General features: G+C 33.1%; 7 protein-coding genes and 1 long non-coding RNA gene across 17 annotated transcripts; 2 read left to right on the top strand and 6 right to left on the bottom strand.

Moving 5' to 3' along the window:
- Window positions 1-564: 564 nt before the first annotated feature.
- LOC136272478 (neuronal acetylcholine receptor subunit alpha-6-like) lies at window positions 565-13,204 on the top strand. Its single transcript, XM_066074110.1, has 3 exons — window positions 565-714; window positions 9,971-10,408; window positions 12,032-13,204. Exons 2-3 carry the CDS (start codon window positions 10,097-10,099, stop codon window positions 12,908-12,910), a joined length of 1,191 nt encoding a protein of 396 aa, XP_065930182.1. The 5' UTR covers window positions 565-714; window positions 9,971-10,096; the 3' UTR covers window positions 12,911-13,204.
- Window positions 13,205-24,829: 11,625 nt separating this feature from the next.
- LOC105332711 (biogenesis of lysosome-related organelles complex 1 subunit 1) lies at window positions 24,830-30,965 on the bottom strand. Its single transcript, XM_011435396.4, has 4 exons — window positions 30,796-30,965; window positions 30,497-30,569; window positions 27,631-27,763; window positions 24,830-25,248 (listed from the first exon to the last, which is right to left on the bottom strand). Exons 1-4 carry the CDS (start codon window positions 30,854-30,856, stop codon window positions 25,153-25,155), a joined length of 363 nt encoding a protein of 120 aa, XP_011433698.2. The 5' UTR covers window positions 30,857-30,965; the 3' UTR covers window positions 24,830-25,152.
- Window positions 30,966-31,168: 203 nt separating this feature from the next.
- Window positions 31,169-68,133, top strand: LOC105332712 (integrin alpha-6). Of its 2 annotated transcripts, XM_011435397.4 has the most exons (26): window positions 31,169-31,389; window positions 40,160-40,266; window positions 45,092-45,180; window positions 45,652-45,816; window positions 46,317-46,362; window positions 47,566-47,691; window positions 48,023-48,230; window positions 48,734-48,836; window positions 49,421-49,556; window positions 50,045-50,139; window positions 50,516-50,820; window positions 51,438-51,603; window positions 52,346-52,516; window positions 53,523-53,605; window positions 53,921-54,074; window positions 54,527-54,705; window positions 55,419-55,502; window positions 56,284-56,389; window positions 56,906-57,025; window positions 57,592-57,657; window positions 59,578-59,607; window positions 60,561-60,719; window positions 61,109-61,228; window positions 61,621-61,719; window positions 62,271-62,396; window positions 63,114-68,133. In XM_011435397.4, exons 1-26 carry the CDS (start codon window positions 31,217-31,219, stop codon window positions 63,204-63,206), a joined length of 3,309 nt encoding a protein of 1,102 aa, XP_011433699.3. In that variant the 5' UTR covers window positions 31,169-31,216; the 3' UTR covers window positions 63,207-68,133. The 2 variants fall into 2 exon arrangements, with proteins under 2 accessions (XP_011433699.3, XP_011433700.3); XM_011435398.4 differs by lacking the exon at window positions 59,578-59,607.
- A 3,231-nt stretch (window positions 68,134-71,364) lies between these two features.
- On the bottom strand, window positions 71,365-83,781 carry LOC105332710 (embryonic protein UVS.2). 3 transcript variants are annotated; one of them, XM_034454684.2, is made up of 10 exons: window positions 83,674-83,781; window positions 77,676-77,803; window positions 77,113-77,212; window positions 76,546-76,655; window positions 75,975-76,136; window positions 75,728-75,821; window positions 74,862-74,986; window positions 73,869-74,022; window positions 73,431-73,621; window positions 71,365-72,926 (listed from the first exon to the last, which is right to left on the bottom strand). In XM_034454684.2, exons 2-10 carry the CDS (start codon window positions 77,722-77,724, stop codon window positions 72,673-72,675), a joined length of 1,239 nt encoding a protein of 412 aa, XP_034310575.2. In that variant the 5' UTR covers window positions 77,725-77,803; window positions 83,674-83,781; the 3' UTR covers window positions 71,365-72,672. The 3 variants fall into 3 exon arrangements, with proteins under 3 accessions (XP_034310575.2, XP_011433696.3, XP_065930187.1); XM_011435394.4 differs by lacking the exon at window positions 83,674-83,781 and adding an exon at window positions 83,386-83,636; XM_066074115.1 differs by lacking the exon at window positions 83,674-83,781 and adding an exon at window positions 83,282-83,383.
- A 19,752-nt stretch (window positions 83,782-103,533) lies between these two features.
- On the bottom strand, window positions 103,534-110,974 carry LOC105332709 (uncharacterized). 2 transcript variants are annotated; one of them, XM_011435393.4, is made up of 3 exons: window positions 110,658-110,974; window positions 106,139-107,636; window positions 103,534-104,000 (listed from the first exon to the last, which is right to left on the bottom strand). In XM_011435393.4, the coding sequence occupies exons 1-2, from the start codon at window positions 110,697-110,699 to the stop codon at window positions 106,173-106,175; spliced, it is 1,506 nt and encodes a 501-aa protein (XP_011433695.3). In that variant the 5' UTR covers window positions 110,700-110,974; the 3' UTR covers window positions 103,534-104,000; window positions 106,139-106,172. The 2 variants fall into 2 exon arrangements, with proteins under 2 accessions (XP_011433695.3, XP_011433694.3); XM_011435392.4 differs by having other exon boundaries at window positions 103,535-104,000; window positions 106,231-107,636; window positions 110,658-110,967.
- Window positions 110,975-112,748: 1,774 nt separating this feature from the next.
- Window positions 112,749-114,413, bottom strand: LOC105332708 (uncharacterized). Its single transcript, XR_900826.4, has 3 exons — window positions 114,076-114,413; window positions 113,461-113,664; window positions 112,749-112,909 (listed from the first exon to the last, which is right to left on the bottom strand). It is a non-coding gene; the product is annotated as an uncharacterized lncRNA (long non-coding RNA).
- Window positions 114,414-116,043: 1,630 nt separating this feature from the next.
- LOC105332706 (excitatory amino acid transporter 3) lies at window positions 116,044-128,310 on the bottom strand. Of its 6 annotated transcripts, none has more exons than XM_066073100.1 (9): window positions 127,522-128,310; window positions 121,533-121,575; window positions 120,071-120,245; window positions 119,969-120,022; window positions 118,774-118,954; window positions 117,796-118,029; window positions 117,246-117,440; window positions 117,009-117,143; window positions 116,044-116,843 (listed from the first exon to the last, which is right to left on the bottom strand). In XM_066073100.1, the coding sequence occupies exons 1-9, from the start codon at window positions 127,980-127,982 to the stop codon at window positions 116,663-116,665; spliced, it is 1,659 nt and encodes a 552-aa protein (XP_065929172.1). In that variant the 5' UTR covers window positions 127,983-128,310; the 3' UTR covers window positions 116,044-116,662. The 6 variants fall into 6 exon arrangements, with proteins under 6 accessions (XP_065929172.1, XP_065929174.1, XP_065929173.1 ...); XM_066073102.1 differs by having other exon boundaries at window positions 120,119-120,245; window positions 127,522-128,309; XM_066073101.1 differs by having other exon boundaries at window positions 119,969-119,986; window positions 127,522-128,309.
- Window positions 128,311-129,496: 1,186 nt separating this feature from the next.
- Window positions 129,497-135,000, bottom strand: LOC105332705 (cation-dependent mannose-6-phosphate receptor). Its single transcript, XM_034454683.2, has 7 exons — window positions 134,658-135,000; window positions 134,292-134,379; window positions 133,920-134,047; window positions 131,259-131,343; window positions 130,449-130,603; window positions 130,081-130,207; window positions 129,497-129,721 (listed from the first exon to the last, which is right to left on the bottom strand). The coding sequence occupies exons 1-7, from the start codon at window positions 134,819-134,821 to the stop codon at window positions 129,665-129,667; spliced, it is 804 nt and encodes a 267-aa protein (XP_034310574.2). The 5' UTR covers window positions 134,822-135,000; the 3' UTR covers window positions 129,497-129,664.
- Between the last annotated feature and the right edge of the window lie 4,201 nt (window positions 135,001-139,201).

Below are 139,201 nucleotides of genomic sequence, written 5' to 3' on the forward strand. Positions count from 1 at the left end.
CCTGATTCCGCTCACAGTAATGGCAGTGTTCCATACATTGAAACTGCTGACACTAAAAAGAAATAAATTTCGTTCCACCAAAAAATCGACTCGCAAATTGGAGGTGGTGGTTATAATGGTCGTCATGGCCTTCTTCTTGTTTCTGCTCCCTTGGCACGTGTTGGCGATTTCCTACGAGTTCCAATTATTTAAACCGGGATATACTGCTGTGACTGTTAGTTCACTGCTACTTCAACTCAACAACTGTATTAACCCTGTGTTTTACGCCTTCTTGTCCCCGCGAGTTAGGGAAGGAATCTGCTTTTGTTTCGTCGCAAAAAGGGGAAACAAAAGAAAAACACCAACCGCCACAATATCCACTAATATTTACAGCTCCACAACTATCGCCCTTAGCTGTGCCTCTTTATCAACTTCTACGTCATGTGGACCGGTAACCCCGAGCTCAACTCCAAATACACAGCGCGTAATTAGGTCACATATCTACACCAACAAGTCTCCAACTAGTTCTTTTGGTTCAACTCTGAAAGACTCTCGTCCGACTTTCGCGTAAATCAGTAAATCATAATCATTTTTCAAGTTATCAGATGTTACATTTCTATGATTAAGTCTCATGACGTAAGGTGGATCCCTAATCGAGAGACGTCGTCATTGATTGTTCGCTACACACTGCATTAAAAAACATGTATGTGATTACCCGAGGAACAAATAATTATTGTAAGTACCTTGTGTTGATGAATTTGCATTAATAGTAAAGTGTAGTTGCTTGCATGAGTTATAGTATGTACCCGTATATTTACTGTTTCTACAGTGTTTACAAATGCTTGCAGAGAGGACATCAATGAAACCCTTCATATTTTTTCAGATTTCTTAATCTTCAAAATATGTCTGTAGCTGCGCAGTTCGACAGTTGTTCTAAGTGATTAATAAGGCATTGTCCTGTTCTTGTTTGCATATTTCTCAAACAAAATAACATGATGTACTTCATATTTAGTGCTTTTATATCTTTTGACAACATTTATGGTCAGTTTCGGGCAGAAACAAGCCAGTTAAAGGAATGTTTACATTCTTATCATCAAATTTACAAGATGGCCGCACACCCCCTTGAAGCAATAAATCTACTTTTTACTTTTAAGCTCATTCATAAGTTTTGATAACATCATTTACATGTATCCTAACAATGAGAATTTTTTATTTAAACCTTATGTTTATCTGTATCTATAGAAAATACATGATTGTACATCCATAGAAGGCGTGGTGAAGCCGAGACTGCGCTTTCACCTCGCCTGCTATGTACTTTTGACAACCCAGCACATTTTCGTAGACAGACAATAACAAACCTATAAGGTGTTTTGTTTTGACGAGGACCATTTTGCAAAACTGTGTCAAACGTCCGAGATAGGCCATAAAAATACCAAACAGCGTATTTTCCGTTCATCAATTATTTATTTACGACTATGAAAATAATTAAGATAATATATAATAATAAAAAAAAATAATTGCTACGTGCATTACTTTAAATTGCTTACACAGCTTATAGTGGCACAGATTTTTAAATACTCTGGAAATTTTTAATTGACGGGTCTATTTTTTTATTTCTATATAACGTTTCTACATTTCATTCGACTTCACTTTGACTTCGGTTTGAGTGGTTTGTTAATCAAATGGGTCCTTGATAATGATAAGTATAAATGAATATTTAAAAGAAATACAAAAGAAAATTACAATGAACGGAAAACTAACAAAAAATATAGAATGAAAAAAAAAACTTAACCATTTAGAAAATACTTGTAGTAAAACAAGTATTTTTCTTGTCCCCCGTTCCACCTTCTAAATACTAGCGCATCATATTGTTATAATGTTTTTGGGAGTTGATTTTAGTCAACTCTCCTATGCAGTTACTCTGGCAAACCAAAAGTGAAACAGTGTTCTGACCTAAGCACAAATCATCACCGCTGACAAGACTTAGTTCTTGAAAATAATAGAAAAATTCCATGTACTGTATGCTGAAGCATTGTTTTTCGAGGAAACTTATCAATAAACACTTTGAAAATAGTCAGATCTTATATAATACGAACAATTTAGATATTTTTATTAGTCTCATATATTCCTACGCCAAAGTTTAATATAGCCTCGTTCAACCAAACGATCGGCTGTCATCGTAAATCTCCGACAAGCACAGACGCTCTCTTGCTTGTCGGAGATTAACGGAGACAGCCGAGCGTCTGGTTGAGCGAAACTAGGGTTCGATATCAATTATAGTGCTTGGATCCATACAATTTTTAGAATTGCTTCGATTACTAATACATAGTTTGAAATCTATCTTTAAATATTACACAACATGATTCATACGGGGTTTCTCGAAATTCTTGTCGGAAAAGTCTAAAATTCATATAAAAAGTGCGTAATTCAAGTACAGACTAGAAACTAATCCCCATGCAAGATAAGATGATTTAAAATAAATGATAATCGATAAAATCAACTCCCGTCAGTACTTCAATACTTTCATTGATAATTTATTTCCTTTGGTTAGTGATTAGTAGTAGAAATGATTAAATATACCCGCAATTAATCATGCTTATTTCACTTCCAGCTCCAACTCATCTCGTGGGAAATGAATGTACCTTTGTTCTTAGAGTTGTATAATAAACACTACATATTCTTAATTTCTTGAATGCGAAATCAAGTATGCCCGACTATCACCGAGGAATATCTAAAGTTAACACCCGAACAATCCAAAATTTGATTATTCATCAACGATAATGATGGACAAACAATGGTACAAAATGATATGAATTCTAAATGGAAACCAAAGAGATAAAGTAAATCTTGAATCTAGCCGAATGTGGAATGGCTCAACGTGATAATGACCGCTACATGCACTAGCTGTACTGTGTCGTACTGAAAGTCAAACCTCGTCGTAATACCAGTACTTACAATTTAAAAAGATATCCCTTCAGATCAATCCATACATCACCCAGGTTTGTTTCAATCTGTCATTGATGATTTCATTTAAGTACTCGATCTAGTCAGCAGAAATAAACAAAATATATAAATAAATGAACTAAATCTATAGATCACTAAAATGAAATTATGAAAAAAATAGCGCAAAAAGAATTAGAGAAAAAAATTTATGAAAAAGACAAAAAATAACGCTTCTTTTAAATCTATATCCTGATTCCGTGGCACACTTGTGATAATCGTTCCGAATATTCAACCACCATTTTCAATTTGATTAATTGTTTCATTCTTATCTTTGATGGTCGCTACCATATTTGATGGATCTATTATATGCATATGTTGATTTAATAAAGTACATTTGGGCTTTTAATCATAAAATATGACAAAGAAATTCGGTCCTCACTTACTGTGCGAGTGCATCTTATCGACACTAGTATCCGTGGACAAGTCTTCATTTTTCAAAGGATTCCATGCGCTTCCATGGCGTTTCTAATGCGTTGTCAGTCAGACCACGAAAATGGCTGTTGTACAATAGCATGTGATATAGTATTCTCGAACTGTGATGACTGTGTAGAAAGTAGCTTTTGCGAATATTCCATTACCTATCAAAAGACGTGGATGGAATTCATGCCATTTTGTTTTTACATTTTCACATGTTTTCTAACAATTTATAACGGTTCTTTTTTGTAGATGTGTCAATTACGACTTTTGTCTTTTACAAATTATTTAGAAATTAGTTACGTTTCAATTACAATGCTCCTTACTTCATCAAAACAAAAACGTGTTTAGTTCAAAACTATTCTTTTGTTTTCCATACAATTGTACAACATCATGTGCAAGCAGTCAGCGCGGAGAGCAAGCCGTAGACGCAAGGTTAAAACTCTTAGACGTCATGAGCGCTCGGCGGATACTCAGTGAGAGCGCAGTCAATCGCCAAGTAGAACTCAATGGAAACGCAATTACAGATATTCCACACACGGCAGGTAAAGCAACACTTTGCTTTCAAATAGTAGTAAAAGTAAGTTGTTTTTCTTTTGTTTAATTTTTACTGCATAATGTTTTTTGATTTTTTTTTATTTGTGTGTGTTTGTTTTGTTTTGTTTTGTTTTTGTTTGTTTTATTGTTTTTTTTTTGTAAATATATAGGTCATCTTAACTTAAACAAATCCAAAATTGACGGTCGGGTGAGTTTTTTAGTATTACGTGAGGGTCTATTAGACAAAAACCATCAACAACAAATTGAGACAAAAAGTTCAAACGGCATGTCTAATTTTTAAATGAGTTTTCCCTGCATAAGTCTCTCACTGATCTTATTATGTTCCTAATTTTAATGGGTGAAGAATTGAAAAAGATTACATTTAACTTCATGCCGAAGAAAACATTAAAAAAAATCTTATGACAAAACATCGTAAATACAATCAATTCATCTCCTGTAAATTGGGATTCGGAACATTGATTTGTGTGTATCGAGTGCATATATGTAACTCTATATATATTTGTCATCTAACACATCATTTTTACAGATTTTTCAGTTATCTTAAAAAACATTTCTTAAATGAATCCTTTTAAAGTACTGTCTTAAACCCCTGTCACAACGGAGTTGCGTTCTCACGGCGATCCCACTGCGTCCTTAAATAATGTACATGTAAAACGCCAAGGTAAATGCAGTAGAGTCTCCTACATCGCCATACCAATGCAACGGCATCTTCGTCCGTCGTGGTGGGATCGCCTTGAACATTTAAGAACACCATGCGACGGCGCGCACTTTGAACATGCACAAAGTACTACGATCCATGAATTTTACAACGCCATGAACTCGCCGTGGGGACGCAGCTTGGTGTGACAGGGCCTTTATACATGTATACATAAAGATTTGAGAATGGTTTGTTTATTTTGCATTTCTATATAGGCAGAGAAAAGAAAACACTGTCATAAGACATTGCCTTACATCTTTTTTTTTCACTAAACGAGCATGTTTATCTGCCAAATTGTACCATTACATTACCTCTAAAACCCATTTTATCATGGTATATTTTTATAGCCAATTTCATGGACCTATAAACAAGCCTACGCTCATGGGTGTATTTGCGGTCTATATCCTACCCTTACATATATCAAAAATTCTTTATCGAGACACAGAGTATACTAAAACACGGTATTACCATGCTAAATTGTTAGTGTGCTCTGGTGGCATATAATACTCAATTAAGAATATGGTTTATTATTTTTACGGCGGATTAGCTACGATCTGCATGACGTGTCCCTTGTCACTCACCGAAAGTTTAAAGATTTCAATATATACTGTAGGAGAATTTTTTTCCCCATCATTATCTTAAGACACTAAACCACTATAACGATTAAATTATAATTATTTATTGTCATCAAATGCTTTAAAATCTTGATGTTACAAATAACAACACCCCGTTAGGTAAAATTATGCAATATTGAATAACCCTGTGGCCATACAGAGTGAAAAAAAAGAGAACCCCCCTCCCCCCCCAAAAAAAAACTAATAACAAAGTAATGTTAAATGAGTAACCATTAAAAGATTATAAAAACTTTAGTTCAAATTATCACCGTGTGATTGGGGCTCTGGTGATAACTAATAATAGTCAACCTGAAATACAGGACAGGAGACAATATAAAATTCACTTCTTTATTATTTGGAGTCCGTCGCAAAAGAGTGTAATCAATTATAAACACAACTAGACACGATCTCGTTGCGAGCAACGAGGAGGTCTTCCGTCCGATTTTTAGAAGAGGAAATGACTTTGCCTTTTATCTTCATCAACGAAACATATCAGGAAATGCAGATGTGATCTAAAAGAGCAATGGATGAAGGATTATACACCCCGTTGGATCCCCAATTTAGGGACCAGCCACATTTTATTTCATATCAAATAAGAGGTCTTTTGATTTCGATACATTTTGTGTAAAAACTTATTTGTAACCGTTCTTGATTTATCTGGAAGAGATCATGGGAACTGATAACAAACAAGTTTTGGTTGCACATTGTTAATCACATTTTTTAGCGTATTTTGTTCAATATTGCTCCTTAAAATTGCTTTTTTTTAATTTTGGGACGTTGATGATAAGTTCGGACTTTTGACCCCTTAAAATCCCTTATTACATAACATAGGAGTAAACAATTTTCATGTATAGGTACATAACATTTCGATTAACATAATTGCTTCCGTAATGTATTACAAAATATTTCACAATTTAAGGTTATGATTAAAAGACTTTAGAACTCTATCGGCTCCTAATTTGAATAGCCAGCCCCTTTTTCGTGATATAAAAAGAAAGCTCTTGTCATTTTAAACACATTTTGTTCAACAAGTATGTAGAATTATGTACCGTTCTCGAGATGTCTGGAAGAGATCGTTTTAAGGGCCGACCCTATAACTCCTTTTCGGGACCGGATCACAAAAAATTATGGTTGCAAATTGTTAACGACATTATTTGGAGCATCTTTTGTTCAACATTGCTTTTCAAAATTTCTCTCCATTTTCAGATATATAAGATCAAAATTTCGGACTGCTGGCCCCTTAAAATCCCAAAATACGTAACAAAGGAGTAAACAACTGTCATGTATAGGTACATAACGTTAGGATGAACATAATTGCTTCTATAAAGTATAACAAAATATTTCACATTAAAAAGATATTATTATAATACTTTAGAGCCCTTTCGGCCCTAAATTTAAAGGGCCAGCCCCTTTTCCCTAATGTCAAATGGAAGATCTTGACTTTTTGAAGTTTTTTTGTTCTATAAGTCTTAACAAAATACTTTTGAGAAAAAAGATATTCAAAGAAAACCACAAAAAAATCATGACGCTTTTTATCTCAATTTTTAAGCGCAGACGAGCTTCGGTGTTTTTCGTCACAGAACAATGAAAATGCTTCTGTCATATCCACAAACATAGGTCTACAAACCCTGAAAATTTGAATCAAATATCTGTTTTCGTTTAGGAGAAAAACACCGGACAAGCCGATCCTCTAAAAATCGTAAAAACGTCAATATCTCTAAAACGGAAATGACGTCATCAATGTAAAAAATTTCCAATAAGGTTCAGATCAATATCTGTTAGTTCTGAAAGTTTCATTAAAATCAGCCAAGCCGTTCCCGAGAACTCGCGTGCACAAAAATGCGTAAGAAAAAAAAAGAATAATAATAGGGGAAACAGAAACAAAGCAATAACAAGAAGGTCTTCCGTTGGAAACGGAAGACCTTAATAAAAGATATAAAACAATGGTACACTGCATATTTAAAATGAATGTGCATAATGATGTCACAGAAAAGTTCATGTGTTAATTAAAACACCATTATATAATCACACAATTCATATCAGGTACAATAACATGTCTACTATATATCTTTATCATGAAAATAAATGAATAAAATCAAAATGAAATATTAATCTTAAAAGGGGAGAATTAGCTTAGAATAATTATGCTTGGCTATGAGAGGGGATTGAAAGCAACAGACCAAAAATAGAAAATCACATGTTATTGTTTACATCAACAGTTTCCGGTCAACACCAGACAAGATCATGACTTCCGGTTACAGGGGGGGGGGGGGTGCCTATCAAAGCTTTCACACCTAGTCCAGCTTTACTTAAAATCTAATATACTATATACAAACATACTACAACTCAAAATCTAAACCCTAATCAGTATTTCTTTTGCACATCAAACAAAAGTATAAAATGCTCGACTTAACCAGTCTAGACGGACTCCCAAAACGGAGTCAAGGGAAGTGAATTTCTGCAAGCATTTTGGACTCCGTTTTGGGAGTCTACGCATGCGCACTGGTACAAAATATGGCGATTTTTCGATGAAAACATGGGGTCAAGAAGAAATCGTCTTGCAAAGTGCTGCGTGTGTTGGCAGACTTCTAACATGTTTTAAAAGACCCAGGACATAATTTACTATTGATCGTATTTGCACGAAATAGGGGTTTATTTGCACTTAAGAAAGTTATTTTTCTTCGAAGTTGGACGTTTGGACGATGCTTAAAAAGTGATATTTTTGTGTTTTTCATGGAATTAATCGTTAATAAAAGGTAAATTGGATTAAATTTTACTTCTTTCGTATTGTGTTACAATATTAAATCATCAAATATACAAATTGATAAGTGCGTAAATGAAAAAAGCTTCGATTACTAACAAAACCTGGTTGCTCTAGCGATGATTAAAAACGTCTTTTTGGTATTTTAAAAATAGGATAGGTTGTTTGAAAGCCCAAAAAATGAAACAAATTGTCACTCTAGATTCAATAACACTTTAAATTGAACTGATAATTATCATAAAAGCAATTATAATCGCTCGCGGCATTTGCGATGTTAGGAAACCATGTTAAATACATAATTATTCAAGATAATTGAATAATTTAGCATGAAAAAGATTAAAATGAGACTATACTTTAAACAAACAATGGTAAATAAACATATCCAAGCATTAAATTTATTTCAAAACAGTTATAGTTGTGCGTGATCGAAGTTTTGGGTGAACTTTTCATTTTAAAAATTTATCTTACGTAATACACGTAAACGGATATGAATATATGACATTAATATGTCACATAAACGTTCAGAAATGTTTTTGAAAGTTTAGAATTCATTTTTGTCGTGTTTTGGCCAATTTTAGAGATTTATTTAGAACTAAGGGGCATAACTCGCACGTTGTTTACATTAGAAACGCCATTTACCGCAATGCATGATGGAGCCAAAAACTCCGTTTTGGGAGTTAACTCCGTTTTGGGAGTCCCGTCTAGACTGTTAACCTGACAGCTAGTCTTTGAAGTTTTTTTCTTGATTTACAAGTTATCAACATATATCATAAAAAGCATAACCACATATCACAAAAATAACTTTACTTACATGATTACTTTCTGCATATTTGTTTTCGTTAAGTATTAAATATGAAAAGCAGCACAATGTACTGCGCGTTTACACAACACGCTTTGTTTACAAGGCTAAATTAGAAACCCGTAAAAGACAGATATGCAATATCCGAAAAAGTCTTAACTTTAAAAATTAAGTTACAACTTGTGGTTTGTAAAATTGATTTAAAAATAGGAAATACCATAATGTGAATTGTTACAAAAATTAGAACTTAATTTGTCTTTCTGAATGAAATTGTGAAAATCAAAAGATAACATTCTTAAAATTATTTGTCAAAACAGATAATTGTTTAAAAGCTTTTCATCATGAAGTGATGAATACTTTTTCTAAAGTGCAAAGTTAAACATGTTAAAGTACAAAGTAAAAATAATTCAAATACAAATATTCTACATTACCTGAAATACAGGACAGGAGACAATATAAAATTCACTTCTTTATTATTTGGAGTCCGTCGCAAAAGTGATCGGACAAAACCCTGCAGCGTCCCCTGTCCTGGAGTTGTTCTTGCCATTAATTGATACAAAGAATTGTAAAGAAAAATTCACTCATTGCTTACATCAAAGAGGCGGATTGACACGATGGTTTTGCGATACAATGCGTATTACGTAATTATAAAAACAGCGGCTGTCTTCGAAGGATAAATCTAAAAGCATATATTTAATTAGCTCGGATGGCACTAATTGATTTAACAACTGTGCGTGTGAATTATCCACAGATGGCCTCAAGTTATTTATCTAAGTAAATCTTATGTAAAATTGATTAAAGTCAATAAATATAAAATATAAGTTTTCAAAATTAAAAATATAATAAATTATGTGGAACTTATAATAAATTATAAGGAAATGGTCAAAAATAGAAAAATATATTTGAGGGTCAAAATGACACCATGATAAAATCAACATAACAAAACTACAAACATTAATTATTAAGTATTATTGGCAACGTTTATTGACGCTTCTACTCTTGAGATTAAACACTATCACCGATTTTCATCAATTGCTGGTATATAAAATGATGGTCTTTAAAGTCTAGTTGATCCTCAAATAGCATCTCGGATTTTGACCTAAAGTTTGAACTTTATGCGAAGTACATGTACCCTTTTTTGCCAGGGTCAATTGATGGTCATGCGCAGAGAAATATCACGGGTATTAAAGACTTAGAAGATTTTTTTCCGCCTATTTAGTTGACAGAAAAAACCTTGGAGATAGATGGTGGGTTTTGACACTTGATCAAGAATGTTTCGCTCAATTCTGATTCTGGAGACGGTTTTCTTAATAGCTAACGCTACTCACCTTTATTACACTTTGGAAGAATACAAAAACCTAGCGGATGATCTACTTACGGGTTATTCCAACAAAATCCGCCCTATCTGGAACCAAGGTCAGAGCCTCCCAATCAGCGTCAGCCTGTGGGTGTCCAGTGTTAATGAAGTAAGCGCTGTGGACCAGAGGATGTCCACTACAGCATACCTCTACGTTACCTGGATAGATGAATCCTTATGGTGGAACGCGACAGAGACCGGGATTGAAACGATGCAATTTAACCAGGTTTTCTCTCTCTCTCTCTCTCTCTCTCTCTCTCTCTCTCTCTCTCTCTCTCTCTCTCTCTCTCTCTTTCTTTCTCTCTCTCTCTCTCCAATCATTATTCCAGGGCTAGATTACATCTGTGCCACAACTACGTTCATCTCCCATCTTCCAATTTAATGGTTTGACAATTTGCAATATCTGCATAGTTTATTTAACAATTTTACAGGTTTTCTTTTTATTATTATTCTTTATTTAGTTCAAAATGACTTTTTTTTAAAAATTTCCTCCCTACTAAAACAAGCCCAGATTTTTTTCAAATTTCTCAAGCATAAATCTGGGGATATATCTTTTTCAAATCTTACCCAGTTAACTGGCCCATCGGTATTAAAAAGCTAGGGCCGTGACTATAAAAATTAGTACCGATTGCGGAAAAATCATTTTTTGACTGATATCCTTTGTAAAATGAACGAATTCATATCTCAAAACAAATACTTTCATGTTACACTTGCTTATTTATTAAAGATTGATAAATTTGCTTACAAATGAGATAAAATAGTAATGAAACAAATTTTCAAAGAGTATTTAATCTCTTATAATTTTATTTACCTACAGAATTCTCTGAAATATTGATAATGTTGACACCTTAAGGCCCCTAATCAAATGCAAATAAAATTACCCAGAGGACTGGCCTTTTTAAGAACACTATGGGCGTATTTTTGGTAAATTCCATTAAAATATAAATTTTGAAAAAGTTCCGTAAAAAATAAAACTTATCTTTATCATTTAATCTCTCTAAAAATTAAGTTTAGGGTAGAAAACATGATTTGAACAAACCGTTGATCAATTTTTATTACATTAATCGCATAAGTTGTTTAATTTGTTTTTTTTTTTTTTTTTTTTTTTTGGGGGGGGGGGTTAATTTTTCGGTTTTTTTTTGTTTTTTTTAATTTTTTTTTTGGAAGGGGGGGGGGGTGAGATATCAGTGAATATTATGGATCGAGATCGGTATTTACAAATTGCAGTCACAATCGGCCAAATATGCTGCATAAATATCTTGGGACAGACTTTCCATAGATAGGTAAGCGCATCGGCGCGTTATGTAAAGATGCGTTAACGCGATGGTGTCTTGTGTGAGGGCGCAAAAAACGTGTTCTGTAAAATCGAAAGTGTAAAAGGCGAGTAATGGGTCTGTAGCGCATCTGTTACAACCAAAATTACTTTTATTTACATCTATTAAAGCAAACCGTTCTTGCACTTGACATAATATTGAGTTTAAATTGCTAGTATCATAATGTCCACCACTATTACATTCTCCTCCTAATAAGTAAATGCGATCAAGTGCATACTAATGATCTGACGCACCGTGGTCAGTAGTAGCGTTTTATTTAGATTTCAGACCCGGCGTCGACAGGCTCATCACTGGATTTTTAAAATAACACATTTCTTCATGAACATAAATAAACATACGTTATCTATTTAACGCATGTACTTTAACCAAATTCTATAAAATTTCCGTTATGATACTAGAATTAATTCTTATTACTGAAATGGTCTGGGACTATGAAATTTTACATGCTTACATAGATATATGTAATATGACACTTCGCAAAACGTTATCAAAATCTTCATTTCACAAAATTTCAGAAAGATCTTTGGATACCAGATATTGTTCTGAAGAATGGATTCACTGCATTTCAACCTCTTGGAGGCGACTTCTATTATTTGTATGTGGAATCTAGTGGCAAGGTGCAGTGGTATCCATACATGGTCCTTGAGTCGAAATGTGAAATCGATGTGACCTACTTTCCTTTCGACAGACAAATGTGTAATATTATTTTTAAGACATGGAGCTATTCTCGACTTGAAGTCAATCTTACGGTGGATGAAAATGAAATAGGATTTTTTGACTTTGTTTCGAACAGCGTATGGGAAGTGACGTCAATAGATGCTTGGGATGACGTAACTAATATGGAAACTGACGTAACATTCAGTATTTATCTACGACGAAAACCCTATTATTTCATTATGAGTTTAGTAATTCCTGTAATATTTCTGGGTATACTAAACCCTGTGGTTTTTATTATACCAGCCGATGCTGGAGAGAAAATGGGTTATGCTGTTACCATATTTCTGACATTTGTTGTATTTCTTACCATTGTCAGTACATCACTTCCGGCTAATTCGGACAGTATTTCCATTATGAGTATTTACCTTGTCATCAAACTACTCATTAGTGCCCTGATAATTTTCATTTCCTCTTTACAACTTCGACTGAACCACCGCAAATCTTCTCGAAAAATACCGAGATTTCACGCAAGGATGGTTAGGTGTGAGCGCCGTCTTCGCTGCATCCGGAACCAAGTTGACACGGATGATCCAGACAACTACGACAAAGAGTCCAAGACCGCCGACATAGAATGGTCTGATGTCTCATCTGCCGTGGACTTTTTTGCCTTTTGGATCATTAACATTTTAGACTTTACAGTCACCGGAATCCTGTTTTATTTGCTTTTGTCAATTTAGAAATATTCTACTGCGCTATTATACTGTAACAAGGTACAGTTTCAGTCATATCTTGTCCTGTTTTAGAGTGTTTATAATTACAAATATCACAAGAAATTGAAATCATACATATATTTGTAAACACAGAAATACCAATTAACTAAAAATATATGAAAAGTTACCTGATTAAACTTTCAAAAGGATAATTGTGACGTCATAAACAGTGAGTTTTCCTGCAATTTTTAGAAACTGAAAAAGATACCAAATTTTCAGTGATTTTTGAATTATAAAACAATGTCCACAGCTGTCGCCCACAATGAAACTCACACTTTAACTTTATCATGTGAAATCACATAAAATTATTAATTTCGTTGTAGGTACAGTTGCGAACACATTTTCCTCTTCAAAAAACTACGAGAAAATGTGCCAGTTTTCATCATTTTTTACTAAATCTTAGAAATAAGCCGAAATGTTGAAGTCATAAAAAATTTTTTGAAACAAGATACATGTATAAGTGTATCACTTAGTACTTTATATGATCAAGATAGTATGTGCGTATTTTCATGAAATATATATAAACAACTTTTGAATTTTAGGGCAAATATTGAAAGGAACTGTGCCTTCTTCTCTTTGTGTATGTCTGAGAGAGAGAGAGAGAGAGAGAGAGAGAGAGAGAGAGAGAGAGAGAGAGAGAGAGAGAGAGAGCAAATTCTGGTTTTTTGAAACTTTTATTTTATTGAGATGTACATTAACCTTCCCAAATAAAAGAAGTTATATGATTAATTTTTAAGAAATGAACAGCAATTTAAAAAGTTCACCAGGATATGAAGTTGGTTGGTCACGTGATCAAATCATGTGAAGCTCAAAGGGCTTCTCAGTAGATTTGATCACGTACCAACCAACTTCATATCCCGGTGAACTTTTTAAAATTTCTGTTTATTACTTATATTTACGTTTGAAAAAGACAAATCGTTCAGGCCCCGCCGTCACCAAAATTTTTAAATCCCTCAGCTCAGTCCTCAACTCAAAACCTTAAAGGAAAAGTGCATGAATTTGAGGTAAAAACTCAGACTTGAGGCTGAGTAATGACTTGAGGAAAGTTGGTGACGGCGGGGCCGGAACTGTTTAAAAAATTACAGAGATTTCATGTTTACAATAATAAGCGATTAGCGCGTGCTATGATTATTATGACGTCACGAAAAAGTTCATACAGAATTGAACGTTTCTGCTATTCTATATGTTCATATAAGGAAACATATTTGCAAATGTAAATATATGAAAATAAATTAAGAATGTGTAGCTCTGTACAACTGCCCAGAGACCATACATGTAAGTTTTTACTATCTATACTTAAAAATTAAGGCATTATGCAAAACTACACCTGCACCAGAGTACTTGCCTACACCTTTGGTATTTCAACACATGTATTCTATCTACAATCTTTATCTATATATTTAAGAAATGAAGATAATAATTTTTCTATTGATCGACGTATCAAAGAAAAAATTGACCGGAAAACTTCATCAATGCGCGTAGCGCATTGATGAAAAAGTTTTCCGGTCAATTTTTTCTTTGATACGTCGATCAATAGAAAAATTATTATCTTCATTTCTTATCATTTAATAAAACATTTTCAAATAAAAAAATGTAAAGTGTCATTGATCAAAAATGTAAATAATGTAAATGAAGCGGCGCGTATGAATACAAAACAACAACAGCAACAATAGATTCAAAATGGATGCGCCTCCAGCTGATGCAGAGCTATTGAGCTGAATTTAATGGATTAAACACAAATAATGAGTTAAAATCTGAACCGGCCGAATTGAAAACGATAGGAAAATACATGCGATAGCTTGTGATATTATTCACTGTGCAGAAAAACTCGTAATAAAACTAGTTTTCATGTGAGATCGCTGGAATATGCAACTGGACATAACCATAACCATAACATATCCAAGGAGAGGCGATCGTGGACGAAAATAGTTGATATGTCGACAAAGAATAGTATGTATAAGCGACTTTTGTAAACGTTGTGGTAACTAGAAAGCCAGTGATGTACTTAAATGGTATATCTGCCGCTTGGAATGCGCCGAAGGAGTTGATGCATTGCCCATAGCTTTTCTTTACGATGCTTATTCTAATGACCGATCATGTAACGTTACGTGTTTAAATTACAAATTATCGTTACCAAATTTGAACAGCAGTGTTACCGTGAAAGTGTATAGGCCTATATGTTCGTTATAATATTCCTGGAAAAGGAACTGCCAGCCTCGCTGTAAATATTGATTGATCTCAAGCAGACGAAATCGTGAGAAGACGCTTAATTTTCTATTTCGTGAATCAAATAGTGTGTTTTGTTTATTTTTGAAGGTTAAACATTCAAGTTTTTATGTTTATAAAGTTGTATTTTGTTTGCTGACAATAAAACAGACACAACTTTACATTTTGTTGACAGTGTTTATCTTGGAAATTCCCGTTCTATAAATAGTGTTAGATCAAAACAGTTGAGAAAAGTAGATCCGGCAAAAATTTTATTGATGCAGGTATCAAAGAAATTTTTCGACCAATCAGAAGCGCCGATATCTCATCAAACGAATAAATATTAAATGATATATAAAATCAATAAATTTACAAATTAAAAATATTAACAAAAAAAATGTTTATAAAATCCGATTCGTCATGGCCTCCTACTGTGGTACATTTGTCAGCAGAGTTCCTCCAATGTGTCCTCCTTCGGTACCACGTCCTAAGATGACGGCTTCCGTCCACCGGCTTCCAGCGTATACTCTGTCCCGAGTTTTTGCTTCCACCACTTTTTGCTTGATATTTCAATAATAGTAAATACCTTTGTGCTCAAAGTACGTTCATCCACTAATATAAAAAATGTCCAGATTATCTGTTTTGAAACGCCCCCTCTTCCGCTTCAGGTTTCATTACACATCCCGAAATTGAAAGTCTCCGGAGATTTTGCATTGCAACAGCCATTAAAAGACCCGGATGATAACGTTAAAAAATTGCGCGATGTATTCCGAGTGTATTCCGAATGGAGAAAAGATGTAAACATTCCCCATTATAAATCTCCGTATGGAATCTGTTTTCGTTCCTGTGAATTTTTCTGAATGGAAAGGGATAATTGTTCAATGAAGATATCTTGGATACATTCCATTTTAACGATTTCAATTGTATTTCTTTCACAGGTATGTGTAATTTTATTAAAAATCATCAAAAAGCGATGGAAGCAATAACTTGGGACAGACTATAGTAAGTGAATACACGAAGGAGGTTACATGGGTGGTAAGATGTTAAATACCGGAACACTGGTGACTATGGCTGGATCATCACTGGGACATTGCTGGAACCTTGTTGGGACCTTTTAATTATAGATAAATAACAATATTTTCAATTTAACGTTTCACTTTCACAATATACTTATTTTCCTAACTATATAAGGAAAAACGAATTTACCCCTAATGGAGATTGGTTACCGTAAAAAATACGCATAGCCATACGTCGTGCTGCTACTGCAGTGCGTGCTAATGGACCCCGGCTCACTAACCACAAAACATGGGTATTCATAATATCACAGTAAACACCTGGCCCCGCCGTCACCAACTTTCCTCAAGTCAATACTCAGCCCTAAATCTGAGGTTTGACCTCAAATTTATGCACTTTTCTTTAAAGGATTTGAGTTGAGGAATAAGTCCGTAAGTTATAACTGAATTTTAACTGAGTTATTTTTGTGAAAATAATCAAAAACCTACTTTCATTTTCGATAAACAAGCACGAAATAGCAAAAATGAGAGTAAGGTGGTGGACACGCTTTGGCGGATCCAAGTCATAATTAGTCTCGATATACTTGTAATGAAATGATATTAAATGATAACGTAAAGAGTGAATATATTAACTGTGAACCTATTTAGAGGATACAAAGAAGTTAAGATCTGACAAATGTTGAATAAATAAAATGAGTCAATTCGTTTCTTTAGTGGGCGATTTTAGTTTCTGGTTAGCCTGGTTCCGGCCTACCCATAATGCTCCGCACAGTACTGTGCGGAGCATTATGGGTAGGCCGGAACCAGGCTAAGTTTCTGGTGAGAGAATGGGATAGAACTTTCCAGAACGGGGTAACCCAGAACGCGGATTGACTAATTAACGAAAAGTGCAGGACGAGTTCATCATGCATCGCGGGCAGATACCTTGGATCGGACTTCGATTATTACAAAAAGTTAAGAAATAAAATGGAACAATTAATGCGATTTTAGTACTAATGGAAAGAACTTTCCAGAAACAGGTTGACTAATTGACATCATGGCGGTAAGTGTGGGACGAGTTATTTCATACTTTTTTATACCACGAAAGATTGGTTGTAAACTTTAGACAATAATTTGTAAACATTAATGACTAATGAACAAATTATTGTATTCTACGTCTATATGGATAAATGATGTATGCATAAAATGGGGAAGTTCAATGGGATTTTGTCTGAAATTCTTATTTGAGACAGCAATAAAAATTATATTGAAAATTGATCTAAATAAACATATTTAGAGAGAGAGAGAGAGAGAGAGAGAGAGAGAGAGAGAGAGAGAGAGAGAGAGACTTAAATACCCATTAACTGGTTTGAAATGAATACAATTAAAAAAGCTTATTGTTTTCAGTCAGCTGCAACAAACAGGATTAAGTCCACGTACATGTATATATTATCATTTCAGTTTAGATTTGTCATCCCTGTCCTCTCCTCTAAATATCCAACAATGCAGTGTACTTTCAATTTCAATTTTAAAGAATAAGATAAGGAAAAAATCGGACAAAGTATAATTTACACAAAATGAGCCAAAAAAATGGTTCAACATATTAAGCATTATATCAACCCGCGCTTGCGTGGGCTATCATCTAGTATTCACAAAAAAATCATGTCATCAGGTCATGAAAATGTGTTCATTTATCCAAACACTACCTGGAGGTCCCCGGATACAACCGCTCATTTAGATGATCACTGTAATTGGTTCCCACCCTGGATGGAGTGGCTGAAAATTTTCTTGCTAACATTTGGGTTTCTGGGCAAAATGGAATGACGGATTTAGTCTTAACAGAGGCATATGACTTGTCATGCTGTGTGGGTTTTTTTCTATTTTTTCTTTTTTTTATCATTTTATCCAGCTTATTTACGCAATCAGATTGTTATAAGATCTGATATAAATAAATAAATAGAAGTAGCCATAATGAAAGGAAGACCACGTGATGGATGTGCAATACATCAGAATGAAAAAAGAGAAAATTTCTAATATCCTGTGACACACGTAAAACACGGCGAATATTCAACCACCAATCTTCAATATAATTTACTTTTTATGTTACTAGTGGTTATTTTCTACTTTACAGTTGAGCACTGCGTCCATTATGCGTTACAAATGTACCATTCTATACTGCAGTAGTGCATTTCTATTCGACAATAGCGATTTGAATGTTGTTTGATATTAAAAATATGCGATCACCAGTTATAGTAAACAAGCGCATATCATTGTTACCTACATATTGTATTAATTGATTTTCTTTGATCAGGAGTAGAAATGGCCATAAACCCACCATTTATCAGATTTCAGCTCCAACTAACTCATCCGGAGGGAGTGGAAACACCTTTGTTTCTGGAATTCTAAACACTCTATATTTTTTTTTAAAATGTGATATCAGGCATGCGCATAGCAAATATATATTTTTTTTAAAAATGATATCAACCATGTACATAGCAAAGAGCTGAGAAAATATATAGTTTTGGAATATATTAGGCAATGATATGGCTTCCAGGTTTCAGTAGTATTAAAGGTGTGAATTCTGAAAATCCATCTTCAACGTCAGAACAATCCGAAATCTGATTCTTATACATGTAACTGATCATGACCATGCTGGACAATAAATTGTTCACATTATAATGATATACGTACGAAGTGAAATTTGAATCTAGATCTGTTTACAATAAGCTCCGAAATGTACCATTTTAAACAATCTTGGAGAAAAAACTCTGGGAGCTAGGTGGTACCATTATGGCAGACACCTTTCCCTACACCCTCATCAAGTCATTCACATAGTCACGTAACCCCCCCCCCCCAATCGAACTTCTAGTCAACTTCTTGACACATGAATCCCACATCCATCAACCCCTAGATGTGCTTTAAAGAATTCGCATTACCAATGTTGAATACCGTCAGACATACATGTACCTGCCATGGTTCAATCTTAAACCTCGTGATGATCGCTACAAGCACTGCAGGCACGTAGCATCGGGGGGGGGGGGGCACTTTTCTGTGACCATGTAAAAATTAAATAGAAAATAAGGAAATAAACAGTGGAATGGAATTGAAAAGTATTATTATTATTAGTCCCCTACCGGTTTTCACCGAAGGGGACTATAGCTTTCCTCTGCGTCCGTCAGTCCGTCCGTCTGTCTGTCCGTCCGTCTGTCCGTCCGTCCGTCCGTCTGTCTGTCTGTCCCACTTCAGTTTTCCACACTTTTTTTCTTTATGCGTTTGAGGAATAATATGAAATTTGCTGAACAGCTTCAAAATGTCAAACTACAGATAAAGTTTACACTTTTGTAGCGTCTGGTTGACATATTTTCGAGAAAATTAATTTTTTATATTCCAATTTTTTAATGTTCGGGTTCGATATTCTGCATAACAGTGCCGTCCGGAATCGTCACAATGAATACTACTCGAACACACTCTACCCGTAATCACCTTCGAGCCCCGCCTACCTCATGAATATTCATCATTACCACAAAAGAAAATATTTTCAATCTAAATCACTTCGTTCAAACGAAAGAAAATATATTTGTCTTATCGATTAATATTTTCGCAAAACTTAATACATTTACAACTGCATGTCGTGAACATAAATAATTGGAAGTGATAAAAAATTCGTATTAATAAATGAACTGATTACTTAATGAAAGAAATGATAAAACTATTCAAATTAATTAAGGAAATAGAAAAAATAGAAGTGAAATAAATTATATTTTAACAATGCAATAAATATAAAGTAAACACAAATGACAACAATGACCAAGTAAACATACAAAGAAAGACAAAATGAACCGCATACAATGTATAAAGGAACGCATTCGAAAAGAGGGAGTTACGTGTATCTGTCGTTTATATAATTTAAAATAACGTTACGTTTGAGGTAGTATGGCACACCTGTTGGTATTTAAAAAGGGGGTAAAAGGACATTATAATCAAATTATTCTCAGCGTTTATAATCTTCAAATTTTAAAAATTGACCGAAACATATGTTTTAAAAAAATTGGAAAGGTAAAAATTATAAATGCCGCAGCGAGATTCGAACTCGTGACTTTTACAGATTCGTAGAAAACGCTCTAAACCACTGGGCTACGCTGTTATAGGCAACAATTTCGGGAAAGAAACCATTTCTAAAATAATACTTGATTTTCTTTTGATCGGAAGTAAGTCTCAATATCGAGGTGTCCCTTACCACCTTAAATCTCCATCCCGTATCCCGTTGTTACCCACTTAAACAATCGTTCCGAATATTCAACAAACGGGGTACCATTTTCAATTTGATTAATTAATTATTTTATTCTTAAGCTTTAATGGTACTTATTCTCTACCACAGTCACTGAGTCTGTTGTGTTACTTCGTTACATTACATTGGTACAATGCATTAGAGATTTGAATGTAACTATGTAATTCAACATTATAAGGATGAAATTCAGTCATCACTTACTAAATTAACGCATCTTATCCTTACCTGATGATTGAGTTCTTTTCATTAGAAGTATAGAAATGGCGATATACTCTCAATTAATCAGATTTCAGTTCCAACCAACTCATCCCGAGGGAGTGAATACACATTTGCGCTTGGAAATCTAAATACTTCATAATCTAGATCAAGCGTGTGAATAGAAAAAAGCTGCATGCATGTTTTCCAATTTTTGTCGAAATGGGGTTTTTTTTTTTTTTGGAGGGGGTCACTTTATAACTTATCATTTTGATAATTATGATCACAAAAGGAAGAACTTACTTTAGAATACAAAAGGTTGATTAACTCTTACTACTCTTGACCATACTGGAATAAATTACATATGTTTCGAATTCATTAATGCCGTATATCAGGTTTTTTCCACGTCATGTTTTTTTTCCGCGAATCAGAACCTAAAACAGTATATAAAATTTACGCAATTCAAATTTTCACTATTTCAAAGTCGTAGTGAAAATATATAATTCACGATTGTGTAAATCTGAGAAGAAAGAGGGACAAATATATAAATTGTCACTCTTAATAATGAAATATTCGGAAAAAGATACCATTTACACGATTTTCGCAATGTGAAATAATTACGATAATTATTACAGAGACGCAAACAAACATAGATGATAAGATCATGTACCGTTACATATATTGTACCAGTAGCTCAGGTATAATTAGACATCACTGCTTGGTGCGATTTTATATCAAATTTTGTGTATGCTTTTAGAAGTACATTATGCTAAGTATGTGTATAATAAAAGACATTGCAGTAGTTAATACACTCTACATAAAGAGAATAGAATAATGAAACGCGACATTTTTATAGATAGATCTTTTCTCGTTAAAACATGATCTTTTCTCGTAATAACGAGAAAATTAACTCGCAATAAGAAGATCTTTTCTCGTAATTAACTTGTAATAACGAGATCTCTTCTCGTTATTACGAGATCTTTTCTCGTAATAACGAGATCTTTTCTCGTTATTATAAGCTATATTTTCCGTAATAACGAGATAATTAACTCGTTATTACGAGATCTTTTCTCGTAACAACGAGATCTTTTCTCGTAGTTACGAGATCTTTTCTCGTAATAACGAGATCTTTTCTCGTTATTATAAGCTATATTTTCCGTAATAACGAGATAATTAACTCGTTATTACGAGATCTTTTCTCGTAACAACGAGATCTTTTCTCGTAGTTACGAGATCTTTTCTCGTAATTACGAGATAAAAATATTTTTTATATGGCCCTTTTCTTCTTTCGTAGAACATGGACCTGTAAATATGTTAAATCGTGTTTTATAAATGAAATGTTTGCAATTTTTTTTTTCAACTTTTAAATTACTTTTTAAAAACTTATTGACGTTTCACAAAGTAATGGTAATGTAATGCATTACTTTACTAATGTAATGGTAATGTAATGCATTACTTCAAGAAAATTAAGTAATGGTAATGATAATTTATTGCCCAAATTCATGAAGTAATGATAATGTAATGCATTACTTTACAATGTAATTCGCCCCAAGCCTGGAAGGTACATGCATGTACATCATGTAGCAAGCATTGTAGAATAAATACCTAATCCACTGCATGTTATCATGATGTATTGTTTTATATGTGCAAGGATCATCATGGAATGTCAACACACGAAAATGAATGAATATTTGCCCCGCTCTCTCTCTCTCTCCCTCTCTCTCTCTTATTATCCATATAAAGTATCATTAAGCCACTTTCAAGTAGATCGTTGATTAAATTGGCGACGGTTTTCAGGTCTCAATGCCCATACTTCTCTAAACTACCAGTTAAGAGCAACTTACAGTCTCTTTCTGTTGTGTTTAGATCTTTAAGTGAAATTTGAATATTAGCTAAACATCACATCACACGTCAACTCACTCTCTCTCTCTCTCTCTCTCTCTCTCTCTCTCTCTCTCTCTCTCTCTCTCTCTGTGTAAAAAAGGTAAGTACATTGTACACGTAAGAAAGTGCGCTCAATATTTGACTAGTAACTAAGACAAAAGCAATCATTTTTTGAATTTTGTATACATATGATATAATATTGATTATCACACACGAAAACTGAACCCGAATCAAAATAAATACTTCTTCATTAAAATAAGTTTTTACACAAAATTTATATTTGCGACGGAACACGCATTATCCACATCTGTTGTTTAGTGGGTTTTATTTTTAACAACAAAATACAATACTGAAATATAATAGTAAATGATAAAATTACGATCTACGTATTACGTTTCTCAATTTTATTATTTTCTTAATATATAAAATGCTAAATCTGCCAAAAACATATACTAGTAACAGATTAGCAAAATGAGTGTACAGGTTGACTCAATGTTCCTTGTTAAATTACAGTAATTGCTTTGTGTGACTGTCTATACCTGGTTTCATTGTACATGTGTATATATCTATTCAAAATCTATTGTTCGATCAACTTGAGAAAACCCCTGGAACTAACACAGAATGTACACAAGAAATACACAGCACGTGTGCCTCGATCGTACCCAGGTGCACGGCAATGCGTTGAAGTCTCAATCATAATTTATCTTTGGCATACATATATTTTCCCGTAATTTGAAAGTGAATTAATACATTGCTATGAAATGCACTTTATTTTAGCGGGAAAGTAAGCTAAAAGTTGATTAAAGAGTGTCATATTCTGTATAAAAGCTGTCTTAAAGACAGCTGAATCAAGTTTCGGCGTTAAGGATGATATCATTGAAAAAAGATTTAAGATTGCCAAAAGATTGTCTCTATGCTATCTTTTCATTACTAGGGACCTGCAGTCATCTTTTTTTATACATGTGTCTTTAGGCCTTCTTTAAGCCACATATAGGCACTACGCAGCATCGAGACTCAAAGCTACATATAGCTTAATTGTGATTTAAGGCTTTAGTCTACCTTTATGGTGGTCGTTAATCTTAAAGGGAACACTTTTTACAGTCAACTCTTCAGCATAAAATAAGTAACAGCAGCTTATTGGAAAGTCTGATGTCAGTCTGTGCTCTTACCTTACTTTTAATCACCCTAAAAAAAATAGCCATATCACATACATGTAACAACATTGAGGTTCGGGGAAGGAGGGGGGGGGGGGGCGCTATCCCCCTATTAATTGTCAACTCTTTTTTTGTATACTTACATTCAAGAAAATAAATCTAAAGCAAACTGCCCCCCACCCCCCCACCCCCCCATTACTTAATTAAAAATAATTTCAATATCGAATAAACACCATCCCTTCATGATGGAGTGAATACTGAATAAGGATGTGAGCAATTGCAATTTATAAAAAGTTTGTTTAAACTATGAACATCATACATAATTATAATACATGTACAGTACCGATCAGACCCAACCTAGCAGAGAGTAAACCCCAACTAAACCCTGGGTTTACTTTCTGGGTTTACTAGAGTGGACCCAGAGTACACCCAACGTAAACCCAGAGAGGACACAGAGAGTAAACCCGGTCAGAAGTATACCCCTGAAAGCACAGGCTAACTGTGAATTAGAAATATACAGGGACAGGTATTACAGGCAGTTGGATGGTAAGATAAAATACGGGTCTGCTCCACACTTCAGTGCATACAGTTGACTTCAAAAGCAATTTCCAATTAAACCCAAAGTAAACCCCGAGTAAACCCCACATGGACCCAAATTTTCAAAAAGTAAACCCAGAGTAAACCCCAAAAGTATTGTGGAAACATTAGAATTCATGGTGGCTCAATTTTCGTGGTAGTCATGGGTAGTCCTCCCCCACGAATAAACATCCGCAACGAACAAATTTAGAAAGAGGTATCTTTGTTACTGAAACTGAAAACCAATGCATCCACGAAATTACATCCCCACAAATAAGCTAAAAACCCAAAATCCACGAAAATTGGCCCCAACGAATTTAAATGATTCCACAATAAACCAGGGGTTTACTCTGGTGTTAGGTTGGGTCTGATCGGTACTGTACATGTAATGTTTACTAACAATGGGTTAACAGGTATGTGACTGTCAGTCAAAATAATGTCTCACTAGCTCAGTGGTTAGAGAGCTAGCTGGCACAGCGCGCTGGAGGGGTTCGAGTCCTGGTTGAGACTTGGATTTTCACCACCTGTTACATAACCATCAGGATGCAAATATCTTTATGTACAAGTCACTCATCATAAGGACATATCCTGCTTGACACAAAAACTTTGTTTTTATTACTGGTACATCATATCACAATACTTCATATCATTACAGTGTATTATATCACACGAATTTATTCTCATCATTGAAAATTCAAGAACAATTATCAACATACATGTATATCATACACAACATGTACCGGTACTTCACTTTAACAAAACCGTTCAACAACGTTGTCAGTAATTTTGTGAGCATTAGTTTAGCTGTCAAGCCATCATCACCACTTTAAATGTACCGGGTAGATGCAATTTGATGAAAATCTCTGTTGTACAGGAAATAGGTAGTAGCACTGCGAGTCACAAAATTCATGAGAGTCATTCACTCTTGGTGTAAGCATACTCCAAAGCACTGGAGATAGTTCTCATGTCTGTCTCTATACTCTTGGCCCAGTTTTCCACATCCCCAAGTTCCTGCAGACAGAAAAATGACACTTTTCAAAACAACAAACATCTTGATTGGCATACTGCTTAACAATCTCATATTATTGCATCGACCCTGAGGTCCATGCAGAAAATATATAAGCGAGGTTAAACCCGATGCTATGGGGAAAATTGAGCCTGCGCACGAGCTAGCCCGGTTCCTGTTCGTAATGGCTAGCTGAGGGAACCAGGCTAGCTCACGTTTATCTGAATCAGGATCGAGATTTCCATGCCATATGCACATATAAGTTCAAAGGCGCTGTAATTGTAAAGTTGTCAGTAAACATTACAGAAACAAAGTATTCCTTATAAAGAAATGATCGGCATGTGATATAAACTATCAGTATTTTAAAACAAGTTTTTAATGTTATGCTGAAACTACAACATGCATCAAATTGCATAATTTGCAATGTTTTTTGTTTTCCGAATACATATGTAGCCTAACTTTACTTACTGATTAAAAACTATTTAAGCATTTAAGTATGATTGAATAATTTTGTGACTGTATATAATAGATGATTGAATAATTATGTCACTATCTCAAGAAAAATGCATCAAAGTATGAAAATAATTTACACAAAGCTGTCACTGCATAGTTAACAAAGTAGTGCGAAGCGTAATGTGTGCGCAAATAGTAGAATTCACCGAATGCCTGATAGTATACATGCAATCTTCATTAATATAGATCATAATTGTTTCAGAAGCATGAACCCTTTAAATTCTGAGATAAAAAATCAGGGCTATACTTATACGTAATACAACTTACAAATTCAGTGGTTAAAAGCAGGGGGCTAGAGTCAATGGAATCTCAGATAATCTTAAGGCTTTCATGTTTTCATTGGAAACACATGCATATGGTCCACGATTTGCAGTCCCTTTTTAAAGGACAGCAAGTTGTGTATTCATTATTCAGTTAAGTGGAGACAGGGTGCTGATCATGTGACTTTTATTTATCACATGACAATTATTATAGAACATATAGTAATCGCTATTAAACATTGTGGAAGTTAAGTTGTTTGAATCATTTATATAATCTAAATTGTTATGTAAAGAAGGAATAGATCTCCATTTTGATTTGTGTCCCCCAAAAACCTAATTTTTCAGTTCTTTTTTTGGGGGGGGGGGGGGGGCCAAGCTGACATATTCTACCGTAATTAGAAGTTTTGTGTTATGTATGATTTGAGTTAAATTTGGCCCCCATAATTCGCCAATTTTTAAAGCGTTTTTGGTACAATAAAATGCTGTGTTATATTTTAGACGAGTTTATGTAAATTATATTTTTCACCTATTCATTTGATTTATTTGCACTCACTGGCAGTATATGACGTCAGAAGTGACCCTATTTCTATCATTCAATCAAAATCATTCAAAAGTTGACATTTTTCTTATCTCTTTATGAATAGGAAATATAGAGCGCATGCTAGAACAAGGATTTTTTTTGGTCACTTCTTAGCCTTAGCTAGATACATCTCTGATCAAAATATTGTTTGCTAAAAATGCAAAAATGGCGGGGAAAGGTTGTCTTTACGATGTCATATTTCTAAATTGTGGGCAGTTGAATCCAAATGAACATTATGTAAAAACATCACATACAGAGAAAAGAAAGAATTACAGTAAAATGATGATGTTCATTTTAGGGGGCCATTTTAGGTCCATATCATATATAGTCCTTTCCTAATTAAAAGTACATAAGTTGGTGGAAACTTAACAGTGTTAATTTTAGAAATGTAGATACATGTACAAAATCATAACTGGCTAATTTTACACAGCAATGTTCTGTTTCCCTTAATTTAATCATATAAATGTACAACCATATGATATTGCAAAAAATTTAGACAAATTGGGAAGATGAATATAATACAGTCATTTAGTCCAGAATTGTTTTGTACAATGAATTTTTTTCTCTCAGATTATATTCCAAAATAGAGACTTATCTGCTACTTTTTACTAGCTTTATAATTAAATTATAAAAAAATCAAAATATACTGCATCTAAAACCAAGCTCATGGAAAATAGCAAAACACTTCATTTGACATTAATCTTAACCAGACAGAGATATTAATTCTTTCAAGAAGAATAAGAAGTTCATAACATATTGGATCAGGATTTTAAACTTTAATCATGAAATTACTCAACAAAGACAACAGGATTTAAAATTCTTTAAAAAATTCAAATTAGGATGACTATGTAAATGCACGTAATAGACTTAAATATTGCAGCGGTAATGAGGATCATAAATGAGCTTAAAGCATTCCTAATTCAAACCAGACTTTTCATCAGTAATGTTCTGAATATTAAAAATCTTCTCATCAATAATGCATACAAAACATCCATGATTAACATTGATTAACATTGATTCATCCATTATGTTACCTTGAGAGCTGTGTTGAAGTCGTCTACTAGCTTCAGCCATTGCGTTGTCTGTCGACAAAACTGTGAGGCATTGGCCTGTAGAATCTTGGTCTCTGTGTCCAGTTTCTTTTGATTGACATAGGCTTGAGCTACCCTGAAATATAAAGATAAAAGCACATCATTTAAAACAGTATAGTAGTAAAATGTTTGAAGTGATGAGACATTTCTAATAAATTCTCTTACAAAAACTTAATTTTTATGCAGTCTTCGAATTTAAGCGGTAGCCCGATGACCGAGGCTAGTAAAATCGGGATTGGGCTACCAAATATTATTTTCGCGCATGCCCGATTGGCTAGTACATTATTTCCGGCGGTCATTGAAATTATGATACCATTTTTAAAATATAAGGAAGGTGCTATTCCAGGTAAAAAAAAACCATCAAAAGGACTGCTCTAACAGAAGAAGAAAAGGTTAGGGTGAAGAAGAGGTATGAAGAAAAGCTTCAACGGAAATTTCAGCGAGCTTAGTTAGAAGACCGGCCATGGCTAGATTTCGTAGATAGCTTGATGTACTGCACCTGGTGCAAGAAGGAAAACGTATGAAACTGGTGTGATTCCTGATCATAGTGATGCTGGAGTAGTCAACCCATGAGTAATTCCAGGAGAGGAGGTATTCATCTTTTACCTTTCTTATGTTTTACATATTGTTTAGAGATTTCCTTACACTTCAGAAAAAGTTGACAACCTTTGTTTTTATATTTATAGGATGAAAGTGATGATGAAGAACTGGAAGAAGAGTATGACTATGAGGATTCTGAAGAATCTGACAATGAAATGACAGAGCTAGAAGTTGTAAGAGAGTTTGAGCTCTTGTAGTGCAGTGCTAACTTTCAATGCATTACTAAATAAAAAGTCATATTTTGTCGAGTTGTTTTTATTGTTCTTGATTTGGGCTTATAGAATTTTGTTTGGGCTACCAGATTTTGTAACCTCACTTGCCCTATGGGCTTGTAGTAAAAAAAGTTAAGCGCAAAGACTGTTTATGACAGTTTCATCATAGCAATTAAATCAGCTTATATTCTTGTACACAGTAAATCATTCCCCCACAACGTTTTAGCAATTTTCAAATGTCTGCTCTTTCTTTAGTTATTTAAAATGAATAAACAATGTACTTTTCAATTTTTTCCCCAATATACTACTGGCTTCAAATCAGTTCTTGCCGAGTACCTTTCCTTGCCAGTGCATTGTTACATCATTTTTCATTATTTAATAATTCTATGTATTGATAAAATGAGGTCGCAATGCACTGGCGAGCAATGGTACGCGGCGAGAACTGGTCGTACACCAGCAGTGTTCTAGTGCATGTTTCAATATTAATTTGTGTGCAAATGTAACATAGACCTAATATACCAGTGATCTGGTTTTAGGTAAAAAAAAAAATGACTTAAAAAGAATCATCACATGATACTGTTTTCAAAAGGCAGTGCTGCTCACTACCAGTAACACAGTCAAACTTTACATGGTGGAGAAACCTGTTACACTTCAATTATTCAAATACTCCAATCTTGTTTTAGTACTGACTTACAATTCTAATGAGCTTCTCAACAAGAGCATACAGAGAAATTAAATCATGCACCTTTATTTTAAAAATTGTTAAACCTATTGCACAGGTACATACATGTAACTAGATGGCCAATCTGTACCCATTTATAGAGATAAAAGAGCTAGTTCACATGCTATATTATAAACAACTTACACCAAGTTCATGTATACTCCTTCCTAAGTTTCTAATTTCACTTCTTTTTGCTTAATATTTTGATGATCATGAAAACCTTCAAACTACATCATTCCACTAGAATGAAACAAATATGTTTTTTTCTGTTTTGAAACACATACCTCCTCTACTCTTCAGGCTTCAAAACACAAATAAAAATAAAAAATCTATTGAGATTTTGAAAAGCAAATGACATGAAAAGCCCTAGAAGAGAGTGTTGAAATATTGTTCAAGGAGTCCTTAGAATTTTGGAATGGATAAAAGATGTCAGATTTTCCATTATATATACACGTAAGTAACGCATTTTCATTCCTATGGTTTTCTTCGAGTATATAATGAGGGAATGTGTAATTATATTTATAGAAGAAATCATTCAATTTTGGCATTATGATGATTTCAGGTTGTTCACACTGACAGATATATGTTAAGAAAACCAACAAAAAAGTGCAAGAAATGTTAACCTGGGACATATTACTTTATAGTCTGTCCCAAGTTATTGCTTCCATCAATTTTTGACGATTTTTAATAAAAATACACATACCTGTGAAAGAAATACAATTGAAATCGATGAAAGGGAATATATCCAAGGTATCTTCATTGAACAATTATCCCTTTTCACTCATAAAATTTCACAGGAACGAAAACAATTTTCTTACGGAGATTTATAATGGGAAATGTTTACATCTTTTCTCCATTCGGAATACACTCAGAATACATCGCGCAATTTTTTAACATTATCATCCGGGCTTATTAATGGCTGATGCAATGCAAAATCTCCGTAGACTTTCAATTTTTGGATGTGTATTGAAACCTGAAGCAGTAGAGGGGGCGTTTCAAAACAGATAATCTGGACATTTTTCATATTAGTGGATGAACGTAGTTTGAGCACAAAGGTATTTACTATTACTGAAATATCAAGCAAAAAGTGGTGGAAGCAAAAACTTGGGACAGAGTATAGATATTCATCAATAAACAGTACACATGTGAATGCTTGTACATGTAGTTTAGACAAAACAGAACATTAGTATTTATGATAAAAATATGTAAATATCAAGCAAAAAGTAGTGATTGCAAGAACTTAGCACAGTCTGTAAATATACAGCTGAGGTCTTACCCTCCATTAAGATGATCTACTAGGGCATGTGTGAGTGCACTTGATGCAACTATGGCTTCCTTCTTCCTTTTTTCTGTGGAAATTCATAAAGAAAAAATCCTCAAATGTTATAATTCAATTCAAATAAGACAGATATCCTAAGATGAATTATTTAAGGATTATAAAACATGTTTAAAAGTGTAAAATAATGTTATGAATAGTCGGAGATAGTGAATACCAATCTGACAGGATATGGAGTAAAAGTGAAAGTAGACATGAAGGAAAACATTTTCTGATCTATGATAGAAACTGTGAGAAACCTTGTCGATCTCGCCTTGCATGTTGTTTTGCCTGATGTTGTTTCACTGCACTTGATAACATCCTCCTAAACTTCCTTTATGCGATTAAAATTAAACATATAATTTCATATTTTTCCCGTAAAATTTACGTCTGGTAATCCTCCCACATTTCAAGAGGATTAGTTTTTTTATGCATGCGCATATAATATAGTGCATGTTTACTTTGATATGTTTTCGTATTAATAACGATAAGTTTGCTTTGTAATTAACAAAAACTCATAAACTGTATATTTAAATTACATATATAACTTTTCTTTCTAAAAATATTGCTTTTGTGGTTAAAGATTTCACGTCCTTAAAAATACGAATATTCATCCGCCATGATTGTCTCGCGATTCCAAGCTCTCGGACAGGTGCGAGACTATTGGCGACACTCACAGCAATGGCGGTCCTAAGTTTGTTGACATGGGAAGGACTGTTATTATTTTTTGGATTTATTCATATTCATTGTTTTAATGTGGACGTGCGAATGCCATTCATTAAACAGGGGCCCGAAAATAGCTACTTTGGCTTTTCAATAGCTCAGCACAAGATCAATGACTCGGGACAATATCTGTAAGTTGTTTTTCGGCATTTACATTCATTAGGCGTACCCATCCCATGCATGCCTTCGCCATGCATATGATGCGCTCGTGAAATATTTGTTATGTAAATGTGTGTAAATAATTTTTTTAAAGCTATATTAATACATTTTATAAAGTTATTCATTAGTTTTTTTTATCTGAAGTATTATTTTACCTTCAGAAGTTTTACTAGTGCTACATGTACAAATGAATAAAATAAACCTAAAAAATTTTGGATGTAAGAAAATGTGGTGGATATTTATCTTATTTTACATTTAACTCCCAATCATATTGCGCTCTCTCTCTCTCTCTCTCTCTCTCTCTCTCACATGTGTCTCAGCAGCAGTACAACATCTGTCAAAAATATTCGACAAAAAAAACAACTAACTACAAACAAATGCACTTGACAAATAAATTTAGACGTAAGGAGGAAGGAAGGAATTCCTTTAACCATCTGGAATTTATTGTGATATACTGGACTGACTTGCGATAAAATTGTTCCTCCGCTATATATAAATCGAAATTGAGTTGAATGCTCATGGATGGAAAGCATCTGAACATTCCAACACTGTAAATGTCACAAAAGTTTGAATTGTCCACTGAAAAAAGACTTTACAAGGTTTTTTAATAATAATGTCTGTGAAAATGACTTTATAAACTGTCATCATCTCTTTCTTTCTGTCGCTAAAAATACATTAGCTATTTTATTTAAGTGATTGCATGGTCATATGAATGTATACTTCTAACCACAGAAAAATATTACACTGTGTGCAGCAAATTGTGCCTCAAATAAAAAGAACAATGGTATGCACAAAAATAACACTATAGTATGTACCGGTATGAATTTTGTACATGTATGCTTCAAATGATAGTTTGGCGCATTATTTCATATGAACGAAAAATATAATCTCCTTCATGTGAATATTTTATAGAAATTGGTATCAGACATATATTTTTACCTGTGATATAATACATACATAAATAATAGTCTTCATAAATTAATTTACCCCCGGTAATTGAATTTAAAGTTCAAGGTCAATTTCATGCACTTATAAGTATGTGACCACACTCTTGAAATATTACAAGTGTTTCACAGCCTTATTGTTACATTACATCTTGTAAGCTTTGAAAGAAATGACAATTAACTTCTCCAAGACTAATTTTCGTACAATTTTTAAAAACATCATAATTTTTTTAAAAGCATGATCAGACGAATCGTGCAGACACAATCTTGTCTTGTTCACCACTTTCTCGTTGCATCATCATCCCCCTTTTTGATGAAGTCTCAGACTCACAATTGAATTTGCTTTGAATATTTAAATTGGGGATTTGCAATTGATGAAGTGAAATAAGGAAGATGGATGAATCGACTCTGGCATGTTGTCACAAAAAGTTAAAGTTGATCTTTAAGTGAAGGGAATTCAATAGACTACATGACCTAGGATTTAGTGTGGTCTATTTAATATCTGAAGTGTTTTTCCATCATCTACTATTCTTGTGAACTCTTTCTTCTGCACATTTCCCCATGTTTGAGTGAAATTTATCTCGATTTGACACTCCTATATATAAAGGTTTGGTAAATGCATGGACTGAATATATATGTTGACACATAATTTCATATTATTGTTGTTAATGAATGTGTCTGCAGTCATAGTGCTGTAATTGTTTTTTTTTTTTTAAGTACATTGTATATTGTACATCAGAAGAGAAGATAATGTCTGTTTTGAGTATGCAACATCAAGAGAAGAGGGTCACTCCTATAGATACACTTGATGTGTATTGTACGACAGGACACTGTGTTTTTGACTATCATCAGCTGTACCTGTCAGGGGGTTTCGCATCTTTATGTCAGCCTCTCGAATCACAGATTCACTTTTGATCTCAAGTATACTGTACAGGGTTGTCACTAAAAATTGAAGTAGAAGGAAGAAATAAAAAAGTAAGAGTGGGGTCTAGGGGTATAGCTTATAGCTAAATTGTGTTTGAAATGCAATAATAGCGTTCATTTTAGGCTGAAAATCCCCTCTTCCTAGGTCTATGAGACAAACCTGATACATTTTGTTTTGGTCTATATGTCATCCATGCACTCACTTTCACTTTTGTTCTCATGGAATTGGTATTTTTCTATTATAACCATTCTGAAAAAAATCAGTAATTATTTTTTAGTCAGGCTTGATTAGATCATTGCATCACAAGGCCTGACAAGGGCATACAACATTTAGCCGATCAATATTCATGCTCAAGTGTACACTACTGTAGACTAATAAACTCCTGCAGATGAGATTTCAAGTTTATATATTAAATAACATGAATAAGTAACTAAAATTTCTACATAAAACCCAGGCATTACAAATACAATAAATGTGTATTTTTTTTACTACAGGAAATGTACTTAATCTGTCCTGATTTTTTTAGGAAGTGTAATTTTAATTATGCTCTTTTCATGTCCCTGTTCTCTTCCTATTTCAATTAACCCCAATATACTTATTTAAATCCCTTTTTTGCAGTGTTTGCAATTATTTGTGAAAACTAAATCGACATGTACTTTTGAAATCTATTCATAGATAAACTAACAGTAACAATATCTGGGTCAGCTTACGAGAGGGTATACAAATGAGGCCGAAATGACCCAAGGTCACTTATGGTCTAATCTAGGGGGAGGGGTGGACAGTAGATTACAGGGTCAGCTGACACCAAATTACAACCCCCATTGCATTATGGATGTCCCAGGATTCTGCGGTTAAATCCTTGTGGGGGGGGGGATGGGTTTTCCATTTCCTATGTATCACCTAGCCACCCTCCCCCCCTCCACGTACCCCCCCCCCCCCCCACCCCCCACCTTGTCCTGAGTTTATGGAAAAGCTCTTCATGTTAAGGTAAGATTTTTACAGAGCCTTTGTTTGTTTAATGTACAAGTGTATCTAGTTTACTTTAAATTTAACAGGGTTCTAATGTTTGGATAAAAGGGTATAAAAAAGGGTATAAATTAATCATCAGATGATTGTGTGATATGCTTGTCAATTGTAGGCCTAATGTTGAGAATTAAAGATTCGAAGATTTGTAGGTCCTACGTTATATTGTTACGCAATTAAAGAGCTAAGATCTTTAATACCTTTAAAGAGAAGTCAAATTAATATACTGACTTGAGCTTTAAGTTGTTACAGTTAAATAGCAAATGTCAATATATATATAGCTTTTGTGTCTTTTTTTCAATTCTGGCCTAACGGCCTGTCTTTATCTCGTATATTGAATATCCAAGGACCATGAAAGTACGTTATATTTTATCAGTAATAGTTAAAAATATTTATGTTTGAAATACATTTACGCAGAAATAAAATGAGTAAGGGAAAAAACACTGCACCGTGGCCTTTTTTTTTTGAGGGACAAACTTAGGAAAGATAAAATCCCTTGTCCAATCTTAATCGAGAAATAGGAAATGACATTTCAGCATGCGACATGCAAGTTGTTGTTCCAGCATTTAGTAGAATGAAAGTACCTCATATTTTTATCAGTAATAGTTAAAAATATTTATGTTTGAAATACATAATTTACGCAGAAATAAAATGAGTAAGGGAAAAAACATTGCACTAGAAAACCGTGACCTTTTTTTTGAGGGACAAACTTAGGAAAGATAAAATCCCTTGTCCAATCTTAATCGAGAAATAGGAAATAACACTTCAGCATGCGACATGCAATTTGTTGTTCCCGCATTTAGTAGAATGGCAGTACTCAAGAAAAAAAACCCACTCCACGGAATATTTGATATATTGCAAAAACTCTTCAATCAACAGCCCTAATCCTTTGGAATGTGAGCTAGATGGAATGCTTCTATTAAATATGTATATATATGATTAGTTTTTTTGTTGTTGATTGACACAAGTCAATGAGATTGCTATATATACCATATATACGGTACTGTACTGGGTTTGTAGGCTAGCAGAATATAGAAGTAATATGTATTACACTTAGAGAAGAAGCTGTACTAAACGGTTGTGTCAAAAGTGATGGAGAGAGATTTGTCAGAGGCTCATAAAACCATAAAACATGCTCATTATGACAGCCTGCAACTGAATTGGGATAGACATTACTCAATCTCCCTTACTTTACTGTATAGAAAAGGAAAAAAAATGGAAATTACATTACGGAATCAATTTATTTCTTTCAAATTGGGTTCGTGAATCTTTGTGCATGTGTGGCCATTTTATTGATTTGTTTTCCCCCTATTTAGCTTTCCATCTGCAGATCCCCAGTTTAGAAGCAACTGTGTATTATATTACACTGGACAAAAAACAAAAGATATATAACATAACACCTACACTATGGGATTGTTCTGATCATTTTTCTATGGCAGCTGTTTCTCCTCAATTTTCTAGAAATATTAGCTAGCTGAGGAGAGAAACTGCAGAGTTATTCCCCCTGCTAGTGTACACAGGTGGTCCTGCTTTTAACCTGTCAGAAATTGGATGCTATAAATTCATAGATGATTATAATTGTTTCATTTGACCCACCACAGCTATACCTTTGGGGATATCAAAGATATTCATCACCAGTTCATCAGAAGTCAATCAGGCCAGGAAATGTCTGAATATTATTTTAAAGGAGACTGATCTGTTGCCTCAAGAGACTCCTGGATGTCCTGACTAGGAAATGCTTGGGGTGAATATTGGGTGATCATATGAACATTTCATTATTAATTGTAAGGTGGCTGGGACAAGGTGTTGATGTGAAGTCTTTAATTGATTATCGGCTTTTCCATGGGACAGGGGTGTTGATTTAATGATAACAAGGTCTAGCTAGCTAATGATCAATATATTCATTGATTCTCTCAGTATTTGGGGTCCCTTATAACATTTACGTAATTCTCTTGTATATCAAGGGACACAACTCTTAGCATTTAGGGCATAAAATCATTCTTAATTCCCTTACAGTTTCCAGCAAATTACAATGAATCAAAAGATGTGAAATATTTGAGTGAGATGTTAGAAACACATCTGAGTTGAGAAAGGACTTGTTTAGTAATCTCAGTATTTTTGCTGATGTATTATTTACATTTTAATTGTCAAATGATAGCACGCAATGTTACCAGAGTACACATGTAGTTTTTGCCATGGGGTCTCTCTCTTTAAAAATAGTTTTATTCTCTCTCTCTCTCTCTCTCTCTCTCTCCGCCCCCCTTCCCCCACCCACTCTTATCTTATTCTCTCAAAAAGGTCTTGCACTTTTAAATTGTCCAACATCTTTACTTTATATATACACCGGTAACTGAAACCTGATCTGTCGGTGAATTTGAGGATCGTTTAAATAACCTAGCTGTCTCACCTGGCTCTCTTAGCACACTCTGCTCTCCCCACTGCGGTTGGGAGATCATCTCGCTATATAGATAGGATGACACCAGTCTTCAAATTTATGAAAGGCAGTCAAGTGTTAACTCATATTTTCTCAGTGTGTATAACATCTACATGTAATTATAAAAGTCGTCCGACAGCTACCGTAAACAGTCGGTCAGAGAAGACGGCAAATTTTTTAAATAGGAGGTTTGAAGAGATACGTAGATAATTTAATAAAAGATTTAGGGATGATATATGAAGGGATTAAATCTATATTTAGTTGGCTCGCTTGAAAATCAATTTGATGTACATTTGGGCCTCGCTAGTAGTATGACAAATTAGAAAAGTTGTGTTTATACTGGGGAAGTAAAAAGAGGAAGGGGTAATCATGCAGTAACTAAAGCCATGTATTTCACACAGGAAAAAAACAAATTTGAGAGTCTGCACATTATCGTGACATTGATTGCATTGTTTATGCATCAGATTGCACACTGGCAGGTTATCGGATATTACGAACTGGTGGTATTATTTTACATACTTTTTTTATATACCAAATTTCCTCCCTAAACAATGAAAGCTATTGTTGTGGGATTAAGTGGAGTGAAAGTTTATATTGTTGTGGGTTCCGTATGCTGTCTATTGTTCTTTTGGTTGAAAAATTCCAGTGAATTTTCTGGCTGTTACCATGAATCAGTATAAGCCCTCCTATAGCTCAGCTGATCTCAGCGTCACACATCAAATCCGCCCCATCATGCATCAGGGAGCTCGTTAATGAGTGATATAATGGGAATTGGCTTTGGAAATTGAATTGGGTGACTCTTCTTCGGCATCATCACTGAACAAACACTGAATCACAGAGAGAAAACAAAACACTAGGCAGAGTAAAACATCGTATGTCAGTGTCATAAATGTATGCACAAAGGTCATGTCACGCGACATAGAAAATGTGTGACACGTTTCACCTGGTCATAGATTTGATACAGAAATTGAAGATGCATTTAATAATTATATACCCATGGAGAGAGAGAGAGAGAGAGAGAGAGAGAGAGAGAGAGAGAGAGAGAGAGAGAGAGAGAGAGAAGAGAGAGAGAGACAGACAGACAGACAGAGACAGAGACAGAGAGACAGAGACAGAGAGAGGGGTGTACATGAATACACATTCAACTCTTGGTCCATGTCTGTGTACAATATAACATATGTAGAAGCTAATTAACAACTTGACATTGTTGCATTAGTTGTTATCATTACAACTCTAATGGAGAGTTTATCAAAAGCCATGCCCTGCCAGTAATGGAGAGTTATCAAATTCCTTGCAGAGTTGACTTTACACTGTTTATGTTTATTTTGCAAATGTTTTCCCTCCTCACTATAAAACACAGTGCAGACCTCTAATTGTCCTCATTATCAGACACCCATCAGTGTGAGAGAGTCAGACATCACAGATGTGTATTGTTTAGAATGCCTGGCAGAAAGGATGGGAGATCAAAATCACAATAGCTAATGAGTGTATTGTTATAGGGCTGGCAAGGAAGACACACAGAGAAGAACTGTTTGATGTATTGGGGGGGGGGGGGGGGGAGAGAGAGAGAGAGAGAGAGAGAGAGAGAGAGAGAGAGCACCAGGTTTAAGGAATAGTGAGAGAGTTCGATTATAAAATGGACCCTTGAAATGATTTGAAAAGATAGAATAAAAGAGGGAAAATCTTTTACATGTCAAGTAGATCTTTAGGAAAGAGGAAATCAAATCTAAGTGATATATAGATGATGCACTGGTCCAAAAAGACAGAGAGAGAGAAAGAGAGAGAGAGAAGAGAGATACTCTGATAGAGCAAGAGAAAAAAAGAGGGAGAGAGAAATATTTTACAGATGTGTATTGTGTTAAGGGTTTACAGAGGGACAATCAGTGTGGGATCAGCACTTGCTTTCAATTGTTTCCAAGCTTTATCTTGGATAGGATCAGAGGAAATACAATTCCCTCTTGAGGAAACATTCCTCAGTGAGATTCTTGACATAAAAATAGCATTGTGGATATCATATGCGAAATATACTTGAAGTCAAATCTTTTGATTGATACAAGAGGCCTTTAAGTGTTTCTTTAGTAGGCATCACGCCTGTTAAGTATTAAGATGGAACATGTATATATACATAATACTGAATTTTTAATTGCTGTGAGGGACGAAAGTTCGTGCAAAATATAAACCCTCCTATTATTTCAAGGGTCATAGTATTAAAATATGTCAAGCTCAGATAGAGAAGCAAGTTATTCGCATTCTTACAATAGAAAAGGATTATGTATCATGGACATAAGAAAAAATCTCATTGTTAAGGTGCAACTCGCCTCTGAAAAGAGAAGGAACTCTTTGTGAGATGAATTTCTGTTATTTTTAATTTTGATGCAAAATTTTGTTTGGTTGTGACTCAAATTTTGATGCTCTCACTCTGCCTTATTTTTTTTTATTAAATTGCATGCATATCAATTTACAATTTATACTTCCTTTGAAAAAAAATTATTACAAAAGCACACTGTAAGTGGAATGTTGCACGTTAAATCCTAACTTAGCTGTATTGGAACTTAAGGTCATCAAATTTTGAGGAGTTGGAGTGATTTAATATCTTTGTTTGGTAAAACTTTATGAACATTCAACTCCGTGAAGAAAAAAACCCAAAACTAAGATGGACACATTTCTGCCTCTGATATAATGGGCTCATTGAGCTGTTGGGAAATTTCATATTGATACTCATAATAACTGAATCATTGTGTATGAAATTTTATCCCTTTTCTGCCACAAACACCTTTTGAAAGTGTTTAAGCCAATGGGATAGACAAGGTCTTTGACTTTATTATAATAAGATTGTTGGGGAATATTGAAAGCTAAAAAAGTATATTGTTGTCTGGTTGTGTGTTTGTTTTTTTCCTAGTGTTTTTTTTTGTTTTTGTTTGAAGATGGTTGTATTGAATTAAAGAATGAGTCATTTATTCAACATTTAGAGAAGTGATTGAGGAAATAAAAGAAATGCAAATCAAGAATTCAGAAATATATTATTTCCTGGAATATAATAATTTTAAGATGTGCTTTCTGAAACACCTCAGCTGATAGCAAAAAATCATCAAAATCATCATAGAATCTACAGATGATGATCTAATGTCAGCTGTAAATTAAAAGAATAATTGAATGTCCTTGAACCTTTATGAAGAATAATTTACTGGTATACATGCATATATATAAAGAATGAGAAAAGGTTTACTCTTTCATGTAAATGTACTATGTATGACAATGTGAAAAAAAATCTACCTGAATAATTACACTGGGTACATAGTCATGCTTTGTACCGGGTATTTTGTTTTGTATTTAGCCAATATGGTTTTAATTATAGCAATGACAGATTATAAGATTACGTAAAAAGTTATTTAACTTTTTTTTTTTATCTTTTGAAGGTTATTGGTCGGAGCCCCTAAATACTCACAGGATCCGACATACTCACCGGGAGGAGTGTACCAGTGTAATGTCAGCAATGATCCATCCTGTCAAATCATCGACATAGGTAAAGTCAGCCTTAAAAAAAATGTTTGTTTGGAATTCCGCCTAGGGTTTTCTAGCTCCATGAGGGAGAGAGGAGGGAAAAAGCGAAATCCCCATATTAAAAAAAATCTTTATTTTTTGCTAATAAAATTTTATCAGTGGGGGACATTTCATTGAGGTGGGTGACAATGCCAAACAAACAGTTATTATACCCCCCGCAAACGAAGTTTGGGGGGGTATATAGGAATCACCTTGTCCGTCCGTCCGTCTGTCCGTCCGTCTGTCCGTCTGTCTGTTCGATTCGTGTCCGGTCCATATCTTTCTTATGGAGAAACATTAGAAGTTCTTACTTCACACAAAGATTGCTTATGACCTAAGGGTGTGTCATGACCTTGAACCAAGGTCATTCGGGCAAGGTCAAGGTCACTGGCAGAAAAAGTGCAAAATTCGTGTCCGGTCCATATCTTTCTTATGGAGAAACATTAGAAGTTTTTACTTCACACAAAGATTGCTTATAACCTAAGGGTGTGTCATGACCTTAACCCAAGGTCATTCGGGCAAGGTCAAGGTCACTGACAGAAAAAGTGCAAAATTCTTGTCCGGTCCATATCTTTCTTATAGAGAAACACTGGAAGTTCTTACTTCACACAAAAATTGCTTATGACCTAAGGATGTTTCATGACCTTGATCCAAGGTCATTTGGACAAGGTCAAGGTCAATGGCAGAAAAAAGTGCAAAATTCTTGTCTGGTCCATATCTTTCTTATGGAGAAACATTGGAAGTTCTCAGTTCACACAAAGATTGCTTATGACCTACGGGTTTGTCATGACCTTGACAAAAGGTCATTTGGGCAAGGCCAAGGTCACTTGCAGAAAAGCGTAAAACTCGAATCCAGTCCATATCTTTCTAATGGGCAAATATTGGAAGTTCTTAATTCACATCTAGAATGCTTATAACCTGAGAGTGTGTCATGACCTTGACCAAAGGTCCATTGAGGAAGTTCAAGGTCATTGTTAAAAAAAATCGGGCTCAGTATACCAATAATTCAAAATGTTTATATTAAGTGGCTGCTTTACATGTGGAATTTGTTTGATTCGAGTCATGTTTGTTAACATAAGGATGCAAATGTCCTCATGCATTAACAGTTAACTTGAACTAAAATGGAATTTAAAGAATAGAAATTGGTTTGTGTACTCATATAAGCATTAATAGTTTTAAAAAATAGAGCAGTTGTTATTTATAGAAAATGGACGATGAAATAGATTCATCCAACATTTTCTATAATAGAAAAAATACATGAGTTATGATTTTTTCTTAGCGGGGGGTATCAATTGTGAGCTTGCTCACAGTACCTCTAGTTTTATTTTGGCCTTAGGGGAAAATAACAGAGGGGGGAATATGGTGGGACATAGCAACATAGGTAAGGGGAGAATAACAGAGGGGGGCATAGAGTGGGACATAGCAACATAGGTAAGGGGAGAATAACAGAGGGGGCAATTGAGTGGGAGATAGCAATATATAGGTAAGGGGAAATAACATAGGGAGGAATAGAGTGGAACATAGCAACTTAGTTAAGGGGAAAATAACAGAAGGGGGGATAAATTGGAACATAGAAAAATAGGTATTATTATTATTTAGGCAGAAATTCAACCTTGGGCAATACAGCCCCTCAGTTTACAATAATTCACATATTACAATATAAACATTAGACTTTGGAGTTCATTAGTAAGTTCCCACAGTTCCACACAATACATGTAGTAAATTAAATGTATTAATTATAATATACGAATTGAAAATACAGTTTTGAGACAGCAAGTGTTACACATAACTAAGGCATAGTATAAATTTAAAACATATGTTAACATACAAGAGAATATGTTTCTTAAATACATTGGATGAGTTTCATGCAATTTGGCAATTAATTATTACGGATCAATAAAGCACATTTAATATATTTAGCAAGACCGACCAAGGTAGATACGTGATCAGAGCCCAACAACTGAAGTAATTTAAATGTACTTGGAGACTTATAATAGTACTCGCTTAAATGTCTTTTTCATAAATTATAATATTTTGGACATTGAAGAATAAAATGAAACCCGTCTTCGATTTGTTGAGTATCACAAACATCACATAATCGAGCCTGCCTGCTTTTACCTTGGTATCTTCCTGTTTCAATATTTAAACAATATGAAGACAGTCTTAAGATTATTCTGGATTCATTTGGTTTTATTAGGTATGATTGGATTTTCGAATAGGTAATTGAGTTTTGCAAGATATCTGTATATTAAAATACACTTTGAATTTTTCATTAAGGCATTGATTTCTTGCATGTAAATATAAAATATAACAGAGGGGGGGGGGGGGATAAATTTGAACATAGAAAAATAGGTTCATATGTAAGGGGAAAATAACAGAGGGGGGAAATAAAGTGGAGCATAGCAACTTAGTTAAGGGGGAAATCACAGAGGAGGAATGATATGGACCTAGCAACATAGGTAAGGGGAGATAAGATAGGAGAAAATAAAAGAAAAAAAATTGGAAAATGACATATATAGGCAAAGCATGTAGTAAATGTGTATTGTCAAAACAATAAGGAACGTTTAATTTATAAGTTAATGAGACTGTCCATCAGCAATACACCCTTTACATGTTTTTGTGTACATGTAAGAGGGAGAGCCAGATTCTTTGTGTTTACATGTAATTAGGCAAACCAGACAATTTAATGAAGTGGCTGAAAGGATACGAGTCCAGAATAAACGATAAATATGTGCATTATTTATTCTATTTTGAATACTTTAGGTATTAAAATTTTATTTATAAATTACTAATTACTGTATTACATGCACTATAGGAACTGATAATGAAACATTGAAGAAAATTTAGAAAACCAATTAGTTTCTGATGCCAATTTAAACATCTTTTTTTTTTACATTAAAGATGAGAATATTTCATGGCTTTAAGAGAGCTTTTTGGCCATGTCCATTTTTAGACCATATTTAGTATATTATTATAATTTATATTAAGAGCTCTAGTGTATAAATATAAACAAAACCATTCAAATTCTAAATATAAATATTATTATTTTTTGGATTTTCCTTTGTTAATTGATAGTTTGGGTTAAAAAAAATTATATAAATTTTAAGGCAAATTATTAGATTGGTAATTTTTATACCCCCGCTCCGAAGGAGAGGGGGTATACTGTTTTACCCTTGTGTGTGTGTCTGTCTGTCTGTCCGTCTGTCTGTCCGTCCGTAACAAAAATTTCTGTTGCATTTATCTCAGCAACTATTTATCGCAGATGCTTGAAACTTTAACACAGTGTTTGTTAAGGCATGCCATATCGTGGGATATATTTTTGTACCAATCGGACGTCAACTTCCTGTTAAATGACGACTTTGTTTATTTTTAGCAAAAATTTTCAAACAAATTTTTGTCAAAGAATTCTCAGCAACTGTTTATCGCAGATGCTTGAAATTTTTACACAGTATTTGTATAGGCATGCCATATCGTGGGATATATTTTTGTACCAATCTGACGTCAACTTCCTGTTCAATGACGACTTTGCTTATTTTTTAACCAAAATTTTCAAACAAATTTCCGTCAAAGATTTCTCAGCAACTATTTATCGCAGATGCTTGAAATTTTAACACACTATTTATATAGGCATGCCATATTGTGGGATATATTTTTGTATCAATCAGACGTCAACTTCCTGTTAAATGATGACTTTGCTTATTTTTGAACCAAAATTTTCAAACAAATTTTTGTCAAAGATTTCTCAGCAAATATCTATTGCAGATGCTTGAAATTTTTACACAATATTTGTATATGCATGCCATATCGTGGGATATATTTTTGTACCAATCGGGCGTCAACTTCCTGTTCAATGACGACTTTGCTTATTTTTTAACCAAAATTTTCAAACAAATTTTCGTCAAAGATTTCTCAGCAACTGTTTATCGCAGATGCTTGAAATTTTAACACACTATTTGTTTAGGCATGCCATATTGTGGGATATATTTCTGTAACAATCGGATGCCAGCTTTCTGTTAAATGTCGACTTTGCTTATTTTGCATATTCACATCAGAGCAGGGGTATCACTAGTGAGCATTGGCTCACAGATATCTTGTTTTACACTCAAACCTCTATATTTACATACCAAATATTTTTTGCATGTAAGTGTGTGAAAAGATATTGCAGTTATAAGACTGTAACACACACAGGGTACTCAAAGGTTAGAATGACTAGTTTTATTATGACGTCACAAACATTGAACGCTGTAAAATGCAACGTCACAAGTGAGAATCAAAGATCACGCTTGTGGCTGTTACAGTGGCTCTTCCATTAATTTGAACTTACCCATAGGATAAAACAGAAATTTTGACGTAAAAATCACATTTGCAGACAAGGAAAGAAGTTTAAAAAATGTAAATATAAGCATTAAATCATAATTTTTTGAAAGATATAGTCTCATAACTGCAGCGGTGTGTGCATACAAATTTTCATAACGCGCTAGCGCGCGTTATTCAATTTGTATGCACACACCGCTGAAGTTATGAGACTATATCTTTCAAAAAATTATGATTCAGTGCTTAAATAACATAACAATCACAAGTGCAAATTGAAAATAACAGACTTTTAAATCGTATTATCCTTTAAGAATAAATTTAAAGATAATTTATGTTACCATAATTTACTTAATAAAACGTCTAAAAATATTAAAACAGTTAAACATAATTATACAACTACATGTATTGATTTCTTCCTCTAAATTATTTCTTCCTAATGAAATTTGTTTCCAACTTTGTAATGCTAATTAATTTGTTCTGTTTCGTCCTAACAGAGGCTGCATTCAATGAGCACACCGTGGAGATGACCAACGGTCAATGGATGGGGGGCACCGTCAGGAGCTCTGGGGAAGGGATCGCCCTGGTAAGCCACACACAGTCGCAGCTATTTTTAGACTCTATAAATCTTTTTGAGACAAAAGGCTCAGTGAAAAGTTAGAGAGAAAAGTAGCTGGAATACATGCATTTGGAATTTTTTCTTTTCTATATTATAATTATATAAAAGGATATGATGAAAAATGTCATTTCATTAAAATAGCAAACTTTATTTTTCATTAATATTCGTGGGTATTTTCATGGATTCAATAAAAATCACTGTTTTAAAGATACTTAAATTCATGGCCAATAATCATATCAGTCTCAATGGTAGTAGATATTACACTTCAATTTACATTTGTTTTCGTGGTTTAACTAATTAACAAGAAAATCCTCGAAAATTAATATTCATTGAATATTGATGAAACCACAGAATTAAAATTTTTAATGTAGATCTGATGGGTAATTCCTCCTTAAGGCGATCATACCTGTATGTAATACAATGATGTCTGTTTTTCAGGCCTGTGCCTTTAGGTACATGCAGAATTATAACCCCCTGGGGCGGTGCGCCTCCCTGTTGAATAACCTAGACCCTGACCGAGAGATCCGTCAGTGTGAGGACGACGGTCGAGACAATGAGGGGACGTCCTACTGTCAGGCTGGGGCGTCGGCCCTGGTCACCAGGGTGAGATTTTCACTGTCCTTTTGGAAAAGTTGAGCTTCAAGCTGGTCCTGATTATGCATTAATTGCTCCCTTAGATCTATATATAAACAGAAAATGTTACCAATTGGTCAAATTAAATTTTTCTTTAGAAAGTCAATTATTTCTCCCTTAAAAAAATGAAAAAAACCATCATGAACCCAAAGATAAATTGTCTGTTGCCTCCATGTTTGCTTTGTCCATTTTGAAAATAGTGTAAATTAGCCATAATATGCAGAGTAATCTCCCTTATTCAAGAAAGTTTTTAAAAAAAATATTTTTTTTGAAAGACAATGAATTAGATTTATTTTTAAAAAGCTTTACAAGTGACAGAAAAATTTGATATGCTTTCGGAGGGTTATAGTTTGACAAGGGTTATGTGTCACCTGTGGACTTTTTCATCTTTTATGTGAAACGAAAATAAAACACATGAATTAAAATTGCACTTTTTTTTTGGTAGATAATTGATATTTTTCATTTTAAAGGATGAGGAGATAGTGCTTGGGGCCCCAGGATCTGTAGACTGGACAGGTACGTTGTACTAAATGAAGAAATAAGTGTGCATACAAATCAAGTATTTTTATAAACCTCATATGCGCAAATCTTGAAGGTCCAGGACCCCCCTCCCCCCTTGAAATTTCATACTTAGTAAAGGACTATGTGCAGTATTATGCATTTTTCACCCCAAATTAGAGTCTTTTAAAGAGCTTTAAAAATAAGGTGTAAGATAGTTGAAATCATATTGAAAATAAGTGTGTAAAAGGTTTTTAGCACAGTGACGTCATAATGTAGAAGTGACGTCATAAAGATTGTCTTATTTTGATAAATTGATGTTTTGTAGCAAAATATGGGTGTTTTCCGATGGGTTTTTGACTGGGAAACATTGAGCGCAGGCTTGCTCAAGTACCATTTTTCAGTATGATGTGTATAATTTTAGGAAGAAAAACATACATTATAATCATACTTGAGCAGATTTGCGCTCTATACTTCCAAATGCAAAATATAAAGAAAAAATGACAATATTTTCATTTGTTTGCAAAATTGCGGGAATTGGGCCATTTAGGTGACGTCATAGATAAAAAGCGAATGAGCAATGATGACTGAAATCAAGATTAAAGTGAATGGCATCCTCTGTACAATGATTTATGAAGATTTGATTTTTATATGATACTACTTAAAAATTCAGATATTTGATCCTACCAAATATAGTCCTTTACATTGTGAAATTACAAAAAATAGGTAGAGGAACCCTGGCAAACAAACTTATTTCTTGGACCTCATATCCCCCCCCCCCCCCCTCCTTCTTGTAAATTTTTTGGATTTGCGCATACTTGGTACACAATTTGTCAACTGAAGTTTTTATTTTTAAGCAATGCACAAAGAAAATAAATGAATTGTATTTTAAGAATTAACTTTTGTAATCACCTGATGAGGTTGTTATTATAAATATTTTACAATGATCATTCTATTTTTGTGAACTTAAGTTGTTGTATTCAAATGTAATTATTAATTTTATTTGACATATTAAAACTTTTTGAAATAAAATAGCGCAGACATAATGAGCACATTCCGCCTTTTAATTAGAATCCCTTAGAGCAATACAAGCAAAATAAACATAAACATGCAGTTGAAATACAAGTTACATGTACAAGTCCTAAATGGGTTTGTAGATTTTCTCAACTGCAAGAGACTGGTTACGTTTTAAATCGTAATATTGACATTTTATTTTTGTAGGCCAGATTTCCCGTATTTACATCACAGGAGATATATTTAACTTCGGAAGAGACAAGTCCTGGAGCCACACCTACGCATATCAAGTGGAAGAAAATCCACCTGCAGTGGATAAGAACTCTTACATGGGTAAATTCTGAATTCATATACAAAAATTCTCTCATTAATCCATTTAACTGAAGATGATAGAATTGCTTAATTTTCCCAGATTTCAAGTAAACCATGGTATTAAAACAAGCTTGAAACTGATGAATGATTTAATTTGGTGTTAAACATCCATTGGAGCATATTTTTCCTCTTATTTATGGTGTCTAACAGCAAATTTCTCTTAACTAATCATCCAAATAATGACCAAAAATCGCATGTGATTTTAGGATTCTCAGTTTATGTCTGGACAAATTTTTCCCTTCTTTCCGTAACTAAATGATTGATTGTAAAGTTGTGGGTTTTTGTTTTTCAGGATTTTCAGTGACATCTGGCAGATTCCGGGGATTCAGCGAAAGGGTTTACGTGGGAGGGGCGCCGCGATCGAACTCCACGGGCCAGGTGGTGGTCTTCAGGAAGGACAAGAGTAACCTGGTGTACTTCAAGCAGAGCATACTCAGTGGCACCATGGCATTCTCCGCCTTCGGAACTGACCTAGTGGCGGTGGACTTTGACAGTGATGGGTAGGTCTACCGTGGACTAGAAATGCATTACAGTAAAACACGGTTTTAGCGAACACGCTTATAATGAATTGACGCTTACAGCGCAGTGAATTTCATTCCCCAAGTCTCTATTTCATGTTGTAAACTTGACGGATATAACGAATTACGCTTATAACGAAGTAATATTGCCCGTCCCTGGGACTTCGTTATAAGCGTGTTTTACTGTACTATAATGTTATACACTATGGAAATATGTTTTCAATCAAATCATTGTATTATTTTATTATATCATTAATCTCAAAAGGAGGATTAAAGTTCTTGCACTATGATGTAATTCTTTACCAAACCATGAAATCTCCACCCCCAACAAAATAAAAATTATTTTAAAGTCTTACAGCTTCAAATCTTGTTTACCGCATATATAGCACACTTCCAAATATTTTTCCACATGAAACCCTCATGAGTTGAACTTTTTTATTGATGTTTTATAATATGAATTAAGATAATTGAAATATCTCTTACAGCTTTGATGATTTAGTTGTGGGCTGTCCATTATACACCAAAACTGACGTCAACACCAACATGTTTGCCGGTGGAGCCATCTACGTATACAGCAGTAAATCTCCAGTAAGTGTCTCGTCCAAATCTACGCAGACAATGGGGAACAACTAAGAGAGGCATTAAAGATCTGCCCAGCATTTTACAAAAGAACTTACGACAAAGTCGTAAATATTTTCAGTCTCGTAAAATGATCTTTAAAGAACAAAATTGACATAAAACCATTTGTTTACAAATCTTTCAATCCCCATAATTACATTTTCCTGCCACAAGAATAAATCATTGATGAGTTGGTGATTTTAATTAGCATTCATAGATTTGGTCGTAAGTTGTTAGTTCTTTTGTAAAACGCAGCTCAGGTTCTCAATTTATGCCAGTCTTTTACAAAGCTTGCAAAATTTTCTGCACAATGTTAAAATATTTCTTGCGCAATCTACACAGAATAGAACAATCAAAATCAATTTTTGAAGACAACGCTAATATCTGCCATATCTTTAATTTCATACGTTTTACATTTAATAAGTCAGGTTCCTTACATTACTTCTGTTGAATTTTTAAAAAAATATTTACACAAGCTACAACCACCAAAACTATCCTAATAAAAATTATTTTCTGAGTGTGTAACTTTTTTTTTTGTTTCTGTGATTTCACAGCTGACGTCTGCCACTGTCCCTCTGATTATCACTCTGGACATGGCGGAGAGTGAATGTGAAAAGATGAGGTGTCTGGAGGCCAGATTCGGACAGTCTCTCTCAAAAGCTGGAGACCTAAACCTTGATGGGTACCCAGGTAATTCTGTTATTTAGTAATTGTAAGTCTTAGAGTGCTGATATGCATAGAATATACATGTACCTCTTTACATTCATTTTTATGCATAAAATTAGATTGTTGGTGTGTATGGAATATACCTTCTATACATTCATTTTAATGAAATTTTCATTCTCATCAACTTTTTGGGTATTGACCTTTATGTACATGTAATCGAAAAATATTTTCTACAACTTCATAACCAGCTTAAGATCGTTCATAAAATTTTATGACAATAAAGATTATATTTCAATGTAATTTTGTGTTGTATCCTAGAATATGGGAATTTGATACGGTATACATTTGTACATGTAAAAGGATAAAAAAGTAAAATAACCCAAGGTTAATCCCTTTGAGATAGACCAAATTTGTACATGTAAAAGGATAAAAAAGTAAAATAACTCAAGGTTAATCCCTTTGAGATAGACTAATGTTTTTATCCAATATATTTTATTTATTTGTGTTTGCAGATCTGGCAGTTGGAGCTCCGTACGACAATTTTGGACGCGGAGCCGTTTATCTGTTCCATGGCTCAGCCAAAGGAATCAATCCTAAATATGTTCAGGTATTTGGCCAGAATTGACAAAGACCTATACTGTTGACTGCAGATATGATCGAATAGATGTCAATGGGATAAATGTTTGCGAGATTTGCCAGCAATATCTGCCTGCAAAAACTTTTTAGGTTAACGTTTGTGAACTAAGTGTTCTTTGTTCTGTATGTAAAGGGAAATTAATGAAATGACTATTTGCTCACAAAATTAAGCCTTGGTTAAGAATTTTTAGTTAGCTGTTTGCTAATAAAATTCATGAATTATGTATCGAGTATTAGTTGAGAATTTTTTTAAAATATGCCGAAAATTACAGGATTTTTTATTAGCCTAAGTTCTTTTATACTTTTACGTATAAGTACTATAAGCACTGTAATTGTGTTTATTGCAGAAAATAACAGCTACTGAGGTTGATCCCAGTCTCCGTACATTTGGATATTCTCTATCTGGAGGTCTGGACCTGGATGACAATGGATATCCAGATGTGACAGTTGGTGCCTATGGATCCAACAAAGCCATCATGCTCCGGACAAGGCCCATAGTCCATCTCTTTCCCAACATCACTTTCTTTCCTAAAAAATTTAACCTCAGTAAACCCGCTGGCTGTCCATTTGATGATCCCGCCTTTACTACTAAACCAAGATACTGCGTGGAGTTGAAGATCTGCTTAAAGTTCAGTGCCAAACCGGTACACAGGTAAACATTCAAGTGACTTTTAATTTTGCTATAAAAAAAATACCCTTAACTTAAGAATTTACAAGAATGTTCTTATATATATGATAAGTAAAAGGCCTTCTCAGGTGAATACATGAAAACCATTTTTTATTTGTGTGAGAGAAAATTCCACTAGTTTCTAGTTGTGAAAACAATTTCTCTGTCTTTTAATGTGTCTTCTAATTGATTAGCTGACGTAAGAAAGCAATGTCAAGAAAGTTCTTTTTTTATGGATGAGTTTGTCACTTTTATATCATGAAATATTAAAAGTTGCTACATAAAGTACCATCCCTACACACAAGATCTGCTTTTATTACTGTAAAAGTGGTTATTTAGGCTGGTGGTTTAGGTTAAGTAAGTTTTCTATGGTCAAACAATACAAGTGGGTATTGAATACGCAGATGCCTGATATAACACTATAAAATGTTGATTTTTTTACCAAATTGGGGAAGCGGGGAGGTATTTAATGCAGTTTTTAAGCCGACCGTAACTAGTGTAAATTTTCTCCATGTGTAAATAACCACTTTTGCAGTAGGTTACATGTAGATGAGTATTGTACTGTTAATTAGGACAATGGTTTCGGCTTTTATCTTCTCCAGCTTTTCAACAGCTCAAAAGTTTGATGTGAAAGTAGTGGCGGAGAGGGACAGTGTGGAGAAGAGGATCTTCTTTAAGGGAGCTCCGCAGCCCGACATGGTGTCCTATATCCAGGAACTCAGGTACCAGGACCTGGAGGGCTGTAAGAGACATGTTATATACCTGGCTGTAAGTACCTGTACTTCTATATACCTGTGTACTGTAGTTTCCTAATTAAACGCCAGAAATTGCTAGTCGTGTAAAATCGTGAGAAGCATATCTCGCGGATTTAAAAATCTCAATTTAATTTTTCGAGCAAGTGTTAACTATTTGGAATTATTATTTAAATTCGGCATTTGTGATTTTATTTTCTCAGGATTTGATGCAAAACCATTAAATCTTAGAATTAAGTACTTGCGTAAAATAAGGAATCTACAGTTCTTTTACATTTTCATCAATTGGTATAAACATGTACATACCTGAATATCTGCCTGTAGTTACCTAAATATCTAAACACTTGTAAAATTTGATATCTTATTAGTCTCTTATACTCAATTTTAATAATAATTTGTAATCTACATGTAATACATGTGTAAACCAATTTGTGCAATACCTCTGTGTTTAGCACACCTGTTCGGCAAATAATTTAAATTGATATTGGACCATATCTATTGTATTTGATGCATATTTTCAGTTATATGAAATGTGCATGGTCTTCATGGATTTCTCTTAATATGTCTGGACTATTTGAAGAATGTATGATATCAGTTAGAAATTGTATCAATTGTTTTTATTAAAAAAAGGTCAATTTTCAGCATGCATTATGTCAACAATTTTGACAAAGACTGTATGGCATTTTATTATTTTTAACTTTTCAGTGAGTATTAAATTGTAAACTGTAATGAAAAATATGGTTTTATATATCTTTTAGGACAATATCAAGGACAAGTTGACTCCAATACAGATCGATGTCTCCTACAATCTGCCCGAATCTCGGACACTGCGACGACGACGTCAGGCTGTTGAAGATATCAACAAGTATCCCATTCTGTTGATTGTCAACCAGACAGACGAGACGTCAGTGACGTCCTTCTCAGAAAAGGTAATATATCTGTATTCTTTGTTGTGTAATGGATATTAGTACCTGTGTTGTAGATATCTGTATTGTTATTGTGTACTGGATATCTGTTCTTTTGTCATTTAGTGAATATCTGTAACTGGATATCTGTACTGTTGTTGTGTATAGGATATCTGTACTGTTGTCGTGTTGTGGATATCTGTTACTGTGTAGATATCTGTACTGTTGTTGTGTATAGGATATCTGTTCTTTTGCGATGTTGTGGATATCTGTACCTGTGTAGATATCTGTACTGTTGTTGTGTAAAGGATATCTGTTCTTTTGTCATGTTGTGGATATCTGTACCTGTGTAGATATCTGTACTGTTGTTGTGTATAGGATATCTGTTCTTTTGTCGTGTTGTGGATATCTGTTACTGTGTAGATATCTGTACTGTTGTTGTGTATAGGATATCTGTTCTTTTGTCGTGTAATGGATATCTGTTACTGTGTAGATATCTGTACAGTTGTTGTGTATAGGATATCTGTTCTTTTGTCATGTTGTGTATATCTGTACCTGTGTAGATATCTGTACTGTTGTTGTGTAAAGGATATCTGTTCTTTTGTCGTGTTGTGGATATCTGTTACTGTGTAGATATCTGTACTGTTGTTGTGTAAAGGATATCTGTTCTTTTGTCATGTTGTGGATATCTGTACTTTTTTATGCTTTAGATATCTGTTCTTTTGTCATGTAGTGGATATCTGTACCAGTGTTGTGGGTATCTGTACTATTGCTGTTAACTGGATATCTGCTCTATTGTTGTGTTGTGGATACTGATATCAGAAATATTTTTAACATAGAAAAAAAATAAGAATTTTTGCCTTGTAGATACCAAAGTAAGCTTTGTGGAATATGTGATATTAATAAAGATTTTTTTTGTCTGGAGAATACATCTGTTTGACAGGAAACTTAAGTTCTACATTACGTGTAAGATGTGAATTGTTGATTGGTAGTGGTGTACATCTGAAGATGAAATTTTCTGTCCTTTCAGATTGACTTTGTGAAGAAGTGTGGTTTGGATGATATCTGCCAAAGTAATCTAGAGCTTCAAATGGCCTTGAAGCCTCTTCAGAAGTGAGTGTTATGTTTTAATCCTCAAATAAATTATCTCTAGGTTTTCTATGACTGTAAAGTCCTGGGTATGAACAGCATATTATTAATAAACATGAATAATAATCATGATATATCCACGCCTTTTAACATTCATCATGTTTTCTAAGCAAATTAATACAGTGTAAAGTGTGTAGGAATAGGAAAAGATTATGAATATGCAGGTATTAAATATGCATATAATCCGAGACCTTTTCATTAATTTTCAGCCATTTTCAGTTCCATGAAATGGATATCATTTCAGGTCAATATAACAAAAACATTTTCTGTTTTAAACAGAGACGTAAATGAGTATGTTCTGAGTATTGGTGAGAATGACCTTTTCAAGGTCCAGATTAAACTGACTAACATTGGAGAACCAGCCTATGAGCCCAGCTTCTATCTGGTTGTTCCTGAAACCATGCAATATGCTGGCAGCACACCAATTTATCCAGTGAGTATAGATAGGAAACTCTGAAAGTTGACCATGCAATTATAATCAAGAATGTTTTTGAAATTTTGGGATTTCCCACTCCCCATGAAATTACCTGTAGACGCCCACAGATATTCAATGAATATACTTGTTAGATGATACTGCTTTATCAATAAAATTAAAAATTGGGCCTTTTGAATTAACAAACTTATTAATAAGATTTTAAAAAATGATTGTAATGTGGAAGCTATGATTTGAGATGTAAAGGGGTTAATTTTTATAGCTTAACTAGTCATTGTGGAAAAGATTTTTTTTTCCATTGTGAACAAATATTGAAAATGCAAAAAAATCATTTTTCATTGATGACCTTAAGAAAGCAGAGATGATTGTAATATATCATATGATTAGTTAGCCAAATAATCAACTCTTGATTCTGACTTGCAACATGCAATATTATTTGTGTTTATTTTTAGCCTGGACTCTCTCCTCCGGCATGCATAAACATCAACAAAACCACCATCTTCTGTGAGCTCACCAATCCGTTCGGCAACAGCGTCAAATCCAACGAACGCACTGAGTTCAACATCGAGTTGGACGCAACAAATCTACCGCTTAATCTGACAACTTTTACCATCCGAGGACTTTTTAACACGTAAGTTTTCTTCCCGTAATAACATTGTTATTAATGTAGTAAAAACATGCTTCTAGTAAATTTAAGTGTCAGAATGACTGATTTTGATTTCTTAATATTTACATTTTCAAATGTCTTTGTCTCTGCTAACACTATTCAGAATTGATTCGGAACCCTAAAACCCAATAACTTCATTAAACATGAGTGACACAGAATGGGCGTGTGCTATAGCATAACCAAAAAACAGTATACATGTAGTAAAACATAGCATGTGCTACTTAAAAAAAAATGGTTTTAAAATAATGTTGTTTTAAAGTGTACGAATTGGAAATAATATAAATATAAGTAATAAGGAATCTTTCTTTGAATATTATGATGTGATAATTTCGGTCAAAGTGTGGTGAAATCTATCATAAACCTTTAGGGCTTTATTGGATTTGACCACGCCCCGACCAAAATTATCACCTCATAATACTCAAAGAATTATTCCTGAATAAATGTAAATTGTCTTATCCAAACGTTTACTAAACAATTAGTAAAATGTAACTGTTATAGCTGTGAGCATTAATCAAATTGAACTATGTTTACTGTTGTTAGAAGTGAAGCTCTTGCCTCAACGCAATAAAGGGGAATAACTCTTACGGCTCTGATTAAAACAAATCATATTTCGTTTTGATTGACGGGTATAAAACAAGTTATATTTACAATTTCTGTTTGATTCTGTTTTCAAACAGGACGAGCAAGGAGCAGTCTCTGAACAATGACGAAGTGACTCTGCCGGTCAAGATGGTGACAAGAACGAACATCAGAGTGTTTGGGTAAGTACACAGTCAATGTACGAGAGGAAAAGTTCATTCATTAATGAATGACTGTACTTCAAAACTTGATGTGATTTGCATGGTACATATAATAATAATAATAATAATAATAGTTTATTTCCAATTTTGGGCCCAGAGGGCATACAAGATTACAGATATTAGAGAGAAATGCCTAAAAGAGAGATTCTACATATAAAAATAGTCCATACACATACATGAACTTGTAACAGCCGGGCAAATGTACATCAGTATGTCAAAACATATGAACAGTGTGCATATAATATATAGTCATAAAAGTAGTTTACACAAATATAAAGATAGTATCATGATTTGTATAAGTATTTGGAAATGTGATTACATTCATTAGATACGGAAGTCAGGCATGTGTTTGTAAAACTGTTTTAGGTTAATATAGAAATGACTGTTTCATTTTATAAGAAAGCTGGGTGTGTTTATAGAATATTCATCCTGCCTGTAATATGATGTTCTCTTAAAGCAAAGCAAATTTTTTAACACTTGACTTATTTTGCGTAGTACTGTATCAGCTTAATTATGGCAGTTTCAATTTGACCTATGAAATTTTTTTTAGTTGTCAAAAATTAACTTCAATATCATGGTAAAAAATTCCTTCTTTGCATGACATTAAGAACCAATTTCTATTGATGTAAACAAACTCTGAACTTTTTGATTCGGGTTAGGTTTCTGACATTTTGACAATGTTGAGTGTGATGTAAGGGCTTCTTGAGTACAAGATTTGAATCTGTTTTGATTTGATTGACAGGGAGGCTGTACCCGCCCATGATGTTGTGTTTAAGGGGCCCATTAGGGGGGCTAGTGCCATAAGTAATGAAGATGCCATTGGACCTGCTATCAACCATACATATACAGTATGTTCTTTATCTTAACTTATTTCTTGTGTCTTAACAGCCAAAGTAAAAAGCTAGGGACCCCATTTAAACTTGCACAACGCACCGCTTTGAGAGAGAAGCATTTAGAAAAAGTTCATTAATATAGGGCAGATTGAGTATTAAATATGTACCTGTTTCATTGATTCTCATGTAAAATCTAGCCATGTGAATTGATTACATAGATTTTCAATGTACAGGAAGTTAATGACACTAAAATTTGAGCATTTTATTACATCCATGTTAATTTGTACATGGTTATGTTATAAAAATCTCAATGTCTTTGCTATGACATATATATGCTGCACTTGCATGTATAGTTCTCGATACATTTTGACTCTGTTTATCTTGTTATATTTCTTTTTAACGAACGTGTTAAGGATTAGGATTAATCAAATATTCCTTTATAGACAAAACACGGTGTCTGATTATAATGATAAAATATTTGAGAATAACTTTAAAAAATTTGAAATTTTCCTGTTGAATTCATTTTGCTAGATATACAATGAAGGAGTGGGAGCGGTCGGATCAGCAGAGCTGGAGATTTTCTGGCCAGTCGAAGTCAACCCCGGGGAATACGAGGACGGGAAACACCTCCTGTATCTGATGCAGACCGAGGTATGGACACACGAAGGGATCATTATGAATCATTATCTGTTTACTATAGATTCCTTATTTTACCCGAGAACTTTATTCCATGATTTAACCCTTTTACAAGATAATATCCTATAGAATTCCTAGCATTTAATCAGGAATTTACAGTATGGGAAAGAATTAGATACAAGTCATCGAAAGATCTAAACTGAAGCACCGAATGTTAAAATTTATTGAAAAAAAGTTGTAGTTCTTGCTAGAATAACCTGCAGTCATGCATAAAAGAAAAAAAAATACATGTAGATACTAGATGGTGTGTTTTTTTTTACCCAAAGTGTATTAAGTACTTAAAAACATACACACTATCAGGATATACTGAATTTTTTCTTTTTGTTATCAGTAAAAATCCCTAATAATCAAAGAAAAAACAAATGAAGTATATATAGAATTAAGTTAAATATTTTGAGTAACACAATAGATCCCTCCCCTTAACTTTCATCAGGATTCAAAACTATACTTTGATGTGTAGGATTTGTTGAACTTAAAAAAAATAAACTTTTAATTGCATTTGTTGCCATCTTCCATTCCAGTCCTTGGACAGGTCCAAAGCCCAGTGTATTCATGAGCCCGAGTACTACAATGTCCTCGGAGTAAAAGTAAGTGGTGACCTATTTTTACCTCAGCCCCTGTGCATAATACTACAATGCTGCAGCATACGCTGCCCAGTATATATCATGCTCCTCTTGTAACACGGCGCACATGATCATGCTGCACCTTGTAACACGCAGTATACTCCATGCTTCACAGTATTGATTTGGCCACAAACCACCATGCTTCTGATATTTTCCCTTTGTGAATTGTGTGAATACAAATGCATTGCTAATTATTCTTGCAGTTTAGGCATCCTTATTTAGTTTTACCCAATAGAAATGAGCTGTATCAAATAAAGTTGCGGACATATTCACATAAAAATTAGATGCATTTGATAGATTTACGTAAACACTCTATGAAAAGATGCAAAAGACTACTGCCTAGTAAATTTCACTTTATGCACTGTGTACTTAAACATGTAAGAAATTTTGACTATCACATTTAGTCTTTATGTCATAATTTTGGCTACTCAGACAGATCCTTAGTTTTTAACACGGAGCCTTTGGCCACAGATACACACCAAGAATGTGCTTTGACTGTATGAAGCCAGACACATTCACTGACTTGTTGCACCTAAGTGTAGTACCAAATACCGATAGTTTTATCACTGTCCTTCAAGAGTCCTAAACAATTGTAGAATTGTATATATAACTGCTTTCAATATTTATTCTGCAATAATCCATTATCACTGGTTGTATCATGTTTATACCATCCAATATCAAACTCCACTAACATATGTATAGAAATTCCAAGTGTAGAAAAAACTATTATTCTTTCTTCAAAGTTTATCTGTAATTTGTGGTAAAAGATAAGAATTATATGTAGTCTTAAAAAAATCGAGAAATAAGAAAAACCACAAAGCAGTTTTATTATTGATTGATTAAAAAAATTTAAAGGAGATTATTTTTCAAAATAGCTCACAATAAATTTAGGCATACCACTACATCATGTATATTATGGAACAGTTTAATGTACTAGACATTAAATCAAATAGCATCTGAAACCTAAAGTGCTGGTATAATTTTAACAGAATAAAAAGATACAGTAGATAAATTTTCCTTTGGAGACAAAGCTACTTGAAAGATGACCCTGAAATAAGAGCAACTTTATGTGAAAGAATATGCTTAATATTGGTTAATCATCCTTGTCTGATTTGGATATTTAGTATGTATTTCTTGTTCATAAACTGATAATATATAATCAATGCTTTTATATCAATTCTCTTTGCATAAACTGATGCTGTATAAATGTATACTGGAATTTAGAGAAGAAAAAAAATTATTAGCCTCAAAGAAACACTGCTTTTGATAAGGAATTTTCATACTTCAGTCTATGTCATAGTTATTTTTACACCCCCCCCCCCAAAAAAAAAATAAATATTCAGATCAATTGAAAAGAAGTTGATTTTTCATGATGGCTAAAAGTATTAAAGATATATCCATGTAAATAATTTAATGACCAAATATTCAAAATAATGTGAGGAATTGCAGTGTAGATAACTATGGCACAGACAGGCATTATTGACAATTATGGCCAGTTTCACAAAGAAAAAGTCTTCTATAAAATCTATAAATGTATAGGAGAGGAAATGCATGTATCATTTGGCAATATTTTTTTCTCTGCATTTCAACATCTTAATTACATAATGTTCTACTTCAATTATTTAGACACTTTAATATTGAAAAAAAAATAGTTTTTGTTTATCTGTGTAGTTTGATAAAGTTTTAAAACGTTTGGCACAAATAAACCAAGCTGATTTCAATTTAAAAAAAACATTGCTTGAGAAAAATTTTGAATTAAGAGATTTCTCACTTGTCCATCTACCTTGGCAGTAGTATTTTGTGAAGCTGGCCTTTGGGTGAATTTCTAACATTTTGCTGGTGTCACTAACGAACTTGTATTTTTCTGTTGCTTGCCTGCTGTAGGAGAACGCAGATCTTATCATTCGGCTGCCAGTAAGTCAGATATCTCATTTCTGAGAAATCATTTTTTTTTCTATTTCATGCCAAAAAAAAAAAATGAATGAAACATTAAAACTGGAGCTGATTGTCCTTAATCGATTAAGGGACTGGTTAAGACCCATGCAATTTCCTCAATTGATAGCAAAATTTCTTTGGTTTCAAATAGTGCAACAAAATTTTTACACATCTCAGATTGAAATGCAAGGTGTGGCCTCTTTAAATTAAGATTTTAAATTTAAAAAAAGAAAAAAAATCATTCCTTGCAAAGACATTTTTCTGACCAATTTTGATATCTTTGAAGTTTTAATGTTACATTCCAGTTTAATTGGTTTGTTATAAAAACTGATTAATTTCTTTTCCTTTTATTCTTTTAAAAGAAATTGTCATGCGTAGTTTCTTTGTATTGAGGGATATTTTTCTTTAATTTTGAATAATGTATGGGTGATAGAATAAAAGAAATTTGTTCTGTTTTAATGGACCAGAAGTTTTAACGAATTGCATGTTAATGAAAAAATAGGTATTTTGCATGCCTTTGATAATTCATGAATTGAATGACAATTAATTTTTAAGAAACATATTTCAATGTTCAAATTACAACATTTGAATTCGAAAGAAGTCATGAATGTTACATAATTATTGATCAAATACATAATATTCAATGTAAGGTTAAAATTTCTTTCTTATTACTTCTGCTTAGGTATATATATAGAGACTTGATTTCACAAAGTAGACTTTTTTACATTGCAATATTTTCAAACATAGCTCATGTACTTAAGTATTTTCAAATAACATAAAAAATTGAAAAAGAATATCACACTGTTAAAAAATCTTTGTTTTTAGTTTACATGTCATGTCAAGACGATAATTGTAGAATGCATAATAAAAGACCAATCAAACTACTGGTAAAATATTTGGTTTTGATTGACATGTATCTTATCAAATCACAGGTTAAAACAGCAGTGGTTGTCAACAATGGTGAGGGGCCAGAGTATGTCGCCGCAGATTCTCGCCGCAGACGTGAGGTCGGCAACGAGGAGGAGATCCCAACCAGCACCACCCCCAAACCACCACGAGAGTCGGGATCTGGGCGGAAAGTCATTAAACTGGTACCCAAACCTAGATTCTTGTTTGCTAAGTACTCTATACAGGGTTATTTCGCCCCATGTTATTTTCGCTCTTTTTCACTTGCAAACGGTTTTTTGCCCCATCTTGAATTCGCCGAGACAAAGTTGTATGAATAAAGAAAGATAGTTTAATAAAGTCACAGGAAATTGCCCAGTCTTAAATTTGTTATAGAAAACGAGGGCAAAAGTGGTAAAATTAAACTAGGGCGAATATTTCCTTGTGTAAAATATTTGTTAATATCTCAGTAAACAACATGTAATTTTTCTTCCCAGTGCTATATTCCTATGACATGACTATTGGTACTTTAGCTACAATAGCTAGATTGATGTGCACTGATTGCTGATCTGTAATCTGTGTGTTTTCTATTCAGGGCTGTGCGGACAAGTCGGCAAAGTGTATCAGAATTCGCTGTAGAGTATTCCGACTGGACAAAAAACAGTCTGTCAAGATTGTGGTGCGAGCTCGGCTGTGGGAATCAACGCTACTACAGGTAAATAGCTACAGACACAGTATCGGGGATAAAAAGATGCTAAATACACGGGAATAATCTACTTAATTGTCAAAATTAATTATATCTTTTTAGAATAGTAACATTGGCCTTGTCACTTTATATGATGTATAATTATGTGTGTAAATTTTGTATGAAACAATTTGTTTCCACAAATTTGAACATTAATTTATTATATGCTATTCTATATATTTCTTTTAATGAAACTTGATCTATGATAGTGTTGCTGTGGACAATATTCTCTCTCTCTCTCTCTCTCTCTCTCTCTCTCTCTCTCTCTCTCTCTCTCTCTCCCTCTCTCTTTCTCTCTCTCTCTTTCTCTCTCTTTCTCTCTCACATATATCATTAGATGTATTTATACTTGTATCTTATAGGACTTCCCTAGCTATGAGGTACAGATATCTTCCCTAGCCAGAGTAACAGTGTCGCCAGACCTCAACATCTTCCAGGACACCTCAGACGATGAAAGCACAGTAAGTCATACATTACCCCAGCCATCCAAAAAACATTATTCATTATTTCAAAACTAAAACAAAAATTTATTGTTTAAATTTGTTTTGGTTTGGGTTTTTTTTATTCAGTACTGTGAGTAAAACATTACCTCAGCCATTCAGATCAAACAACATTATATAAATAGTGCCTGTTTGGGAGGGTAACAGTTGAAATTGACACCCCGAGAAAACCATTGTCAACCGACGCTGTTATCCTCCCAAACAGGCACTATTTATTTTGTTATACTGAATGTCTTAATTTTTAAGAAAATTTTACTGCTTTTATATAGGAATAACGTGAATTCTACAGCGAACCTAAGGCGCAACATTTTTTAATGTTACCCGTTGCTAAGTGCGTTACTAACACTGAGGGTAATAGAAAATATTATTAACTGCGTCTTAACCAATCAGATTTCAGTATTTAACATGAAAGTATAACAATATTCAACGTTAATCTTGATTATCAGAGAACATAGGAGAATCTGTTGAATTTTTTTTTTTATACTAGAGATGTCAATTTTGTGTTTACATAGGCAACAACGTATGCTGTGCCAGAATTAAAGCCAACAGCCAAGCAGGAACTGCAGTGGTGGATTATACTGGTGGCGGCTTTAGGGGGCATTATCCTGCTCATCATAGTCATTGTGATATTGTACAAGGTCAGTACCTTTTAAGTATACTAGTCTTTTTATTAGTCCATGGCCCAGGCGAAGGGGGTTTAAGGACTGGTGCTATGAAGGGGGGGAAGGGGGGTAAAACGTCTTGGACAGAGGTAGTTTTGATCGTGAAGTCTAGAGATTTATGTCAACCATTGATGGTTCGTCTACTAATCACAAATCTTGACCTATGGGGAGGGGGTTTGAGAAATGGTGTTGGAAGGGGGGGGTGTACAAATCAAGAGTTTTAGGCTGATGAGAAAAGTGAAGTGGTTAGGATGTTGCTATTTTCTGGTAGTCCACTTTAGTTGAAATTTCAGTAAACAAGATGATGGGTATTAATCTTGCTAGCGATTCTTCTGAAGATATTTAGGTAAACTGTATCTGATGTGAATGTATGGTGGTAGTTTTACATGTATTATCAAATGCATATCATGAAAATATTGGGAAAAAAAGAAATGTTGTGTTGTTTTTCTCTCTTCTTAAGTCGATATTTTCATTGGTTAACTGTTCTGAGATACAGTAAGGAGGAAGGAAATCTGTACCAGCAATAGTTCAAATTCTTGAAATACTTCTAAATTTTGGTAATAAGGTATAACATTATGACATATAGCTTTCTTATTTTCAAACATCACAAATAAAGAAACATGTTATTTTTTTTATTAAGAATATTGAATATTAAGTAATGTTATTTTTCATATCTTTTTTTTTCCTTTACAGTGTGGATTCTTTAAGCGAAGTAAACCAGAAGGCTATGAGCCCACTTATCAAGGAGAGATAAAGAAATCAAAAGACTATGACAATGTAGGCTAAACAGAAGACAAGGAAACTATTGCAAGGAAAATAAATAGAGTATATAGGAGGGAAGCAGACAGAACAGCCCTGTCTCCATAGCAACATTGCACACACAGAACAATCAACCAATCCCAGGCTGCCATGACAGTCTCTCTGTGTTTCAAATGAACTCGCCAAGATTGTATGCAACATGAAAGAAACAAAGCTTCCAGATTAATCTCATACTTTTTAACTGCAACTGAGATTTTAACAGAAAATAAGACTTTTTTATATGTTTTCTTAAAATGCCACTGAATTTTAATTGGGTTGGTACATTTGAAATTGTTAAGTGGGACTTTAGACTGTGAGATTTTAAGGGTTGTTTTTGTGTATTTGGAATAATATGAAGGATATTATATATTTCTATGTATTGAGCAAGTAGTTTTGATAGATATAGAATAATATATACACCTATTTATCATAGAAAAGAGGCCCACATTCTAAATGAAGTGCTGATGTACGTGTACCGATACTTTCAACAAAAGGGACTCAACTTAAATAAAGTTTCCCTCATTCTGTGCAACTTATGCAGTTAGATAATTTTTGGTTGTGAATTTTTTATGTTTACATCTTTTTATTGTTTTTTATATTGACAAAATTATGCTTAAAATGAGAGTGATTTAGATCCAACTGCAAACTCTTGGAATCTTAGTCATCAGCTGGTGATTTTTTTGAGCATACAGAGTTTTTCTTCCTTCCTTTTTATCTTCAATTTTTGCATACCATTTGTTAACATTGGGTCACATAATGTTGTTGAAACCGATATTTTAAAACCGAGACCTTTTTTCTTTGAATCTGTGATAAAAACAAGATGATAGTTTCAAATATGTAGCATTTTGTCATCTAAACCGAAAAAAAAAAGATTCTCTTTCCTGTACTCTGCCAAATTTGAGAACCGATTTGGATGTTTTCAGATCTTAATTCTTTGGGTTTTTTTTTTTGTACAGAAGAGTCAGTATAACTGACCATGATATTGTGTTCATATTGATATTATCCTCACACTGTGCGCTTGCCAAGTAAGATGTCGAATGGTTGTCAATTTTACTATGCATGTTCAGAAAAACTTGTTTGTTGGCTTGTACTTATGAAAGGTGCCTTTGAAGAATGCATCACTTACACACAAATGGTTGATATGCTGTGTTGTTATGGGCAGATGTATTCACTGGAAAAATAATCCTGAGTCTATGTACATTTTATGCAAGTTTTCAACAGTTTCATTGTTTTTTAAGATAAACTGTTTAGCAAGTATTTTTAATAGAAAAAAAATTATAAGACCACATTTTTTTCATAAAAAAAGTTGTTTGATATTACAGTAACTGTTAATCATAAGCCATTCCTTGACCATCTCTTTCATTGAGTATGCATAAATGTTTATTTTTTTCTCTTTCCAAAGTCCGACATGGGTCTGATGACGTTGTAAAGAATTCGAGTTGTCTTGACAAAGACCGAGAACTTGCTCAGTGTCTTTAGAACTCGACACTGTCGAATCCATCACCAATATTCATGTTTTTTTGTTGAATGTGCTTCATTAGATATCTGTGATATAAACAAAAACCCTCGGCCTATAAGGCTGTTCTAGTGTCTTAGAGAGGCTCCCAAAAGGGGGAACTATAGAAAGTGTTCTTAGAGGCCCATGAAGGGTCATTTTTTATGTGAAACCTAAACTACAGCATTGTTCGATCAGAACATTTGATTAGTAATCTCCCACTTTAAACATATATTATTATTTTTACTGGAAAATGTGTTTTAAAGGAATTCCTTATTATTGTTTATTAGTATTTCGGAAGTTCTTTAAATGATTCTTGTGTTATATATGCACTTTTGTAATTAAATTTCACTGAAAAAAGAACATGCAAATTTGCATGAAGGCCACATTATAGTACACAAGATTGTGGATCTGTGTGTTTTGCATTTATTTGTGAACTTAAGTTCTGTTTTATCATTTTAATCAATACACTGGATGTGATTTCAACAACCTGTAATTCTTACTTGATTTCTTAACGAATCATGTTTAATGAAAGAAATCTATACAACTATGAATGTGTACAAGCACTTGAAGGTATTTTGAATAGAAATTGATCTTGACTGCTTCAAACACGTACATAATTTTTTTGGAATAATGTGTACCAGTCAGAGCAGTTTGTACTTGTAATTATGTGTATTATTTATGTTATAATTATGTTAAAGGACGGTATGTGATGTCCGCTACAGATCACATGATATTCCTGGTGTATTGTAGATTTATTCATTTGTATATATATATATATATTAGGTAGTCATTCTAGCATTAACCATTTATTCTCTGTATATAGTCAATGCTTTTTGTACGCTTTTTCATGAGTTGGTGCTGTTGAATTTGTTGTCTGTTTTCACAATCTTGACAATCATAATGAAGAGATATGCAACGATAGTGGGAAAAAAAATTGATGACCTGGTACAGATATTAGGAAAAAATTGATGACCTGGCACAGATATTGGGAAAAAATTGATGACCTGGTACAGATATTGGGAAAAAATTGATAAGATAGAAAAATTGACAATCAAAAAATAAAGCTTCATTCATTAAGTTCTAAAATAATATGTTTAAAAATACTTTTAAATAACCAGGCATATAAAAAAAGAATTGACAATCAAAAAACAAAGAAACGCAAGGAAATAATTTATTTCTATTTTAGTCTAATGGTTTTTAGAATATGTTTACATACATGCATTGGATTAAAGAATATTTCTAGATGCTACCAACAACAGAAGCAAAAGTCTCGGCCCAAACATGAATGCTGCTTTTGAGATAGAGTTCTCCACATACTCGGCTTATTATATGGGTGATCGGTCACATATCTCATCTCGCATCTCGTTTTGCATCTCATTTCACATCTCATCTCATTCCAAACACACCTGCTGCAACTAATAATATCCATATAGGTGACTTTGTCCAATTCTTTAGTTCATTGCTCAACCCCTTCCCCTCCACCTCTCCTATTCTAAGAGTAGTCATCATCTCATTATAGTACATGTATTTTAAAGAACCAAAGTGATATCCATCGAACATTCCTTAATATACTAGTATATAATTTAATTACCGTATTAGTCCAAAATATTTGATAAGACCATCATCAACACCCGCTCACCCCCCCCCCCCCCCCCCCCCCCCATTTCCTCACATGTGCCATTCCTGTGACCGACCCCCAACCAATAGCTTTAACTGTATGATTGCTGGTGTGTCTGTTTGTCTGTTTGATTGCTTGGTAGAGAAGAAGATTAGCTGTTAAAATGTAATGTATGGATGAATCTGAAAGTTGTACTAGTAAGTATATTGGAATGATAATGAATTCTTGTTAATTAAATATGAATGATTATTGAAATGGGATAAGAGTATAGAAAATTAGAAATAAACTGGTTGTATGAGTTGCGCTGCTTTACTGCTGTGGTCCTTTTGTACCTCCCAACACCAAAGAGTTGGAAGTGAGAGTAATGTAACTAATTGTATGTCCATGCATTCCTTCTCTGTTTTGTTGTGGTGTTTTGCTTTTTGCTTTACTTTGCTTTGTTTGCAATTTCAACATTTTTCTATTCCTAAAATTTTTCCTGTGCTGTACAAAAAGTCAGTTTTTTTATGCTGCAGATTATCTCAATATCTAATATTAAGAATTGTTCTCATTGATAGGTATACATACTTCTCTCCCCTTAAAATTATTTCTATAATACACTTCAAATAAATTTTTCCCTGTAGTAGTGTAAATTATTCTCTTCTATATGCTGTAATCATTAAAAAAATACAATTTCACTTCTTACACAAACATTTCTGAACGAAACATACCTTCTTTGGATTCTGATAATCCAAATCATAGAAATGTATTTATATATATGATTAATATCTACAACTAAACTAATGAGAATTTTGATATAAAAAAAATTGAAGTATAGTTATATGTACCACCCTTAATTTTTAATTGTTAACTTAATCCTCCTTAGAATACTAGAATATGATGCATATTATGTCTATAATCATTTTAAGTAAATCCAGTCTTGATTTATCTATACTTGGATACTCTGAATGGAATAAAGAATATACATGTACTTTCTTGCAATAAAAGAATTTTTAAGGTACGTTAATGTCCTCCAAACATTAGGGAAAAAGTTTCTTTTTACATGCTTGCAGTTTAAGATCTTCTTTACTTTATAATCATTTGAGATTTTAAAGAATTGAACTCAATATGGTTATTAAGGTAATATCCACAATGCCAATTTTTTTACATCAATTTTATTGAACCAGATAGTGCTCAGTGCCCTGTATACTAACATGATATTCACAGATTTCTGTTACTTGTGATTTCTAGCATAGGCAGATTTGATCTTTTTATTATATTTCTTATGGAATCTGTCCATTATGCTGATGATTTTGGTTGTGAAGTCTGATTTTTGAAATACATTTTCATCTTTATTGAGTATTTTTTTTCTTTTCCCTTTGTTGTATTCATTTTCTGTAAAAATATCTCTTGTGCGTTTAGTGTGTATGTATGAGGATGCACATGCTTATATTTTATTCGGGATGTAATGAGTTACGAATTAATGAAATGATTGTTAAGGTAAAGATTAAAGTATCTAAATGTGTATACAAACAGATGATTTAAAACATCATTTTGTGTTTATGACGTCATAAAACACTCGCCAGAAGTTCTCTCAAAATGTTTTTGATTGGTTAGCTATGTTATATTTTTAGCAACGTCATTATGTAACGTCAGATTTGATCGGTTTATAGCTCAATGTGATTAGGTGTATAACACGGAATCATGGGAGAAACGATTTGTACATTGTATGTGAAAGTGCCTGTATATTAAATCATTGCTGTATCAATTGTGTATGGAAGGTTGTATTGTCTAATAAATGAGGCCTTTTATTCTAATGATTAATGTATCCATTTTTTATACAAGTTTGATTTATAAACCACAAAAAGTGTTGATTTCAAAGCAACAGAAGAATTTCTAATAGAAGGAAGATTTAAAGGCATAGGCCTGTTTCATTTGATTAGATGTTATTTAAACACAAGAAGAAAAAAATGACACGAACGTCAATATTCAATATGACGACCGTAAACCAATTGTTTCTTTTTTAAACAAAAAAAATTTTAAAATGAGAAAATCCATTCACAGACTTTTGGACAGAGTCCTATTGTTGTCAAAAATGATTAATGTGCAAAGGAATAGAATACTATTTCTTTCAATACATTTTACTTTTTAAATTTTTTAATAACATTTTCATAATGGGTCTAGCAGTACACACTCTTCAGAGCAAAGCATATTTCACTCGAAACTAGCGTCATTTGTAACTGTTTTGTTGCAAGAAATAAATACTTACGTCCAACCGAAAGTCCAAGGTCTTGTTAAAATGGCTCTAATATTCATAGAATTCACCCGAAATTTAAGTAACTCAAGAATTGCTCCGTTGGGTGAAATTGACGCTGTTTCAAATGAAATATACGACCCTTGATGAAGTCGGGCGAGTGTCATTGCGTTTAACGTAAACTATTCATATCTTTATATATCTTTTATATCTTATATATATCATATATTAGCGAATGACTTGACAAACAACCATGAGCAGACCAAAAAATCAAAGTTTGGCACGAATTGCCAAAAGTCCAAACTCGTGTTAAAACGGTTCTGTTTTTATATTTTAATCGTTAATTCAAATATTTATGTACTGTTACGTTAAACATTTACAGAGTCTTTAATCAAAACTTAAAAAAAAACCTTCTTGGCATTAAGCCATAATCATCATCATAACCTTCATCAGTGTCATCACTACTACATTTACTCTACAAAGACATGATCATACAGAAGTATTAGTAATGTTTTCTTTTTCTAACATTTTTATTGGCCTAAATTATATTCGAGTAGAGACAGCGGTTATGAAGAAAATCTAACATTGATTAAGTTCTCTCTCGATTAAAATTGAAAAAATAATGTTTTAATGTATTTGTTTTCATAAAATTCCAGATTGCAGATTATAAAAACTTACAGATATATAACATCACCTCCGATGTGAAGACAATTGTAGATTGGTAAGTACGACATTTAAATACAGTTATTCCCCATTCCCCAAGCGAGGAGCACAACGAGAACGCGCCATTACTAAATATAGTAAGTAAAACATACTTAGTTTTTATTTACAGTAACGTAAGTTATTTCACAATATATTTTACATTTTTGTCATTTCTTAAAATAACATTTTCAGAATTGTTGGTCTCTTTCAACCACACGCTCTCTATGAGCAAAGCTTCATTGCGTAAAATAAAAGTATGGTAGAAGTATTAGATAGACGCTCATAATAGCTCTGCAGAATTTGATGTCATATTGTCGTCCCTGATGTAATTTATTTGAACATATAAAACTATACAATATGACTATTTTCATGTTGAATATTTTATTTGTTAAACTAAATTATCTCAGAAAGCACAATGTATCATATAACCGATCGGCCTTCTTCTGGCGACCAATACAGTTTAATAATATTGTAGGTCTAAAAACATGCTATACCTTTTCGATTAAATCATTATTTTAAGATGATTTTTGAGAAAACTTCATAATTTTATTTTGCCGTATTGCTTAAATACATGTATGTAAAACCATTTTTTTACCAGCTCATTTTTTACGGAAAAGTTCAACATGCAAGAATTTTCAAATCTTATGACTTTGATAAAATTCTGTTGTACATGTAATGTGGTATCTGTCGAGACTTTAACCGATATGATCAGATTACGCTCCTTATTTTGAATTCTAATATGTTTTATCCAGTCAAACATGTGACTATTAGAAAGATGATTATATTTTACCTAACTTGGTTACTAGCTAGGTTTGTGCTTAATAAATACAAGAAGTCTTTTCTCTGTAGAGGAATTTGATTATGTCATCAGACGTATCTAGATTTCCTTACAGTAACGATGACACAGTGATTCTTTAATTAAAAGGATTAGGACTTAACATGAATGCATCAATTGAACCAGTTACACCAATATAATTTAACGCTTTTTTTAATTATCGGTTTAATATATCTTTTATACAAAATCATCGCCATGTAGTTTATTTTCAAGGCTGTTGTATTAATTCCTTAAGAATTTGCTTTATATACAGGTTTCATGATTAACAAAGTAAAATATTTTATTTTCATACTCTCAATACACGCAGTTGCTTTGTACCGTGGTTTCATTGATATTCAAAAGTATTTGGAAAACTCGTGGATAAAGTGAAAACCCCAGTTTCAAGTTTATGTAAATTTGTGGCAATGTTCCCAACAATACAAAATGTTAGTAAAAAATGTACTTCAGTGAACATTTAAATTCGTCGATCATATTAAAACGAAATGCATGAAAATTGGTATTCAACGAATATTGATGATACCACATCATACCATTTGACTACTAGTTACATTTTAAAATAAAAGAAAGTTGACGAAGTTGCTCACATTACGTTTGCATTAGTTTACCCAATGGCACTGTACTCCAATTGTACAAATCTTGCAACCACCAGTTGCATCCATAATTCCATAATTGTAATTATTTTTATTGTAGGTTTTAAAAGCGTTAAAAAAATAATACTTGTAGCTCACATTTGTGATCCAACTATTTAAAAGAAAATATCTGCACTTTCCGTCCATATAATAACATCTACCACGACCCACATATGGACATCATTAGATATACATGTACCAGCGTGCAAATTTCAGTACAAAATGTTCACTAAAAACTTTTTATTATTTATTCACTAGGGCGATGACGTTGACGTTTTAGACTGGTTGATAAATCAAACGTTAATAGTATTCTTATTTCTCTGGAACGCTTCACTTTACAACGTTGCAAAAACTGGGAAGTAAATGTTTTTGCAGTAGTGCATTTTCACGATTTTAAAGATATTTGATGCCTTATATGACGTTTCTAATATTTGCAATTTCAAATTGCCATCACCATAGAAGTATAGCTTAAGATAAAAGATTCTTTTTAAAATACATTTTATGCAACCCGTCCCCAAACAAACAAGCACAAGTAAGCACTCAGACAAAGTCTCCTTAATGCAGTAGTTATAAATATGTTAACACAGTAATTTCACCAACAAAAAGGTTGTTTTGAATTATAAAACGACAATTGAAACAGGGATAACAGTTTATTAACAAAGACATGAAATAGGTATATGTATATATGTAATACAAAATAACCATCGCAAAGATCTCTTGTACACACAAACAGCCAATATCACGTGATTGGTATGATTGGTTGAACACAATATGGTAACATTTTGATGAAAATATACACAGACATTTAACCATTCGTTTACCCTTTCTTGTCGATATCACCATTTTCACGCATAAAAATTACATATATATGAAACAGTTGTTTGAATCCTAGATATGATCATCTTATTATTTTGAATTTTTAATGTAGAAACCGAAACAAATATATTACTTTTATCTACTTGTTTATAGTTGGACTTATTATATGATTTTTTTTTAAAAATTTCAACATGCAAAAAAATTGCATACACTTATAATATAATGAGGAATGTAAGTTGAATCACTGGGTTACCTTAGGAGATTGACCTTTTTACGTGTTTACAAATAATTAAACAAAACAAACCCAAAAAAATCTCTGTTTTACACGTCAGAGAGAGTATGAGTATACATGTACCTATGCCATTAAATCTCTCGAATGCCATACAATCTAACCTTCGCATGCCAGATTCTAACGAGTTACTTTAAACAACTGATCATTAGAAATTCCAGATTTATACTATTTTATACTATCTATAAACCAAGACAAAATCTTCATTGCTTATATTAAGATATGTCAAAGTCATTTAAAAGACAAATATTCCTAGTGACTTGAAGCACTTCATACACGATCACCTTGCCTTAATAATGAATAACTGGTGGTACAGAGGTGCGAAACAAACTATATCGTAGCAACATTTCACAATTAATATTTTACGAATTAACATGCACCAAACAATTTAAATGAAAAGTTCAAAGAAATTTTTTTTTACCTAAAAACTAAAGCAACCTGTTATAATGGTAAACTGGTTTTTAAATACTCAGTATCATCCAAGCAGATATGCAACATTCAAATACGATGTTTCAAGTCTTTTTAACCTTGCCTTATACTGCTGACTAAAGTGTGTAATGGGCACTTTTTGAAGTATGCATGTTTTCAACAGCTGTTTTCAAACATTACAGAGATGAATTTAAAAAACATAATAGAGATGAAAAGGATTACTTAAAATTTGAAAATTTGTGAACAGCTTAAAAGCACAAGTGATAAAGACAAATCGAACACGCACACAGCAAATATATTCAACAGGAGTACAGAATATCAACAAAAATACAAACCAGATAGTTTACATGTTTACATTGTAAATCATGTTTTTACTGTAAATCATGTTAACATAGTAAACATGAATTACCATGGAGGCAATTTTTGCGTCACACCACTCTGAGACGATATCTGTTTAGGAATTTTTGAAGGCTTACGTATTCGAATGGAATTCTTGTCGACAGTCTCATACGGTCTGAAAGGTTGAACTGGGGTTATATGTTTTCCAGACGGTGGTTTGGCTTTTGTTACTACACAGACCACTATGATGATCGTCATACATATGAGTAAAAGTGATCCACCGATAAATCCCAACATAAGTTCGAAGTTTATCGTAAGTCCTTCAAAATAAAAAAAAATCGATCTCGTTGAATCGTTAACTAACTTGAATCGGCACATCTACAATCTTTTTAAAAGGTATATGATGGTATTATTATATGATAGTATTATTACATGATTTTGTGTATGACACTTTAAGGCCATAACAAATTAATTGTTGATAAATTAAAATCAAAATACTATGTAAACTTTATAAAACAATTAGTTGTACCGGCTTCAGTTTTCTATCATGTGACTTTTACCTTTGTCAGGGATTTGTACTTTCCTGTCACATATATAACATATTTTTGAAAAAAATAAAATGCTTGAATACTCTATGCAGCGCTATTTGCTTTACTCGCACTTAGAAGTAGGTGACCGAATTAGAAAGAAAAAATAATGCCTTTTTTTTTAACACGAATGAATCGAAAAAAGGTTTTGCAAGAATAAGCGTATAAACAGCCAATAACTAGTGGTGTTTTTTGCTTTTACTTTGCAATACACAACTATATATGTAGATGACTCACCTTCTGCCTTAGTTGTTGTGATGTATGTTGTAGACTTTGTTGTACATGGCGCTGGTGTTGTAGTTGTTGAAGTTGTTGTTGTTGATGGTGTTGTTGATGTTGTTGTTGTTTCTGCGGTTGTTGTCGCTTCAGCTGTTGTCTCTGCGACTGTCGTTGTAATGGGGGTTGTTGTTGTTGGCGCAATTATTGCTCTGAGGTGAAAACAAATTTAGAAGATTCAATTTTTTAAAACTTTTTTAACATTCATAATTATGAATTTAAAAAAAAACAGGGGTCAAAGTGAAGAGATGTACGTATGTTTGGATATATAGTAAACAAAAGTATTTTGAAAAGATAACTTAAAAATATAGAGAAGCGCTACATCACTTTCAAAATCAAAAAAATTGAAGAATAACCCATTCAGCAAACCTTACTCAACTTATTTATTAAGGAACATACCTGTATCTGAGAAGAAACCCCCGCCGATTAACCGAGGAATCGCTGAAGAATTTGACGACGACCGAGCTACTGTTTGATGTGTAATTGTATGCTGGGATTTTCTGGAACTCCTGACAGACTTTTCGTATTGTGTTGTGTTCACACATGTATTCTCCTACGAACCAAATTGAAGGTTAAATTGTAACAACCGCAAAGTAACATTCATTACAAATTTCACAGAAAATACTCTCTAAAATTTAAAATTGTGAAGAATATTCATGTCAGTTTTCTATCTAAGTAGTGAAACAATCGCGCCATTTGACTAAAATTTTATGATTTGTCTTCGTTGTTTATTCTTTTAGATTTATTTGTCATTTGTTTAAAACATTCGTTTGTATCAATTGTTGCATGTATTGTATTGTAAAATTGTCATGGACATTTAAAGTCTTAGTGCTTTTATCAACGCTAGATTTCAAGCGAAGACATTGAGAAAATTTTTAATCTTCAAGTAAAAAAGATTCTTGAATTTAAACATGTTTTCATCAGAAACGTAGAATGTATAAATCTTTACTTGTAAAAATCTAAGTACATTATTAAATTGTGATTTTATATTTATAATAAGCTTTATAATAAATTACTCCAGTCCGATATTTTCCCCTTACATATCACACAGAAACTTAGTTGTTATCATCATGCATACCAAGTCATTTTCTTATTAGCTGTAACTCAATATCATTTCACCCTTTTATGTAAAAACGGATCGAAACTTAACAGTAATTATGACGTCAATCAATCATCCTTGATCTAAAAATACCTATGAAAGAGATCAATCAATAATGATGACGCAACTTTCCAATAATTAAAATAAAAATAACCAAAACTAATCTAATTCATCAAGACACTTTGCTATATCCGTAACTCTCCAACTACCGAGCAGGATTTACGGAAATAGCAAAGCGTCTGGATGAAGGAGAATCGAAGAATATCACTGAGTGTACTGATGACGTCACTCACCGTCATAGATTTCGTAATGGTCATAGTCGCAGACTGCAGGGTCTCCGTCTTCTATATCAGATATAACAACTTCGATATCCACAGTACCAAGTGCGTTATTGATTGTCCAGCGGCAGTTGCTATCGCTGAAATAGCAGACGATAATTATAGTTCTAAATGTGTAGAACTAGTCAACTCATGGTAAAATAAGTATAAATCAAGGGTCACACGCTATAGCTTGAAGAAATCTTACAAAAATACCACCATATATTTTATATGAATGCGACCCTCATAGACATTTTTAAATGTACTTCAAGCATAATTATTCTGCATTTAGATGGATAATGTTGATAATATGTAAATATATAACCTCTAGTTCTACAAGCAAACCGTAAGCTGTAAAAAAATTGATATTTATAAATGCATCTACTTTATAAACTTAACGACAATTTGTAATGATACATTTTAGAATATTGTGCATTCAGTACTTAGATACTGAATGTTTCAATTTTTAACAAGAATTGCAATGTGTCGGTACATATTTGGTTTTGTTTAATTACAATGCCATGTCATTCTAATGGTATCTACATGTTGTAATATTATAAGTGACTGAAACTTCCTTTTCTATCGTACAGCATGTATTTAAGCTGCATTTAAAGAGAGAAATTGTGAGAAAATGGAATTCGTCCAGTCTTAAATTCACCCTCTGAAAACGAGGGCAAAAGGGACGAAAATAACCTGGGACGAATATTTCCCTGCATACAGTATAAATTGCCCAAACCCAGGTCAGAATTGCATTACTGAAGTAAGAAATAAATTCATTCTTTGTAACTAATTGCATCAATGAATATTGTTCCTTGGCTGTGCGGTGTTGTGCAGATATGTACCTCGGGTACTGACTAGGAAAACTTGGAGAAGATAAATATTGGAATGTCTCTGTAGCTGTCAGTGTCTGCCTCGTGCCACCACAACCACTTCCGGCTAAAGAACAAACAATCACATACCATAAACATATATCTTAATTGTATCGGATATATTACATGTTTACATTTGTAGATTAATTTAGTATCGATAGCTAATCAAACGTTTTATTCAGTATTCTAAATGTTCTTTCAAATTGAAGAAAATTCGTACAATAATCTTTAGCTGCCACATATTCCACAAGAAGTCCGACTTTCTCTAAGGTTGCATCAGACGTCATTCTGATAAAAGCGTATCTTTGTAACGTTGAATAATGCGTTGCAACTGCTTTACCGCACTGTCCGTCTGCTAATTTTGTTGACGACCCGTCAGGACCTATATAACAGTTGAAAAATGCTTTAATATATAAAATAAAGCCCAGTTTATCTCATTCTAGAGTCAGGTTTATCCTCCAACCATTAAGGTCGTGAGCATTAAAGAAAAGCTGCATAACCCGCGTAAAGTTGATTTACTGCCTGTGTCTACATCTGTTTTTGAATCTGATATCATTCTTAAAAAACCGAGGAATATATTTATATAAATGTTATTGAAATAAATAATCATTTAATGATATAAACAAAATTCTTTTTTGGTGCTTAAAGCTGGTTAAATTTATATTCTTAAAATCAAAGCAAAAAGAACCAAAATACTTAGTGGTTGTAAATTCATAAATTCAGTGTAGGTAAACCTTTTTCATTTCAGAAGGTTTATCAGTAAATGTTTGGCTAAGCATTATAACACTTACCATCATGGATGTAGAAAACGTCGTTTGGACAGGAAGTATCATACGTTACAAACATCAAGATTCTCAAGTCATCTGCACCGGCGTCAAGAACCCAGTAACAGTCCATATTACTGTAAAGATGCAATTTAAAGCCCTCTTAAAAGAATATATCTGATTTTGTTTGAGTTTTTTTAACAATTTTGAAAATGCATACAAATTATGATAAGTTTTCCCCTACAATTTCTGAACAAACTTATGGTTTATGTTTATATATTGTTAAACTTCTTTAAAATCCTTTTTCGTTTTGTTTTTTTTTTTATAAATTAAATGCATACAAATTATGGTAAGTTTTTTTCCTACTATTCCTGAACAAACATATAGTAATGTTTATATACTGTCAAAATCCTTTAAAATTCTTTTTTAAAAACATATTAATAATCAAATTATAATTTTTAAAAAAATAATATTAATAATTTTAAAAATGGTAGCCAAAAATTGACAGGTTATATTGGTTTATAAAGTTATAAAAATGAAGCAACTTCAGCTTGAGCTTTTTATTAATATCCAATGATTAAAGTTAAACTATACCTCGTATAACTACCAGTTCCACCGTTATATCCTGGAGTTGTCACCGACTCCATTTGGTTTTGTGATGCAACTATAGTCGAGTTACATATCTGGCAAAGACCTATATGTAAAAAATAAAATACTAGTATGATGGAGTTGGACTAATAACTGACAAAAACCATAGTTTTATGTTATAAGTTCAAGACAGCTTTCCACCTGAATGATGTATAAGAAAACGTCAGTTAGTATTGCACAATCATTGTATTTTATATATATATATTCTCGATCTTTAAATGCATTGATGCTAAATTGATAAGCATAAAACTCATATACTTTTTTTTTAATTTTAAGGACAATTTGATCAAGCATTTTTTAAAAATGCAAACAGAAAAATGTACTTTTTCTTTTAAAAACTGCATAAAGTATACATGAGCAGATTTTTAATAATGGCGCTTTTTGTCATTGAGAAACTAATGTAAAAGAAATTATGAATGACACTTAAATGCAAATTCACCTTAAAACCTTATTATGCTTTTAGTTCATATGAAATAAATAGAAAGACTAGGACACGAAGAGAGACTTACCCCTGTTAAACATAAGTATAACTGCTAAGTATCTCAGACCAAATCCCATAATAATTCATTGAAGTCTTCCTAAGTTTGACTCATCATGCCATTGTGTTTCGATAATGGTCAGGTCAATGGCCAGCATCCTAGAAGATAAGACACCTTGTTTAAAATCAAAAACTTTTTTCGTATTTGTTTATCATATCATTAATATCGAGTTAAAGCTTTTCGGGAGACTGAAACAAACTTTTTAAGCACCTATTAGGTTTGTAGGCCACAATATTTTATGCGCTGGGAAAAGTTTAAATCCATTTTTTTCTATTGTTTGCTGTAAACAAAATTATGCATAGAGAGCAACTCTGATCCCCCTTGCACCTACCTACCTTAAGTTAGGGTACTTTAATATAACTTCCTTGATACAAGTATAAGCAACAAAATAAACAAAATGAAAGCTTAAGCATTATATATATAGAGTCTCTTCCCTAACTTTTTATAGTTGCTATGAACTTGTATAGTATATAAAACATTTTAGAGTATTAAACGTGTTATTTATATTAGGTTGAAAATGCGGGAATAAAAGTGCTTCGGCACTTTAAGGTAATAGTCTCCCCTGTTTTATAAGGATTCTGCATTGTTTGGGGGGATTAACTTCATTTTCACAAGTCCCTGATTCTGGATTATATTTATCGATATAATTCAGAATGTACTCTTAAGCGAAATTATTATTCTTCTGGGAAATATTTTTAGCCAATAATTGATAAAAACAGATGGACTTGTATGCTAAAAAAATCAATTTAAATAATTTATTTGAAACCAGGTGCACATAATTCTATAATAGATGATGGCATTTAAACGTAAGAATTTCTCATTAATTCCTTTTTCGTTATTTATGATGTCAAGTTTGCATTTCACACAATAAGAATGAAAAGTACACAGTTTAAATCAAGCACAAAAGCAAAAGGAGCAAGATAAGTCATCCGATTGTTTTTAGCATTCCCTTAGCGTTTTTAAACCACTCTAATGCACAGCAGATTTAACTTTTGAAAAGCACTTCTTGGCGACCGTTGATGGCAAAATGATAAAGTGCATTGTAATATTATCTATCTCTCCTCCTGGTTATGCACTCCTGTAGTATTTGCTAAATGACTGGACGGATATTTTTTTTAAGACTACATAAGATTTTCCACAGAGGGAAAGCTTTGTTAAAATATATAGGGATTACACAAACTTTTTTGCTAAGATATTAGGTTTTTTACTCTACTTAATGAAAGTTAATGGCTTAAGAAACCATCTTAAAAATTTTAAGCTTGATATGTTTGGTAATTTGATGATCAACAATTAAGTCTTTTTTATTTATTCACTTTAAAAATACCAACGATTGATTGTAATGAAGTATGTCACATTAAGGATTCATAAGCAAAAATACTTTATTATTGCATGTAAATCAGCATGTTGTGTGATTTTTTTTTTAAACAAAACCTATCGAACATTTTTTAAAAAAAATCAAACAATGCATACCGTTATCATATAGTAGAAGTACATTGTATTGAAAACTAGTTACAATTCAAAGTAATTGGGTACTTTTAAAAGTAAATTGCATTATATCAATGACTAAGTGATGCAACATTTCAGGTATCAAATATAAACTAGCTAATTTTCAGTCCTCTCGCGTTACAAGTCTGTTTTTATCAGATTGCATTATTTGACGATCTGTTGGAAAAAGAGAAGCTTTGTATCTTTTGAGCCTTTTATGATTTACTGCCTTTTTGTTGATGTTTAAAATGAAACTGCCATATCGTGTAGTCATTACCATTTTAATATGTATCGGTATGTCATTTCATATGGTCATGTTCACATCAAGATATGATAAGATATTTACGAACGACATTCACTGTTTAATAAATAAAATGTTGTTATTTTCTATATACGTCGTATAAATCTCGTGCATGTAATTCTATATATCTTTTAAAAAATATGAGACATGTGTATAGTGTTTTCTAAATAAATTTGCATACTGTAATTTCTACTTTTGTAACACACCGTCTTACTTTTTCTTTTTGCAGAAATCAAAGCACAGAAACAACATGGAGGACAGTGTGATGAGGATATAAAGAAAAAAGCACTAAAGAAGACCTTGTTAGAACCACTTTTATCAAATTTGCAATTGAAATTAAACAATGTTTTGCATTTAAACTGATCAGCAGGCATTCAATATTCCAACAAATTGTAATGTATGAAATTGTAAACTAAAATTGAATTCAGGTGAGAGGGTAGAAGAAAGCTTGAATGTAAACTAATTTTTTCTTGCATGCACAGTTTCATAGACTTAATTATCAAATTGCAAGGAACAAATATTAAGTTACGAAGAATAAGCTGCGTTGTGTATTTCCAGACGAGAACAAACGCTTGAAGCAACGGGATAGCTTTGTAGTTGTAACACAGAGGAAAGAGGGGCCTGTGAGTCAACCGGGGTTCCCGCCAAGAAAGATGAATAAGACCGACGATGTGGGGGAAATCTTGCTTTAAAGCCGAGATGCACGACTCCCTAGAACAACACTGACTGTCTTTGTAGCCAGCTATTTCTAGACAAATAAAGGTGGGCTTCCGTTTCATGTTAACTAGTGCACGGCTATGTAGTCAATTGTAGGGATCCGAAATTTTACGCTGAAACAAAATATTTCGTTTAACGTTTTATGAATGAATTTAATGAGGCCAGTTATCAAGGTTATTATATTCAGCCTCGTGTCTGTTGGGGGGGGGGGGGGGGGGGGCGTTTGAATTTGATTTAAATTGAGTTTTAACGCTCAATGGTTACTGCCTGAAATATTTTCATAACATAGCCTTTTTTAATTACGTTAAAAAAACAACCAACTTTTGTTCACTGTGTATACATCACTTAATTAATTTACATTTATTTAAACACGAATTAGGAAATTTTACATGTAAGCAATTTAATAGAAAAAACAATCATAGGGATCTTTAAAAAAAAACGAATAAAATATTTGAGATGTAAGCTTGACTAACCATACTTTTTCTTATAAAAAGAAATATGCTACTCCATACAAATGTATACCAAAGTTTTATCACAATATTTATAATTCATTGGAATAAAGGCATGGGTTTTTGTCAATATTCTAGATAGATAGGCTAAACGTTGCTGTATAATTATTATCACGTAATGCGTAATGATTTGTATAACACTTTTTAACCAAATGTTTTTCTAAGATAATAAGAGACGAGATTTGATAGAGAGAGCATAATTTTTATATTATCGAGCGCATTTGATATTCAGATAGTTTTACGTAATTCTCTGCTGCGCATACATGTATATACAACTCTCAAACATGTCAGACATTCAAGCTACAAGATATCAAATATATCGCCTACAACGTTTATTATTCTTTCATTATTTATCAAGCAAAAAAGTAAGGTTTTTTTGTACACTCTAAGACATGTTCAAGAAGGGATGTTCTGATATATTCACAAAACATGTTCCAAAGACAAATCTATAGATATCACATAGCAAAACAATATGCTTAAACAATAGCTGTACCTTTAAGTTTCAAACATTGAATAACAATCCCCTGACTAACGGTAGCACCAATATACCCTTTGCCGTTAATTTATTCTATTCGCTCTGATTTAACCTCAAGCGTTCAAAAGGTTTCCCGATTTTAAAAGCTTAGACTCATTTCAAACTGTGAAAAGTCGACAGGTATTGTATTTTAACAGGACGCTCTGATCTTATCTTTTAGAAACGTTTCTGCTAGAATTATCTTTCTTCGTAAACTTCCGGTGCTGAGCAATTGATCACGAACATATGATTCGACCACCTACACGTACTAGGAATAGATTAACCAAACAAATAAAGATAACCCAAATTATAGGCTCATTATTTCATTTCAATTTTTTGGCTTGTGATAAAGGTGATATCAAAGAGAACAATGATATTCAACGCGTACTTTTATAAAGAAATCCCTTATGAACTAATTGCGCTTGTGTTTTTTGACGCTTCTGCTTGGTTTCACTCCATATTCCTTTCAAATAGCTACTTTAGGATTTACTTTTTCGGCTTGTGATAAAGGAGATGTCAAAGAGAACTTTAATATTCAATGTGTACTTAAAAAAAAAGACTTCGAGAGTTGCTTTATTGTAATCATTTTACAATCTTTTGTTATTTTTGTTAGCACAATTTTAAAGTGACATGCCTCTGCTTCAAAGAAAACGTAATGTATGGCTATTAATTCAGAAACGCATTTTAATCCACGTTCAAATTTCCAAATTAAACAATATAATAGCAAACATCCCTCAACATGAGCAAAATCGAACCAAGAAAATGTAACCTTTCTTAATCCCCCATCCCCCCTTCCGCCCCTAACCGAAATGTCCTTCAATTCTTTTTGCAAGTTTGATAAAAAGATAGCAAGGCGAACCAACATAATTTTTTAAAATAAGAGTTAAAAAACAAAACCTACCACTCAAATTTTTATTCTGATACATAAATATACCTTGTTTCTTTTTTATTACAACAAGATTTCTTTCAAGTATGTTTAGACAGTATGTCAAAGTGAACTGCTAATATATTTAGAATTTTCCTTTGTGCACTTGATGTCAGATAGACTTCTATTAGCGTTTTTAAAAGTGTTTATAATTCAATAAACAACCTACCATTTCTTGCATAATTGAAAAGTGACACGAGGTTGCTGGAACAGTGCAAACGCTGCCAGAAATGTAGAGGGATTTTTTGTTCTATTAAAAAGAGTTGATAAACTCTAGCAGATGATATTCGTAGTTTAATTAAATGCCTTAGTCGCAGCTAACGTAACATTTAAACGATTTAATAAATAGCCTTTTATTCGTATCTCTTGCACGCTGCAATTTTTTTTTTATATCAAATCGATCTTGTTAAGCAAATCGTTTTTCAATATAAGTGTTCTCTCACAATTATAGAAATAGAAATAAAGTTTTTACACTTTTAAAATTACACACATCTAGAAATAAACACAAGGAAATCCGTGTTTGACTTTTAGCAGGTATGCTGCCCTATTTAAAAAGGCCTGTAGATGAAATGCACATCATTAGGAATTAAGTTTTAAAGATCTATTCAGCATGTTCCTTATTTTTGTGATATCTCATTCTCATCTGTAAAGGGCCGATTGTTATCTTTTGATTTGTTATCTTTTAATTAATAAGGCAGAAGAATTACTTTATACAGGATGATCTAGTTACAAGCATAGAGACAACGACGGTACACGCTAGACAAAGGCAAATGTAGACATTCTGATGTCGTACAAGGTTACCAAAACAGTAAGCACTTAATAAAAACATCACTTGCCAGAGAACCACTTATGTGGGTTTTTTTTTGTTATACACCATTCATCAAATGTTGTTTTATGAAATCCTTGTTATTTTCTTTTTATCCCCACACCCCCGATCATTTACCCTTTGTGCTTTGTGAATGTTGTCCTCTAATAAAAAGTTAGGATATTGCATTGCATGTAATAATTGAAATCATTTTTTCATGTTTTTAAAGAATATTGTTATAAAAGTAAACGTCATGAGCAAATTTACCTTAACCACCCCCCCCCCCCCCCCCCCAAAAAAAACCAAGCTATTAAGCTTACCTTATTTTCTGATTATGTGTACAAGTAAGACGCATAAATAAAAAAAAAAAGGAATGCAACACAACAACACATGATGATAATAGGACCCCAAACAAAACACTTACTGTGCATACAGAATCGTCCCACGTGTAACACTGAAGCCACCGAAACAGTTCCCCGGGCTTTAAATACCCCGACCCTGCACTACGATGTCAATATATCACACCCCGAAACTCGACACCCACTAGATAGCGGGCACGTTGTAATAGCAAGCACTCGACAAATTGATTGTATACGCTTTTTTTTTCCTTGAGCTATTCCTGCTGTCTGTCAGAAAACCGTTGACCCGTTACCGTAACAATCGCTCCATGCGTATTCTAGATATCATTGTTAGATTCAAAAAATGCACTTACGCTATCTGTTTTTCTTTCCCTCTTTCTTTTCTTGCATGTCAATGGAGAGGTGGCGTGCCTTCGCATTAACAGGTAGATCTTTTTCGTCCCTCGTTATCTGTTTTACAGAGGGTGTTTATCATCGGTGATCACTGGGTTAGATTTCAGTTTATACTGCAGTTAAAAAGATATATAGTAACTATTTTGCTTTCCACAACACTGAGTATACGGTTTTAAAATATCACCACTAAGTCCTTTCCTTACATATTATTTACGGTTACAAAATAAAAAAATCATTTCAATTAATATCATTTGATTAATCAATAATGAATATGTAGTTTTATAGGTTGGTTCGTTTTTGCCCAGTGATATGTATTTTTGGCTAGGCTCTGACTAACTACTTTTCTTTCCATTTACAGTGTTTATGTAAGGCCAATGTTTTTAAAATTGAATATTAATTCATATTTAATTTCATCAACTAATTAATCAATGGAATATAACTGTAATTGGATTTTGATGATCGTACTTTCAATTGGAAATATATATTTTGTTTGAAGTTTGTTTTCTTTTACTTCTATTTAATCACAAACTAATGCCACTTTCCTAAATAAAAAAGTCTCATGAGAATTCATGCAAATCTCTTTTTTGGTGCAAAAAACGAAACTTGTTACGATGGTCGATAAAGTGTTGAAAGATTTACGAAGCATAAAGAGTTTCTCAGCATATTAAAATAAAATTTCAAAATTTCCACTTGAATGACCTAAGGAGTAAAATCATACCTATACCCCAAAAAATTATAGCAAGATACAACACAGACTTCACTCCTATACTAAAAGAGTGATTGATTTTCAAATTCTTGTAACCTTTCTCAATTTAAAAAAAAAAGAGACATTTGACTCTGTTTTTTTTAAACAATAAAGTAGATTAATCAAAGCATACAATAACATTCATTTGACCGATTTCTTATTTGTTTTCTCAAATGTCTTTTGTTTTTGGGTTGTTTTTTTTGTGTTGTTGGTTCATATTTCCCAGACAAAACGATAAGTCTCCTATATCTCGGCGGTAAAATAAACACAATTCAGACGTGGTTACGATATTGCTTAATGTTCCCCATCCATTCCATGACCTTTAATTGAGACTCGTTAGTGTAGCCACACAGCTGGATCATCTCAACACAAGTTACCGAAAAAGCGAACTCGTCTGTAACACTTTCAAAAGAAACATGAACAACCGGCGTCATGTCACTAGAGAAACGTGTAGGAGTGATCTTGAACCACGCCTAAAATTTCATAAAGTACAAACTAGCTGATAAGTTTTCTCTTTACTCAATGTTAACCCTTTCCTCTTTTTCTCCTTATTTTATAATTTTTTTTTATAATTTTGCTTTAAGGAATATAATGCATGCGATACGTTTATTTGTTTTTTTTAATCATTGTGATCTCTTTTAGCAGTTCATGTAATCTGGTGACTAGAACGTATATTTTTTATGAATCATGGTGACTTCTTTTAATTGTACAAGTAATCAATTGACTAGTGCATGTTGTTATTTGAACAAGATTAATTATTGATAACGCCGTATTAAGTTTTCCACTCTAGTGCTTCATGCATTTGTCACCATTTTTTAATTCTAAAGGACCTTACTTTTCATTATTTATTTTTTACATCATTTTATTAGAAAATTCTTATATATTTTGATTTACAATGACAGATTCAGAACTGTGGTAACACAATCAATAGAAAAAACAATGTCTGTTTTGTCTTTTGTTATCAATAACAAACTATGTTTTAATTGATTATAACTTCTCTGTATTTTGTATAAGAGTTGAATAAAGTAAACATACAAGACATATATCTTTTTTGTCTTCACACATCTTCAGCACTTATGCTTTTATGCAAAGCATTTCTTACGGCAGCTGTCTTTATGTAATAATTAATGCATTTCGTCTGAAAATTACATAATTCTTTTTCGTGTCCTTGGCAGTATGTTACGGATTTCTTCAAGGATTTTTTTGTTCCTTTTGAAAAACTAAACCGAGACTGATTTATGTTATATTTATGTCCATGCTTTTAAGATCTTAAAGATGATTTATTTTTATGTTTAAGAGTGCTTAGTGCTTATTACTTACATATTTCTATAAATACATAACATATATTGTATACAGATTTCTGATTTCTGAATAAAATGTTCCTTACACATCATGCGTTTGGCAAATCAGTGATGTATGCATGCATCAAGAAGAGTTTTAATATCATCCAATTTTTTTTTAGATTCATGTAATCTTTTTATCGTTAAAGTTTATGATAGCTAATGACTCCTTATTTTCATTTGATGTGTCAGGACTTTTGCAATTTTAGTTTAACAATATGCATTCAATTAAGTTCATTTGATGTGTCAGGACTTTTGCAATTTTAGTTTAACAATATGCATTCAATTAAGGTGATTGTTTTTAAAGAGTATTATATTTTTTTTTATTAAATTCAATCATTATTTCAACATATTTATATTGTTTATTTCGCGTTTATCATGTTGTTATAAAGTGTATTTATTCTTAGATTGAGTTTAAGTTTATTCCCATGCATTGTTTTTAAATTGCTTTGCTTTTATTTCGGGTTTTTTCTCGATTTCTTTAAATAGTTACATTCTTTCATATGAATATGGACTTGCCTTTATTATGTGGACATTAATGTACTCATCAATGGATATGGCTTTGGTTAACAATGCTTTCCCGAGGACAGATTGGCAGATGAAAGAAAATGTATCTATCTTTATCTATAAGAAATCTAGCTAATGTGGTGGCGAAATATATTCCAAATAGTGTTGTTAAAATTTGACACATGCCTGTATCATAGTTGCACGATATTGTTTTCAGACAGAAATTAACATAATATTTAATGCCAACAGAGTAAAGTTGTTCACGAACATCCTTAAGAATTTTGGACAGCAAAAGTAAATATTTCATGTTACATGATATATGAACAAATACACATTGTTTGTGATTGTTTATTACATTTATCTACACGAGTTTGTTGTCTTTTGAGCACTTATAGAATTGGAACTCAAAAATGTGTAGATTGTTCACTTTACAAACAATGTTTCAGTAAAAATGTCAAAATATACTACATATTCTTTGCCATTTAGCTGTTATAATTGCATATACCTTAGATATGCAACATCGTACAGCAATAATTGACCATTATTATTCAAAAACTGTTTTCCCTCGGGGTATAGGACACGTATATTGTCAAAAAAGCAGCTTAAAAGGTTTAAGGTATGGTGGCTAAACTTGAGCTACTCGTTTCATTCCAATCCACAAAGTGCCTAGATGGATAAAATTTTAGATGTTAAGGACAATAAATTAAAGTAAAAATCTAAAAATGGCTATTAGTTTCTCTCTCTCTCTCTCTCTCTCTCTCTCTCTCTCTCTCTCTCTCTCCGCTTAATTCGATATCTCGATCCCAACCAATTTTGAAATTTGCTCTACTTGAAAAACAGATTAACCTTAGCTGGTGTAAAAGTTTCTATTTTCCTCAAAATAATTAAAAGAAATAACACTGTAGCTGAAATTCCATATTTTAGCACCTTGGTGAGAGTTTTCATCTAACCATAGATTGTCTGGCACAGACAAGAGGAGACTGCCAGTATTTTCTAATTTGTCCACACCCAGCAGAGTGGAGTCGTAAACGGATACAAAATGTGTGGAGTTCAGGTGACCACGATAATAAATGATCCAAAAATGTTTCATATCTGACTGCCTGTCTGTCTGTTTCTTGCACTTATATTTTGTACTGGAGCTCATTTTTCGTTTTCAATATGTTTTCATGGCATAAATACTCTAATCAATTCTATTTTACTTTATAATCTTGTTCTTTTTTAATTTGACGTATCTTTTTGATTTGTTTTGGTCATATACATGTAAATAATTTCTGTTGCATGAACCCAATGATTGAAGTGATCTATTGCATACTCCATTTCGTTTTGTTTAAACACATGCGATAGATAAATGTTGATGTAACGATAAAAATTAATACTAACGTTTTTATACTGTGATGAATCAATCACTTATCATCATTTTGAATTTATGTGTTGACGAAGATTTTACTTTTTTACACTTTCACAAATCAAAAGGGTCAATTTTGTATTTCAGAAAAGTGTACTATACTACGACAAGTTCACATTCCAAAGTCATAGAAATACTATGATCGTTGAATGGAACACTTACCATTTAAAAGGACATAAAGCATTATAGTAAAAGGTCATGTAGGTGCTTTTATTGTTGCAAATAGTAATTGGAACGTTTTAGCCATATATACATTACCTTTAAGAATAATTATTTAAAGAACGTGGAACAAAATCACACACATTCAAAGAATCTCATTGTCAGGCTACCGTAGACCGTCATACTAATCAGTTACAGTAAATTCAGCAGGTAAATTTTCGATAATTTAGCGCACTTTATAATTTAAGTTTCTCAATAATCTATCGTTATAAACATTTTGAACGAAAATCAAAAATTGTATATATTTTCATTTATATATCAATGTAATCATCATTTCGTGTGGAAAAAATATATAATTTCCCATATTTTAATTTATTGTTATCTTAACATTATTTCACTAATCAAACGTTTAGAATAGGCACGATGCGCGAATATTTTTCTAATGTGAATATAATTGATTCAACAGTGAAAGGTTAATAAAAAGTTTATTTCAAGATTATCATTATTTTATGAATGTACATTGCACAGCAAAATGTGTATATGTTTCACCAATGGCGAGACCAAACAAAGGTACAACACATATGAATCTTATGTAAATAATACAAGCTTTTTCACCTCACGTCAAACGTGAGTTTCCAAACGTATGTTAAACGTGTAGTTGTACACGCATTAACATATGTGTAACATATGCTACTCTTTCCATATGTTATGGGATACATATGTTATTCATATGTGATTTTTACTCGTTCGTTTTACATACGAAACATTAAACACATAATATGCATAAAAAATGTGTGCAGACAAGCATGATTTATGCGTATGGGTATATACTTACATATAAACTAAATATAATTTTGTGGTATGAGAAATATCTGTATATGTACATCACGTCAACTGTATGAGAATCATAAATAAAATGGATGTGTTGATAGTTTTGTTATACATATATATGAATCATGAAAAATGTCGTATTTTTGCTAAGCTTACCAAGACGTTAACTTGCCTCTTTTGCTATATTGCATTTTACTTCCAACACTTTTTCTCTGTACAATAAAAGCACAAGTGCTTTGTTAAGATTTTGAAAAAGACCGGGTCTAACCTTTCCAAATTTCATATTAGATTACAAATTACTGTATTGTTGATACGCGAGAGTGGTGGCAATGAAAAATGATCCCCACATTCATGGGCAGATTGCATTTACCAGGTACAGCAAATCTCATTCAGTTTCTTACTAAAAGTAGGTCAAGGTTTAATAAACAAAAATCGCTATTAATAATGATTTTTGCTCGCTTCCTTTTTTAAATGCAACAAATAGTAAGGCATTCATAGTTTTCCATCCATTAGTAACTTTTTCCTTAATTTACTTAATCTTTAGATGTGATCGAAACGGCTGCTTCCATTAAATTTTTAATTGTAGCAGCGCTTTCATTGTTTTGTTCTCTTCTTTGCTGATATTGTAGTTGTGATTGCTTTTTGTATCAATAAAAATGTTTTAAAGTAAATAACTAATTGCACAAAACGACTTATTACTTGTGCTTACATAGTATATTAGTCTCAATATATGCATAGTCAGATCATAATCTACTGAATAGAAACTCTGTATTAAAGTGTATGCTTGATATATTTTATGCCTACGAACTAAGGTTTTATATTTTATACTAGAAGGTAATATATTCACATTTCACCATGTATTAGATGTACATGCGATACTAGGAATCCAGGCAGTATTGACTCCAACATCTCTTAAATTCAAAAAACAAGTGTCGTATGCAAAGCGCCGTCTGAGATTTAAACTTTAATATTTTGATTCTGAAGCTAAGGTTTATTTCATCCTTAACTCAATCGTTTTATTCTCGTATGATATATCATTAATAATAGGAATTAACTACTAGTATTTCATTTCGTTTATTTTTAAGTGTTGACTAAAGGTTCAAAACAAAAAGGTTCAATTCAAGAAATTTAATTGAGAAACGGTTTTTTTTCGATTTTGTTAAAAAAAAAAACCCACTTCTTTAAAATTTGATTTTATCAGAATTCAGAGAAACGTCAATGCTAAAAATTTATACAAAAATATTTCTAAAATCCCCATTCCAAAGCTGCGTGATACATATTTATTAAATTTATTAAAAAAAGAGATTTAAGTTAAAATTGAAAACATGCAGTTACATGTATCAAATCCCCTATCAAGACACTCCTTTTTCCATCTGTATAAATAAACGATATCCAAATAAGTCAAAACTATATTCATTCAGAAAAGATCATAATGTGAAAAAGAAAATCAGCGTAAACTTCTATTAACACGTAAGGATACAAACATTTAGTTCCTGTTGTTTCCGTATGCGTGCAGGGTTGTTCATATCAAGGACCTTGTTTCGCAGCAATAGTCAATATTTTGTTGATTTTTAAAAGTTTAAAACTCGGTTATGGTTAAGTTGATTTAAAATTTTACCTTTTCTGTAATTTATGAAACTTCTCGGTCAATGATAATGCTGTTAGTTTCTCTAATGCTTTGGTATTATTGAAGATTTTATAACCATCATATTACAAAACCAACATTTTTGATCTACTTTAATCTTTGCTGTAATGTTTAAATACACAGGTTTTTTATTTATTAAATATTTGAGCAGCCCGTCATCTTATTTATGACAACATCCCAACAAAATCTGAACGTTTGTTTATATGGTCTAGGAAACCATGGCAGAACAATACACAAAGTTTTCGCTTCACCAACGATTCAAGGAAAAACCTTGTGCCGTACATGTCGGCACGTTGCACCAATTGACTGCTGGCATTTCGGTTAATACATTCTTTTAAGAGCACATCAGGCTGTATTGATAGCAAAGACCGAAATCAATTAGCGCCATTACCACTGAATCCTGTCTATACCCCATGAAGATACCTGAATCGCAGGTGTCATTAAAATATTAACCATAAATCATACCCACTGACTTCGAAATGCTACAAAAAATATTCACATAAAATTTTGATATTGGACTATTCGGATCGCTTGATACAATAATATAGCCTTTGAAGATATAATCATAGATAAGAACAATTGAGTAGTAAATTGCCACCAACATCGCCTTCAGTAAGTCAACATTTCCTTATGATATTAGTTTAGAGCCAAGATAGCATTTTATGTCGTGTTAAATACCTGTTCTGATCCTTTTATGAATACATTTTTTTAACAATTAGCGGGGGACACATAGCAGAATGAGTTTACCTGAATAGAAAAATGAAAATAAAAGTTATTTTTAAACTCTGGTGAAGCGGAAACAAGGACTTCAGATATTGAGCCCTATTTATTGGCATGTATACTAAGTGGAATATGCTAACGATCCCCATGGGAGACAATATGCTCCTAAAATTATATAAAATATTACTACACACGTAGTATAACAAATGTCACAAAAATCATTGTTCTTAGCTTCATCTCCATTTAAGAAATTTCACGTCATTTTTTTTCAAGTTTGTACTTGTTTTTAATGTACTTGCGTAACAGAGAAGTTTTTCCCATAAGACAAATATGTTTCTGTAATGCAAAAAATTTCTGAAAATAAAAACATATATGAATGTCCAAGTCAAATATTCCTACTTAAAGACATCAAATAACCCTTCAGGCAACCATGCTAATTGACGAAAAAAATCATATTGCAAACATTTATTGAGCCAGTAATGGACATACGAAAGATAATTTACATTTGGCTTAAAGTGTCCATAACACTCGCCATTAATATTCTTCTTACTTTTTTTATAAAAAGGTTAGAAAACTTTCTTTTGTTCATTATAAGTTATCTTTAACCACAAAAAGTGGATTTTTAAATTTGCGTAAAAATGTTAAAAATAAAATCTTTTATTTTAAAATCCCAATGATAGAACTTGTTCTCAAACCTATTTTATGATTTATGTGGGAGAAAAAAAGATGGCGTGGTTACATAAATTTTCAGACACTATATGTCGATCTGTTTTTTAGCTTTCTCAATAATTTTACTGAACATTTCATATAATTTAAAATGAGCATATTTTAGCTGTTTGTTTATAAAAAAAAATAACTTATTTTTATTTTGTATATTTAGCCAAAGTTTTCGAAACACTCATTTGCATGATTATACAAAGGTACTTTTCTTTTCAATGATTATAAATGCAATTTAAGTGAATGTGATTTATCATTGGATGCATTATCATGAGTTGTACTCTTATCAGAATTAATGATAAATGGAATTAATTACATGTATAGTATAATATAGAATTTCTATGCATTCGTTAATAGTGACATGATTTATGATAATAGTTCTGTGTGTTATCTACCATCCAGATGAATATAATCAATTGAATTTGAAATTGAGTATGTCAACCGGTAAAGACATCTGGGAAAAGTGCTTAACTCAACCGCGTACTTTAAGAAAGCTACAGAAATTAATGTCATTTTTAAAAAAAAGTATTAATGTCATCTTTCAAACTACACATTGGTGTTAAAATCAGCAGATTTATCTTTTAAAAGTAAGGTTTACTTGTTTTAGCATTAATGTGAAAGCAAACCTATCTATGTTCTGTTGTGATTCATTGGGCATGTTGGATAAGTGTTGAAAACTTAATCAATTTGACTGGTATAACATTACATTTATATATGATTTTTAAATAACATTTCCTACCTTAATTGACTTTCCCTTTTGTGATTAATTATGGACCACTTTAAAAGGGTTACTAGGGAAACACGTAGAAAAAAATAACATATACAGGCATTGAATACAAAATAAGGGGAAAACAAATCATAGGATTTTAAAAGAAATACTTTTGATTATGAGGAATACATGTGTTAAAAATATATTGAACAATAAAAATTGAGAACATAGATAGTCAGCGAGTGTTCAATTTATATACATGGAAATAGTAATAAATCTCCTGATAGCATGCTCTTTGCATACAGAAAAAAGGAAAACTTTTGTTTACTAAATAATACTATGTGATTTATTAATGAACAATAAAATACTTCTGAAAAAAGAAAACAAAATATCTTATTTGACGTCTTGTGCGCTTCAATAACAACTATCTAGTTTGAATGAATTATTATATTCTACAATGCATTTTGCTTTAAAAACGCTTGTATCGTTATTAAAGCAATACCACTAACTACGATAAATATACACAGGTAGCATGTAAGTAAATGACACTGTTTATATATAGATATAGATTCATGTTTGCATTTCTATAATGACAAAATGTAGTAAATAAAATGAAGTTATTTCTGATGACTAACACTATCAATAAAAAGGCAATTGGTCCTTTAAATGAATTTAATGTATAAAACAGGTTTTTGAAACGATTACAGATTGCAAGTTCACCGTGTAAAATCAATGTTGAAATTAAAAAAAATATAATTCAGATCAAAAGAGGAAATCAATTCAACTTTTTAATAAAAGACTACTTTCTCTGTTTATCTTAATATACATCCAGAAAAATTGTAGCAAACGGCATGACAGAAAAATAAGAATAAAGATTTTCAATACATTTCTAGTTGAGTAGGAAACCTTATTATCTTCATATTTTTACATGTTATTTTTATCAGGAACCCTTTATGATTTATTTTCTAACACTACGTAATATTTTGTCTGAACGAATAAATGAGCACTTGGCGTTTTCTGTCAAACAGAAGTGCAAACAAAATATCCCAGATCACTTTAAGTTAAACGAACGGAATATTGTACCTTTCAACAATACAAAATGCATATTTCATCGATCCCTTACTCAAATTTAAAATCTTGTTTCGAATTGCCTTCTAAACTTTCTATGTGACAAATATTAACTCACATGTAGTAAATGAAATAAGCTTTAGAACTGAACACATTGTTGGCCATTAAAGGATACTCGAGAGTCATGTAGGAGGAGAATATTTAAATACCATGCAATTCTTTTTTTTTCCATGTGGCACAAGCAGGGTTCTGGTTTTGTCTATTCTTTGATGTTGAAGACCTGCTCTCCCAAAGTGAAATGATCATATCATTAATGAGATATGCGAACCTAAACCCTTCTCCTCCCTTAATTCATTGGAACAATTAAGGATTTTAAATAGCAAATTGAATTTTCTTTAAATTTATATTTACTATTGAGATATGAAAGTAAATGTAACACCCAGAAACGGACAGAAAAGTAGAACTGAAGTTTTTTTCTTCTTCAATACACCTTTACCTGATTTCAAAATCGTCAAAATGAATAATTACCTTCTATAGAAATATATAGGTATGAAGAAGTAAAACTTTATATGAAAAGATATTATTGTACATCAGTCGTTTCTTAATGCATGTAATTTCATTAACACCCTATCAGTTTAGTATAAGCTCTTAAAATACTAGACTAATTCGTGTAACATCATCATATTATTCGACTATGATAATTAGGATCAACTATTGTCAATTTGCATTTACTTTGTTTCCAAAATAAAGAGTTGGCTGGCCGTTGATGGTGAAAGAAGACATTCATTTTAGATGGTCCTACACAATATCAATAAATTTATATTTTTTTTATAAAAAGAAAGATCAATGAAGTTAACGAACAATGGAATATTAATTTTGTTAAATCAATGGAATTGTTAAATTTTGCCAAAAATTTTTATAATTAGTTTTAAATTATTTTATATCTGAAAACATGATGATATATCTGGAGTGTACATGGTTTTTCGAAAGAGATTTTCGGGGGTAGGGGGTATGATTTTTTAAAAAAGAATTCCAAAAAAGCAACTAATAAACATATAATCAATTTTACAAGATAAGAATGGAACAAAGCTCCATAAAAATGGACTTCTTTAAAATCGTATATGGCATTGTTTATTTCGCATGTCATTTTACATTTGACAGTAATTAAACCTTTTCAGTTAGCTTCCCAAGCTAAACATTAGAATTGACGTTTACTAAATTTTTTTTCCTTCTTATATAAATCTTGAATACAAGAAGCTATTTAATTAACACAACCACTCTACAATGAATGTTAAGAATGTCAATATGCCTTTCTTTCAACACAGCACGTTCGCTTACTTAGCGTTTTGTTATTTTTTTTACTCTGGGGAGAAAAAGTACTTTGATTACGTAATTAGATTCAACCATGGTGTGTGTTTAATATAATACATGGAAAATAAAACTTTAGATTGTCCTGAATAATCGAAATCGTAAATGTATTCAGTTCATGCACTGAAATACCTTTTATGAGACCATCAAAAAGAGATTTCGAATGGCATAAAAGGACACATAGACCGAATTACCTCTGTCATAAATATTCTGTGTGTCACTTGTTCCGATGTTTATAGCTTTCCATTAAACGAATGTATTAGTGTTAAATAGTCTGTATCTCGGCTTCTGAGCATGCCTGAATAATCGATGATGTCATTAAAACTGTGCAGCATAAACGTTTCTTGGTAGTTGATACATAAAAATATCTAGAACATTGTTATTAATTTCTGTAATCGATTTTTTAAGAAAAAAAGTCGTGTAAGCCAGGTTATTTGGTCTAGTCATCATAAGATAATCTTAATCCATCTAGGTCTATAAAAAAGATGATAAAATAAGAATTAAAAGGTTTCTAAATATAGATTTAGTCTTTAGAAATAAATTCACTTTGATTGCCAAATCTATATAAACAGATGCTCTAATGTATTAAAAAAGGAAGTTCCAAGTCCCCTTTTAGGAGAATAAGGGTAGGAAATGTTTTGTTGCCGTAAAAGCAAAACTGAAAACAAAACAAAAGGTTTGGAGATAACCTTTATACTCGGCATAAGTTACAATACTTTCATGTCAACATTTTTTATCACTTTTCAACTTCCTTCCTTTGAGAGTTCACTTATAATAATACTTTTTTCACATTTAAGTATATGTATGAAATATACACCATTATTCATTATATTTTGAAGATTTAATATTTATGATGTAAAGAAATCTAAATAAAAGGACACACACATTATAATAATTACAAACGCTTCGTATACCATGTTTGATCACACTAATTTAAATTTCTATTATGAAGTATGAAACTGCTAGATAATATAAGTCGCTCGTTCATTTATAAATCTAAATTTATGAAAATGATATATGGCCTATTACACCAATTTCAACTTTGCAAATATTTTGGATTTTTCACTCTTTTAACTCTTTTAACTTCTCACTGGGGTCCATACTGTACTTTTCTTTTAATGTTTTGAAACACACAGACAATTATCCTTGCTATCAACAATTTCCTATTGAAATTTATTTATATATTGCAATCAATAATCAGATGGCCCATTGAAGGTATTGTGCCTGACCATAGATCATGACGACACAAGCTCAATTAATGATGATGTATACCATTGTGAAGTTTGTGTGATTCTTTTTCTGGAGTTCGGCCTATTATCTTTGTGTAATTGCTCGGAGAGTTTCCGTTGGGGTGATGTTAGTGCGAATAGTTATCGGGCTCGGGGTACTCTGTCCCTACCAAACATCCGTACCCCCGGGGTCAGCGGCCTTGTTACGTCATGAATATTTAAGTTACAGTTTTATTACAAAATTCTGAACATTTTAGGTGCAAAGGTAACAGTCCGATGAGTTGGGGTATTCAGTACAGAATTATAATTAAAAAAAAAGAAGAAGATTTTTTATTATTTATTTTGGAAGGGTAGGAAGAAAACCTGGGGTACTAGATTTAAGAACATTCACATAATTATATATATATTAGACTTGAAGCAATTGAGTATCAATGTTATCAGCTGAGTTATTCATGGTTTTTCTGGTTTGTTTGTTTGTTTGTTTAATATGTGTAACTCAAAGAGGACCAAAATGATATCTAGCACATGAGATGGAGACTTCACACGCCCGACATCTAGAATTTTGTTACACTGGACTATCATATGTATGATATGAATCTATTATTGAACTAGAAGATTATCGGCGATGACACTGAATTGCACCTTTGCCGATTACTCATGCAGTGTGTTGTACCTGTAACCTTGCATAGTTGCTATCTCCCTGGATCACTGGCACCATGTTTATACGGAAAAACGTATTCTGTTGCGTGTAAGGTTTAGTAATTATCTAGTTTTGTAATAATTATCCTATCAGTCCAACAATGTTCTATGAGTTTCATTTGATATCATTGGTAAAGATATACACTACCGAATACCTAAATTTGACCGAAACATTTAACCCAGGTCAATTACAGTATTTTCGTGTATTCAACAACATATACAAAGCAGTTCCACTAGAATACGTCACAAGATCCCTATTTCTTTAACATTTCATAGAGTAGAAACGAAATCATTTTGACTTGCAAAGACCCCGAACCAATTGCAATGAAATAAGCTGTCGTGTTTAGAAGTAACGTTAGCATTTAATGATTCTCATCCAATACACCTCATTTAAATTTAGCAATGGGCCGCCGAGAGATTTGTTCACTTAGCTTAATCGAACATGGCATTTCAATCATCCAACACTTAACGGTTTAAATTTCAACACTGGTGTAAAAAAAAAAAAGTTTTAGATAAAAATGTCCTTCGATACACCTGTTGTGAATGACAAAACAAATCGTTGTTTTTTTTACCTCTAATTTCCATTTTTTTTTTCTCATTGCAAGTGTAGTAAAATGATTATAAATGTATTGTAGTACCTACTAATTCAGTACATTATCTTTAAGAGAACATGGGATTCAAATTGTCTGGCAATTTCTGAACTAGTTTGATTCTTATATGTCCAAATGAGGCCCGTTTTCGGGGATTGCAACCAAAGCAGTTGTTTTGCACCCCTTCTCCCCCTTTTTAAACTGGGAAACATTGAAGGAAGGTGGGAGGGTGTTGAAATTTGGGTTGTCAACTACCAATAGTACTCATGTTAGTGTAGTATACTTAACTTTTCAGCTAGAACGAAGAATGATCCCGACACTTTTCAGATAAAGAAGGGAACAATCCTGACATTCTATGTCTTTTACATTATTGCATATCTATTAAGTTTATTACATATGGGTTATAAGAAGCATTTAATTTATAATTATACGCAAACAAAGTGGAACATGGTTTAAAATGGGTTTGACCCTTGCTGTTTATTAGTAAGCAAAGATACATGTATATCGGTTCAATTATTATTAACAAAATATAACAAAAGAGGAGATGTTTTAGAGAGATGGATGGTCGTGGCCATTTTTAGACTGTATTAATCTCCTTTAGAAAAAGAGTTCCGTAGAAAGGTATATAGGAAACAGTCAAAAAACTTAAGATTAAAACCTAGATTATATGGAACTCTTTTTTTTAATAAATAACACCTTAACAAATCATATCTATAAATTTAGGGTAGATCTTATAGGTAATTTATTAACTATACAGTCTCCTGTAGTGAGGAAAAAAAATGAAACAAACAATAATAAGCAAGAAAAGGAATGCCGCTTTCATTTCGCATCGGGAGCAGATCTATGGTCTCGAAATGTACTTTTAAAAAAAATCATTTAAATGTTTTGAAATTCTATGTATTAAAAAAAATTACGACCGAGAGTCTGAAACTTGATAGGCCTCCTCCCTTCTCGGTTTGTAACTATCAGTCGCCATGACCCGAGTCCTTCTAATCAATTCATTGGTGGGGCTGTAATAAGACCTGCTTATTTGTTTTAGTAGAAACCCAACAATGCAGAGATCGATAAAATACAATCCAAGTCGGGATTATTGCTTAATCATATTACTTATTTCATCCGATTTTTAAATCCTCGAATCTCAAATGTCTTTTTCATCCGTATTGATGAGAATGCATTTTTATTGGGGCGGGTCGCATGCCCATTTTAATTGCATTTGGAAAATGATATGATTATTGGCTTTGTTTGGGACAGGGGGATATCGCTTGGGTATCGAGATACAAGATGGTGTTTGGGTTTAGTCACGTAGAATGTGTAAGGCGCCTTAAGATATAGCATCTATCTGCGAAATTACTTGATATTGCATGTCGGGCATCAGAGGGAGAAATAATTAACATATTGAGAACGTTTACCAAAATAAAAAAAATTAAAGAAAGAAAAGAAGATGAAAAAAAAAACGGATTAGATTAAAGTGAAGTAATTATTACCACCCAGGACGGCATTTTAGATATAAAGAAAATATTTATGAGTTACAATAGGAACATGCTATTGGTGTAATATCTAATGAATGCGCTCTTATTGAACGACGTATTTTTACCACACACACAAAAACTTCATAATTATGAACGCTCAGAAAAATTTCATTTGTTAAGCTTCTTTGTACTGCTTTCACCGGTTGATATATAAAGGTATGACAAGATAATGCAATATAATGATTTAGGATTATAATTGAGCTGAAAAGCAGCCCCGAGGAACACGAACTTTCACATTTTTCAAGCGCGCTATTGACAAGATCACGCACATATTTCAAGCTTGCTTATGACAGGATCACAAGCCCGCACAAAGCGAGGAAGCCTGGTGATATTTTTCAGTCAAAAGGAACCTAAGGTTAAATAAATTATTTATTATCAGCTTTTAATGGCATCGATAAATGGAAAAGCTTTTCAATGTGAGTTTCAAAATGGCGGAAAAAAGCAGCACGCGTAAACTCAATACTAATTTTGGGGTTTTTTGGGGTTTTGTTTTTTGTAGTAGTAGTAATTCTGTAACAGCAATAAAAGGATTTTTGCCGTCTTGAAAACAAAACACAAAAATTAAAACATAATTTCATTATTTTACATACTAAGACAGACTTAAAAAATTCAATGCAGTCTAAAACATTTAGCCCTCTTAAAGCTTATAGGACGTTAAGCTAGTCCTTTACGGAAACAGCCGAGTATCTACGATTGCACCATGCTTGAACCCAACGAAGAATGGACATTTTACTAAACTCATATAAAAATATTTTCTAAGTATATAAAGAGCGGTTAGCGGCGACGCTCTGTCCCCCGATTAAGGGTACATAAGGACCCCGTTCTTATGAATACTATCAAATGGCAGGAGAATAAGTAATGCTTTCCTTTCATCGCTGAACTGTGAATGAGCATATGAATGTCATTCGAAGATTAAATTACCTACTAATTCTAGTACTTGTTTCTATTTCTTCAACATGTCTACAGATGTATAGAAAGTTTCCGTCCCAATGGAGAGCCATGTTCTGGCGTTAATGTTGGATGTCGGAACAGAACGATTCAAATTTTCAAAGAAGGTCATCCAAAACTTAGACTATTTACATACTTTCAAGGACATTGAACTGCGAATGCGAATTGCGAATCAATAAAGAAAAGAGATTCACCTACCACTTGTTTTTGTTACAAGACAAGTCATCAAAAACCGGGTCGTGATCCGTTGGATCTGCATGACGTCATCATGTCAGGTATCTAGCCATATCGCCGACAGTTTAGAACTGATTGATTATGAATGGTGCTATAGATAATTTTTGTCATCCATAATTTGATTTTGTGTTCAATTTTTTATTCAACGTATCCCGGTTCGAGAATCTCCATATTGTGGCGAGCATGCGCATGTAACGCTGTTGGTGATACCATCAAGTTTTCATGAATTTTTATATCATGCATTTTTTAAATTAACACTGAATTTTAAATTAGGCATTATATTTCATTATAACGATTACTAGTAAACGCGTGTTAACTTTTTTTTCTAAAAGGAAAGAATTGCTCTTTTTCACTAACCCAGAAAAGGATTTCGATCATATGACCATTTTTTGTCCTTGTTTTAGGTATGTCACATGTCAACCTTTGATTTACTGTTTTACACTTCTGATACTGCTTTCAATTGGTGCTTGTATCACACACTCTATCCACACCCCCCCCCCCCATTTTCTTCCATATTTTCTATCCTTTTTTTCTTTTCTTTTTATTGGTATGTTTAGAGTTGGGGGGGGGGGGGGTTGTTTGTTTTTTTGTTTTTTTTTTGTTTTGTTTTTTTTTTTTTTGGGGGGGGGGGGGTTATATTTATCTGTATTTTGGGGTAAAAAAGTAAATCCAATTTTTGAATGATTTGATTGAAAACAGAAATCATTGTAGTTTTGTCTGTCTGTGTGTCTGGCTGTCAATCTTAATTTGCACAGCATTCGCTCACTGTGAAAAATATTATTAACACTTTCGTTTAATTCATTGTTTGAATATTATAAGATTAAGCATTGTTTTGTCCTCCTTTTTATTATCCTGTATAAATGCACCAGTATTTACTTTGAACGTAAACAGATTGCAATTGAAAATATCTATATGTAATTATTGGATTTTAACTGTAAGTGAGAAGGCGTTTAAAAGAAAATTACATTCTTAAATTTGTACTTTAAATAGACATTCTAACTTTGATACCACACAAAATAGGCGAAATCTTATATCTCGCATTGCTCTATTAAAAATTTAATTCTACAACGGTAAAAGAGAAGCTAGGGCAATAAAAGTATTAGGTGTTCACACCCTTCGCTAATATCTTGGGCAGTGCCAGAGTTACTTCTTACTCCGCAAACTATAGATCCTGGTACGCGTAAATCGGCTTGTGAACAGGTGTTGTAAATATCATTTTAGATTATTTGATGTCTTTATCAAAAGTGTGTGAAGTGGAGAAAAAAATTGCTAATTGTTGGGTCAATCAGTTTTCCGGGCTAAAGATTGATCTCACGCACGCGCCTTGTATTTTGCTGAATAAAGAACTACTCTCTCTCTCTCTCTCTCTCTCTCTCTCTCTCTCTCTCTCTCTCTCTCTCTCTCTCTCTCTCTCTCTCTCTCTCTCTCTCTCTCTCTCTCTCTCTCTCTCTCTCTCTCTCTGAGTACATACATGAGCTTTGTTTTCATAGCAAAGAATTGTAGGCTCTGTAACTCGCTTAAACTCAACGAATGACATCTAAATTCTGGTTGCCTATTAAAATGCCTTACATAAGCATTCAGTTGTAAACATTAAAATAAGAAAAATAAGTTTTGACCAAAATCATGACTATGTCTCTTTAATAGAACAACCGATCTACAAGAATTATAAAATTTCCTATTTTCTTTCTCATCGTTATTTCAATTTCCTTTATATCTTCTTCCTTATTTACATATAATTACTATAATCATGAACGTTTACATTTACAAAAAAAGGTATGTAATTTCAGTTGAGGGTATATGTATTTTCCTTCTTCTTGTCACGTAAACCTGCTTAGAAATGTTGCATAAAAGAATTAAAAAAATTGCCATGCATTGGAGTTGAATATATATGCCTCTGCCCCCCCCCCCTCTCTCTCTCTCTCTCTCTCTCTCTCTCTCTCACTCTCTCTCTCTTTTGACCAATTATTCTAGATCTGCACAGTTTTATATATAACCATTATAAGTTTATTTATATGTTAATATCAAGAGTTTTATTAATTTGGATAAATTTCCTCTGAAAGGGTTTTTCTTGTTTCGTCTTTTGAAATTGAACGTTTTCGACACATGTTTTAGTTGTTCCAATCCTACTGTTAAATTTTAATTTTGATAAATCAAATCTCCATATAATCTAATCTACTGTCAAGGATGTTCTCATATGCCCTCTGACAAGCTTAAAGTACTAGATACTCAGTAGTCCCTTGGAATGCCTGCTGACAGGTGGAATGTATGTACAAGATTAAGTCATTCAGTACCAGAGTCCACTCGGCAGCAACAGCTTGAAGCTCCTTACAATATCATTTTGACGTCACCAATTCTCCGAACATAATTACATGTAGTCCATAAGATAAGTCAAACGGCGCTATATCGTCCACTTAGAGCAGCATGTAGCTCTTGAGGACATAACAATGACGTCACATATTCTCCGAAACCATTCTAGTACATGCATTCACCCACAACATAATTCTTTACACATCATTTCCAGCTCCCTCCTACTAGCACAAATCCAGAGGGCTGAAGATTTCTTATCAGAAACGATAATAATCGAAGTTTCTCTCTCTCTCTCTCTCTCTCTCTCTCTCTCTCTCTCTCTCTCTCTCTCTCTCTCTCTCTCTCTCTCTCTCTCTCTCTTATCTATCCCCCTCTTTCTTTATCACACCAACAAGATTGTGTTTGCGTCATTTTCAAAACAAGGGACAAAGACCAACTATTTTAGATAAGAATTATCGTAGACTGCAGTATCAGCATATATCATCACCATTGTAGGGCCGCGTAGGTGCTGTATACATGTATACATTGTATAGCCATAACTTAATCTTTTAGATGTTTACATTTGATCGCAATAACTTACGACTGATACCAGATCTTCAATGATCTTTGATGGTTTGAAGAAAAAAAAATCCTGTGAGTTTAGTTCACTTTGAAGAAAAGACAAAGCGAAGCCTTTTAGTGCAAGTGCTATTGGTGCATCAGCAACAGTCCTTAATGATCCGATAACCTATATTATAAATACATAATTATGAATATCGTTCATAGCTTAAAGTATCGTGTAATATTTTTAGGGTCATTTTGGTTTTAAAATATATTTATTGTGAGATATAGTAGTATATCATCATTTTCCCATAAATGGCTGATTATCTTCAATGATAAATCAACCATAACCAGCAATCGGAAAGGTCGACCGTTGGTTTTTTTTTAATCATCTACTTCCGATGACGTATGTCGTCATGTTTTGTTGCATCTTTTTTTTTTTTACTTTCTAAAAAATTTAAGATAATCATGATAAAAATTTTAAAATGTAATAATTAAAACAAAATATCAGAAATCTTCTTTATTTCATTAAACATTTTGTATAATATTACACGCAGAGTTTAAGTAGCGTTAAAAGCTATCATAGTTCAAAAGCTGAAATTAAAATAAATCTAGTCAAAGTAAAATATTCAATTTTGTTTCTTGGTATGTTCGGTAAACTCAGTAAAGTTTTCAGTGTATAATGAAAGTTCTTAGCTACATAACAAAAAATCACCGCAAATGGGACAATAAAGTGCAATATAATTGATGTGACATTTGTAATTTTATAATGTAATACATAAATGATAAAAAAAAATGTTCTACATCAAGTAGAGATATCAATGTCTGAAAAAAAAAACTGCGTTTGGTGCATTTTGAAATCTCGGATGAAAACGAGGCTCGAAAGATGGCGCTGCTCCATCACGTGATGCAGATGTTCGCTCGGCTCTACACTTCATACTCTACTGGGGGAGTGATGTAACCATTCAGCAAAGTACTGTGGGCTTTCTCCAACGTTCTGCAAATATGATAAAATGTGATAAAAAAAAAAGAAGAAGCGAAGTTTAACTACGTAGTGATTTGTAATATGAAGAGAGAGAATGAGTAATATATTTATAGTAATGCTATAAGAAGAAATACTGTACATGTATATAGACACATTATAAAATTGTTAATAACGCCTGGTGGTTTAATCGCCATATTGTTGTATTTATTTTTATTTTGAAAGATAGAAAAAAAATTGTTTTGCCTCTGACTGAGAAGAGACTTTGTCACTCGCTAAAACACATCACGTGACTGCCTTTTGTTTTTCTGTAGACGGTGAGTAGCAAAACATTATAGAACCATTTTAACAAGACCTTGGACTTTCGGTTGGACATAGCTATCTATTTCTTGCGTCAAAACAAAATAAAATGTCGCGGTTTCATGCGAAATATGCACCTATTGCGTAGTCCTAGCTCAAAAGCCAGACAAATCTTGTTGAAAGAGCAATGGCTGAGTGGCAAGCAATAGAATAGACAGGCCTACATCACATTGCTGTTTTACACAACTACCCAAAGTCCAAGCTCTTGTTAAAATGGTTCTAAGTACGTATTTCGTTTGTTACTGACTGTTTTCGAAGGAAAACTGTCGGCAAAGCGACACCGAAGGTACATTGTAAATACATTATCATGACGATTGTATCCAATAGAAGAGCAACATTTTATTTTAAAGGATCACAAAATAGAACTGTTCGTCAAAATGTGATTTTATCTTTTTTAATTTTGTGCATATTACATCCGACTGATCAAAGTTATTTGCTTTTTTGCTTGTTTGTTTGTTTGCATGTTTGGTTGTTCGTAATCTATTTTATAGGCAGAGACAGACAAAGATTTAGCATATGTATCAGTTTTGGTGTGCAATTGCCTTTTTATCAATATCGTTGACTATCCGAAAATGAATATTTTAAAATTACTAGTACTGGGTTTTATTATTAATATCGAATTAATTTAAAAAATAATATAAAAGATGTATAAATCTCAATTGATGATCGACAAATGCATAAAATGAAATTGTTTACTTTTTTCATTTCATAAAAAATTATACCTTACGGTATAAATTATCCCTAGTACTGCATTTTAAAGCCACACCCAGCATGAGGATACATCGCTTAAAATTTATGACTTTCATTGTATCAAGAAACAATTTATTATCTTTCATAAAAAACATACTCTATGTGTACTATTGCTGACAGTCATGCTTTTTAAAAAAAGCTACCTGTAAAAGAATACATCGTATATTTCACGAGTTTCTAAGTACACGAATGTTTGAAACTTTTCTTCATAAAAAGAATATATAATAGGTCTTCTGTGTAGTATTAATAGTATTCCTTAGTACCGCACTATAATGTGAGCTATGAGAGTACACCATTTATATTACGATTATCGTCCTTGTTTTGTGGTGTAAAACATTTATTTCAATGCATTTATATATTATATAAATGAAGTTTTATGTTGTGTAATTCATGTAAAACTTAATTTGAAACGTTTGAGAGATGAACATGCAGCTTCTTTTACATTACTCAGTTTTTTATTTAAATATATTTACATCATCCAGTGTCTTTGTCTATGATAACACTACGTATCGATTTTGTACTATATAACCCATAATACAAATGACGCCAAATTGAGGCGCCGGCGGGGTTTGCTTATTTATAGTTAAAGATTTAATTGTACGATGGCCTAAAATTATATAAATATATGTAATAAGGAATCATTCTTTGAATATTATGAGGTGATAATTTCGGTCGGGGCGTGATCAAATCTGTCATAAAGCCCTTCGGGCTTTATTGGATTTGATCACGCCCCGACCAAAATTATCACCTCATAATACTCAAAGAATGATTCCTTATTTCTTATATATGTGTGCTTGTATTTTATTACTCACCCGAGTATCACTTTTTTTTACATACATGTAGTTGTATTCTACATGTACATGTCTGGTAGATTTAAACTTTAAAAAAAATTAGAAAAAGATCTACTTATACAAAATATAAAGCTTGTGCCACGACAATAACCAAAGCACTAAGAAATATATAAAGCAAAAGTTAGTATATGCATACAGCCAAAGAAACACCGCTCGAGCAAAGCCTGACCAAGGATATTTTTTCATCATTACCTGAATCTCAGAAAAATAGATTCATTTACAACATTCAGGGTACCATGCCGGGGCTGCTACGAAAGCGTTTCTTTCTTTTATACAATGCTAACCTCTTCCGGTTTATCACGGAGATGGTCACTCCAATCACAATGATCGAGGGAACACCGATCGCTATCGCCATGGCAACTGGCCAGTATTTGTCGCCATCTGATTGGCTTGGCTCTTCAGAAAGCGTTTCCGCCGCTGTGGTTGGTCTTTTGGCTTCTGTCGAATTTGTGAGGAATGTGTTTTGATTAATCTTGGTTGTTGAAGCAATGTTTGTGGAATGGCGCTTTGTAGTAAATTCTTTGTTGTTTGTGAAAGATTTTGATGTCGATAAGGAGGCCGTTGTTGAATCAGTATTCCCGCCATCTTTGTTTACAGCTACACCACTGCTGCTTATTTTAACAAAGTTTGTTGGATACATACTTTGTGTTGTCTGTGTTTGTGTCCTTTCTGTCGTAGAAGCCAAGCTTTCATTGTGTTTCTTAGCACTATCATTACTTCCTATGTTGTTTGTAATTCTTTGATTAAATGCTATCGTTGTCTTTGAAGCTGTTGTTCTTAATTCTGTTGTACGTAGTTTCGTTGTAAGTGATGGTGATGTTGTCGGTTTTGTTGTCTGTGGAGTTGTCGGTGCTGGTGTTGTTGTTGTTTTTGTTGTTTGTGAAGTTGTTGGTGCTGGAGTTGTTGTTGTTTTTGTGGATGTCTGTGTTGTTGTGGCTGTTGGTGACGTTTTGGTTGTCGGTATTACTACGGTTGTTGGAGTTTTTGTGGTTGATGGAGTTGACGTAGATATGTTTGTTGTCTTTAAGGTTGTTGTCACTATTTGTGTTGCTTTTGAGATTGTTATTTGCGATGTTGTCGGTGTAGGTGTTGTGTGTTTTGGTGTTGTAGATTTTGTTTTCAGAATACTTGTTCCGGTTGTTTGTTCTCTATTTTGCTCGGTCTTTTTGTCAGCGATGTAACCCGTTGCTTTTTTCGTCTCGGGAAGAGCTGTTGTCATCTGTACGACCGTTTTTGAATAAGATAGCGGATTTGTCTTCTGTTTTACTGTTGTTGTTTTACTACTGCTTGTGCTTTTAGCATTAATGTTGCTAAAATGGTCTGTAACACTACCAACGATGCTATTGTTTTTGTCACTGTTGTTTAAACTACTATTGCTGTTTGTATTGATGGGGCCACGTGATATCTCAGACTGTCCCTGTTGTCCTATATTAGAGCTTGTCGGATTTCTCGATGTTAATTTTTCAGCTGTCAATGTTGTTTTCGTAACAGTTCTTGTTGATTTGCTCGTAGGCGGAAGTGACGTTTTGGTGTGATAAAAGACTGGTATGATCACGTGACCCGCGTTGCCCAATGAATCATTGGTGAATGTGTTACCGATGAGTAGGCCAAAATGGCTGGATGCGTCACTTAGGTTTTGGGGAGGACTTTTTAAGTTAATTGCTCTGACAGCATGGAATGTAGAAAAAATCTGCAAAGACAATAATATATATAGCTACGTAATATTCGTACATTTATCTATCATGAAGATTCTCCGAAAATAATCATTCAATTGTTAATATTTTGTTGGAATATTCAAACTATTTCTAAAATTTAAAAAGATGGGGTTTAGGCTTCCCTGGCCAATGAAGAAGATAAAGAAATGTTATTCATCCAACATGTTAATTACCTGTATTGAAAAATAGGTTATAAACGTTCGTTTCCCTGGATTTCAAAGTGAATTTTGAATACTAGTATTATTATACTAATAATTATTTCTTTTGCTCGAAATCGTTCCAATTGAACATTAAGAATATACAAATTAGATGTTTCGCCACAATGTTCGACATCGTGAACAAGTACAATTCACAAAAGTAGAGTGTGGTATACACCCTATTTTCACGTAAAAATCATATATTGTTTTAATGATTATCAGTGTCATTGCTAGCTGCACATTTAACAAAAGTCACCGTCAATAATGAATATAATAATGTAAATATTAAGATTTGGACTGGGAAAATCATTCAAACTCGTAAAAAGAAATGATAAAAGATAGTCACGCCCCATATTCCTTTTATACATGTATATGGTATCAACTTCAAAGATATTTTGTTTTTGTCTGATATTTACGAGCAGCCATGGCTTTGTAAGAACTCTTAATAATATTTTTCTTCTTTAGAATATCAAACATAAATGTAGAATTAAAATCAGTACTGATTGTTAAATCACTTCCATTCTAGATATGTTCATTATTGATTATGATTCAATGTTGTCGAAATCTCGGCATCAAACAACAGCATTAAAAAATAGAAGCTTTTGCATTTCCAACAGAGAATTTCTTTTTAGGAGAACATAAATGTAATTGGTTAAAATGCCCCAAAAGAGAAAAATGAAACGCTCCATACACAACTTATTATAATAAGTATTTCTTTTTTGTAAACATCTAATCTTAGTACATTTCCTTTACTTTTAACGTTTATAATTTTTTAAACATGTTTGTTAAGTCTGTGGTGAAGATTTTAATTCAGTCTACTTACATGTAAATGTAACAGGAAACTTTTTTGAATTACTGATGTCTTTATCTGCCAGATATACTAAATATAAGCGCGTTATTTACAATTTAAAAACAACAACAACAACAAAAGGCTGTGAGACATTTACAAAATTGTGTATAATTTATATTTTCACAAAACTAGAATTGTGTGTGAATATATTTCGTTTGTTTTTTGATAAAACATCTTTGATTTTTCTTTGTATGCACGTGTATGCTTGACAATATTATAAAGATACAATTGTGTATATTTGTACCATTTAATAATTTTTTTAAAGATAGACAATTAATGAATTTTTAAAATAATAGATTTGAGTAGTGGGAGTTTTCGTTCAGGAAATAAGCGGTTCTAACCTTACCGCCTTTATCGGGAATGTTAGGCAAATGATGACAAACAGTGTTTACAAAACAGGCGAGAATTTCCGTATGTTGGAAATCTACCTGACGAAATCGCTTTCGTTTGATCCTAATTAAGTTTGATAGTCTGTCGTCTGCTGAAAACGCGGTCGTCTGCTCGGATCAGTTACGTCAGATAACGGAGAGATTAACTTTTGATGATCGTGTGTAAGTTTACATTCACTGTCGTCCTCTGTCTCGTAAACAGTGAAAAATAGTGACTTTTAACCTTTAGCTCTTAGTCTGTAAATATTCTCCCTGTCTCATGGTGTTATCTACATCTTCCTTGATCCTATTGGTACAAGTCTATATGGTATATTTTTTTTAGAGTGTTATCTCTGTATTTCTTTTTCTTAGGGGAAAAAAAACTTTAAGCGTAAACGTCATTTTTAATATACCCCCCCCCCCCCCCCCAGACAGAACAGAGACGTAATACTAAAAAATAAAAGATTGTCTTGCCTTTTGTGACATGTATTAAAAATTTTCTTTTTGTTGAATTTTCTGTATGTTAATTAATTTGAAAGACATTTTTATGATTTTTTTTAATAAAAAGATATCCGCATTTTTTTGTAAATGAACTACTCGGCGATATGTATATTTCACCGAATACATGTATTCTACAACATTGAAATTATCATGCAGTTTTGCAAATGTCCCCTCCTACCTGTTCATAATGTTCAACACTCGACGGGAGGAAACTCCAAAGTAAATATATACATGTAGTTTCTATTAAAACCAACTGTGTTACTCTTCGTTAAATAATTTCTTCCTTTTTCACTATCACATTTTTTCTCTTGATTTAAATCTCTCTCTCTCTCTCTCTCTCTCTCTCTCTCTCTCTCTCTCTCTCTCTCTCTCTCTCTCTCTCTTCTCTCTCGTTACATGTATGCATATAGTTACAATTTACTCAATACACAAGCTGGTCAGAAATATGTTGCAACGTATCTATTCATCTTTCTATTTTGTAAGAATGGAAGTAAGTGTTACAAAATATTTTTTGGGCAGAATAGTCACTTTTCATAAGAACATACATGTATACGAACTTGTACATGTTATACCTTTAAGCATGGACACCAAAATTTAACTGTATACATGCAGCTATGATATAAGATCTTGAGTTGAAATATTGTTAAAAGAAGGTGTTTTTTTTTAATTTTAATTTTTGTTCAATTAATTAGAAATAATATTGAACACATTTAATTTGCTATTTAATACATTCAATTATTACGATAATGTATATCTTTTTTCCTTCTTTCATTCAAAACTGACACCATTTATAAAAAAAATAGACAAATACTTTTCATAGTTATTAGATGTGATAATGGTGTCTATACTATTGCATTCCTAATATAGCCCTTTGCATCCTTTTTTTTTAATATCAAAAACACAATTCTTTTGTAAAAAAAAGATTGCATGAGCCAAACCAGTACAGTTTGCAATTAGAGTTTGCTTAGATCATATTTATTGCTCATTTTAATTTCTAGAGTGTTCATAATTTGCACTTCATTCAATAATTTAAAAATTTTTAAAAAATGTATCGTCAAATTACATCTACTAGTATCTTACCAGAAATGTTGAAAACTCCAGAACCGAAGCTTGAATTTTCATAGTTTTCCACTTGGTAATCCTTACAGTAACAGAAAACTAATGTAATTAGACGTACTCGGTATATAGTTGTTTTTTTTTCATGCAGTCATACATGTAGTTATCATGACACAGATAGATCTTCTTCGCTAACTGCCTTACACTCGCAAAACCATGACAACTCTACTCTGTCACCAAGCTTCTGTCCCCCTTGTGTACACAATGACGTAACATTAGGCTGGGTGGTGGAATCCATCGACAAACGGAAGGGACGCATTCCTGAAACCCCCGGATGATATCGCCATCTTTTCGAGCTACCTGCTTCCGAATGTTTCCCTCGTCAAGGACCGTGTGCCCGAGATACATCTGTTGTATAAACTTGTTAGAGGCGACTTTCCTTCATGTTTTCAAACAGAGCTTACAAACAATTTTTATCTCTAGAAGAGGTTTTCGTATTTTTAGGTAGAAAACCATTTTAGGGGAAATGAATTGTGTATACTTTTATATTGTTTTTCTCCCCTTACGTCCGTTTTTAATTGCTTTTGAGATCATTTCTTTTTTTTCTATATCTAGAGATTTTTTTTCAGTATGCATTTGATGTAAACGGTTCTATAGTTTAATTACAATTTAAATGTATACATGTATATACGCTCTGTGGTTTTTTTTATTCATGGTTGTCTTTTATCCAAAATTAAATATTTTTCTCACCATAGGTAAAATGTGAGAAATACATTTGATACTTATTATCTACCATACATTTCATTTTTTAACATTGCATCATCTAATTTAGATACGATAGGTACTTGAAAATGTTCCATTTTTTTTTATTATGATATGAATTTCATTTGCACATATACTATATATATACATGTAAGCATATTTAGCACAATTGACAAACCTGTTGACAAGATCAATTTCAACAATTTTAAGGGAGAGAAAATGTTTCCAAAGGGGGGGGGGGGGGGGAGCCGACTGATACTTTTGTTTGCTAGACTGGGTGGGGGGGGGGGGGGGGGGGTGGGGGGTCGACGAGGCCTATATTCGGTATTTTTATAATATTACATTGTATAATCAGATTGAATTAAGTCTGATCGAACCAACCCCTTTAGGTCCGCCTATGAGATGCACTGTATATGTACCTGTATGTTAAATGGTAAGCGTTGCTTATAATTACTGGATGCCAAAATTAAGCTTATTAGTAAAATCTACAAGAAACAATATTATTTATTTTCAGTATATTTATTGTAATATTGTTTTTTCCTCTGATTTGTATTCCTCAGGTGGATGATTGATAACAATACAAAATTAAGATATAATACAATAATTACAGGAAATAATAGGATAAATGTAAAAATCTGATTCATTAACAATATTTCATAGATTCTCCCCGATAACCTCCCGGTGTGTGAAATAAAGCGTATATGATTATGGAGTACATGTACACCGTTTGGTAGCCACAGGTGCTGGAGGACAGGACCGATCTCCCTCCCCCCACTCCATCCCCCACCCCCAGGTGTCTCGCATCTCGATCCCGGGACTTTACTCATTTTTTCTTTAAATTATCTTTTTATGATTTATTTACAATCTAATGTATACATTCATTGCGTAAAATTTACTTAAAACAAACTTTTTGAACAAAAAATTATATCCCCTCTATATATAATTTATCACCCCTATTCTCAAGCGCCTGTGTCGGTAAAATGCTAACTTTGCTTACAATTTACTGTGCTGGCATTAATAGTGTTTCAATGATGTAATAATAAAATATGTACATGTATATACCTTTCGTTTCGAATCTGTTTTTAATATGTGATTCAGCTTTTTTATTAGGAATTTTCTGCTCTAAAAAATATATCGGTTGCCCAAAAGCTTGCAAATGAGCAACATTAAGCAACAAAATTCCTGCATTAGCATCCTGTTGTATCCAGCCAGCAAAAAAATCCGCCCTGCTACTTCCCTCATGACTTTTTGTGCATGAAATGTCAAGTAAATTAGAATTCAGGAAGAAGAAATATTTTCCTTCACACACATTGTCTACAAAAACGTCCCGGACACGCGGTCATTTTCGCCTGTAGCACAAGGAATTGGGCAATACTCGATCGTCACTGCTTTTAACATATGAAGCCACAAGAGGTGTCCCGAATCCTACGTGTATTAAGTTACGGGAGAAGGATGAGGTGGCTCGATCGGATGTTCAGACTTTTGAAGCACGAGGGCAAGTTCCTCTTGGTAATCTACAAAATGCATTTGTGAAGGTTAACGATTTCAAATGATCATCCTAATTATATATTTCGTTATTACAAGTGTGTAAGTGATACATTAAGGAACAATATTAATAGTCTAGTTTTGGAAATATACAAAACTGGTTCATACAAAAATATCCATGTACAAAATTAAGCAAATCATCACAATGTTACTTCTTCTTTTCCAGTTATCCTTGTATAAAGTTGTGTTTGTTTTCATTTTGAGTGGATTATCAATACATGAAATTTCCCAAGTAAATCGACGAATAAAATAAATTAAAATTAATTCGTGTGTGAATCAAGAATTTTTTTCCGGAGAAGGGGGTCCGATGCTAGGAAATAAATTTTGTTTGCGTGGAGTTGGGGTTTATTATCGATTACCTTACAATCATTTATGGGAGTTTTCAAGGCGGTCGGGGGGGGGGGGGGGTATTAGTTGCCCCACCACTTACATCCAACCCCCTTAGATCCGCGCATTAGTTATATATATATCATTCATTCAGAAAATCTTTTATAACTTTTAGAAATATATTAATACATACCTTCAGTCTTCCCCCGAGTCGTCTGAGTCTGACACATCAAACAAGATATCCTCTCCAAACAACGCCTGTCGTAGTCGTACGATTTCTCTCCCCTTGACTTTAGCGAATTGATAATAGATGTCTCTCATTGCTTCCGTCACAGCCAGGCGCATTCGCAGTGAGTACCGGAAACATTTATATCCCTGCTCTCTTGCTTTCAAGTATCTGTAATAGATGTATGTGACCCTATTTACAATTTAATGTTTTAAATGAAATATTTTCATCTATTAATTGATTTTCCATTAATTATAGTTAATGGCGGTAATATCGATCGCTTTCCAAGTTCGCTATGATAACATATTATTTTTCAGATTGAGATAATCCTACTTTACGAGTTAAGTTGCAAAACAATTTTTAAACTCTTCTTATTTTCAATTTGATTAATATTTGATTAAACTATGAAGAATTCTCTATTAACCTGTGCTGCAGTACTATGCGTGAGAATTCAAATGACATAATTTTGAGTATTTATGATATATAGGTAAACTAGTGATCATCTGAATAAACGGCGCCTTCAATCTGTTATAATCTAACACACTATTTGCATTTATTTATGTATTTGTAAGAGTTGCGTACCTTTGCTGCAGTCTGAACAGCTGTCGGTCCAGAGCTATTATTTGATCGTTGGATTTCTCGAAGTAAAGTTCCGCCTTGTTCAGATTTTCCAAATCCATGAAGCGCTTACAAGAGAGAATATGCGTCATTTTTCGGCTTGTGTCAGTCTGTGACATTGGGTGAATTTTTGGAGCTGTTTATAAGTTTTCAAAACAGTTATAAATCCGAGCAAATATGTATAATCGTGAGAAAATAGATTACTCATGGTGAGTTAATTATATTAACGTGTTACTCAATAGGTAATTTAAATTGGGCGGTTAAGAAAGCACTAATTAAGTGAAACTGTCAAATAACTTGTTGTTTTATAATTGATTGATTTCGTAATTTCGGATTATAATTGATGTAGGTTCACTCGTAAAACTGCTATATGTCAAGATGAGGAATTGTCTCAAGCGAATAAACTTAATTAATATCTAAGTAGGAAATAGAGTAACTGTTTATTTACATGTATTTATTAATAATGAGAAAAAACTTGTTAAATCAATAAGTTATTAAAATATGGATCAAACTATACACCTAAATCAATATTACATATCAAATAAATGTATCAATTTTAATTTTTCGATTAAAACTTGATTTACAATTTGTTCATATAAGAATTTTACACAAATCTTATTACTTTTCAGTTTGTATAAATAAAAAAAAATACCATGAAATCAAGGGTGTTTTATATTGTTTAATTGGTGTAAGAATAATATTTTAAGAATCAGTTTTATATATCTATGAAATATTATCATGTTTAAGAATATGTATACCCAATTAGTACATTCAATTTGAGTTAGGAATAGTAATTAATTGGCAAATACCTTAATGGCGATTAAAAACTAAATCAAGAGAGGTAACTTGGCTCTCTACCAAGAGGGGTAACTCTAATCAAGAGATGAACTCTTAGTAAACAAAAAAATTGTTCTCTGACAAAGATATTTTAATTTTTTTAGTTGAACATTATCGTCGGGACAGCAGAATTCTGCAATAAGATTACTGACGGAAGGGCTGACGAGCTGTCAGTCTCACCATGCCGTGTGTCATATCCTGTGGAATAGTTAATTACAGGTCTCAGTTTATACAATCATATTTGTTCGATTACATGCCATTAATTATCAATTATAGTACTTTGCAAGGATAAACTAAAACAAGGTGAAAATGTGTTTGTGTTTGAAACAAAATATGGATCAAAGGAATATGCTCGCTTGTTATAAATAACAGGTAAAACAGCACACAAATGCAAGCCTTAGTGTAATTTTATTTTACCGTCAAATCAAAGTTTAAAAGCAAATTCACGCATCTACAATTTACGGAGGCTCGATGGCTAACAAACTATCTATTTATGTCTATAATTTTTTAACATATTTTTAGCTATTAACCGTCAGTTAGTTATGAAAAATGTCCAAATATTTAAGCTTTAAAATTTGAATGTTTTTCTGTATCTTAAGTTTATAAAATCATATAGTCTAATTTTGACTACACATAATGCTCCCCAACTGTAGGTAGACCAAAGAAAAAGGCTACATTCCAAATAGCTCCTTTTAATAAGGAGAATAATATAGTCTAAAAATGGCCACGGCCATCGAGCACTCTTAAACACCCCTTTTCCCCCCACATGTCAACCTTTTCTCGATTTATTGTACTTGCCAGCTTATACTGTTAAATTTATATTTTCCCTAAATAATAAAAAAATAAGTGCATCAATTTTCTATTTTATTATATTACAATCATGTTTATTGTACATATTGCGAATTGTGTTATATTCTACTAAATAACAAACTACATTTATTGGTTAATGTAAATTTTTGAAACAGAACATAATAACGTGAGCAAATATTTTGCTAGATATGAAAAAAGAACGTATATAAAAAATAGAATCTATAAAAAGATTTAAAATATATATATATATATATATGAGGTACATGTATATATAAACAACACAAACACGGTTCTTATTCATTAAAAAACAGGAACAATCGGATAGATGTATTATAATCGGAACCGAAATGAACGATTTTAAGAGTCCATTGTCTTCTATTTTCAAATTGTGGTTCATCAAATAAAAAATAGTGTTTTGATTTAATACTTCACGATTTTCCATGGGTACATATACATGTATGTAGGATTGCAGATAAAGTATAAGATACTATGCACGAGTTTTTCGTATTTTCACATCAATCGCAACTTCTCGTGTCTTTCCAGCAGAGCTCGGAAAAACACCTCAGATGTATTAACATTACCGGATGTAAATTTTCTTTTTACAAAATGGAGTCGCTTCCCATGTGCTTTAGTATTATGTAGACTTCGTTAAAATGTCTCCTTTGTGGTGTATTTCATGGTTTACTATTTAATATTACGAATTAAAATTTCAACAGATGAAAAATTGCCTCATAACAAAAAAGTGATCAGTCTGGAACACCTACGTAATACAGTGGAGGTTTATTTTACGATAATCGGAAAGGCCCGAGAAGTTGCAAATTTTCAAATGAGCAATTCTTTGTCTCTCAAATGTTTTTTTTTCAAATCCACATAATGTGCCAATAAAGAGTCTTTGCGGATCAGATTACATTTTGGTGTCAATGGCGGTCTTGACGTCGAATGTGTTGACCACGCCGTTCTGTTCATCCTCCAGGTATTTGTGAAGGTGAAGGTCCATTTCTTGCAGTTCTTTCTGAGATAAATGTTCAACAATGCCCGCCCCGAAGGAATCCCCCAGTACATTAACAGCGGTCCGGAAACGATCCCTGAAATAAAAACAAAAACGCTAGGTGAGTTGACTTAAGGTGGCTCACCCATCAGAGATTCCTAAATTTTTTACATATTAAACTAATTTAAGCAAAGAGAAAAAGTTAGGGGGTGGGGTTATATGGTGCTGAAAGAAATCAAATTGAATGCTACAAAACGCTTACAAGAACCAATCAATGGCGAGGATGAGTCTCACTTCTTCTACCGGAAGTCCAACAGCTGACAACACAATTGCCATGGTAACCAGACCAGCAGACGGAACCCCGGCCGCTCCAATGGCTGCAGCGGTTGCGGTCAAACTATGAAATACAAGTAAATAGTTTCAAACATTTACTTCTTAATTTTCTCTACGAACTTTCCCCCTAAAAATTTAACTCAATTTATTTTTTAAAATACACTACCTAATGATAACGATTTTTCCAAAGTCCAAAGGCACGTCTAAGTATTGCGCAATAAAAATGGCCGCCACAGCTTCATACAAAGCGGTCCCGTCCATGTTAACCGTGGCTCCAATGGGGGTCACAAACATAGTCACACGGGGGTCCACGTTGTTTCGTTCCTCCAAACAGCTCATAGTAACTGGCAATGTGGCTGAACTGTAAATTTTAAGAGTATATATCAGTAATATGAAATTCATTTATTTCCCCAATGCGTCAGTAAGATAAAGCACATATTATGTGCTTGCATATTTTAAGAAATCAAGGAATTGTACAATTTAAAACATCAAATCGTTGCAACACATCGGTAAATTGTAATCATGCTTAAAACACTCAAATACATCCTGCCGTCACAACTTTCTCAAGTTAATACTCAGTCTTAAGTTTTGACCTTAAATTAAGCACATCTTTTTCAAAGATTTTAGTTTAGGATTGAGTTTATTTGAAACATTTTGTTGACGGCGGGATCAGAGCACCAGCTCCATACATCTACTGCCACGCGATCTCTCAGTACCTTGATGCGGTTCCCCAAGCAGTAAGCAACGCTTGGAGGATCCCGTACATGAACCTATAGGGGTTTTTCCTGACGATCACAAAATACACCAAGGGTAGGACGACGAAGGCGTGTATAGCCAGCCCCACCAACACGGTCAGCATGTAGTAGCCCAGCTGGGTGAACATCTCCCCGGGGTTCTCCATGGCAACCAGTTTAGCGGCGATAAGAAAGGCTATTCCAATGGGAGAATACCTGGTGTGAAAAAACGTACAATGACTATGGTGAGATTTTATAACAAAAAAAGTGTAGCTATATCATGATAATGGAAATTATGGAAAAACAAGCCCTCTGATACACAAAAATATTCTTTCGTTACAGAATTGGATGATCTTTTTTAAGTTTTATTGGACACTTTGATATATTTATAAGGGTTGAACGAAATTAAAATTTAATATGGGTTGAATCGTTTAATTTTTTTTTTGAAGTTTACAGTATAGTCCAATCCACACTTTGCAAAAGTTGTTCCCCTTTGCAGGGTCAACCCAAAGGTCAAAAGGGAAAAAACAATTGTTCCCTTCTTTATGCAATCAAATATTTGAGCGTCCTGTGAAGAAACGTCTTGGAATTTAATTTATTCCTTGATGTGTGGGTTGTCCCAACTTGGGGCAATCAAAATTCACAGAGGAAACCGATTTCTAATGTCAAATGACGAAGTTACAACCCTCTAAACTACAAAGGCTACTGTGAGAAATATATGGGTTTTCTCCCAAAGATGGCGGCCAAGGGACATAACTTTTGTAAAATAAGGATTGGTCTATTTGGCAACAATGTGTATTCTTAGAATTAATTTCATTATTAAAAATGTAAACGCCTTTCTCGAAACAATAAAAATGGTTTGTTGATTGAACGATGATTCAAACAACCAAGCTTAGATACGGTAAAACAAAAATATGATACAATACACAGTTATGAGGAAAAATTTAGAAAACAATGTACCAAATCACCAAGGTGATTAGTTGCATGGTCACGTGATGCAGACAGTCAAAAACGTCAATCAAAGGTCTTCCTTTCTCGCCAATTCTCGCGAGAACTCCGCCAAAAAACAGCGAGAACACTACCAACCCAAGCACGTTCATTCCTCCCTGAGTAGATAGGCCTATTGATTCAAGTTTTCCATCTAAAAGATAATAAAGGAATGAGGAAGGATAGAGCAAAGATTGTGAAACCAGAGAACCGAAATTGACGTAAAGGGAACACAATTAGAAACAAACTGAAAGGTAAATGGGATGTATTACCGATCTATAAATAGCACTACGTATACATTCATCACAGTTTATTAAACGTTAACTTGCATTATTAATTTATGGTTTCAAATAAATGAAAATATGAAGTGTTCAAAAATCACCCTTAATATAACTGTAATTTTCAGTCGTAGTGTTAACCAATCAAAGAACTGCGAACGCTAACGCCTGTTTCCCGCCTACATTTTACATCCGAATATTTCGGAATTTCTGTCAGATATTTAAAAACTAAGTTTTCTACTAAAAAGTATAATCAAATCCTAATCAATTCATATCAAAATAAAATTTGTAATCAAATAAATTATCTTTAAACAAAAGTTTTGCTAACGCGGGGTCTTAAAAAAATTTCATTGAAATCGGTCTCTATGAGTGAGGAAAATATTTTTTAGCGGCCAATATGTGCCTAAGAATTTAATTATAACATATTTACGATAAATATTAAAGTAAAATTTCATTTTAATTCATATCTGTTAATTATTTTTCGAAAATTTACAAAGCAAAATTCTTTGTTTGGAATGTATTTCGGTCTGTAGACATATGTTCCGCCCCGTGAAACCACAAACCCCTTGGTAAAAATATGCTGGGGGGGGGGGGGGGGAGATGTTTTAAAAAACATTTCCGTTTTCCGTTATTTTCTATTATGAAATGAGCTATTTTAACCCAAAATACAAAGTTATCTCTCTTTGTTTGACCAAATCATATATATTTAATGAAAATATACATAAATGTTTTCATTATAATAAAAAAATAACTTTGATTAGACAACTTTCAAAAAATGACTTTCAGTAAGGCGGCTAGACAATGCTATCGTTCGCAGTCCTTTGTGTTTACAAACACCCAATCAGGATTAAGTTTAACGATCCAATTTGATTGGATAAAACCCTGCTCACCTATGACCTTGGGTGCAACTGTTATCATGGCTTCGACTGTTGTCATGGCTTCGACTGTTGTCATGGCTTCGGTGGTCATATTTGCTGTCATGTTGATGGCTGCTGTTGTCATGGCTTCGGTGGTCATATTTGCTGTCATGTTGATGGCTGCTGTTGTCATGGCTTCGGTGGTCATATTTGCTGTCATGTTGATGGCTGCTGTAGTCATATCATCAGTGGTGGAGCTGGGTGCTGGGGTGGTTAGGGTGACTTTCTCATACACAATCGTCGTTTCTTTCTTTAAATGAAGTACGAATATTTCAGTTCTGCCTGCATCACATGTACATTATCAGAAACAGTAATTATCAAATGCATATAGTTACTTTTAACGAATAACCACGTTAAATGATTTACCCGATAATTACTTTTAATGAAATTTTAACATTACAGATAATTAAAACGACAGCAGACATTCTCAGTCAAACCAAACTTTTTTTTTACTTTTTTCTTACTTTTCAGTTAATAATTTTCTAGTATGGCCGAGACGAGTTTAAGGCTATAAATATATATATGTACATGTATTTATATAAACCTTCAAAAGAAGGGCTCTGCATATAGAAGAAATGATATACTATGTGTATCAAATTTCAAAGCCAACATATTTGGATTTTTTTTAGTAAATGATCATAGACTTAGTTCTAGTGTATGGTCAAATATAGCACACAGTTACTTTAAAAGTTTAAGGCAGATCTCATGGGGAATTTGATGACCACTCCGCCTCCTAAAAATGACTTTATGAAGAGGAAAAGGTACAAATACCAGGAGTTTTTTAATTTACTGCCTGAACCGACCTGCTGTCCTGAGATATAAACGTATTTATTATACCTCTGTGAATATTTCTTTTGTAAAATTACAACGAATAAAGTTTAAAATGCTATTAATTATTATTTATTATTATTTAGTTTCCGTGCTTACTGCCCTTAGTGAATAGTCATTTACCGGAGGCGATTGATTTCCATCCTTTTTTAAACTCGGAACACCTCTGACGTAATCCGAGTCGCCACATCAAATTGAAATTCCGGTAACTCTAATTTGTTTATCATTCTGCATCGCAGACAATTAAAATTTTCTTTGGTATAATAAATTACATATTTACAGACTATTTGAAAAAAAAAAGCAAGTTCAAAGTCTTCCCTCGAAAGCAACCATCCCCCCCCCCAGCTTCGCCTCATGAAATATTTGCTGTCTTAATGAACATTAATCGTCCTCACAGCCAGTAAATAGGACTTATTTTATAAACTACGTTTGACATACTTTTCGACTTTATAGATACCATACTTTTTAAAAAGAAAACTATAAACTAGACATACAGAAAACGACGCTTCAATTGATATTATTTAATTGTATGAGTCATATCAATTGAGGTTTAGATTGTATGACGGTGATCAAAGATAGAGTTATTTTCTCTTAGGATCGAAACTTGATATTGTGTTTCATTTTATATGTAAAATTCTTAATATATATATAGTTGAAATGTCATATTTAATTTCCTCTTTTTGGAAAATAAACTGACAACAGCACTTACTTTTTGAAAACATGCCGTTATCAAGTTATCTGGAAAACAGTTTCTGAAAGAAAAAAAATGTAATGAATTTTTAAGCAAATATCAATCTATTCTTACAATATTTTTGCATTTTTACACACTTATTGAAAAAGATGTAATTGTGTCTCCATATATTTCTGTTGAATGCTATGTGTAAATCTACCAAGCACTCTAAGTATTCAAAGTAAGATCCCTGTTTACAAAGAAGTATAATTCGAAACTCCTCGTGCTTTTCCGTGCAGATCGAGGAAATCGCGTGTTTTTGCTTTCGGAGAGGCCCGAAAATTTGCGAGTGTAATGAAATACATTTCCTGCATCAATCGCAACTTCTTGGACCTTTCCGGTAGAGCTCGGAAAAACAAACACTGCTTGTATATATATTTATAAATGTTAACGGAAACACGTGTTGTTATTGTTTCCGGTGTTATTTATAGTATAAAGATTTCGATTGGTTTATTGACGAGTATACAGGGTTAAGTGAACTCTTGCGGAACAAGTAGTTTACCTGTGTCCAGGTATTAGGGAATTAAAAGTCATTCGAGGTTTCGCTGATTTACGTGCAACAGCCCCACCCCCCTCCCTTTACGTTTACATGTACCGTGTACATGTATCTAATGTTTTATTTTTTATATTGTAGAATGTTGATTATGAACCAGAAGATTAGATGAATAATTATACTAATTATAAAAAATTTAAATCATAATTAAGGCTGTTGCACAGACGCAGGCGAAGCAGTTCCTACATATGTGTTTGAGTTTTTAATTTATAAATAATTTATGTTCGTTTGAACTGGTGAATAAGAACATAAGAATCTTAATATGTTCTTATTCACCAGTCGAAAAAGGCCAATAAGTTGTGATTGTATTTGATAAAATCAGAACTTATTGGCCTTTTTCGACAGAGCTCGATTTTTTCCGCTTGTCGAAAAGGCCAGAAAATTTATAGTTATATATACGGTCATCGCGAACAGTTAAAATACGGACACAGCTTCACAAAATGACTTATAAATTAAACAGTGTCTTGACATTTTAAATAACATGAACGCATATTCATCAGAACTCTTTTGGTATTTATGATATTAAGGAAACGGCTATTATGTGAAAATGGAATACATCTTGATATTTGCTTCGACAATGCAATGCAGTGGGATGGTTTATCAAGCACGTCAATGCTCCTAACTGAAATTATTTAAATGTTTTCAAAATCACCATGTTAATGTTTCAGGTGCAAATACAGATATTATATATGCAATGTAAATATAAAGAGTACATCTCCACTACTTTCTGCACATGGTTCGCTATTCTATTTATTTGAGTCATGAAGAACCTTGAAGTTTAAAAGCCTTCTTTTTCAATAAGTTTAAGAAACAGGATTTGTTATCCATCGGTATGCGAAAAGCTAAAATGTACATAATATATAAAAGCAGAGACGAAGATTTTCTGAGAGACTATTAGTTACGGAAGATAAGAGATTATTTGCTAAATTTCCATTATGAAGAGCAGGTCACTAGAACTCTGTTTGATTGTGGGTGCATGCTGCATAATAAAGATGGGCGATACCGTATCGTGCAATTTTGCGAACAACTGTTTTTATAAAAATTCTTAAAGAACTTTAAAATGGCATATATGCATATGTTGTATTTTTTCTTGCATGTAGTTCAAATCTACGACATTTTCAAAATTTCAAGTTTAAAATTCTATTGGGTTCGACTATAAACTACTCGACTTCAAAATATGCCTTTCCCTGAGGTAGATTACATGCAGTAATTTCGGTTAGACATTTGGACTACAACAATTACATTCTCAACATTGAGGGACATTGGGTAGATAAATAAGTAAGAACTGTTCAGGCCTGACTGCCTGCCTCTTTTAAGTTGCACAGAAATGCATTCCCCCATTCCGCTGGAATAGACGATCAATTACACATTGTTAAAAATAAGTTTCTTTTGTTAATATGTCACGACACCTCTGCTTTTATTTAGTGCAGACGAACTACGAGTCTGACGGTTACACGACGTTTTTATAACGTCGTACGTAGCGCGTTGGTTTCTGTTACTTTTCAACGTATTCACCTTTGCACTGCAAACACTTCTCACACCTTCTTAGCCATGAATCGAACACATCCGAATACCATTTACTGTCGATTTTAGATACAATGGTCCGAGTAGCATTTTTAAGTTCATCAGAATCCTCAAATCTTACTCCTCTTAGCTGTGATTTGATGAAAGGAAAAATTGCAAAACCCATCGGAGCAAGATCCGGACTGTATGGCGGGTGTTCAAGAAGATCGTATCCTAGGAGTTCGATTTCCAGACACGTGGAAGTTGCTGTATGTGCTGGTGCATTATCTTGGTGTAGGATGATATTTCCAAGGTCCACAGCCATGGCAGGGCGTTTTTTCTTAATTGCCTTAACTAGGTCGCGGCGTAACACCTGTAATAAATAAAACCAATGTTTCGTTTGGTACACTGTATGTGGCTTTAGAATATGTGAATTTATTCATATATATAGTAATTAAATAAATCAAAATTAAGATTAGAATGTCCGGGTATTAAATCTATGAATTACGATATGCTAAATGTAGCGAAATGGACGTTTTTAAATCTGTAATTACAATTAACATGTGATGAAATGGGTAGTTCTCTACCTTGGAGTAGTATGCAGCATTCACCGTCTGACCGGAGGGTACAGCGTGGACCAAAATCATTCCGTGCCGATCAGCAAAGAATATGTACATTTGTTTACCCATGGATTTCGCAACCTTTGCCTTTTTCGGTGCTGGTGAACCCCGGTGTTTCCAAATGCTGGATTCTGTTTTTGTTTCTGGATCAAAATGATGCAGCCAAGTCTCGTCCGTAGTAATGATTCTGTCAAGCCACTTCTCTCCTCCTCTTTTGAAATTCTGTATGAAAGCCTTACTTGTCTGCATTCGTCTTTTTTTTGTGCTCATCGGATAAAAGTCTGGGCACCCATCTTGCGCAAACACGACTCATACTGTTAATATTCATATCTTAAAACTCAATCTCGAAGTTTGGACAATTTTGACAATGGGCCGTTCGTGCTTTTCGCGACATTTTAATACAGTATAATTTAAGTTTAATTTTAATGAAAACATTCAAAACCACTTTAATCTGATTTGGAATTTTATGACAAATATTTTGGTATACAATATGCATATATAAACCCGTTTAAAATGACAAAAACGCGATTGTCCACGAACTTCCATAGTATGTCAAATACATTACCTAGTTTTTTCAAACAGTTAAATCATTGAACAATGAACAGTTCGTAAATTTGTATTGTTGAACAGTGCAACACATTTAGTTGTTGAATACTTCATACATTCAGATATATACATGTATGCGGATTGTTGAACAGTTCATACTTTTGAATTTTCGAACAGCTCACTTATCTATATTATTAAACAGTTCATAGATTTGAATTGTTGAACAGTTCAAGCATTTCAATTGTTGAACAGTTCATACATTTTAATTGTTAAACAGTTCATGCATTTCAATTGTTGAACAGTTCACGTATATGGATCGGTGAACACTTCATGCATTTGGTTTGTTGAACAGTTCATACATTTGGATCGTTGAACAGTTCATGTATTTAGATAGTTGAACAGTTCATCAATTTGGATTCTTGAACAATTCATAGATTGAATTGCTAAACAGTTGATACACTGGATTGATGAAAAGTTAATACATTTGGTTAATTACATTTGGATTCTTGAACAGATCATGCATTTTGATGGTTGAACAGTTCATGCTTTGGATTGTTTTAACATGTTGTAAAGTTGAATTTACTGGTAGGCAGTGAATACAAAATTTACAACATGACAACACAAACTTTTTAACATTGATTTTTTACGAAATCTCAGCGGTTCAAAGACCGAAGCCAGTGTTGTGTTGATAGATTAAAGTCACAGAATTTTTATACGGGACAGACACCCCCTGTTTTATCGTGGCCGGCACGATCACTGCTATTGATTTCATCCCATAAAAGAGATATTGCATGGCTCATGCATGGTTAGCCTAATGATAATCCCTTTACTATAGAAAGAAGGGGGAGGGCGTCATTTTAATATTTGATTTGTCACAACGCCGAAGAATATATTAAATATAGATGTAAACCTCTTCGTCTAAAAAAAAGTACGAAGGAAAGTGATTTTCTAAAGGTAAAAACTTCTTCATTACCATATTTCTGCATGACGTACGGCCAAAGAAAAATTACAAATTTAAATGCATACGTTTTAGATCGAGAGGTCGTCAACGTAATCAAAATCGAGAGATGGATTGTTTAATTATTTGTTTTATGAAATTTGAACTAACAAATGAATTAAGACGTCGATTTTTTAGCAACTAATAAATATAAGATATTTAACCAAAAATAAAAATTGTTATATTTCAAAATTCTTGAAACACAATAAACTCTCATACAACCTGTTGTATTAAATTTTGTTTATCATTGGCAATAATCTAGGACGGTTTTTGTACCGTCAGCGAGTGGGTCTGAACAACCTTATATAATTCCAGGGCCTGGGCCTCAACACTTGGATTTTAAATTGTATACAATGTAAACAAACTAAAAAATTCCAGTCAATGCTCTCCATAGAATTTACCTGCGTAATTTGATCCCAGACTTCTTTTTGGTCTTTTCTTTAATTCATATATTTGTGTCAGGGAGATAATATGAAATGTTCTGCATAGAGATGGCGAACGTGTTTCTCACAGATATCGTTTGAGGACAATCAATAAGAGATACCAAAGCTTGTATTTATCAGGAAAATTCTAAATTCATTTCTTAAAATCGTGACCCCCGGACCAATGATGGGACAAAATAAGGGTTCAAAATTTAACATTGAAATATATATAGAAAAAATGTTTTAAAATATTCTCAAGAGCTACATAACTATAATTTAATTGTGAGATTACTATGCAAGAGTCCTAAAATATTGTAGACGAAATTTAATGAAAAAAAAGATGGTATCACATAATTCAGTTTACATCTAAAGCTAAAAGTGTAATCCTAAGATTTTATCAAGTAGCAATTACAATTACAATTAGCATTGTAAGTAAACAGTTTTAAATGCAATATTAAAGCGCAATTGGTTCAGCGCTGAAGAACATGGTGAACATTAAAGTTACAGTCGGTTAACCTGCAAAAGTACAACAGGGCGAATGACCAAGGAAGTGTTTGACTGAAGACCATAGTTTTTGAAAGGTAGAACCATTTTAACAAGACCTTGGACTTTCGGTAGGATGTAGCTATCTTTTTCTTGTGTCAAAAAAAGTTAAAAATGGCGCTGGTTTCAAGTGAAATATACATAGATTGCGTAGTCTTTCCTCAAGAGCCAGATAAATCTTGTTGATTTCAAAGAGCCATAGCTGAGTGGCCAGCAATGAAATAGACAGGACTACGTCACATTGCAGTTTGATACAACTACCCAAAGTCCAAGCTCCTGTTAAAACGGTTCTAAAATGATACAGATATAATACCTCTTATTTAACATAAAAAAGTATATAAGATATTTTTTTCTTCATTTTTTCATTATTGCCAACATTTCAAAATAACAAAGTTGATATATCAAAAATAGGTGGCAACCTTTTGCACTATAAATGTCTTGGTTTTTTTTAAATATTTAACAGTGAACTTTAAAGATCTTTCAGAGATAGTGGGAAACAGAATTTATAAGTCTACGGCATCAGTGCCGCAATGTAGACAGTAGATGCAGACGACAAGACATAAAGATGACGTCACGTTAATTCACGGTTCAACCGGTACTCGCTCGTTTCAACCTACACCACAATAAATCAAAACGGCAACATCAGTTGATTTCGGATAAAAAAGTATCAACAACTACTTGAATCCATAGGTTTTCATTAGGGTCATTAACCAATCAGGATTCAAGACTTAATTTTTTATGACATAGGCTTACATGTATTTATAAGTAAAGTGTATGCTTTTACCTGATCAAGTCTAGAAGCGAAGCCAACCCTTCTGCAGGCTTCGGCTTTCCGCCGCTTCTCTCGATAGATGCCTCCCTCTTGTACCCTGGCTGAATGGCCACCACCAAAATGATACCAAGAACCACGGCACAGAAGGTGGTTATCAGATAATACAGGACGGTCCGCAACCCCATTTTACCCGAAGCCTGGGCCTTCAAACCGGACATCGCGCTGACGAGACTGGACACAATCAGGGGGAGAATCAGCATTTTCAGCATGTTCAGGAGCAGGTCCCCGGGGAACTGGAGGAAGAATATAGTCCTCTTGTCGTCTGTTGAGATATGGTCCCGAAGTCCCAGACCCATTGCGACCCCGATGATAACAGCGATGATCATGAAGATGACCAGTAAGTTGTTCATGACGATTTTCCTCAATGTCTCTACCCATTTTGGAGAAGCTTGGTCAGTTTTATCGTCTGCCATTTTGACTTGTGCGGAAAATAACCCCCTCTCTTTCTATCTCGTTGTATGCTTCACCTTCCTATTCGAGACTAAGATTTCTTGCAAAACAAGTCTGGAATGCAATGGTTGGCTGCACAGCTCTTTTCATTTAACGAAATTTTAAATAACAAGTTGTGCATGTGCGTATAGAATTCTTTAGAAGAATGCATAATGTTCCGTCGGATTAGCTCGTATCCATAACGGCAGTATTTACTCTTCTCAATTTTTCTGTAAAAAACAAACTTATTTCCCATTATATATAATTGCTTTATCACTCTGTGTTATATTGAGAATCCGACATCGTGCACACGTGTGTTATTAGTCCACCTGGCCCTTTTTCATGTCTACAAATTAAGGCATTCTTTCCTTCAATGACCTATTATTTAACCCCTGTTTGGTAGACAATCAATGAACCGCCTAGATGTCAAGAGTGTTGACAACCAGTAAGCCATGTTAATTAAGGATGTTTTATTAACATCAATCACAGGCACATTTTAAAGGGGCGTGGTCACGATTTTATTTTTATTTCTTTACTATTATTTACAATGCTTTAGGAATGCATTTCTAATGATTAATGAAATTTGAAAGTCAGTCGTAGAGTCATAGGCAAGATATAGGGCTCCAATACTTTGTACAATGTTCGCGCCCTCTGATTTTGTTTACACAGGTTCATTATACCAGTAGAAATCTTTTTTCAAATCTGGTATGTCGATCTTCTTATTCATTTTAAGCACGAATAAACAGTTCCTTGCGTTTAAAACATTCATTTTAGGTTTAAACTGGAATTTTCATTCAACATTCAAAATGTAAAAAAAGCTTAGTGAACAAAGTTAACAAAGTTAAGAATTGTAAGCTCTGTAACTAACTTATAACTCAACAAATGACACTCAAATTTTGGTGGCCTTTTAAAAATATCTTACTGAAGCATCGTTAACATTAAGATCGAAAAAAAAATGGCAAGGTCAGAGCGTCGATCATTACCACGTGTCAATGTGAAATGTCGATCAATGATCCGTGTCAAGTTCAGTGTCAATCAATGATCCACGTCAAGGTCAGAGTGTCAATCAATGATCCATGTCAAGGACAGAGTGTCGAGCAGTGATCCGTGTCAGAGTGTTGAGCAATGATCCATGTCAAGGTCAGATCGTCGTCAATGATCCGTGGTAATGTAAAGGTGTCGATTTATGACCCGTCTCAAGATCACAATGTCGAGCAATGACTCTTGTCAAGGCCAAAGTGTCCATCAGTGATCCGTGAGAAGGCTGTTTAATGATCTGTATCTGGGTCAAATATCTATCAATTAACCGTTTTATTATTCGGTTATGTAGATTTATCTATGACCCTACAAAGGTCAGACTATCGAACTGTGACCTCTTAAGATACACATTGTCGATCATTGACTCGCACAGAGAAAAAAATAATAATAAAGTATATGTATAACCAATTTTAAAATTTATCAAAGTTTTCATGGAAAAAATAATAATAAAAGACAGATATAAATTGTAAGATTTATTTTTAAAAAAATCTCGTGTCTTTCGAACAATTACAACTCTCCGGATTTTTTTTATCCCAAAATTTGGATGTCCTCTCCGGCAAAAAATTCTTATCATCGCGGCTGACCAATCAGTTGAGTTAGCTTTTACAAGAATAATGTATCCATGTCATTACTTCACACTAGAATATCCCGGTCGAATTTTACTAAAGGTAAATTTAAATCCGTCCTGAAGAAAGGAAAAAAAAGTCAATCACAATGTGAAATGTTGCAAACGCAATTCAGTGCTAGCGATGCAGAAAGCAAATTAATGAAAGAGATTTAACACTTTGAGAAGGACTAAACAACGTCTGGTAAGGAGAGAGAGAGAGAGAGAGAGAGAGAGAGAGAGAGAGAGAGAGAGAGAGAGAGAGAGAGAGAGAGAGAGAGTTCAAAAGGCTAGGGAGAAAGATAGGAACAATCAAATGTAATTTTTAAATAGATGGATGAAGAGAAAGACAGATAGATACAGAAATCATCGATTCGATTACATGAGAGTAAGGAAGAGAAGAGAAATAAAAGGTGAAAGATAGAAAGAAGGGAGCGAACCTTGATTAATCCCGGAAGTGACGTCCAGAAGCTGACATTAGGAATGGCTTCTTTGCCCTTGCTCTTGCGTACTCCCATAGTGAACACCGTTCCCGCGACTAAGTACACCACCGCAATAGCTAGGACTCTGTGTGATATGAATAATAATGGTGAAAAATGATTAAAACCTGTTAAATAATTATTGCTTATTTCACAATACTTGTTATCTTTGTTACCAATGCTGTGCAAAGGCTGTATAAAGGCTGTTTTCTTCGTTTCAAAAATATTTGGGAAATCTTTACTTTATATTTGCCAGCATATTTAATTTAGGGAAAAATAATTTAGGAACCTGCTTTAAAAGTTCCGGATTTCAGTTCACATATACTCACGCTATACACAATATAGTGCCCGTGCTGATGCCCGAATCGTCAGATTCCGACGGGCCTGATGGGCCCGGTGGCCCAGGGGGATTTGTTGGATTTGTAGGGGGAGGCCCCGCCCCACATCCGTTTGGGCATGCGCATTTGGTGGTTAGACTAAAAGCCTACGAAAAAACGAAATATTTCCTAAATATAAAAGATACTGTCATTGATTAATCAATTATTTAATAATTTATTAAATTCAGTCACATATTCTTCAATAATAGAAATTGGCAAAAAGTAAACCCATGTAAAATGATTTTTAAACTGTTTTCTCAAAGTTGCATTTTTCCTGTCATAGCTGCCTCATCACTTTTGCAATTTTGTTACTTATATTCAATGTAAAAATTAATTAAACATGTAAATGAACGGAAAAGTATTTCGACTCCCTAGCTAACGTTATCTTATAAATATACAAACTTCAAAATGACGCGTGCGGGCGGTAAGAAAATGGGGTTGCATGGAAATGTGCATGTACTACAAAGGCTATAATAACTAATTGTAGGTATGTGCATATATATCATTTTGTTTTCATTTTGTTATACAAAGTAGTAAAGTATAGTATGTAAATATAAATAAAGTAATTATATAATTATGCCAGTTTTCCGGGATTGAGATAAGAGAAGACAAGAAAACAACATGTATAAGATACCGCCACATATATTGTTATAAGCAAAATGCTATTATAATAATGCGGTTGCAAATACATGATGTACGTTGATTTACCCGAGTCAAAGAGACCATTAAAGAATATGACTTTTGCCTGCTGTCATTACTTACGTAGCTTAAGCTGCTGACCTCCCCCTGGGGCGAGAAGTATGGCGGCTGTCCGGACTGGTCACACACCAGTGTCACATCCACGTTCCTATCCAAAAATAAAATTTACTCCGTAAACCTCCTTTACATATTAAACAAAACAATAAAGACGGACCTCATCCCCCCCCCCCCCCCTCCTCAAAAATAATTCCGAACTACGTACTCCCTCTGATAGCGTAGCACCCATACATTAATGTTTTTATTTTCTGGTCACTTACAAATACATGTATGTTACCGGGGTCGACATAAAAATCACAGAATTCATTCTCGTTTATATACATTTTATAGTTTTGTTATTTCATCAATCTCCTGTATCGGATCCTTTGAAGGAAAAATGACAATACTAAAACCTCATTTAAGAATGTAGGTCTAACTTTATATGATTATATATTGAAATACTCCTCTCTCTTAATATTGACACACATAAAAGAATTGATAAAACAGCGAATCCAGAAATTGTTCCGGGGGGGGGGGGGGGGTAGTACGGACATCTGCTAGCAAAACAATAATTCAGAATCTAAAATGATAAAATCAAATTTTAAGTATGACATTAAACTAAAACATCTTCAAAATAATTCTATACTTTGTCCAATGCAGAATATTTTGTTTTAATACTCGATACTTATAAATACTTCAGGGTTCAAATAGTATTTGAAAAAATCCCAAAATATTTTTTGCTTGATCTTGTCAGTTTTCAATAAAATTTAAAACGATAAAAATATAACGGCTACGGAAATTTTAGCATTGCAAAATACATGGAAGGACCCGAATAATAACGTTGACAAATTGGTAGGAGGTATTCCTGGTGACTTTCAAATGTTTTATTTATAAAAACGTCAATATTTCCCATTATTTATCTCAGTAAGATATTTGTTTCTTATTAATTTTTTTGTAAAACGACATAACGTTTCAATGAAGAACTCTTGAAGATTGTCCCTTTTTTTTTTATCAATTTCAAATGTGCTGCTTTGACAGGCAAATGAATTCTGGTTAAAATTCGTCCAAAAAACGGTCATTAAACTGGTACATACTTAGAATTAAACTGAATGATACCGTGCATGCGCGGATCTAGAGGGGGTGGGTTGGGTCGGATGGGTCCGGACCCCCACCCCCCCCCCCCCCCCCCCGAAAAATTAAAATATATTAAATTCACATCGTAAAATTATTCCTCAGACCCCCTCCCCGGCAAACACACCATCCCTCGGACCTTCCCCCTCCCCTGTCCTCGAAAACAAATTCTGGATCTGTGATTTTTATGTATTTACTCAGACATACATGAAATACATGTGAATATTTTAACACACAATTCTTGCTATAAAAACATTGTAACAAATAAATAAAATTTTTTATAAAATGAAAGTATGGTGTAATTGAATGGATTAAAATAAATTCACAAATGATAGCTCCAATCATTAGTCTTATTTAATTCAATATTAAAACAGACATGCATCCGATTGTCATAAGACAAATCCAAATCGTTGAAAACTCCTTATGATCGATACTTGGCGACTTTGAATTTAAGAGCAATGAATGAAAGATTTAAGATTGTTAGAGTTATCCCAACTTGTTTAGAGATTATTTGCGTTGCTAGAAAAATCGTGCTATTGTTCTAAAAACACAACCGTAGTGTACATGTGTAGGTTACCTCCCCTTACTTACATACATATCGCTCATTGGTGCTATTTTTGAATTATTTTTCAATTTTCAGCAAGAAATAAAAATATTCAGACGTGTAAGGTGATGCTTTATATAATTCATTTGTTATCCTATCGTTATTTCTCAAACTGATTTTAATCAAATTTGGGAATTAGCGATTTTAAATTGGAGGGCAATACACCTTGACGACGGAGAAATATCAGCCCCGAGTGCCATACAGCCCTAGCTTTTGGTTGCTGCCTCACCTAGTCCAAAACACGTGCATCAGGGCTGATACACTACTAGGTAAATGATATTAACACTTGTAAAGATGTAGTGTCAAACCATAAAAAAAATTTTACTATGCAATGTTTCTAAGCTAAACATGTGATGTATTCTTAATGAGATGTGTAACAATTTTTATAATTTTTTTATTGATCATAAACTATTGATCTTTAGGAAATATCAAAAACTCTTTTTATCAATACTCGAAACGTAACCTAGTCCTTGGTCCTTTACCGTTATTCTACCTGCATGCACCTCGTGAGGCCCTGTAAAATCTATTAAGGAATACAAGAAGTTTTCCTTTCCAACTTGTCACTGTTCTGAGAGCAAAATGAAATCTTCATTTGTTATCAGAATTAATACGTGACCCTGACCTTTGACCCTTACTCTGTATACCTCGAGAGGTCCTGTGAAACAATACGTTTCGCTTCATAACTATTCGATGTTCAAAATTAATCTAGAAGCAAGACCAAATAAAAATTGTTGTGTTTGTTATCAGAAATTGAGACATGACCTTGACATTTGGCCTTTGACCTTTACTTTACCTCGTGAGACCCTGTGAGTCCGTTAAAGGAATACAGAGCATGTACGTTGATTCTATCCTTACTATTCACTGTTTAATATTGATCTCAAACTAAAGATCAACATTTTCGTGCATTCTATCAAGAATTATTACATGACCTTGACCTTTGGCCTTTTCTGTACCTCGTGAGACCCTGTGAATCCGTGGAGGAATACAGAGCATGGACGTTAGTTCCGTCATAGCTGTAGGTCACGCTGGTGGCGTCCCCAATCTGGTACTGAGTTGACTGGTCACCGCTAATTTGGCAGGCCTTCAAAGATAAAACACATTAGTTGAAAACTAATTTTGTCGGTTAATACAAATCATTTTTTTCAGTTGCAATTCCCCGTGAAAGTTTTAATCCCTCTTTTTTTGGTTTTAAAAAAAATTTCATGAATATGAAGACAAAAATTAATGGTAAATAATTTATTGAGAAAAAAAAAGATTTTTTTTAATTTTAAATAACCATCATGCCTTACCATAAAAAAAGACAAAAATTTCGAAAAGTGTTTTACCGCAGCGTTCATACAGGATCCTTCTATAAAGGAGTAGCATGGATTATAAGAGTAGAAGTAACCATCAGTCGCAAAGGAGTCTGGAAAACTAATGCCAAAGAGCTACATGAGAGAGAGAGAGAGAGAGAGAGAGAGAGAGAGAGAGAGAGAGAGAGAGAGAGAGAGAGAGAGACTGATAGGGGATGGATAACATGTATAGAAATCGGACATAGAGAACTTGACAAAATATGGGATATGAAAAAATACAGAGATAAATGGTTGAGTATGAAAATTATTTTTTTAAAAAATCACACCATAGAAAAACATACACTTCCTTTTACATGTATTTCTGTAACCCTGAGTAAATTAAGCAAGTAATTAACTTACGCCGGAGTCTGGTCCTGGTTACCTAGAGTAGACAGGTCAATAATACTCCCGTCGGACAGAGAACACGAGCATTGGTCTCTGTACGTACATTGTCCGAATACCGCGGTCACAAACGCCGACAGAAAAATCACAAACACCAACGGCAGTTCTTTGACCCCCTTCATGTTATATATCAGCCGATGTACCCAGGGTATCTGCCGCTTCGTCGTTCCGTAATTAATTAAGCTTGGTAATTAATTTCAATTTGTCAGGTAAACATCGCGAGGTCAATCATGAGGGTGGGATCACGTGCATTTACACACCCGGATATGTACAGTTTCGCGATATTAATCGGTATGTACGCATCTATCGTTATCTTGGTGTGATATCAAATGACCATGAATCGTTTTGATTAAATCGTCATCAATTGTTGTGTAAATACACCGTTAAACATGCATCTAGCGTATCTATAGGTAAGTTTCAAGACAGACAGATAATGAAGTTTAAACATCATTTATATTTAGATGTTATAATAGCTATAAGTATGCTGCTTTATTTATTTATTTATTTTTTTGAGGGGGGGGGGACTTTTGCTTTAATGTTTATTATTTTGATATATATTCGTTTTGGAGAAAGGAGTGGGTAAACGTTCAGTCCTACCCATTCACTATAATTTTGTTTTCTGTTTAAAGATGTGGTTGCCTAATACATATTCGTAATACGACACATTTCTTTTAAAGATTTGATTATGTCCTATCGAAATAAATGTTTTAATGAATTAAAATCATAACAACCTGAACAACCTGAGTTCTGTGTTATTTGGGAAAGCGAGCAGCGGTGAGGTTAGATTGAATTAGAAAGCCAAAAATAGAAAGAATGTTGAAAAGGAGAATTATCGATAAGAGGTACATTGTACAGTTATGAACTTCAAGGAACCGGGTGAGGTGTTTGGTGTAATAAATTTGAAGAAGATTGAGACCTACGATCTATCTTTCTCAGTAGGAACCGGGTATAGAAACACTGTGCAGAGAGCCCACCTCGTAAGTTTTCCCCATTGATTATACATTGTATGTGATTAAAACATAACCGTGAATTTAGAGAAAAAATATGAAAACAATCATTATTCAATCGGTTAAAGTTAGAGGAAAATTAATTGAGGCATATAACCAGGCAGAGTCTAATTATTTCTACGGTAGATATTTTAAAGAAATTTTTTACATGTAATTTTAATACTTTATCAGTTATATCAAGATCAAAAGGTAATTTTGAAACTACACCAATTTCTTAGGGGTCGTCTCGAAAGTTAACATTTTTTTACGATTAGACCCCATTGGAACTTGTTGAAAAAGGGGTGTTGCACGTTGTTCCCATAGTTTCTGTATTGTATGTATTTCTGCCCTATGAATTCCTTTTTCTTTCAAATATATGAAAACTATTGTAAACAATCACCTAATGGTAAAATAAAAAAAAATGTTTACCTCATGGTTTGTATAGAGTTGATATCAAAGTGAGTGTGACTTTTTCTTCCAAATATTAGAATATTGTTACATAAATTGACTTGTAATGGCTTATACAAATATCTTTTGACGAAATAACACTTTTTAAATGTCAATACGTTTTTCTTACTCTGTCAATAAATTCTTATTTATAAAATCCACGCATAGCTTCTCGAAAAATCATATGAAACGATATCCTGACCATATTGAGTTATATACGGGAATGAGTTCATAAGTGCCTATTCAATAAGTCTGACATTGTTTTTGGATATTTTATGCAAAATGTGAGCGCCACAGTCGATCAAAATTACTTAATCGGGAAAAGGAACATTGACTTACGCGGCTTACCTCCCTTGCTTATGACGTCAGTAAGACCCAATCGCCTTATAAAGCTATGTTGTGAATACAAATATCCATGTCATTTTGCAGCATTTTATATAAAAACTTGTATAATTATACAATAATCAACCACGTCAGTATTTTTTCTCTCAAGAAATGAAATCGTGTGCGTTTTTATTTACATGTAATAGCGTGTACATTATGATATTCAGTTTCGAGACTGCAGGGAGAATAAATGATTTTCTTCATAGATCCACATGCAAGTATAATATAATTTTAATATAAGCATATTTATATGTTTTATTTTGATCTTTTTAATGAAATTGACAAATTCAAAAATAAGTCTGATCGTTTTTTCCCATTTGCACGTTCATGAAATTCATTAAGATTTTTTTTCTAAACAACTTGTAGGCCTCATTGTGCCTCATTCGCTTCACGATTATATTGTTTGTTTCACTTTCAAATTCACAAATATGTTACCATTTAATTATTTTTAGTCTAAGAGAAATTTCTTCAAATGTTTTGTTTTTGAAACGTGTACTTGAATGTGCGGTGTTTTGATTTTAAAACGTGTATGTGCGGTGTTTACTCACAGATCCCTTTTATCAATGTTTTCTTTCGTTTTTTTTTATCATTATTGATGCTTGTTCTTAATAAAATCTGTTGATTATCTTCACATTCGTTCACAACTATTTTTATCAAACAACCGATTTATTTTATCGATACATTTCTAAATCCGTAAATGCCATATTTCCGCGATCTAATTTAATAAAACGTTAATACACGTGTACACAAAGTATTTTCTAAAGATATTGCTACATGTATATATCAATAAGTCAGAAATTTATATTATTTCGAAATAAAATTTAAGAATAATTTTGCGGCATTTTATAGCAGCTCTTAAATACAAACTATGTACACAATGCCTCAAACATTTTCATTGGCCTGCCTTATATATACTTTTTTATGTGACAAAATAAATCAAATCAATTTAAATGCTTTAATTCCCTTTAAATGTAGCTCAATCATTATACGTACCGAAGAAGAAAATGATGTTTCTATTTCAAAAGGATAAGGATAATTCATTAATCAGCTGTAAATGTTGGAGCATTTCTTTCGTTAAATTTCCACTCCGGTACGGGATCTTCATCATGATTTTACTTTTGTGAGAAGCTGATATTAGATTTATTCATTAACGACCAATTAAAACTAAGTCATCTGTAGGCTACTACGAAATCAAATGATCTCATTTGAAAAGAAAGACACGTTCATATACGCAAAAACTACTAAAATTTAATCGATAAACTACTGTAAAATTACACTAGTTATAATGCATTGTTTACATCGGTGGGTCTTTGTGACGTCATAAATCCACAAAATCAAGAACGATAAGCGGGCAAGAATTTTTTCAGGTGCTCAGTTTTCACGGTCATTTCTCAGTAATGCAAAGGCAAAAAAATCTTACATCATGTATTTTAACATTTGTTAATACCAAGCTTTATATTCATGAAAGAAAATCATAGTGTTAAAAATCGTTTCATATGACCTTTAATCATACTGTTTTCTTTAGCTTTATGCATACATGTGTAGTTTAAAATACTACTGAGTAGGAAATAGTAAGCGCCATTTTAGCATTTTAACCTATCAAATTCACAATTATCACAATTTCTCAGCTTATGAACGTTAAATATAATTTAATTTTGTATTAAAAAACAATTCAAAATAAAATTATAACTGCAACGTTTGCATAAAAATAAAAAGATGCAAAAAGCCATGCGCACTTGAACTGTATTCGGCCTCGTTTAGATACCGGTATTATCCCTGAGAACCCAGGACAAAACACGTCACAGGTTTAATCTAAAGGTTTAAAAATTCCCCACAACATACATGTAAACAGTTAAGGTCAAGATCTAGTAAATGATTCCAGAGTGTTATTTCTGTGCTAGAACCATTGTGACATCATAATTGATTTGATGAATCTTTTCCCGTATTTTACAACTTATGTGGAATTATGTGGAAAATAAAAAAATATTTTGACATTCTATATTTAATCACGGGAAAAGTAATCCCGGTATACCCATATTCAATTTGACGTCATTTTAAAGAGGAGGTCAAGAGCTTGTTTAATGCCGTTTTTGGAGAATCTGTAGGCAATCTAGATATATATATATATTTCATTAGTCAAAAATGGACAAAACTCCGAGATTTGTTACTTTTGTCCTTCATATTTCATAGAAAAATATTTCTTTAAAACATGATTTTTCATCGTGTTTACCAAAAATTTAAGCCCCGGTACACCCTATCAAACACAGATATTGTTATGAAGCATCATTAAAAGAATTTATATCTTGAATTTCATAAACCTGTAGGCACCTTTCATTTACTAGATCTTGACCTAATCTTAACATCTCCGTTAAATAAAAAAAAATTAATGTTTCAAAAATGACTAACGATTCATGAAATAAAGTTTGCCATGGCATTCCATTTTACATACAATCAACCTTGCTGGCAAATATTAGGGTGTTATTTAAATCATTTTTTATTTAAATTCAAAAATCTCTAAAAAAAATTTGTTAGTTTTAAGGAGTGGTAATTTTATGCTTCAATCGAAACTATTCGTAAGTGCTTCTACTATTTGTCTGATTTTAATGAAAAACAAAACGACAAACTAGAATTTAATAATTATCATCTTTCGAATTTAGAAGAATAAACGGTCCTCGTGATAAATGG

The sequence above is a fragment of the Magallana gigas genome, chromosome 10 (assembly GCF_963853765.1).
Source record: "Magallana gigas chromosome 10, xbMagGiga1.1, whole genome shotgun sequence".
NCBI lineage: Eukaryota > Metazoa > Mollusca > Bivalvia > Ostreida > Ostreidae > Magallana > Magallana gigas.

Excerpts from the sequence above, each read along its gene's own strand:
- LOC136272478 (XM_066074110.1), top strand. The coding sequence starts at position 10,097 with ATGTTTCGCTCAATTCTGATTCTGGAGACGGTTTTCTTAATAGCTAAC. Across the intron at positions 10,409-12,031 it reads AAACGATGCAATTTAACCAG|AAAGATCTTTGGATACCAGA; the intron begins GTTTTCTCTCTC and ends ACAAAATTTCAG.
- LOC105332711 (XM_011435396.4), bottom strand. The coding sequence starts at position 30,856 with ATGTTATCAAGTGCAGTGAAACAACATCAGGCAAAACAACATGCAAGG. Across the intron at positions 30,570-30,795 it reads TGCAAGGCGAGATCGACAAG|AAAAAAGGAAGAAGGAAGCC; the intron begins GTTTCTCACAGT and ends GAATTTCCACAG. Across the intron at positions 25,249-27,630 it reads ACTTCAACACAGCTCTCAAG|GAACTTGGGGATGTGGAAAA; the intron begins GTAACATAATGG and ends TTCTGTCTGCAG.
- LOC105332712 (XM_011435397.4), top strand. The coding sequence starts at position 31,217 with ATGGCGGTCCTAAGTTTGTTGACATGGGAAGGACTGTTATTATTTTTT. Across the intron at positions 45,181-45,651 it reads CTGGGGAAGGGATCGCCCTG|GCCTGTGCCTTTAGGTACAT; the intron begins GTAAGCCACACA and ends TCTGTTTTTCAG. Across the intron at positions 59,608-60,560 it reads ATCTTATCATTCGGCTGCCA|GTTAAAACAGCAGTGGTTGT; the intron begins GTAAGTCAGATA and ends ATCAAATCACAG.
- LOC105332710 (XM_034454684.2), bottom strand. The coding sequence starts at position 77,724 with ATGGGATTTGGTCTGAGATACTTAGCAGTTATACTTATGTTTAACAGG. Across the intron at positions 77,213-77,675 it reads TATACTTATGTTTAACAGGG|GTCTTTGCCAGATATGTAAC; the intron begins GTAAGTCTCTCT and ends TTTTACATATAG. Across the intron at positions 74,023-74,861 it reads CCATTACGAAATCTATGACG|GAGAATACATGTGTGAACAC; the intron begins GTGAGTGACGTC and ends TTTGGTTCGTAG.
- LOC105332709 (XM_011435392.4), bottom strand. The coding sequence starts at position 110,699 with ATGAAAATTCAAGCTTCGGTTCTGGAGTTTTCAACATTTCTG. Across the intron at positions 107,637-110,657 it reads TGGAGTTTTCAACATTTCTG|ATTTTTTCTACATTCCATGC; the intron begins GTAAGATACTAG and ends TTGTCTTTGCAG. Across the intron at positions 104,001-106,230 it reads TCCGTGATAAACCGGAAGAG|AACGTTGGAGAAAGCCCACA; the intron begins GTTAGCATTGTA and ends TCATATTTGCAG.
- LOC105332706 (XM_011435391.4), bottom strand. The coding sequence starts at position 127,982 with ATGGCAGACGATAAAACTGACCAAGCTTCTCCAAAATGGGTAGAGACA. Across the intron at positions 121,576-127,521 it reads TCGCTTCTAGACTTGATCAG|AAACTGTTTTCCAGATAACT; the intron begins GTAAAAGCATAC and ends TTTTTCTTTCAG. Across the intron at positions 118,955-119,968 it reads AGTTGCACCCAAGGTCATAG|ATGGAAAACTTGAATCAATA; the intron begins GTGAGCAGGGTT and ends ATTATCTTTTAG.
- LOC105332705 (XM_034454683.2), bottom strand. The coding sequence starts at position 134,821 with ATGAAGGGGGTCAAAGAACTGCCGTTGGTGTTTGTGATTTTTCTGTCG. Across the intron at positions 131,344-133,919 it reads GATTCACAGGGTCTCACGAG|GAACGTGGATGTGACACTGG; the intron begins GTACAGAAAAGG and ends ATTTTTGGATAG. Across the intron at positions 130,208-130,448 it reads GGCACTATATTGTGTATAGC|AGTCCTAGCTATTGCGGTGG; the intron begins GTGAGTATATGT and ends CATATCACACAG.